The following is a 144,179-nucleotide window of genomic DNA, read 5'->3' as shown; positions in this document are numbered from 1 at the left end:
GGGGAGCTCCAGAGCGGTCTTAGCTGCCCCGTGTGTGTCCACACAAGCCCAGGGGCCCCAAGGCAGTGGCTGGGTAGACATTCGTCAGAGACACACAAGGAGAGCAAAAGGGAGCCCCCGGGGGAGAATCTTCCAGGAAAACTTGCTTTAAGTCTGGACGTTCCTGGTGCAGAAATGTCTCTGGTGCCGAACTTAACCTGCACGGACCCACAAGTGCTAAACGAAGTCACGGCCCCACAGACACACCCAGGTCAACACTCGAGGCGCAAATGCATTCCTCAAGGCAGAGCCAGTGGGGAGAGCAGCAGTGAGACTGCCCCTTCCACAGCCCGCACGCCTGGAGACGCCCCCCCCCAAGTCTCATCACTGAGGGGGGCAGGTCGGGGCTGCCTCGACGACTCTCTCTGCATCGCGTTTAGAAGCCGCTGGGTTTTCACTTACACTTAGGTTGAAAAACTGGTGGGTGATGGCGTGGGGGGGACAGAACTCACCGGACCAGAGTCATTCATTGCAGATGCAACACACACACACACACACACACACACACACACACACACACACACACACACAGGCTTTCGGGGAGAAACAGAAAATAATGTTTAGCAATTACGACCCACAGCTGCCACGGTTCCAGTGTGCGCGTGCTACACAGGTGCGGCCATTATAACAATGAATAGCGCACATTAAAGGTGCCATCCATAGGGGGAATAATACTAGGGTTGAAAAGGTATTTTCATTTGCAGCCTGATGTTAGGCAGAAAATAAAATCAGGCGTTTCACAGCCAGCTTGATGGCTCCACCGCCAGCCGGGAGGCCCAAGCCTGAGATCCATCTAGGGCTCTTCTGAGAGCTGCTGACAGCAGGAACCTGGCGAGGGTTGCCGGAGCTCCAGCGACTCTCTTCCTGCCCTTAAAAAATAAAATTAAATAAATAACTAAATTTTAAAAATTTACCCCGGCACGGGTAGGAGAGATGGTTCAGTGAGTTGCAGGTAGCTAACTCAGGTGTATCTCATATGGTTTCCCCACACATACACACACACACACCCGCACTGCCAGGAGTGAGCTCTAGGCACAGCTGGCATGGCCCCCAACAATAAGAAATAAGAAAGACCGCTGGTTGGGGAAACTGAGGCACGCTGCAATTTGTAGAAACAGCCAGCATCTTCTGCTGTGGCCATCTATCTCTGCCTGGCACCTGTTCATCTCTGGATTCTGGAAATACCATGGGGGGAAACGCAGGGCGAGGGTCCTGGTGTCCCCCAGGAGAGGAAGGTGTGCAAGCTCTTTCTCATCACAGAAATGGCCTCTTGGGGCCGGCTCCCAGGACTCGGGCTAGATAAGACTCTGAGCCAGGCAGAGCTGGCCTGCGGTACCCCGCCCCCTTGAAATCCCAGCAGCATGCGATCACATGGCAGCCACTGACCAGCGCTTCTCCAGTCCTTACAGGCTCCGACCAGGCACGGACAGACGGGGGACATGAATCTTCAGGCAATTAAGACTTTCCTGTCAATGGGCCATTGGGAGAAGCCAAGGATGGGAAAGAGGGGGGGCAGCTCGGGGTGGTTGCCAGGGGAAGGAGCTGTAGGACCAGAGGACGAAAGGCCACATCTCAGCGTCACTGATCACCCCAGAGCTCAGTGGCCTTAAGTGATTTCTATTTTATTTCTTTTTGTTTGTTTGTTTGTTTGTTTGTTTGTGGGTTGTTTGGATTTTTTGTGGGTTCTTTTGGGTGTTTTTGTTTGTTTGTTTGTTTCCTTGCTTGCTTTTTGGGTCACACCCAGAAATGCTCAGGGGTTACTTTTGGCTCTGCACTCAGGAATTACTCCTGGCATTGCTTGTTTTGGTTTTGGTTTTGGTTTGGTTTGGTTTTTTTTTGCTTTTTTGAGTCACACCCGGTGATGCACTCAGGAATTACCCCTGGCGGTGCTCATGGGACCATATGGGATGCTGGGAATCGAACCCGGATCGGCTGCGTGCAAGGCAAATGCCCTACTCACTGTGCTATCACTCCAGCCCCCCCTTTTTTGTTGTTGTTTTGTTTTTTGTTTTCCTGGCATTGCTTGGAGGATATGGGATGCCAGGGATTGAACCTGGGTTGACCATGTGCAAGGTAAACATCCTACCCGCTGTACTATCACTCTGGCCTTCTGTTTTATCTTTATGTTGTTTTTAAATCTTTTATTGACTGAAGCATTGTGTCTTATAATACTGTGGATGATGATTTGATGTGTATGTAATTCTAACACCACACCTTTTACTCCATCACCAGGCGCCACTTTAACTTTTCTGAACCTCTAAAAAAAGTATGGGGGTAGCTGGGCAGAAGGTAGAGCACTTGACTTGCAGGAGGCTGACCTGGATTCAATCCCTGGCATCCTTTCTGGTCCCCTGAGCCCTGCCAGGAGAGATCCCTGAGTGTGAAGCAGGAATAAGCCTAGAACACAGCCAGGTATGGCACAAAAAATACCAAAATACAATGGGGCTAGCAGTATCTAATGCCCAGTGTTGTGATGGGTCTCCAGGAAGAGTAAGGTCATGCAAACACCCAACTGCCAAAGAAGAGAGATTATTTGAGTAGCTTCCAAGTCTCCACATGCATGTACCTGGGCAGGTCTGTGAATAACCTCAAAGAGTTTCCAGGTCAAAAAAAAACCTGTTTTTGAGGAAAAAAATAAGAGAAAACAATATTCATAGAGAGAAGAGAACTATGTCTATTTCTTGATTACCATTGAATCTGCTTCAAGCCAGACATTCTAGGAGATCAGGAAAAAAGTCCAAAGCATAGCAGAAAAATTGTTTTCATATTCCATACTTTTTTAATAGGGTAAACAAAAAATAACGTATGTTGTGGGGTGAAATTTCACAGCTGAGGAGCTGTCAGACCCAGGTGGGCATTGGCCAGTCTGCTACGGATTGGCCTGTTTGCCCAGAGCCCAGGTGGAACGCTGGGCACGGCGGGAAACTTGGCATCGCCTGGCCGGGCACAACCTCCCAAGGGCTTATGGGGACTCAGCCCACACCAGGTTGAAAACTGTCCTAGGGAATGGGGACATTTCCCCCTCCCCGAGGTTTGCTCAGAGAGGTGGGAACGCAGCCCTTTCCTGAAGTCTTAAAAGTGATGCAAGGATTAAAATCAATTTGAAACTTCCCGGGAAGCCTTCGTAATGAAAACAAAACTCGTGGCAAGCTGGCTGGCACTCTCAGGGTCTGGAAGCGCTCACACGGCAGACGTGTAGAAGCTGGAAGTCTGGGAGGGGGGTGTGGGGAGAGAAACAACATTAAACCACAGTTGGGGGTGGGGTTGATGACGATGATAGTGGTGGTGGCCGTGACCATGGGGGGAGTGGGAGATGTCATCCATTTCCCATGCCAAAGTATTTTTGCCTCGCGGGTTCATCTATTCAGTCATCCCCCAAAGAGTTGATCATAGGGTACCAACTGGCAGGACCCTGTGTCCATTCATAAGACATGAGGCTGGAGAATCTGGGAGCAGAAGCAGGGATGATCAACACATAATTACCAGATTGCAGGTTAGAGCACTTGGCAGAGGAAGACAGGAGTGTTGGATGAGGCGCTTCAGAGGGACGTGGAGTCCAGACGGGGAGTTCTGAAGAGAAGCCGGCTGATACCTGACCAACCCTGCCAAGGTACCTGACCAACTCTGCCAACTCCCGGCCCCTCGGGATGCGAAGGGGACGGAGGCAGAGGAGAAGCAGGGGTGGTGACCAGTGGCCCAGTTCTGTCTGCCCTGCCGACAGAGGCAGAGTGAGGAATGAGAGGAGATCCCGGGAGGGAAGTCATCGTCGACGAGTGATTCCCACACACGGTGGGATTCGGGCTCCAAGACGGCCTCCGAGGCGTCCCGCTCCATGCTCCTCAGACCTTTGTGTGGTCTCCTCCCCCTCGCCACCAGGATTGGGCTGTGCGACCAGCAGACTATGGCAGAGCAAACAGCCTTTCTGAAATCGGGTTCCGGGAGACCCGGCCTCACTCTGCACACAGCCATCCGCCACCAGTCATGTCCTAAAGTGACCTCATGAAGACTCCTGCGGGGTAACAGAGAGAGGCCCAGCGAACGGGCTCTCCACCTCAGTCAGCTGCCACCCAGCACAGCCCCGGCTAGTACCTCCTCGGCAACACCCTGAAACTCTGAGCCAGAAACCCCCCAGCTCAGAGTACCTCAAGTCCCCAGGAACTGTGAGATACACTGTGTTTGCTGCTCAAAGCAAACAACGCTTGGGGCCAATTTGTTACAATGTGTTACAATTTGCAACAGATAACACATACACCTTGTATGAAATAGATGCATTGACATTTTAAAGAGCACTTCTGAAGAAAGCCTGTTTAATAGACTCCTACTTTTTTTTTTCTTTTTGGGTCACACCCAGCAATACTCAGGGATTACTCCTGGCGGTGCTTGGGGGACCACATAGGATGCCGGGGATTGAGCCTGGCTCGGCTGCATGCAGGAAAACGCAGTCCCCATTGTACCATCACTCTGGCCCCGATCCTATTTTTCATAGACTACAGAGCAGTAGGTTGCATTTGTGATGATAACAAATAAAGGGCAATATTAAAATGTATTAATATTTCTATCAGATACACCATAAAGTGATTTCTTAAAGCTCCATGATGGCCACTCAATATCTCTATTGCAAACTACAACACCCAAAAGGAGAGAGAACAAAAGGGAATGCCCTGCCGCAGAGGCAGAGTGGGGGGGATGGGGGAATAGGGTGGGGGTGGTGGGAGGGATACTGGGAACATTGGTGGAGGAGAATGGGCACTGGTGGAGGGATGGGTAAACGATCACTGTATGACTGAAGTGCAAACATGAACGTTCATAAGTTTGTAACTGTACCTCACGCTGATTCACTAATAAAAAAAATTTTAAAAAAACAGAATGTAAGAAGAAATAGCCTTTTAAAATAAAAGCCCCATGGTGCTCATTAAAGTTCATCAATAACCTATAAACCCGATGACCTGAGGCCTTTCCACATGACTGGCAAACTAGTTGGACTCTTCAGCCTTGGGATGGGCCTGCAGAGCCTTGAGTTGTAGGAGGGAGGGCTGATAGGGTGGAGAGGCAGAGGGAACCCACTGTCCCCGCAGAGAGGCCTGAGAACCAGAGAAGCAGGGCAGACAGAACTGAGGCCAGATCATTTCCCAAACATCCTTTGTGAGGTGAAGGGAAGACAGACACCAGAAACTCCCAGTTTCCCAATGAAGGTGAGCTGGAATGGAGCTGGCGAAGAAGGAAAATGTATCTGCTGAAGGGGACCCAAGGCTGAGGGCTAGAGAGATAGAGCAGAGTGAAGGGACTTGCCTTGCTTGGGGCTGACCCCTGCCAACATTGGGAGAACACAGTTCCTGTCTGCTGGTAGCAGCAAGAATCAGAAGATCCAGTGGGCATACAAATGTGTAATGTCATAGAAGGGCTGCACTCATTTGTAGAGTATAGAATAACATCACCTGAGGCTGACACCCAAGGACAGTAGATACAAGGGTCAGGGGGATTGCCCCATAGCTGGAAGACTGCTTCATGAGCGGAGGGGAGAAGGCAGATGGAATAGAGAAGGGATCACTAAGAAAATGATGGCTGGAGGAAGCAGTTGGGATGGGAGATGCATGCCGAAAGTAGATAATGGACCAAACATGATGACCTCTCAGTGTCTGTGTTGCAAGCCATAATGCCCAAAAGTAGAGAGAGAGTATGGGGAATAGTGTCTGCCATGGAGGCAGGGGGAGGGTGGGAGGGGGGTTATACTCGGGATATTGGTGGTGGGGAATGTGCATTGGTGGAGGGATAGGTGTTTGATCATTGTGAGATTGTAACCCAAACAATGAAAGCTTGTAACTATCTTACGGTGATTCAATAATTTTTTTTAATTAAATTAAATTTTAAAAAACGAACTATTTTTTATTGAATCACTGTGAGATATACAATTACAAAGTTGTTTGTGATTGGGTTTCAGTTCCACAATGTCAGTCTCATACTATGTTATTTTATATCCCACAAATGAGTGCAGTCATTCTATGTCTGTCCCGTGGTGGTCTTTGATGGAGTAGGATGATGAATGACGGTATCCACAAAGGAGAGGGGGGAGGGGTGTCATTGCAGAAATACTGAAGAACTCATAGGCCAGGGGGAAATGTTTGTTCAATGTTTTCCTAAGTGCTATGCCCAGAACAGGACCGTGGTCACCAAAGTCTTTGAAACGGCCGTTGGTTTCCAGGACCTTGTGTCCTGAAGAGCAAGCTCCCAGTCCTCCAGGCGTTTACACCAAGAGGTGCCTACCAGTGGAATTTCCTCTCCCATCCCCACAAACGATGGATGTAAATTGACTCCTTTCCCTTTTGAGAGAGGAATGAACTTCAGGCCTGCTCCCTCCTGCCTTCTGCAGGCTGTATGAGATCTCTGAATCCAAAAGGAACGTAGAGCACCGTCAACTCACTGTTTCCCTTCTCGTGTGTGTTCTTGGTGGGGCGTGTAGAGGGGAAAGTCGGGGTCATCCCTGGCTGTGCCTGAGGTTTACCCCTATATCATTCTTATGCCAGGGATCCCTCCTTGAGGTGCGTGGGGGACCCTAAGTAGTGACAGGTGCTAAGGCAAATGCTTTCACCCCTGTACTATCCCTCCAGCCCACGACTTCCCTTCTTAAATGCAGGCGTTTCTTTTACATCTGCGAAGAGCTCTTTTGGTTGGATGCCCGCTATAAAATACACAAACTTGGGAGACCATCATTAAGCCACCAAGGATCTTACCCCCTCGCTACTTTAGCTACTGCTAGTGGCAACAGGAATGATGAAAAGGGGGAATTCTTAGCCATGAGGGTTTATAACATTTCTATATTGTTTCTAAATATTTCCCCACCCTACACCCAGCTCCTTACAATCTTCGTTCTGAGATACACTCCATCACCCACATTTATACTATTTTCATGCCACTCAAAACGGATGACAATAAAAGAATTTCCCCAAGTGTGGATCCACCCCGCCCCGTCCAAGATTTTCACTTTTTTGGTTTTGTTTTCACTCTTTGTGAAATGCCTAAGAATCGTGATGTTCCCTGGAATGATTCTGTTGAATGATTTAAAGAGAGGGGGAAATACGCTTTTGTTTCATAAACAGACGAGTGGTGGCCGTGGTGCTCGGCAAACACTCTGACATCATTTGACGCCCTCAGCGTTGTGGCGGGAAGAGGGTTTCTGTAGAGAACAAGGCGGCAAGAGAGGTAAAGTTGGTGGCTCTGATATTCAAAGTTACTGCAACTTCTGCAGCACCAAAGCCTCCAAGCCCCCTCTCCATCCTCTTGTCCCTTCTAGACTTTTTCTTCCTCCCCTCCCCTCTTCACGCCCTTTACAGGTTCACCATGTGAGTCTCATGATCCAAGACCAAAAGCGAGTCACTGTCAGATGCCACCTATTCCGTTTTGTTTCACGATCTGCCAGAGATGAGGGAGCTCAGATAGTATTTCTTCTCCCTCTTCTTATTCTTTCCTGCTGCCTCTTCTTATTCTTATTCCCCTTCTGACTCATTTCATGAACATGATGTCTTCCAGCTCTAAATGAATGCAAGACTTCATCTTTTCTTATGACTGAATAATACTTCATATATATGTATATATGTATGTATATGTATATATATATAGCACTGCACTATAGCACTGTCATCCCATTGTTCATCAATTTGCTCAAGTGGGCACCAGTAACGTCTCCATTGTGAGACTTGTTACTGTTTTTGGCATATCGAATACACCACGGGTAGTTTGCCAGGCTCTGCCATGCAGGCGGGATACTTTCGGTAGCTTGCTGGGCTCTCCGAGAGGGACAAAAGAATGGATATACATATATATCCATTCATCTGTCACTGGACATTCCGGATTCTGGCTATACATTGTGTTTTCAAATGAATGTTTGAGTGTTTTGTCACTTGGCTTCTTTTCTCTAGCATTACAGTTTAGGTAACATAGTCACAGGGTGTTGAGTTCCATGGTTTGCAATGGGAGAGCATCACAGGAAGTGAAACGCTGAGCCCTGAGCACTGCTTGGGATCCCCGCCCCCAAATAGTAAAAGTAAATAAAATGAAATATTGATATGAAAAGGCTGCATGCTTACAGTGCTTCACAATGTCTCTCGGAAGCCCCTGCATGCTTTGCTTTGCTGTGACTCTGCTCTTTTCCTGGTTAGTTCTAAGAACACTTGAAATGAATGACAAAGCCCGCAAGTCTTTTAAACAGATGTTGTATTGGAGCCACTAGAATCAGTTTTCACTGTTTAATTATCTCTATCTTTCACCATTCCTTTTTGTTGTGGTCACGGCTGCGATGTCCAGGTCACACGCTTGGTTGCAGTTCACAAGGAATCACACCCCAGTGTTCCCTGACTGGGAACCCCTATGTCCGTGTCACTGGAATCACCTGTGGTGATGCCCGGGATCAAAGTCACAGCCCTGTGTCCATGAGGCACGTGTTTCTACCACTGAGCTGTATCCCTGGGTCCTAGATTTTTTTTTTTTTTGGAAACAAAGAAAACTGCCATTAGCTTACTGTGAAATCAATTTATTTCAGATGCAATTGGAAATTGTCAGGCTGAAGGGTATAGTGGAGATGAACCCATTCTGCATCTTGGCGATGGCTATTTTCTAGGTGGCACTCCTGGCAGTGCTCTGAGAACCATATGTGGTTCTGGGGATCAAATCCAGGCTGACCCATGCAAGGCAAGCCCTTCAATCCCTGAACACACTCTCTCTCCCTCCTATTCTCTCTCCCTGTCTCTCCCCGTCTCTCTCCTCTCCCTCTGTCTCTTTCTATCTCTCTGTCTCTTTCTCTCTCTCCCTCATTCTCTCTGTCTCTCTTTCCCTCCCCCTCTCTCTCCCGCTCTCTCCCTTTTTCTGCTCTGTCTCTGTCTCTGCCTTTCTCTCTCCCAGGTTTGTTTCTTTATATAAAATATGACCTGCTGAAGGGCTGGAGCGATAGCACAGCGGGTAGGGCGTTTGCCTTGCACTCAGCCGACATGGGTTCGATTCCCAGCATCCCATATGGTCCCTTGAGCACCGCCAGGGGTAATTCCTGAGTGCATGAGCCAGGAATAACCCCTGTGCATTGCCAGGTGTGACCCAAAAAGCAAAAAAAAAAAAAAAAAAAAGTGACCTGCTGCATTTGACACCCAGGAATGCATACACACAGTAGTAATGATTATGTATCTCCACAGAAGCTCTGCTCACCTTCCAAGGACTGGGGGCCACAGTCAAGAGCAGGTAAGGAGCTCACAGAGTCTTTGCCCCAGCTACATTCCAGAACCCAAGCTTTCTGTTCTAGTGCTATCTCTTGGACTGACGTGGGTCCCTCGAGGGGTCACGCTCTCATGAGGCATTTCTGAGTCAATGGACTAGAATTATCACCTTCATTTTCCACGTGGGGAAAGTTGGGTCAACATGAAGCAACTGAATGTGCTCAAGATCCCTTCCTGAAGCTGGCCTCACGCTGGGGGAAAGTCATCCCAGATAGAGAAGGGAACACCAAGTAATATGTGATTGGAGATCCCACTCGGGAAGGGAGATGCGTGCTGAAAGTAGACTAGAGACTGAACAGGATGACCACTCAATACCCCTATTGCAAACCACAACACCCAAAAGTCTGAAAGAGAGATATCAAATTGGAATGCCCCACCACAGAGGTGGGATGGGGTGAGGGAGATGGGATTGAGGGGGTGGGAGGGATACTGGGTTCATTGGTGGTGGAGAATGGACACTGGTGGAGGAATGCGCTCTCAAACATTGTATGAGGGGAAAACAAGCACGAAAATGTGTGAATCTGTAACTGTACCCTCACTGTGACTCACTAATTAAAAAATTAATTAATTTAAAAAAAAGATCCCTTCCTGATCAAAGAAATAGACTGAGAGCCTAGGATTGAGGACAGATTTTTATGTGTTTATGATATGATGATGAGGATGAAGACAAGGAAGAGGAGGAGGAGGAGGAGGAAGTGGAGGAGGATGGTGGTGATGCTAGAGATTAATTCTCAGGCCTCTTAAATACAAGGAAAGTACTCTACCATTGAGTACTTACATGTATATAAGTGTATACCAGCCCAGATATCTTTATTTGTGTCACCCACAAAGGTACTGGGGAGCCTCAGAAACCACTCCTGGTGATGTACAGCTATAGAAGCTAAAAGTTCAGTGCTCGGGTTCACGAGTGTTAGGGGCCACAGGGACAGAACCCAGAACTGTTTGTGGGTATCACGTAACACAGGGGATTGAACTCAGGGCCTTACATGCCAGGCAGAGTACTCTACAGGATGAGTATCTCCCTGGTGCAGCATTTTAAAATAGTTTTCACATAAGGGATGCATCCACACTGCTCAAAGTATATATTTGTATGTATTTAATATAAATTACATATATACATGTGTACTGTGCATGTCAGAGGTGACATAAGAATGGAATTTCATTAAAGCCACGATAAGCTACCAAGCTCATTAAAAACGGCTCAATTTTAAAATAACTGTCAATAGTCAGGGCTACTGGGAACACGCTTAGACATGAATGAAGGGCAGGAGGTGGAAGGGTCACCTGAGGAGTTCGACTGTTTCTTGTAAAGACGCACAGACACTTGCCCTACAACCCAGCAATCCGACAGAAATGAAGAGACGTTCATACAAAATCACATACGAAAATATTCCTGATCAATTCATTTACAGTTACCGATCACAGGGGCAACCCAACATTCTCCCATGGGTGGTTGATAAGTATACTCTGGATTGCACTAATCAGTAATAAAAAGGAACAACCACTGATACAAACAACAACTGGAATAAAACGCGAAGGCTTCAGGCTAGTAAAAGCAGCCAGTTTTCAGAAGGTTCTTCTACCGTTGTGTTTATTTATTTATTTATTTATTTATCTATTTGTTTGGTTTGGGGTCATCCTCAGCAGTGCTCGGGGCTTACTCCTGACAGCTCTCAGGGATCATTCCTAGTGGTGCTCAGGGGACCGTATGTGGCGCCAGGATCGAACCCAAGTTGGCCAGTGTTAGGGTCCGGTGTCGATAATTTCCCCCTCTTCGAACCCCCACAAAGAGCTCAGCCAGTAATGTAATACACAAGTGGAGTTTATGAAGCCAGCCAGCTGGGGCCCAGCCTCTAGGCCCGCAGGCCCAAGCAAGATGACAAACAGGGGAGAAGCCGTGAGTGCCGTAGTCAATGCTTACATCACAGCCCGCGCTTACAAATTCAAACAGAAACGTAAGTGAGAATCGCAAGCCTCTTTACTCATCTCTAACAGCACAGACAGTCACAGACGGGTCACTATGACGTGCTTCGGACCATCCTGGCAATTGTTTGTCCTGTCTGCATCTAGGTGGCTTCTATAAATAGCGGCTAGTGACTGTGAAACTATTTGCCAAGGCCGAGTTTTCAGGCCAGTTGTCCTTCCCTCACAGATGGCCGGGGGCTGGGGGGAGGAGGGTGGGGAGAAGCGGGGTTTTAAGAAAAACAAAAAGGTATTTTTTTTCTTTTTGGGTCACACCCAGCGATGCTCAGGGGTTACACCTGGCTTTGCACTCAGGAATTGCTCCTGGCAGTGCTTGGGGGACCATATGGGATGCCGGGGATCGAACCCGGGGCAGCCGCGTGCAAGGCAACCGCCCTACCCACTGTGCTATCGCTCCGGCCCCAGGATAACAAAAAGGTTTAAGTAAAACAAGACGTGAAGCAGGAAGCAGGCATGATGGAGTCGCTCCTGCCCCGCTCCGTGTCCAGCAGCCTCCTGTCAGGCGGCAGTCTTACTGCAGTCCTGACTTTCTAGTCCCACCATTGCACTTACAAGGCATTTTAGAAAAGTTCAAACTGTAGAGATGGGCCCTAAATGAGTGGTTCCTTGGTGTGGTGGGCACCGCATGTTTGGAGGATGTAATGGAGCTTCTTTTTCCTGAGAATCAACATCGATAGTACTGTGCATGCAAATGGTTCGTTTTAACTCTACTGTTAATTTTTAAATAAATTTGTGGCTTAAAACTAAAATAATTTTTTTTAATTTGGGGGGGGGGGGGTTGGGGCCACACCCAACTATACTCAGGACTGACTCCTGGCTCCATGCTCTGGGATCACTTCTGGTGAGTCTCAAAGGACCATATAGGATGCTGGGAATTAAACCTGGGTCATGTCCATTGTGTGCAAGGCAAGCCACGGTGAGCATCTTACTGGCTGGACTCTCTCCCTCTGGCCCCTCTTTATATATATATATATTTTTTTAATTTATTTATTTTTAATTAGAGAATCACCGTGAGGGTACAGTTACAGATTTATACACTTTTGTGCTTATACTTCCCTCATACAAAGTTCGGGAACCCATCCCTTCACCAGTGCCCATTCTCCACCACCCGTAAACCCAGCGTCCCTCCCACCCTCCCCAATCCCATCTCCCCCCCACCCCACCCTGCCACTGTGGCAGGGCATTCCCTTCTGTTCTCTCTCTCTAATTAGCTGTTGTGGTTTGCAATAACCCTCTTTATATATTTTTAAATGGCCCTTGTCTCTACTGTCCTCGGGTGTCAGCCTCACGTAGGAGGATTGCCCCATAGCTGGAAGACTGCTTCATGAGTGGAGGGGAGAAGGCAGATGGAATAGAGAAGGGATCACTAAGAAAATGATGGCTGGAGGAACCAGTTGGGATGGGAGATGCATGCCGAAAGTATATAATGGACCAAACATGATGATTCCCTCAGTGTCTGTGTTGCAAGCCATAATGCCCAAAAGTAGAGAGAGAGCATGGGGAATATTGTCTGCCATAGAGGCAGGTGGAGGGTGGGAAAGGGGGGGTATACCCGGGATATTGGTGGTGGGGAATGTGCACTGGTGGAGGGATGGGTATTTGATCACTGTGAGATTGTAACCCAAACATGAAAGCTTGTAACTATCTCACGGTGATTCAATAAAATTTTTTAATAAATAAATAAATAAATATTTTTAAATGATATAACTAAAATACAGTTGTCATCTTTAACCTATGCACATTCCTGCATCTTTGCCCAGAAGAAACTATTCTTAATTTCTTTCAGCATTTCTTTATACTGATATAACCCACATATTTTTATTGTCTCTTTTAACACAAAATATAACTTATAATACATTCTGTTCTGAACCTTGTACTTTTCATTTACAGTATCTTTCAAGGATCTTTTGCTATCAGTGCATGGAGAATATTTTCATTCTTTCTAAGTATATTTCATTATTCAGAGGTACCCTAATTTATTTAATCCCTTAATGACAGGCATCTGGTTTGTCTCTAGCATTTTACAACTGCAAGTACCAATTCCATGGCTAACTTTGCATGTATGTATTTGTCTATGTTTAAGATATGTGAAGATATAGTTACAGATTAATTCCTTAACATACAATTACTGGGTCAGAAGGGGAAATGATTGTGTTTGTAAACTGAAATAGATCAGCCAAACTGCCCTCCATAAAGGTTTGATAAATTTACACTTCCACCAGCAATGTTTACAATCAACAGCCATTTTTGAGAACTGAGAACAGAGAGAAACTGGAAAGCCAGGCCTTCAGCTGCATTGTATTTGGGAAAATATTTTAATTTAAATATAAATTGAAAGCTCAGCCACCTCTTGTTCAATAAATTGCATCAAAAATCAACTGCATCTGGGCAGACTCTATATTGCAGATGAAATAGTCTACAAAATGCAAGAACCTTGGCTGGGGGGAGATGTTTCAAAGAGCTGGGGTGCATACTTTGTACGCTGGACCCCTGAATTTAAATCCCAGCACCCCCACGGGCCCCAGAGGAGTGGGCCAACCTCAGAACCACCTCACCTGGCCAAAATAAATAGCACAGAACAACAATATAAAAAACAGTTCTGGGGCTGGAGTGATAGCACAGCGGGTAGGGTGTTTGCCTTGCACGCGGCCGACCCGGGTTCGATTCCCAGCAGCCCATATGGTCCCCGGAGCACCACTCAGCAATCCCTGAGTGCAGAGCCAGGAGTAACCCCTGTGCATCACCATGTGTGACCCAAAAAAAACAGTTCTATGGCTTGAATCAGTTATAATATCATGAGGCAATGAGACAAATAGAACCTGGGCCAGAGCATAGTACAGCGGGTGAGGTATTTGCCTTGCACACAGCCAGCCCAGGCTCGATCCCCAGCCCCCCATCTGCTCTCCCAAGCCCCTCCAAGAGCGATCCCTGAGCACAGAGGCAGGAGTAATCCCTGAGCCCTGCCGGATATGACCCAAAACCAAACAACAAAGACGAATAGGATCACTCTGACATTAAGCACAATCTCTGTAGCAAAGTGAATGGCAAAAAACAGTGATGGATGACTTCCGTAGAAGGCCACACGTTGGGAAAAACATCCCCAAAGAGATGATTTATTGGAAAAGAACTGAAGATAGGCCGTAAATAGGAGAATAGCCTGAATCAACACACAAGTACAAGCCTGTCACCTCCTCCAGGAAGTTCTCCCTGATGTCCAGTTTCTCTTTTGTGCTCTCGAGCAGTCTTTCAGCCTATTACATTTGAAATGATCTGTTTGGGGGCTAGAGGTTAAGGCACTTGCTGTCCATGCAGCCGACCCACTTTGACCGTGACTGCCGCAGTCAGCGACTGGACCAGACCCTTAGCAGAGCTGGGAGTGGCCCTGAGCTTCTTCACCCAGGGTGCCCCGACCTTATCCTTTAACTTAAAAATTTTAATAATAAATTTTCATACCTAAAAGCTTTTCAAAATCAGGAGAAAAGTGTTTCTTATGCATGCTTGAGGAAATGTCTCTGGTTAATGACCCTCAGGACTGTCACTTTTGGCACTGAACACAGAGCCTTGTCTGCAGAACTCATGTTGATATCTTTACCGGGATTTCAGCACTGGGGGGAGGGGGAGATCTACCTGGCCACTGGTTTCAAGAATCAAATGTCACAGCCATGACTAAAACTTGGAGTCCATGACTTCCAAATAATGCACCCAAATTTAGGAAATAATAGTTGACTATGAAACCTCTGAATATTACTTGCCGTTACTGCCGTTATCTTTTCCCTTTCCGTGCTTTCCACCCCAAAGTAAGACTTTCAAGTGACCCAGCAATCCAACCACTAGACAAATGAAAATGCCCTATAATAATAAAAAAAAAATTGTTACACATGCTAGCAGTGGGCTGATGAGATCAGTGGGTTGAAACATGTGCTTCACATGCAGGTTTTTTGGGTTTTGGTAGTTTTTGTTGTTGCTGTTGGTGGTTTTTAGTTTGTTTGTTTGTTTGTTTGTTTGTTTGTTTGTTTTTGCTTTTTTAGCTTTTTGGGTCACACCTGGCAGTGCACAAGGGTTACTCCTGTCTCTGCACTCAGGACTTAGTCCTGGCAGTGCTCAGGGGACCATATGGGATGCTGGGAATGGAACCCGGGTCGGCCCCAAGGCAAAGTGCAAGGCAAACTCTCTACCCGCTGTGCTCTCACTCCAGCCCTGCATGCAGGTTTGATCCTGGCACCACGTAGTCTCCTGAACAAAGAGTCAGGACTTGCCCCTGGGCACCGCTGGGTGTGGCCAGTAAACAATAAAGTCCGAAGAAAGCCAGCGCTGGCCCCGTCTTTCCTAGTGCGACCAGAAGCCTTTGTTTGTCTGCCCCTTCTACTCCCTTTCCCTAAGACACCACAGACTCCTCTCACGGACGCCTCCTGCGAAAGCAAGGCACCCGGCTAAGAACCCAGAAATCGCGGCATGCTGCCATTGCGAAGAGCTCGGGGCCTTTCCGTTCCGTTTCCCTTCTCAGTTCTGCGGCTAGAATTAAGAAGAGATTCGGTGAGAGTGAGGAACGGTGCAGATCTTACCTCTGCGCTTAACTACAGTCTTGCCAGTGCTTTGGTAGCCTCAGAACGGGGTGCTCAGCTTTGGGTGGTGGTGGTGGTTTAGCAGAGTCAGTCCTGGCAGCCGAGAGGCCTTACCTTATCCAGAATACTGGATGCTTCTCCGTCCAAGTATAAGCATTAGAAGCGGAGATAACAGAAAGGGGGGGCTACCCCCACCCCCAAACTCCAGCCTTGTGTTCTTCGCAGAAAGGAAATGACTGCCCACGAGACTGGCTTCTTCCCCTCACCCTATCTCCAGAATGCAGGGGGTTTTTTTCCCCCAATAATTTAATAACATTCACAGGGATATTAGATTAATTGGATTTTAATTCCGAATGACTGTGAAAGCAGAGAAATGAGTCACCAGCTCATAGTAATGAGAAGATCTATTAAGGGCTCTTCTGATAGACACATACAGCCGGCTTATAAATATTTCATATCCAATTAATTGAATTTTGCCCCTTCTCCGTGACACTGCCCTGAGACATCAATCAAAGAGGCGCAGAGAAAGAAGAGCGGGATGGAGGCGAAGCTGAGCACTTCTTTGGAACAGGATGGACACGCCGGGTGGCTCTCCCTGCCCGCCCAGCGCCGGGCACCCCTGCCATTCACACAGAGCCGGGGGAGGAGGGGGGTTTGGGGGGGGGTCTCCCACCCACTGTGGCTGCTTCCATACGGTGGGGAAATGAATGTTAATTAATCAGACGGCACTTCTAGCCAGGGCGGGATGGAGAAGGTTATTGGGATGCTGCTGCAAATAGATTTATAGGTGTAATTGCCATGTTGAATGACCCTCTGTAAATGGGCTCATTAAACTGGCCATCAGTCAAAAAGTCTAATTGAAGGCGTGCGTCGGCGGCCATCCGGAGCGTGTGGCTCTTGATAAACAGAGCTGGGCCGGGCAGCCGCGCTCTGGGCCGCGGAGATAGCGCCGCTGGCCGTCCTGCAGGGCGCCCTGGCTCCCCCTGCCTCCTCCAGTGGATTATCTCAGGGTGTGGAGTCGGGGGAGATAGGAGCAGCCCTCCTGCCCTGTGTGACCTCTTCCGCCCGGCCGGCCCCCAGAGAGCGGGGTGGGGAAGGCTGCTCACAGACGCACGCACGGCACAGAGACCCAGCGTGGGGCAGGTGACTAGAATTTTCTGCAGCATGAAGGCTCACGACATATTTCATTATCTCCTCAGCGTGGTCACGGTCCAGCAGGAACATGAGGCTGGACAAGCACAGGCCCCATTGCTGGGCATCCCCACGGGTCCTTGTCAGAGTCTCTCTCTCTCTCTCTCTCTCTCTCTCTCTCTCTCTCTCTCTCTCTCTCTCTCTCTCTCTCTCTCTCCCTCCCTCCCTCTTTGTCCCTCTCTCTCCCTCTCTCTCTCTCCCTCTACCTCTCTCTCTCCCTTTCTGTCCCTCTCTGTCCCTCTCCCTCTCTCTCTCTCTCTTCCTCTCCCTCCTTCTCTTTCTCCCTCTCCCTCCCTCCCTCTCTCTCTCCTCTCTCCCTCTCTCTCTCCCTCTCTCTCCCTCTCCCTCTACCTCTCTCTCTCTCCCTCTCTGTCCCTCTCTCCCCTCTCCCTCTCTCTCTCTCCATCTCTCTTCCTCTCCCTCTCCTTCTCCCTCTCCCTCCCTCCCTCTCTCTCTCTCCCCCCTCCTCTCTCTCCCTCTCTGTGTGAATAGAGACTCCCCTGCACACAGAATAAATAAAAATTATTTTTCTCCATATTAAGATGAAAAATGCAAGCCTATAGCTGCAATTGGGAGGGTGTGTGTGTGTGTGTGTGTGTGTGTGTGTGAGAGAGAGAGAGAGAGAGAGAGAGAGAGAGAGAGAGAGAGAGAGAGAGAGAGAGAGATGGGGGAGAAAATCCTGTACATTGAAGGGCTCTTTGTTAGTTCTGGGGAAATGCTCCGGTAACTGAACCACATGCTTTGCCTCCAGGAACCCCAAATTCGATCCGTGGCACTGCACAATCTCAGAGCACAGACCTGGAGCCCCCTAAGCACCACCAGGGGTGACCCGACCCAAAACAAAAACAAAATAAAATTGTCACTGTTGATGTCCATCAGACCATTTTCTGGAAGGATAAAATATTAGAAACAGAACAAATGTCCATCCACGGGAGTCTGGGTGTTTAAGCTGCGATATTTGGGCTTGAGAGACAGTTCGATGGGCGGGTATGAGAGACCAGGTTCTGCCTGCACGCAGGAACCCCAGGCTCGATCCCCGGCATCACAGAGGCCCCCAGCACCTGCCATAAGTGGCCAGAGAACCAATAATATGATATTCACGAGTAATAATGTATCGGGGCTAGAGTAATAGCACAGCGGGTAGGGCATTTGCCTTGCACGCGGCCAACCCAGGTTAGATTCCCAACATCCCATAAGGTCCCCCGAATACCACCAGGAGTAATTCCTGAATGCAGAGCCAGGAGTAACCTCTGAGCATCGCCGGGTGTAACCCAAAAAGCAAAAAAAAAAAAAGAAAGAAAGAAAGAAAGAAAGAAAGAAAGAAAGAAAGAAAGAAAGAAAGAAAGAAAGAAAGAAAGAAAGAAAGAAAGAAAGAAAAAAATTTTTAAAAGTAATAACGTATCAAGCAAATATTTTTTAAAAACTAGTAAGAAGACCTATATTCCTTCAGAGATTTTGCTCGATTCCCAACACCCCCATAGGGTCCCTCGAGCACAGCTAGGAGCACTTCTTGAGGACAGATCCAGGAGTAACTCCTGAGCACCGCTGGGTGTGAGCCCAAAACAAGCAAACAAACAAGCCCCCGAAATCTGTGAGGCATGTTTGGGAAAAACCAAACCTAGATTATAGAGCGAAGGGAGCATAATGCTGCATGAATGTTGGGAGCCGAGTGTGCAAAGGAAAATGGCTGATTTGGATTTGGCTTGCAGCCCCCCCCCCACCCCCCACCCCTGTTCCATGGTCTCCTGTTTTGCAGTTAGTGGAATGGGGCCGAACACCACTAACTATCTCGTCCTGATCAAACTCACTCCCGCCTTATTACGAACACAGGCCCCTCCGACTGTCTCTGCTTAGGAAAGGAAGCATCTCAGTTCCGAGACATCCAGACGATTAACAACCCGAGCCCCCAGGAGCCCCGGCAGTTACTCTGGGAGGGAGGGGTTTCAGGATGAGCTTAGCGCTCGAGCTGACCCGGTGGGCAAACCAGGGCACCCTCCCCCCCACCCCGATGGACACGGGCCTCACCCTGTCCCACGGAGACCCGACTAGAACAAAGTGACCAGCAAGGGGTGATGCGCTTTCTGCACAGCTGTCTTCCTGCAGGCCACACCAGGCTCCTCCCCTCAGTGCTCACAGCCAGCCGGGATCCCCGATCCCCTACTTCTCTCTCTCCATAACCGCAAGAGCCAATTCTTTGTTGTGGTTTATTAATTTATTTTTTTTATTGACTCACCATGAGATACACAGTTACAAAGCTGTTCGTGATTGGGTTTTAGTCATACAGTGCTCCAACACCCATCCCTCCACCAGTGTATATTTCCTACCAGCAAGGTCCTCAGTTTCCCTCCTGCCACCCCACCCCCTACCTGCCTCTATGACTCTATAGCGGGCACTTCTCTTCTCTCTCTCCCTCTCTCTTCCCCCCTCTCTTCCTCCCTCTCTCCCTGTCTTCCTCCCTCTCTCCCTCCCTCTCTCTCTCCCTCCCTCCCTCCCTCCTTCCCTCCCTCTCTCCCTCTCCCTCCCTTCCGCTCTCTCTCTCCCTGTCTCCCTCCCTCTCTCCCTCTCCCTTTCTTTCTCTTCCTCTCTCCCTCTTTCCCTCTCCCTCTCTCTCTCCCTTTCTTTCTCTCCCTCTCTCCCTCTCCCTCTCTCCCTCTCCCTCTCCCTCTCTCCCTCTCCCTCTCTATCCTTCTCTCTCTCTCTCCCTCCCTCCCTCCCTCTCCCTCTCCCTCTCTCTCCTTCTCTCTCTCCCTCCCTCCCTCCCTCCCTCCCTCCCTCCCTCCCTCCCTCCCTCCCTCCCTCCCCCCCCCCCCGTTTTGGGCAGTATGGTTAGCAACACAGACACTGAGAGGTCATCATGTTTGTTCCTTTACCTACTTTTCACACACAGTTCTTTATCCTGAGTGGTCATTTCCAGCTATCTTCATCATAATGGTTCCCTCTCTATCCCAATTGCCTTGTCCCCGGGCACTTGAAGCAGGCTTCTCACCATGGGCCCATCTCCTGGCCCTTGTTTCTACTATCCTTTGGTATTAAGAGCTGATTCTTTTGAATAAAGCCCTGAACACAACTTCCATGGGCAATTTTTCAGGAGACACCTGATCTATATTTTTGCCCATTTCTCTTCCCTAGAGAGTGCCCAGGTGTGTGCTGGGGGCTCCTGTGTCAGGCACAGAAGCAGGCAGGTGTTGGAATATCTGTTGTCTGCACTCTGGAAGCATCCGGTCCCTTCTCACCCAATCTTCAGTCGTCCTGCAAGGCTGTTGGTCTCTTTCCTGGCTCGCCCAGGCCTGAAGATCTTCCAGCCCTCGTGAGACTCCATTGCCCTACTTAGACTGACCTAGCTTGGCCTGACTGTCCCTGGCAAGTGTATGACAATCATATGAGAGCTTGTTACACATGTTACTTCAATAAAATAATTTAAACAATTCTTGCTATAGTTCTTTTATTGGAAATGGGTTCGATTGGGATAAATCAAGGTGTTGGGCAACACTGTCTTTTAGACCCTCCAAGGCATATTCCAGTTGCTTGCATTTTCCAGTTTCAGAGGCTGCCCAAATTCTTTGGCAAATCAGGACTTGCTCAAAAGGAACCTTCACCCCAACATCCTAAGTAAAGATAATCCAGGTAATTAAGATAAATCTCTATTTTGCAGTCAACTGATTAGTACTTTTAATTCCATTTGCAGTGCCCAGGGCTTACTCTTGACTCTTGCTCAAGGATCACTCCATCACTCTTGATGTCATTCAGAGGATCAGAAAATTTGTTTAAGATCTATTCTCTATCCCACTCTTCCCTCTGTTGATGTTGCTCATAAAGAAAAAATTTTAGACTGAAAATTTCACTGAAAAACTGAAAGATTTTTTTTGGTTTTTTTGTTTTTTGGGTCACACCAGACGATGCACAGGGGTTACTCCTGGCTCATGCACCCAAGAATTACTCCTGGGTGGTGCTTGGGGACCATATTGGATGCTGGGAATCAAACCTGGGTTGGCTGCATGAAAGGCAAATGCCCTACCAGCTGTGCTATCAGTCCAGTCCCAAAACTGAAAGTCTTATTGGTGAATTCTTCCAAACGTTTTAGGAAGAGTTAATGCTATATTTTCAGTACATCAGAGGAAGTAAAAGAACAAACCCCCAGTGCTTGCTTAACTTTGGAAACAAATCATGACAAAATTACAACAGAAACTACAGTTAAATCTATTCAGATATTCTAAACAAAATATGAACAGATTGAACAATATGTACAAAGGATAATCAATTTTGCTCAGATTGGTTTATTCTGGGAATGCCAGATTAACCTATTACTTAGCAACTAATCACTGATTAACATGCCTACAGAATAAAGGAGACAAATTATAATAATCATCTTAATAGATGCATAAAAAGCAATGGAAAAATTTCAATCTCATGATTTTAAAATGCCTTGGCAAGGCCACAGAAATACAGAGATCCTAAGAGACTACAATGAACAAGCACTGCACTGACAAATTGAACATTTCAGAGAAATGGATAAATTACTTGGAACATACAGCCTACCAAGACTGAATCATGATGAAATAGAAAACTTAAAATCACTAATTATATGTAAGAAGACTCACCAGTAATTTTTTAAAGCTTCCAATAAATAGAAGACCACAACCAGATGGTTTCACAAATGAAATTTCCAAGAAGTTACCAAACTGTCAAGGAAAATAAACTCATCCGTGAAACTAAAGAAGAGGAAAATATTGTCATTTTATAAGGCCTGCAGTATCAAAATCAAAAAAGAGGATACCACTGTGAAATCATAAGTATGGCCCAATGTTTCTCATAAGCATAGAGAATCCTGTAAGAACCCTCAGTAACATTGTAGCAAATTCAACAATGCATTAAAAGGATTTTACACTATGACCAAATGGGACTTATTCCAGGGATGCAAGGATAGTTTAATAATGCATAAATATAACAACATCACATCAACAAAATAGATTTTAAAAAATCCTGATCACTTACCACAAATGATGGTGGAGAGGAAGCAGCTAGGATAGAGAAGGGACCACGAGACAATGATAGTTGGGAATGATCACTCAGGATAAGAACTGAGTGCTGAAAGTAGGTAAAGGGACAAACATGATAATCTTTCAGTACCTGTACTGTAAACCATAAGTCCAAAAGGAAAGAGAATGAGAGAGAGAGAGAGAGAGAGGGAGGGAGGGAGAGAGACAGAGAGAAAGAAGAGAGGCAGGCTGGGGGGAGACAGGCAGAAGGGAAACCGGGGATATTGGTGGTGGGAAGTGTACACTGGCGGAAGGACGGTGTTGGAACACTGTATGACCGAAACCCAATCGTGAACAACTTTGTAACTGGGCCCTTCACAGTGATTCAATAAAAGTAAATTAATGATCCAAATAAAAGAGCAAAGATTGTCAAAAATAATTAACTATTAGAAACATGCAAAATAGAAACACAATGAGATATTAAAAAAAAATCCTTACCATTGCCTGCCCCTCCCTCCAGCACAGAGTCAAAAGTAGCACCCACATACCACTGGCAAAAAAATACCTGCTGATTTCTTTTAAAAAGAAGAACCCATTTGATCTACTTTTATTTACATTCCACTATAAGGCTCTAGACTAAGGCTCTAAATATTTTTCCTTTTAAAGCGATAGCGATCCACTTTTCTTTCTTTCTTCCTTTCTTTCTTTCCTTCTTTTTTTTTTTTTTAAGGTGGGGATAGCACAGCGGGTAAGGAGTTTGCCTTACACGTGGCCGACCAGAGTTTGATTCCTCCGCCCCTCTCGGACAGCCCGGCAAGCTACCAAGAGTATCCCGCCCGCACGGCAGAGCCTGGCAAGCTCCCTGTGGCGTCTTCGATATGCCAAAAACAGTAACAACAAGTCTCACAATGGAGACGTTGCCGGTGCCCGCTTGAGCAAAGGTGGGGAGAGTCTTTCCAGGCCCAGGGTCTGGAGGTCGGCAGCCGAGAGAGATGTGCATGGGGCGCAGTAACAAAGAAAGGAAGGGGAGGAGAAAATCAGCACTGGAAAAGTCACTTAGCACATTGATGCTTGCAGGTGCCATTGGTGGATGTGGTTCAATTAAATACAAACTGCAGCACCAGCAGCAACCTGTAAAAGAAAGCAGAAATATCAGGACTGGAGGCATAGTTCAGAGGGGAGGGCACTTACCTTATGTGTGGCCGACCTGGGTTCTAGCCCCAGCACCCCGGAGGGTTCCCTGAGCATCACTGAGTGATGTCTGAGCACAGAGCCAGGAGAAAGCCTTGAGTATGGTGGGTGTGGCCCCAAAGCAAAAGCAAACAGGAAAGAAAGGCATCAATACGCCTGAAAGCCTCTTTGCCTCCCGTACCTGTGCCCCTCGGAGACCACAATCTCCGGGCTTGGTTTTGTTCAACAGAGGGGAGAGACTGAGGTAGTAGTCATTAAAACCTGACCTTTACTCCAACTGTTGCTTACTGCTTAATAGAAGACCAGAGTAAAAGAAGATTTAAATAACCCTATAGTATACAATTTTTAAGTAAAAATAGAAATAAAAAAAAAGACGAATTTAAAGTGCTCCTTTGACAGACCCTGTCATTGTACTAGGAGTCACCTGCAATTATCACAAATGCCCACAAGATGTCAGTATTTTTACACCACTTCCAAAAAACGATACTGAAATCAAAAAATACACATCATTTGAACAGAGAGTGATTTATTGCTCATCATTGGGGAATAAAGGGGGCCAGGTTTTTAATATTTTTGACTCCTTATTATCTTACAACTGCTTCAAGAGATACCCCAAACCCTAGGCTTTAAGTAAGGTCTGATCAGTAATGCTTTAGAGCTGGGAAGTGTGAACCAAGAAAGAACTCGCCTATTTCCATCCTTAGGTTGCTGGACCTGAAGGAAAGGCGGCCTGGAGACTTTGTAGCGAGACCTTTTACCTGCCCTCCCTCCTTTTACCTCCTTCAGCACTTCGGTAATTCTAGCAGCTCCTGCTTCCGAGCATGGGATACAATGATTCAGCGGCATCCCCAGGGCGGGGCTGTGGTTTGGAATTAAGCTTCCTTCTTGAAATACTACTGACAGTTTCCTTCAGTGGGGTCAAAGTTCAAATAACTTCAGTGAGTTCAAGTGCTGTTGAGTGTTTGCATTTCACCATCCACTTCAGGACTGTCCCCTGCTAAATGATCTTTTTTGAAACAAAATTCATTTGCAAACCGTTATCTTGGTGTGTCACTAGTTTTAAAACACACGTACACATTTATGTGAGCCAGTCTCAATAGTACGTCAGTCAAACTGAAGCACTGGTGTGCTTTGACTTTATTTAAACAACTTATTGGGGCTGGAGTGATAGTACAGCGGGTAGGATGTTTGCCTTGCACGCGGCCGACCCGGGTTCAATTCCCAGCATTCCATATGGTCCCCCAAGCACCGCCAGTAGTGGTTCCTGAGTGCAGAGCCAGGAGTGACCCCTGAGCATCACCAGATGTGACCCAAAAAGCAAATAAATAAGTTAATTTAATTAAACAAATTATTTCTATGAAACCTAATGTCTGGGTGTTAGTGTATTGCAGAGTTTTAAAGGTCTCAGAAATTTCTAGTGAATTATGCACTTTGGCAGAAAGAAGCTGAGAAAAAGTGAATTATTTTTTCATGGCGGGGGTGGGAGGTACTAAGGTGTTATCAGAGGTTACTAAGGTGCTCAGGGATCACTCCTGGTAGTGGTCAGGGAGTCATATTCGGTGCCTGAGGATCCAACCCAGTCTAGCCACATGCAAGGCTTAACCTCTGTGGCTCTGCAAATAATTCTGTATTCCCTTCTAACTTCACCAAGAGCCTGCTGTTGATCAGAACTCTTACCGGAAGCCCATTAACAATTATATTTGCCGTGCTATTGTCTCCCTAGAGCAAAGAAAGCCAAAGAAGAAGTTAGCAAAGAAAATCAAAGGCTGGAGAGATAGTACAGTGGGGAGGATGCTTGCCTTGCACATGGCCAACCTAGCTTCAGTACCCAGCACCCCAGGTGGTCCCCTGAGCCCCACCAAGAGAGATACCTGAGTACAGACAGAGCTAGGAGTAAGACCTGAACGCCTCTGGGTGAGCCTCCTGCCAAAAGTAAATGATAAGAGAAACACGTTTACAGTGCTGTGTGGAAAATAATTGTGTCTTACATCATCTGTTTGGTCTACCAAACTCTTTTGAGGAAAATTTAAAAAATTTATCATTATCTTGCTGAAATTCTCTCTTTATAAAACAACAGAAAGTGCCCCCAACTCACCAGAAACTACTCTACTCCCCTCTTCATTTATTTCATCATCCCCTAAGGAATAGTGTCACCCACTTTAAGAAACACTGGTCCACATGCTGAGGAGGGCATTTGGGATAGAGAAGGGACCACTATGACAAAGATCATTGGAAATTATCACTCTGGATCAGAACTGCATGCTGGAAAGAGGTAAAGGAACAAACATGATACCTTCTCAGTAGTACATCGGTATTGTAAACCATAATGCCCAGAGGGAGAGGTAGGGGGGGAGAGGCAGAGGGAAAAGGCGAGGGGTGAGGAGTGAGGGAGAGGGAGAGGGAGAAGGAAGGTATCTGCCATAAAGACAGGCTGGGGAGGGGGCTGGGGGACAGGTGGGAAGCTGGGAACACTGGTGGTGGGAAATGTACACTGGTGGAGGGATGGGTGTTGGAACACTGTATGACTGAAACCCAACCATGAACAGCCCTATAACTGGGTATCTCACAGTGATTCAATTTTTAAAAAAGAAGAAAAGAAACACTGGTCCATAGCAGTAATAAGCTCCTCCGTGATATAAACACTGAGCTGTTATATGTATTAATAACACTTGACATCAAAAATGCAAGATTGATAGAAATTCATATTTATTTACAGGTAGGATTCGTACATTGATAATCTCACAAAAATTTTTTCCCACATATTTAGTGAAAATATCTTCCCCACACCCGGATGTGCACAGAGCAAACCTACAAGGTTCAAGGGTCAATTGTTTCAGATTTGGCTTCTTCAAGAACAAGACCAGAAAGTATTTATTTTAACCAAAAGATCAGCAGTCCAACACACGCTCACTACATACACATCGTACTTTGGAAACGCTGGAATGCTGCGACAGTACAAGTCGTCCCAACAAACTAAATTTGCTCCTAGATTGATTTTTTTTTTCCCTGTGACAAAACGGGTCCCAGGGGGTAAGGGTAATTCCATGGCACGTCTATACTGTCTTTTGGTCCTGAATAAAGTTTCACAGGAGTCCAGCACTGAGTCTAACTTCTAGGCCTGGATTCTGGAAGCTTCTATTGCAGCCCATGATTCTAGGTGACCACTAGGGGGCGCATCACGGACATGACTTGTTCAGGACTCAGTGGTCACCAGCTAAATTACCATCTACCAACATTTGGCTCTTGGAAATGGAGAGACTTCAGTCTAGTGACCCCAGGCCCGACGCTGAGAGCTGCCACACTTCCCTGGAATGTGGATCAGGACACACGTTGCCACAGATTCATCTCACCCGCCGAGAGACCAGTGGTGCGGGCGCATCTGTCTTTGGTTGTGTATCTCAAAATAGCCCTTTGGAAGACAGCTCCCGGTGGATTTTCAGGTGCCTACTCCCCTTCCCGTTATTATTTCTCACAGGACAGCAAAGTATAATGGCCCCAAGTCCTCCTGGTTAAACTGGGGGAGTCTCATATACTGGCCCAAAGATGCTGCTTTTTCTCCTTTGTCAGACCTGAAGACTAGGGCTCAGGTTCAAGTTTTGGCTCCAGCACCGGGACCGTATCAACTCGTTGAAAGAACAGCACAGCCCCTCAGCTCTCCTTGTCCTGTCGGGCACTGCAGGGTACCTCCTGGATAGACCCGGGAAAGGCGTTTCCTCAAGACACTTCCAACATCACTCTGGGCCTTACAGGCACGTCCTCATTCTGCTCCGTCATCTCCTACCCGCAGAGCTGCTCGAGGGATGACCAGAAATGGACCAAAGCTGACCAACTGCGATCATCATCTATGTAACTCATGAGTTAGACCAGACGCTGATGCCACGCACTGTCAGCTACACGCTTCCAAACACCAAGTCCTGCTGACACAAACCAAGGCCGTTCTCTGTCCAGAACTTGCTCTAGAAACACAGGAAGCATCCAACGGGAAACTCATTCTTTGCCATCTCACTTAATCCTCTCCTCCCCAGAACGTGATGTCGAGCAAGCATGCCACAGGAGCAAATAATCTTACTGCCATCAGTATTGTCCACACCTCTAAGCCTATGTCCCCTTTTCCTACGTGGAATATTACCCCAGAGAAGCCGCCTCTCATTCACAACAGCGAGTGGACACCCCCCCCCCTTTCCGTATCTGCTTCCCTATAGGCTGATCCGACCAAAGCCAAGTTGGAGTCAGCCAACGTGGGGAACCGCAGTGGGTACAGCAAGACCGTGGTTGTTAAAAACAGAGAACAGTATCCACTGCTGCTTATCAGATTCACTATTGCTTTACTTTTTTTTTCTCTCTTATTTCTTTAAAAGACAAGTTTTTGCCTTTGTGGGGGGGTGGGGAGTCGATTATTTGGGCGTTTGCTCAGGACGAAGGTCAGGGAAGGTTAAGGAGACTATTTGGGCAAACAGTAGCCCGTGTAGACTCCTGGTACCCGAGTATGAGACTTTAGGGTTTCCATTCTTGGCTCAGTTCAGAAGGAAAGAGGGTTATATCTTGGGGGGCAGGGGGGTGCACAGCCTCCTGTAGGGTGAGTCTGGCTCTCAGTCCATTCAAGTGCTCTTGGCTCGTCAGTGTTGGTACCTTGACAGTCTCCCTCGAGGGTCCCTCTCTTCCTGTCTCCTGAGTGTGGGCATTACTGTGCTTGAAACAGCAAGGTCAGGAGTCATGGGGGGAATAACCCTCACAGGGAATGTTCTGGAAAACTGGTCATCCCAGTCTGTCCTTCCGACTTCAGCAACAGCTACCTCAATTTCGAGGCCGGACATCCTGCCCCTCAGAGCAAGCACCCCACAGCCCAGAGTGACCTCTCCACACCTCCAGTCCGGTCTCCTGACACTAGCTCACCACCCGGAAGTCCGAGAAATTATGACCTGCACGTGCCCCGGGTCATGGTACAAAAGACTTTATAAAAATACTCCCTGCGCATGAAAAACAAACAACGTTGCATGTAAACATTGCCTCGGAGTCATCGGAAAACGCTGGGCCCGCGGGTGCCTCTTTCCGACGATTTGTAGTATTCCGCGTTTGCCTCTGCACGGAGGTGTCAATCTGTTTTTCTTTTAACAGAGTTCTCAGTCTGCTTTGGAGCGTGAGCCTGCGGCTTGATTGGCAGAAGTAGTATTACCAGGAGGCTGAGGATGTGTAAATAAAAGTACACAGACCTAGGAACAAAGACACAAAATTTTATTTCAAATGAGGAGGTCAGCAGGCAACACCACATGGGGGTGGTCAGATCTCAGCCCCGCAGGTAAAGACATTGTCTTTCCCCAGAATGGACAGATAATGCTCTCCGGCATGGTGAGACACAGCCCCAGGGTAAATCCCCCTTATCTGGGGGGCAGAGATGAGCTGAAATCACAAACTGGGCAAAGCAAACCAGCCCTCAGAACCCCCACATCTCGTTCACTGGGTGTTGTCAATCACTGCCTGTCTCTACCTCCAAACTATCACTCCCACACACACAGGAATGCTGTCTGTATTTTGCTCCCTGTTCCAGTGAGAGCCACAAACACAGTGCCCGGCTCACAGTCGGGATTAGAGGGTTGAGTACAGTCATTTCTGCTACGTGAATCCTGGACATAACAAACCTAGCTACTTCAGTGGCAATTACATCTGCTTAAAATAGCAGGACTTGTGCGAGACACGTCAGAAGGAGACAACTCAAAACCTGGGAGGGAGCCTTTTGTCACCACAGCACTAACAAAAGCAACCAGCACTGGGCTTAGGACATCAGGCACGGACAGCTCGCTAGGGTCAGGCTACTTCAGGGGGAAGCTGAAATGTACCTGAGGAAGATGGGTGGGTAAAGGGGCCACCCTCAGCATGGGCACTGAGGAAGTGAGTCCAGCTGAGGTGTGGATGCTGCAGGCTTAGGGTACCATGCTGGCACCCTCTGCTGGAAAAACTAGTGGAGAAGTCTGCCTAATATTGACTCTTTACTGGCATAACTATAAGACAGGAAGTGAGGAAGGGGAGGCAATGAATCTAGGCCTCTGATTGGTTCCCTCCTTTATACACCCCTATCCAACTGGCCCACCCACAATCTCTTATTTACTATGCTGACCCTATCTGATTGGTTGGTGCTACTAACCCTCATTTACATGAACGTTATCAATGAGATCATCCTGACCCCACTCCAGTAAGGCATGTGTGCAAGGTTTATTTAGAATCTCTGGCATGGAGACTTCAACTTACCAACTTCAAAGACAACAGTCATATTTATGGGAGGGCATCTGAGCATGGCGGGAACTTACATGTATAAACTAATGGTTGGCTCCACGGCCAGCATGACGAAGGGTGCAACTGTGTAGGAGACAGCCAGCTGAGTGACCGCCCAGGTGACCACATCATACACGAGCTTCAGGGCTTTGGAAGAAAGGAAGTAATGCCTGTAGTTGTTTCTCACCTGCAAGCCAAGGAACCGAAGGGAGAGGGATGAAACGTGCAAGAAACCTTCATGTGTGCAGCTCTCAGGAACATAAGTCATGGAAAATACCAGTCATGTGCTGTGGAATTTTCCCTTTTCTTTATCTGTGCCTGTGATCAAACCCTGAAGCATGCAATCGACTACTGAGTCACATGCCTGGCCAGGTGAGTTGTATTTCCACTGAAAGTGCCACTGTCACTGTCACTGTCATCCCGTTGCTCATCAATTTGTTTGAGTGGGCACCAGTAACATCTCCATTGTGAGACTTGTTGTGACTGTTTTTGGCATATAGAATATGCCACAGGTAGCTTGCCAGGCTCTACCGTGTGGGTGAGATACTCTCGGTAGCTTGCCAGGCTCTCAGAGAGGAGTGGAGGAATTGAACCCGGGTCGGCTGCATGCAAGGCAAATGCCCTACCACTGTGCTATCGCTCCAGCCCACTACTTGTAGGGTAACACTGGTTTGTCCTTTCTCCTCTGCAGCAAGGAGCTTAGGTTTGCTGTGTAACACCCATCACAGTGCTCCCAAAGACCTCCCATTTCCTCAGCATTTATCTTTTTATGGACTAAGGAAAGGAGAAGTATGTCCTAAGATGAAAAACTGTTGCTTGAGCATATCTCCTAGCAGCAGGAGATCTCTGTCTTAGAAGAGCTTCCCTGGAGGGAAGGGAAGGACATTACACATGTTGATTGTGCTATCTGACCTAGGTGTGGTTGCTCCCCCAACGTGTGGGGGTTGGGCTCTAAGCTAAAGCTGCAAGAATAGGCCTGGGGAGAGTAGCATGAGGACAGGAGGAGACAGGAATGAGGGGCAATGTGAGACTAGAATAGAGCGCTCATTAAGACTAGAACAGGGGCTGGAGCGATAGCACAGTGGGTAGGGCGTTTGCCTTGCACTCAGCAGACCCAGGTTCGATTCCCAGCATCCCATATGGTCCCCTGAGCGCCGCCAGGGGTAATTCCTGAGTGCAGAGCCAGGAGTGACCCCTGTGCATCGTCAGGTGTGACCCAAAAAGAAAAAAAAAGACTAGAACAGGTGTGTGGGGAGAATGGAATAAAAGACGGGATGTTTATCGGAGATTGAAATAAACTGCAACTGATCACCAGCCAGCCTGGCCCTCATTTCCTCCTTGTCTGCCCATTGCCCTCGGCCGTCCGGGATGGGGAAGCAGCTCAGAGCCACCGAACACACGTGGCTAGAGAACACACACACGTTTTATTGAATATACAGCTGTTTTCTTATAAGTAAGAAGCACATATTTACTGTAGAAAAAATCTTCAAAGGACTAAGAAAAAAATTAAATTTCCTAGGGAAGAGCACTACTTAATTGGGAATGTGCTTTTCGCCCTTGTATGTACATCGCCACATTTGCATTCTCAATGGCAATGAAGAATTTTAGCCTGCTTTTTCAGTTAGTAATATGTCGCAAATTATTTTCCATGCTGGCAACCACTAATCTCCAATATGTTTTTAATTATGGAACAGTAACAACCTACCACCCCCTGCTTACTGATAAGCAATTTTATGGTTCATATCCTTGCAGAGAAATCTCTGCACCGTTCCCAAAGTATTTTTCTTGAACTAACAGTGTTAAAAGCCTGTTGTAGAGGGGCTAGAGCAGTAACACAGCGGGTAGGGCGTTTGCCTTGCACACGGCCAACCCGGGTTCAATTCCCCACATCCCATATGGTCCCCTGAGCACCGACAGGGGTAATTCCTGAGTGCAGAGCCAGGACTGACCCCTATGCATCGCCGAGTGTGACCCAAAAAGGAAAAAAATATCCTGTCATAGAGGATAATAAAAGCATCTGCCATTTTCTGAGTGCTTCCCATATGTTGACCCTGAATTAACATGTTTCACTCGTATCATCTCTGTCAATTTCCCCAACAGGCCCATCATGGAAAGGTTTACTATGCCCATTTTACAGAAGAAACGAAGACAATTCTCTGACATGGAGAGGGCGGGGTCAAAGAGTGACTCAACAGGTCTTTTGATTTGCCTCCAGCAAAGCTCACCACTTCCAGATCCAGGAACCAAAGCACAACTGAAACCAAGGTGAGAAAACTGGGTGGTGGTGGAGGGGGGGGTCAGCCTCGGAGGGCCGCCTGGCAAGCGAAGGGCCCACCCATCTCTCTGCTGTGGCTTGGGAGGGGCCCAGGTGGACAAACAGGTGGATGTGCTGGAAAGTGGCTCCAGAGAGAACAAGACCCCTCCAGGAGCCATGGGAGCCTCTCAGGGAAACTGAGGACTTTCCTAGTGACTTCTCAGGTCTAAGATCTAACAACCTATCATGTGACATTTCAGCCACCATTTGGGAAAAAAACGGGAATACTGTCTTATCAACTGTCCCTTCCCACTTCCTACCTGATTGGCTGTCTCCTCAGGCTTCCCGGGAGAGACCCAGGAAGACTGCATATGGATTGGTCTCCCCTCCCCTGTTCCCGGCACTGAGCACCCAAGCGGCCAGAGCCTGGGACCACCTTTGGGTCTCATGTTTGGCCTCTGACCTGGTTCCTGACACCCGGTTCCTACACGCCTGGGAATTTCCTGGGAGGACTTCCGAGTCTTTTGTCCTAAGGAGATGAGTCCTGTGGACTCTGGAACAAGCACTGGCTGTGGGATGTGCAAGGTAGGATTGGAAGTTCAGGAATTTCCGTTCCAGTCCTGTTTCTTAACAGATGGGCGGTGCTGGAGAGGAAGTTAATGATCACCCTTGTTTTCACGATGGGGTCTGCGGCAAATCCTAGGGTTAGAGAACTGAGCTTGGTCAACAGATGTGCGTGGAGGTGGGGGTGCTGGAGGCCCCGGGGCAGGTAGGGGAGCTCCTCTCTACACACCTTTGTGGGGTGAAATTCTTCTCATCTGGGTTCACATGCACCCTTTATTATCTCCTTTTATAACTTTATAAATTCTTTCCCTGAGTTGCATGAGCTGCTTTAGCATTCTCATGGAACCAGGGGAGAGTTTTATGGGAACTGGATTTCAAGTCACCAGTGACAACCTGGTAAACACGTGGACTTGTGATTGGTGCCTAAAGTGGGTTTCGGGGGCTGGGGTGGGGTAAACGAGTCAACCAGGCAGTCTTACAGAAGCGAGTCCTCAACGAGTGGGATCTGATGCTAACACCAGGTAGGATCGTGCCAGTATTAGTTGCATTGCAGACCGTGACCACACCCACCCAATGATCTAGAGAACTACTTGTGCAAAGACTCCCACACCTGGTGTGAGAGGGGTTTTCCAAACATCACCCAACATAAGGGATTCATTAAAACCCAGACTTTTATGCCAGTTTCAATAACAAGCAACATGTATTTGAAGGAATTGTAGTAAGAAATATCTCAACCACCAAATGTCTGGCCTTTGTGTATGAGTTTGTTCGGGCCATCTGCGTGTTAGTTTTCTTTTGTGACCTGCGTAAGTGTGTTATAAATGGGAGAGAAGGGAGTGCCTTCTCTGTTTTCTTATGTACAAATAGTACAAACAAAAACAACAGTGTCGATGACCTTAAATAGAAATCAATTAACCATCTTGTTCACACACACACACACAAAACAAACCTTCATCTAATTAAAAGAGAAAGTCTATGTGGGAGGGGCTGGGGCTGACAATATTGATGGATTTGTAGTAGGACACTTGAAATATTTAATAGATGAATTAAAGAATTCATGAGTAGTTAGCCGGGTTCCTAAGTTTTCATTCAAAATATATTTCAGTGAATGGCATGATGTATTCTGGGACGTGACTCAGAGAGGTGAGGTCTTGGATTTTATCCATACATCATAACGGAAAAAATCCTTAGCACCTCAATGGAAGGCCAGAATCACGATGAAAGGATAAACTTAAATCAAAGATAACCCAAATAAGACCACTTTACAAGTCCTTGGACTCTTTGAGGATGGGAATCTCATTCCTTTATTGTCCTCCTCTACAACCAGCAAAGAGGAGGAACCATTTTGGACAAATCGAAGGCTACTCAAGGAAGCCTAAAAAACAAATGCATATAATTCTCCAAGATCGGTGCCAAACCAACAGAACAGGATCTGGTTGGAAGGTTCTAGTAATCTCTAACAGAAGACCGCTCCTGGTGGCTATGATTTTACTGGCGATTGACTGGCTTCTGACTTCCTAGGCTTAGGCTAGTGAAAGGAGGAACAGGAAAGTGATGCCACAGAGCCAACATGAACGATCACCTTCAGCAATTAGTAGATGGGATATGCTTACAAGCTTTAATGATTTAAAATGTCTTATTTTATATGTGATATTAAGCATGACTTAAAAAATAATCCCTTGATGGGGCTGGAGTGATAGCACAGTGGATAGGGCGTTTGCCTTGCACTCGGCCAACCCAGGTTCGAATCCCAGCATCCCACATGGTCCCCTGAGCACCACCAGGAGTAATTCCTGAGTGTAGAACCAGGAGTAACCCCTGTGCATCGCCGGGTGTGACCCAAAAAGCAAAAAAAAATTTAAAAAAATAATCCCTTGGCAAAGACTCTCTGGAAAGATCTGGAAACAAGATGATTCACCATTTTTGACTATGAGCTCCCCTATATTAGAGTATTTCCCCAACGGGAAGACTTTAGTTATTTGACTTTTCAAAAATAGTTACGCATACAGAGGATAAGACCCCACCACCAAAGGAAGCTTACCGTTCTGGCTGCTAGCGTGACAAGGGTTCCAGTTAAGAAGGTAAAATAGTATCCGGGGTAGACCCCATGCCACAAGGCAGACAGGATGAAGGTTAGCACCGTGGGGTACCATGGAACCCGCTCATAGCACACTCTGTAAAGAAGAAGCCACAAGTCAAACACACCAGAAACTTCTAGAAACACTCGCCTCTTTCTGGATGGGACCGCACAGAAGTCATGCCAAGAATGACGCCTGCTTACCTGCCAGCAACAGAACCTGGGCTTTCTGCAATGCTCCCGGAAAAGCTGAAGCTTTGTAGGAGACAAAGGCGTTCCTAACCCTCAAAGAACTAACTTACCTAGACCCTATCAAAATGAAGCTAGGACACGCCCCAGTCCCTGTTTTTACCCCACTTTCTAGCTTGTCCCACCATGGCCAGAGCCATGAGGAAGTTGGATGTCTCCCAAGTGGTCCTCAGGGAGTCTGGGGGCCACTCCTGGTAATTCTTGGCCAACCAGGCCAGATGGGTGAGTGCAAGGAGATTCAGTGATGTTTGAGTTCTGTGCTGCTTGGTGCCCCTCAAGGCCACATCCAGATGTGGGGTGAGTGGGGTAGGTGGGGAGCATAATGCCAGGGACTGAACAAGGGCCCTGTGTATGTAAGACATGTGTCCTAACCCCTGTGCCCTCTCCGTCCCCTGTGACTTAGTATTTTTAATATGCTCCCTGTATTTATATGATAGTTAAATTCATGAACGTTTGCTGCTTCAATAATAAGTGGCCTGTCCCCCTTCCTTGCTTCCTTGCTTCCTTGCTTCCTTCCCTCCTTCTTTCTTCCTTTCTTTATTCCTTCCTTCTGCCTTTCTTCTTTCTTTTCTTCCTTCCTTCCTTTCTTTCTTCTTTCCTTCCTACCTTCCTTCCTTCCTCTTTCCTTCCTTCCTTCTTCCTTTCTTTCTTCTTTCCTTCCTTCCTCCCTTTTTCCTCCCTTCCTTCCTTTCTCTTTCCTTCCTTCTTCCTTTCTTCTTCCCTTCCTTCCTCCCTTTTTCCTCCCTTCCTTCCTTCCTCTTTACTTCCTTTCTTCTTCCTTTCTTTCTTCTTCCCTTCCTTCCTCTTTTTCCTTCCTTCTTTCTTTCCTTCCTTCCTTCCTTCCTTCCTTCCTTCCTTCCTTCCTTCCTTCTTCTCTCTCTCTCATTTGTTTTAGGCCACACCCAGTACTGCTCAGGTGTTACTCCTAGCTCTGCACTTAGGGATCACTCCTGGCAGGCTCGGGGGACCACATGGGACACCAGTGATCAAACCCAGGTGGGTCGCATGCAAGGCAAACACCCTCCCCGCTGTACTAGGGCTCTGGCCCCAGTAAGCAGTCTTTATAATTTGATCACATGCCGGGGGTAGGGGGAGGGAAGCAAGAGAAACATCAACAAAAATTCCAACCTAAAAAGCAAAAGCATCAGAACCATACAGTGTTCTGTTCTAGGCATGATCACAACCTTCTTTAATGGCATGACACCATCACGACCCTCTGTGGTGGCTGAGCCACAGTGACGGACCACACAGCATCAAGGCAAGAGTCTTGCCCTGGACATGGAGGGGTGGCTCACATCTATTACTCCTGAGCTGTGTGACAAGAGGCAAGTTGCATACCCTCTCTGGGTCTCACAGTCCTCAGCTGTACAATGGGGATAATGACAATCAAGGTCTCAGAGGACTAGTGTGGGGTGGAAATGAGTGCCAGGGGGCAGCTATGCCAGTGTGATGTGTGCTGCATTCAAATGAATGCACTCTAGGGTGGGCTAGAGCGGTAGCACAGAGGGTAGGGCATTTGCCTTGCATGCGGCCGACCCAGGTTTGATTCCTCCATCCCTCTTGGAGAACCCGGTAAGCTACCAAGAGTATCTCGCCCACATGGCAGAGCCTAACAAGCTCCCCGTGGCGTATTTGAGATGCAAAAAACAATAACAACAAGCCTCACAATGGAGACGTTACTGGTGCCCGCTCGAGCAAATCGATGAACAACGGGATGACAGTGACAGTGACAGTGACAATGACACTCCAGGGCCTGAAGAAGTTAACACGGGAGCTAAGGCCTGTGGCTACTTCAGCAGACCCTGCTTCAATCCTGATCATACCTATTTCCCCTGAGCACCAAGCCAAGAATAGCCCCAAAGCCATGCCAGACATGACCCAACCACCCTCTCTTTCCAAACTAAAACGTCTTTAAACAAATGAAATAAAGTAAGTTCACTCCATGGCAAGCCCTCGCCGGACTGTCTGCTCTGCCACTGAGCAGGCCAAGAAGTGAAGACAGCCCTGCCGTGAGGGCAAAGGGATGGCTGTTCGAGGAGAGGCCCCTGAGCACTGCCAGCCCCGCGCCACGCAGCGCCAGGAGCGGTGAGCTCATGTGTGGGTTCCTTACCGCTTCAGCCAAGTTGCCGTCTGAATATTCCAGTTCTCTAAGTACATTTTGAAACTCGTGGCAGTCTAGAGAGAAGAAAACAACACCTATCATTAACTTTAAAAATACCCCGAGTCGATGGAAAATCCTCCCCAGAATTTCCCTGGCAGCAGGGGCGATGGGCTCTGTCGGCTGAGGGCTCAGACGTGGCTCCGTCAGACACGGGGAAGTGTCCTCAGTCTAGGAGACGAACTCTGCATCTAAAACTGGGCTTACTCATCTTTCCATTTTCCTCAAACTTTACTTTAAAATGGTAGAAAAGCTGAAGTGATGGTTTGTGGGTTTTTCTTCCACTCTGGTTAAAAAAAAAATTTTTTTTAATTTAAAACAAAACTCCCTAAAAGAAGGTTTTTCCGTAGGAAATGGTTCAGGACATGACTCTAGTCTCTTTGTGCTCAAAGCTTGAGCTTTGCTGTCATTTCCTCAGTGAGGGGCCGTGTATACAGCAGGTCAGTCTTGATAGTCCTCTGCAAGTAGCCCTACGGGTTCAAGGGCTTCCAGTTCGAACGACAACAAAAAAGAGATTTTATGCATGAAAGGGTCATAATATAGAGAAGGGGGTGGGGAAAATCACCCAACTGAGCGTGAGCATTAACCAGGATTTCTCTGCCCAAAGCAGAAAAACAAAAAATGTCTGGGTGAATGTCTGGGTGAGAGGTAGTACAGTGGGTAAGATTCTGGCCTTGCATATGAACAACCCAGCTTGAATCCCCAGTACATGTGGTACCCTGAATGATGCCCGAGCACAGCCGGGTATGATGCAAACAGCAAAATAAATAATTTTTTAAATGGTCTTAGGAGATCTGGGAAGAAAAGTCTGGAACCAGGGCCCCATAAAGCTGGAGTCAAGAGCCATTGGTTTTCTTTTCAGATCCAAAGAAAAATCTTAACAAGGTTAGATAGGTTGGCACAGCATAGTACGTCTGAGAGGAAGGGAGGAAGAGAGGTGATGGGAACATGAGCAAGACAGATATGTTTTGCATTATTGGTTTAGGGGAGTTGTTTATTGTCATGGGGCCACACCTTGAGAAGAACTCAGGGGATCAGGTGATACTGGGAATCAAACCCAGGACTTAGCACACGTTGGGCTTGTGACTTGGTGTGTGACCCACCACTTGAGCCACATCCCTGGACCTCATATTAATTTCTATTTCAGTACCCTAGGAATTTTATTTCTTCCACATCTTCGAGTCTAACAAAATGCTATGAACACAACAACTTCTAAGACCTTAACTCAATCCAACATCCATCAATTTTTTTTGGTTCCTTGCTCTAGATCAACACCATTGAAAAGGTGCACTTTCTCCTCTGGTCTCCTTTCATGAATCATACATGACATCTCTACTTCATCTTTACCCTGAACATACACCCTCCGTGAGAGAATCACAGTTAAGAAAACTGTGGGGAACCAAGGGCAGGAGAGCCATTCACCGACAGTCCTCCAAGAGAGCCACTTTGGATGAGAAGATGGAAGAGGGTTCCAACACAGCTGGGATTCTCCCTATCAAAGAAGGTTCTAGAAGCTTCTAGAAGACTGACATGGCTTCCACCATGATAAAGGTGGTTCCAGAGACTCTCCCTTGTCCCCTTAAGACAAAGACAGCCACAGAGCCACCCCCCCGCCCAGGTCTCCTTCTGACTGAAGGGGGTGGCAAGGCGGTCAGTGCCCACCTTCTGGGATTCCTGGTTTCCCATATTCGTCCCTTTCTGTCCAGACTCTCTGGGCACGCTGCATGCAGTGTGGCAGCAACCCAACTCTCAGTTACCGTGAGTCAGCTGGCTGGAGACCAGGCACTCAGGGGTGTGGAGAATCAGGCATGCCATACCCCGGCCACCTTAGCCAGCGTCAGGAGGAAAGTGCTAAGACGTGTGTGGCTCTCAGCAACGAATGCTGGCAACACCAATGAAGCCAAGAGTGGGGTGGCCCCAAAGACCCCCCTCGGATGATGAAGACAGACTGAGAATGCTGGTATAAGAATGGAGGGGCCGGAGCGATAGCACAGCGGGTAGGGCATTTGCCTTGCACGTGGCCAACCCAAGTTTGATTCCCAGCATCCCATATGGTCCCCTGAGCATGGCCAGGGGTAATTCCTGAGTGAAGAGCCAGGAGTACAGGAGTAACCCCTGTGCATCGCCAGGTGTGACCCAAAAATCAAAAAAAAAAAAAAATGAAGCTGGAGGGGCCGGAGCGATAGCACAGCAGGTAGGGTGTTTGTCTTGCACGTGGCCGACCCGGGTTTGATCCCCGGCATCCCATATGGTCCCCCAAGCACTTCCAGGGGTAATTCCTGAGTGCAAAGCCAGAGTAACCCCTGAGCATCGCCAGGTGTGACCCAAAAAGCAAAAAAAAAAAAAAAAAAGAATGAAGCTGGAGTAAGAGGGAACCCACCACGCAGATTCTAGGGACCTAAACGCTGGGTGCTACACCACTGCAAACAGTAAAATTGGGGTGCTCCCATGGACGCCAGAGAGCTTGCAATACTGGCTCTCAACTCAGGGCCTTCGGGCCTGCGTTCTTAAAGACTAACACGTCAAACGCAATCCAGAGGGGCCAAGTCTCTGGACTTGCCAGTTGAAAGAGCAGAAATGTCAAGGACTGAAACATTTTCCTGGCTCTTTTTTCAGCATTCTTGGATGGTTTCATCAGTCCTCAAACCACGAAAACTATGAAGAAAGTGGGTGCCTTCCCCAAAAAAAGGGAGAGAAGGGAACATTCAAAGATGCAAAAGAGCCAGGAGGCTGACAGGACATGGCTTTCCCTGAGAGCAGTGTTGCGGATCAGCTTCTCTGGGTACCACACCCTAAGCACAACCACCAGCGCATTTTCTACAAGGGATTCGGACAAACAAAAAAGTCAACTCACCTCAATTTTCCAGATGTTTAGGTTAGAGAGCAGATCCCAACAGAAATTTCCATTCTTATCCACACCGCTGAACCCAAAGCCAGCTGCATTATTCACCGCATCAGCTACGGTTTTTAAAACAACATGTTAGGAAAGGGGACAAAAGTCACACAGTGTGGGGCTGGAGTGATAGCACAGCGGGTAGGGCGTTTGCCTTGCACGCGGCCAACCCGGGTTCGAATCCCAGCATCCCATATGGTCCCCTGAGCACCGCCAGGGGTAATTCCTGAGTGCAGAGCCAAGAGTAACCCCTGTGCATTGCCGGGTGTGACCCAAAAAGCAAAAAACAAAAAAAAAAAAAAGTCACACAGTGTGACTTCCACGATGACTAAATCTCCACGTGGTCTTCAGCTCCAGAGCCTGGCAATCGTTTCCTTGGAAAAGAATCCAGGCAGATGCAGAAGTCTTGGGTATGGGTATGAATTAGGAGCCATTTTCGGCTCTTGGGGGAATCTGGATTTGTTTGTTGTCTTTCACAACATTTGTTTGTTGTGCGTTTGGTGAGCACAGCTAAGTAAAGAGAAAGGCAGGAGCGGTCCAGAGAGTGAGAAGAGAAATGGAAAATCAGACTAAAGAAACAGATTTTAGGGAGCAACTTGACACGAGGAGGAAATGGAAGAAGGGGAAAATACATACACGCTCAGAAGCATGGACCAGAAAGAGGACCCCCATGGACCCCAACTACAGACAGCAATCAGGGCATTCACTGAGGGGTAGCTTTTGTCAGGAGGACCAGCTCCAATGGACAAATTAGTGCATTTTCTGGACACAGAGAAGCACGGCCTGCTGGCAGCACAGCAGAGAGGGCTTGAAGAGGCAGCCGGAGAATTTTAGAACCCAAGCAAAAGAGAAGAGAGAAAGAGATAAACAGGGGGCCAGATGCCACAGAAGCCCCCCATGGACACAGTGACTGAAACCATTCTACTTGGAACATCAGCTGAAATGTTCTGATATTTTTTCAATTTACTGATCTATAAAAATATACCTATAAGGTCTAATCAATTTCTGAATAAAATGCTTTTAACATCACGCAGAAACCTGATGAAATCAATATACATGTTTATGATAATAACCAATAGGTTGTTTTCTCTTCTCATTTCTCTTGAGTTAAACTATTTCTTTGAAAGAAACTAAGGGGCTGGAGTGATAGCACAGTGGGTAGGGCATTTGCCTTGCATGCGGCCGACCCGGGTTTGATTCCCAGCATCCCATATGGTCCCCTGAGCACCTGAGTGCATGAGCCAGAAGTGACCCCCGTGCATTGCCGGGTGTGACCCACAAAAATAAATAAATAAATAAATAATAAATAAATAAAGTAAGTAAGTAAGTAAGCTAGGGGGCAGGGAGATGACTCAAATGGGCTGAGGACATGCGTGTCGTGCATGAAACCCCAAGTTCAACCCCCAAACACAGCTGAGCACCCCCAGGTCTGCAAAGTATAGCCATGCCAACACCTGAGCATTGCCAGCTCTGAGCACTGAAAGCATCAGGCCAGTACCCCTGGGCTGAGCATCAGGGCAGGTTGTCTCAAGGGTCCTCAAAGACCAAAAGTGAACTGAGACAGAGCACTTTGAAAGCTGAAACCTGAGAGGGCAGGAGCAATAATAGAGTGGGTAGGGTGTTTGCCTTGCACGTGGCAGACCTGGGTTCAATCCTCCGCATTCCCATATGGTCCCCTGAGCACTACCAGGAGTAACTTCTGAATGCACAGCCAGGATAAACCCCTGAGCATCGCCGGGTATGGAAAGAAAGAAAGAAAAGAAAGAAGAAGAAAGAAAGAAGAAGAAAGAAAGAAAGAAAGAAAGAAAGAAAGGAAGAAGGAAGGAAGGAAGGAAGGAAGGAAGGAAGGAAGGAAGGAAGGAAGGAAGGAAGGAAGGAAGGAAGGAAGGAAGGAAGGAAGGAAGAAGGAAGAAAGGAAGAAAGAGAAAGAAAGAAAGAAAGAAAGAAAGAAAGAAGAAAGAAAGAAAGAAAGAAAGAAAGAAAGAAAGAAAGGAAGGAAGGAAGGAGGGAAGGAAGAAAGAGAAAGAAAGAAAGAAAGAAAGAAAGAAAGAAAGAAAAGAAAGAAAGAAAGAAAGAAAGAAAGAAAGAAAGAAAGAAAGAAAGAAAGGAGGGAAGGAGGGGAAGGAAGAAAGAAAGAAAGAAAGAAAGAAAGAAAGAAAGAAAGAAAGAAAGAAAGAAAGAAAGAAAGAAAGAAAGAAAGAAAGAAAGAAGAAAGAAAGAAAGAAAGAAAGAAAGAAAAGGATGAAAGCTGAAACCTGGAGGCAGCCTGAAAGGCATCTTTCTTCATCATCATTCTACTTCTGATCTCGGGACGTTCAAGGTCAACCTAAGATGGATTTGTTGGGGCTGGAGTGATAGCACAGCAGGGAGGGCATTTGCCTTGCACGCAGCCGACCCGGGTTCGATTTCCAGCTTCCCATATGGTCCCCTGAGCACCGCCAGGAGTAATTCCTGAGTGCAGAGCAAGGAGTAACCCCTGAGCATCACTGGGTGTGACCCAAAAAGCAAAAAAATGATGGATTTGTGAAGGGCCCCCATACAGGAGAAAGAGGAAACCCTGCCATTGGCAACCTGGCAGGTATTCTACCAAGTCAGCCAGAGGGAGAAAGGCAGATACTGTACGCAGAATCTAATGAAACAAAGAGGAGCAGACAGCACAAACGCCCTTTGATTCAGAGGACGCATGGGTGGATGGCAGAGGGGAAGTGGGTGGAGAAACAGGTCAGAGGGGTCAATTCTCTGAGGGAGGTGGGCCCTGCATATTTGGTGGGGACCCCAGCGAGTGCTGTTCAGAGTCTGGATGACAGCCTCTGAGACTCATGTCATGTCAGGCTGCGGGAACAGTCACAAGTGTTTGTTTTAAATAAGAGAGAAAGAATTACAATGGCCTGTTGCGTGTGTGCTGCTGCGGCTGTGCAGATTTAATGGTGCGTCTCTTCTCAGCAGCATCACGGGGAAGTGACCTGGCTGCTTTTCAAACAAAGAACGCAAAGCACCGCACCTCCAGATGTCACTCTCTGACACCCACTGGCTGCAGACCCAGGGGGAGCGGAAAAAGGAAAACAGGGATAAGTGTGGAAAGAAAAGATCCTGAAAGATCTCTCTTTAAACCAACACTGAAAGCGAAGCAGAACTGACCCAGGCGAGGACCAGCAGAGCAAACTCTCCACTCCCTCTCTGGCCTCAGACCGGGCACACTGGGTCGAGCAGACGTCAGAGACAGCTCAAAGCGATGAGCACATCCATCCCGAATCCCAGACACCATTTGGTCCTTTGAGCGCCACTCGGAGAAACCCCTGAGCACCAAGATGGGAATAACCACTGAGCACTGCTGGGCGTGACCAAGCCCACCTCAACCCTAAAATAAAATAAAACAAAATAAAATATCTAAGAGAACTGTCACTGTCACTGTCATCCCATTGCTTATAGATTTGCTTGAGAGGGTCTCCATTGTGAGACTTGTTGTCACTGTTTTTGGCATATCAAATACACCACGGGTAGCTTGCCAGGCTCTGTCGTAGGGGCGAGATACTCTGGGTAGCTTGCCAGGCTCTCCGAGAGGGACAGAGGACTCGAACCCAGGTTGGCCATGTGCAAGGCAAACACCCTACCCTCTGTGCTATCCCTCCAGTCCTTCTAAGAGAACAGAATAATAATTAACTTGTGTGTGAATGCTTCTGATCTCTCTAGGTCTCCAAACCTTTCTCTCTGAAGGCTCACAAAGGTGTGTGGCTGCAGACAGAAGACCCTAGGATTCCTTGCAGTCCTTGGCAACAAGTAAATGAAAGGTCTTGCTGGGGAAAGTTATCTAACTTGTAGAAATCTCTTCCCGCAAGCATAAAGCAAATAAAGGAGTGGTCCCTATTTTAAAGAAAAGTGCAGGGCCAGAGAGATTGTCCAGGGGTTAGCGTTTGAGTCATGAAAGCGTTCCACCTCTGTTAGAACCAAGTACTGCGTGGTCCCCCCTCGCCCCCCCCCCCCCCGCCAAGCATCACATTGAACTGCCACACAGGTTGAACAAAACTTTCTAGGAGGAGCCCCCAGGCCTCCTGAATACCACTTAGAACCCCCACCCCCACCTCAATAGAATAAAGTTGAAAGAATGTTTTGGGCCTGACTCCTTGAGGCAGCACTCAGGAAATGTTAACTGCTATTTTAAAAAGTATTGTTATTTCACACACATACAAACACATACACACACACACATGCACACACGCACGCACACACATGCACATGCACACACCCAATCTTGCAGTTAAGGGGACCCACGAATGGCCAACAATATCAGACTCTAAATACTGGAATTTTCCACTAGTTGAGTGGGGAGGAATCACTGTGAGAATTGAAGAACAGATTCGTGGAATCCTGCATTGGGTCCATGTCAAACTTTCCGGTCCTCTTTGCACCTTCGGAGGGGGTTTAATCCAGACTGGCTTTCATCCTGGGGCACACCAGGGGTCTCAGTCCACTGGCCCAAAGTTGGCTTCGACTTGTAGTGTGCATGGCTCCTGCATATTATGAATTACTTTGGATACCCAGATGATGGAGGTTGGGATCCTAAGAACACAGTCTGGGCTGAGGTTAAACCTCACCAATGTGGAGCTGGAGCGATAGTGTAGTGGGTAGAGCGTTGGTCTACCAACCCGGGTTCGATTCCCAGCATCCTATTATGTCCCCCCAGCACCACCAAGAGGAATTCCTGAGTGCAGAGCCAGGAGTAATCCCTGTGTATCGCTGAGTGTGACCCAAAAGCCAAAAAAAAAAAAAAAATTAAAAACCTCACTAATGAATAAATACAGGAACTAGCCAATCTAGCCAATGCTGTGTACTAAGTCCGAAGAAAGGCACTTTATTATTTCTATATAAAAAGTAACTAGTACTCAGCTAACCCAGATCCATCAAGGGGCCAGCCTTAAGGATCAAATTTATAACCATGGATAATTAGTACATCAATTATACGCTAATGGTCTTTTAAGGAGCTGGATAAAAACAATTATTCGGCTAAGCAGTTTAAATATTCCCTGTTAAACTATTCATTGCTGCTTTATTCATAAATAATACAAAGGTTAATTTCAGATCTGCCCAAGTAATCTGAACTGTAGCAAACTTCAAATGGAGGCCATACAAATTAATGAAGTGTGCTGCTGGAGCAACTACAAAAATAAGAGAGAAAGAGAAGAGGGGGAAAAAAGAGCTCAAGCCAGAGAAAGCTATCTTCAGCCAGGGCTTCTTCCATGCTCCAAATATCTGGACTACTCACAGCGGGTCGATTACAGCAAGCATCCTGTTCTCTGTAATGTAACCCCATCCCCACAAGATCTACATTAGAACACACACACACACACACACACACACACACACACACACACTCACACACACACAGTGCACGCACGCGAGTGCTGGAGAATAGTGAAGAGACGAACCACATTACATAGTGAAAGGGGAAGCCTCAGTTTCCCTGGCCAACTGCCAAGAACGGCTGCGTGACAGTTATAACTATCCTACATTCTGCATTTCCTGGATATCCATAAGGCAGTTTCCCAAGGCTAGACCCTAAAACAAATGGATAAATTATACCCCAGTTTTTGTTGCAGCTCACGGGAGGCTGGAAGCTAAAAAACAGGCTGTACCTAGGCAAATGGTCAAATATGAAGACTTAACTAAGAAGAATCATTGTATTACTGTCACTGTCATCCCGTTGCTCATTGATTTGCTCGAGTGGGCAACAGTAATGTCTCCATTGTAAGACTTGTTGTTACTGTTTTTGGCATATCGAATATGCCACGGGTAGCTTGCCAGGCTCTGCCATGCAGGCGGGATACTCTCAGTAGCTTGCTGGGCTCTCTGAGAGGGACGGAAGAGTCAAACCCAGGTTGGCTGCGTGCAAGGCAAATGCCCTACCCGCCGTGCTATCGCTCCAACACAACTAAGAAGAAATGTCTAAGAAATAGGACAGCTCCAACTATTCTAACTGCAGATTGTTTGCTCTATCTCAGAAACATCAAGTGGCCCTGAATGAACAGAATATCTGTGGGTAACAACTGGGAACCCTCTGATATTTGTCACTCAATTAGAGTCACATCACAAAGAATAGAAACAACCCATGTAGGTTAGAAACATATCACAAAGAACAGAAACAAACCCATGGATTTGGATAAAAGGAAACCCTCATGAACTGCTGATGGGAATGTTGCCTGGTCCATCCAGTTTGGTCAACAATATGGTCGCTTCTCAAAAAAATTAAGAATTAAGCTTCCATGTGACCCGGTAACCCCACTTCTGGACATCTACCCCAAGGGCCCAAAAGCTCTTCGGAAAAGAAATTTGCATTCCTAGGTTCATTGTTCAAGATAGCCAATATTTGGAAATAATCCATGTCCAAGAATAGATGACTAAATAAAGAAACAATGGTACATCTACACAGAGGACTACTATTTGGCTATCAGATGAAATCATGCAATTTGCTGTTACATCGATGGATCTGGAGACTATCATGATGAGTGACGTCAGAAGGAGAGAGACAGACACAGAATGATCCCTGTCATATGTGTAATACAAAGAAACATAGTAAAGAAACAAATGCCTAAAGGCAACTAAAACAGAGAAACGGTCTTTATTAGGATGCTTACCACTGAGGAAGGTTGAGAGATAGGGAAGAGAGAGGACTTGAGAGGGGACTCAGAGACCCCGGGGAAGGAAACAGACAGTCTGAGTGTGGGTCTAAAGCTGGAATGTCTTATGCATGAAACCTTACCATTAACAGTATTGTAAATCATGGCACCAAAATAAAATTATTTTTAAACACATACATGTGAAGGCCCACTCCCCTCCTACAATACTTAGCCTTGCTTAGCATCCATCAGCAGAGTCACTTTGGAAAAGCTTTTGCCAGTAGCTGTCAGCTGAACCAGATAACACCCATTCATGGGGATCAGTTGAAAAGTCAGAACTACTCCCACTCATTTATGGGGATCAGCCAAAAAAGCAGAATTACCCCTGCGTGAAGGCAGTGGAAGGTAACCACTGAACCAATCCAGGAAAAGGTCACCGGGGAGTGGCACAAGATGGTCAGGGAAGCCCCTTGCGTTTTCAGAGTATAAAAGGACCCTGGAAACAAGGGGAGGGGTCGCTCTCCTACTAGAGGGATCAACCTTGACCTGTCAGTGTTATAAACTCCGTACTTGTTGGACTTGTGCCAAATCAAATCTTATACTGCAGAGTTCATTGCTTTGCGTGCTCTTTTGGACAGTGGACCCTAACAACACACACACACACACACACACACACACACACACACACTCAATTTTCCTATAAAACTCTTATTTAACTTAGAGCCCTTTGCTAAGTTCCTTACAGTAGGTAGTTTCTTTATCCTCTGCTTTTCAATAAATCTTTTCTCTTGGTTTTTTAAAAAAAATTTGACTTTGGTTTGTTTTGGGGCCACACTTGGCAGTCCTCAGGGGTTACTCTTGGCTCTGCACTCAGGAGTCACTCCTGGCGGTGATCAGGGGACCATACGAGATACTGGGGGTCAAACCCGGGTCTGTCATGTGCAAGGCAAGCACCCTAACCACTGTCTTTGTTCCCCACAGATATTCTGTTCATTCATTTGTTTTCTCATAAATCCCCCCACCCTGCCTGCCACCCACCCCGTGAAGGAATTCTGTCAGGATTAAACTTCCATCTTTCCTTTCAAACAACTACAGCATAGGGAAGTTTACAGCATCATCAAAATGTTTCTCTTCCAAATTCTAAACCTGGACTAATTATGTCCTCAATATTGTCCTTCTTGAAAATATTAATGGGAATCATTAACCCACAGAGACCCACCACCCCTGTGTCAATAAGACTCGCTTGGAGTTTCGAGGAGGGTATCCTACCTATCTATGGCACCTAAGAAAATGATCTTTGTCCAGTGACAGAGCAACTGGAGAAAGTGGTAGAAGAGAAAAGGAGAGTTTGCTGGCTGAGTCCTTAGTGACTAGCACCTGTGTATAATCCACACCCTTCCCACCTCAGTGGGGAATTTAGGCCAGTGATTGCCTGGCTGGGCTGCATGTCTGTGTTCCCTCAGAGTCTAACAATTTTGAGGGCAGAGAAGAAGTCAAAATTACCTTTGAACTCTTCACAGCACAGACCTGACACTCAACAAAACCTGCTTGAATGAAACCAGTGTGACCTATGACCAAAGACAAAATTTCTCACATTGCAAATGTGAAAAAAGTACCAGGTAGGTCTAATCTCTCTGACCAAGGGTGGGAAGCAGACAGACTTGTCCCAAATATTTTGATCCTTAAAATTAATGAGGACCAGGGGCTGGAGCAATAGCACAGCGGGTAGGGCGTTTGCCTTGCATGCGACCAACCCGGGTTTGATTCCCAGCAATACATATGGTCCCCTGAGCACCGCCAGGAGTAATTCCTGAGTGCAGAGCCAGGAGTAACCCCTGTGCATCTCCGGGTGTGACCCAAAAAGCAAAAAAAAAAAAAAATGGCCCCCATTCAATGGTTCTGGAGATTTTGATTCATTGACCCAATGTGCCTTGGGATAAGCTCTCCCAGGGTACTGAGTTGTTGTTTGTTTCTGTTTGTTTGTTTGTTTCTTCCCTTTCTCATCACAGTCTCAGATACTCCAGGAAACTTACCTAACGTCCAGGCAAAGTAATACTTGGGCTTTGAGGCTTGCATGACGGCGTATAAGTAGCAGAGCCGGGTCAGAAAGTTGGATTTCTGGGAAAACTGCAGGTCAATCAGGCAGGTGACAGGAAAGGTCTTGGTGAGCGTCAGGAACAGGACAAGAGACACCAGCGTCAGGCAGAGTTTTTGCAGCACGGCTCCCTGGAGCAGGGGAGAGAGAGAGAGAGTCACCCACTCAGCGGGGCCGGAGTTCCATCCGGATAAAGTCCGAGATGCAGCTGCTCCAGCAGCTGCTTTGGCAAAGTGGCCTTCAAGGAAAAGGTCCCGGCTGCTTCCTCATGACCTGAAGGGAACTAGGGGCAGCAGCAGCACCCCTGAAAGGCAGAGCTCACCCCAACGAGCGCAGGGCTGGAGAGTCTTGAGAAAGGAAGCAAACATTCGCCAGCAGAGTCTGCCCACAACAGGGAGAAGGTGTGGCCATCCAAATCAGACAAGAAGGGGAGAACAAAGTTGGGGTGAGCAAACTTCCAGTGGGAAGGAAGAACCATTTCTGCATCTGGCACTGGCAGATGCCAGGACACAGGCCAGATTTGACAGCCAGAAGGATGCGACAGAATAACGCCCAGCCACCAGGCAGGCTGAACTCATGAAGTTTGCTGCAATGGGGACGGGACTGGAGGATCTTGTGCTGAGCGAAATAAGTTAGAAGGACAAGGACAAGAAACTGATGTTCTTACTAATGTGTGGCACCATGTAAGGGCAAGGCTTAGGAATGGCCGGTTGAAAAAGTGGGGAAAACACTGGACCATGACTACAGAAATAAAAATTTCACTGGATTGAACCACAGGAGGAGGAAGCAAGAAGAAGGGGGTGGAAGTAACTAACACAGAGGCCAGGGCAGGAGTCTTGGGTGCTCCCACAGTACAGAGGTAATGTGTCTGTATGGACCTAAACCTAAGATCCGACAGTACCAGAAGCATGGAGCCCAAATGGCAACCACTGAACTTAAAAATGTCACTTTCGGGGCTGAAGCAATAGCACAGTGGGTAGGGCGTTTGCCTTGCATGCAGCTGACCCAAATTTGATTCCCAGCATCCCATATGGTCTCCTGAGCACCGCCAGGAGTGATTCCTGAGTGTAGAACCAGGAGTAACCCCTGAGCATCGCCAGGTGTGACCCGAAAAGCAAAAAAAAAAAAAAAATGCCACTTTCAAACTACTTTCGGCACCCAGCGGTTTCTTGCAGAAATGCCTCTAGACTGTGAACTAAGCTACGGCCCTATGCCACCCCAGAGGAGAAGGGTTTTTCTCTCTCAGCCTTTCCTTTCCCCGGTGGCATGGTGACCGCCATCTTATAAGGCCCACTAAACACAGGTACGAGCTTGCAATGATACGACTTCTGGCAGAAATTTCTCTGGACTTAATTACTAAAATACCAGAAATCCAAAACCATGCGGCCACCAACCTCATATGCTCTTCATTCTCAGCAATGGAAAACAAATTATCAAATGATGCCTTTTCGACAGGTCTGATTGTTGGGGGGAGATTCCAAACAATGACAGTGAGTTTTCTGTTGAAATATTGAATGTAATCCAAGTAAAGAGAAAGTAAAATGAAAATCATCAGCCACACAGGCGGGGTGGGGGGGGTAGGATGGAAGGTATACTGGGGTTCTTGGTGGTGGAACATGTGCACTGGTGAAGGGATGAGTGTTTGATCATTGTATGACTGAGACTTAAGCCTGAAAACTTTGTAACTTTTCACATGGTGAGTCAATAAAAAATAAAATATTTTTTTAAATGCCACTTTCAAAGAAAGTGAGGCTTCAGAGCTGGGCTGAAGACATCTACATGTGTATTTTTTTTCCAGTTTTGGGCCACACCCAGCAACACTCTTGGGTTACTCCTGGATCTGCACTCAGGATTCACTTCTGGCACTGCTCAGGGGACCAGATGTGGGATACTGGGGATCGAAACTGGATTGGCCACATGCAAGGCAAGAGCCCTACATATGGTACTATTACTCTGGCTCCTAGGTGTATATTTATATATGATGGGGGGCTTGCCGGAAGCCACTCCAGATCGTGCACTCACCCAGTGGTTCCATGCAAGGGTCAGAGGAGGCAGAATTACTAAGATCCTGCAATGCCAGGGATGACCAGACTTTCCCTGGAAGTGAAACCCCTGCCCTGGAAGTGAAACCCCCTGTGACTTTGGTGGCTTCACTTCATATCTCTGATACTACAGAGTAGCCATGAAATGGTCACAGAATTAAAGCTCCCCACTTTTTAGAGAATGAACTCATCTTATTGCAATGTGAAGGGGGCGGAGGGGTAAGAAAAGCAACATTTACAAGGGGCCCAGCACAGAGCCTGGATCCAAGTGAGGACCCACCAGGCTCAACCTCCATGATGATGGTGCCATTGAGGGGACCCAGGAGTGGTGCCAGCTCCCGCCCATCTGCGTGCCTGTACCAACAGCTCGCTCACTTCTTCACTCTTTCTGGGCACAAACAATAACAGAGCTTCCTTGAGTGATGCTCAGATGGCTCAGTGATGTTCCAACCGAAAGCTCATAACACAAACAAGAACTGCTAAGATGGTTTGCTCTGGTGTCTGTGGCCCTGGGGGCATCACTCCTTGATTGCTCCAAGAGACCAGCTAGACCTGTGACCCTCAGCCGGCAGAGTAGCAGGAGCAGCTACTTCAAGACTCTCTGGAAACATGTCCTCAGTGAAAAATCCTTCCATGTGCAGATGCTAACTTTTTAAAAAAATTTTATTGAATCACCGTGAGATAGTTAGAAGCTTTCATGTTGGGTTACAATCTCACAATGATCAAACACCCATCTCTCCACCAGTGCACATTCCCCACCACCAATATCCCCGCATACCCCTGCTTTCCAACCCTCCCCCTGCCTCCATGGCAGACAATATTCCCCATACTCTCTCTATACTTTTGGGCATTATGGCTTGCAACACAGACACTGAGAGGTCATCATGTTTGGTCCATTATCACTTTCGGCACACATCTCCCATCCAAACTCCAGCCATCATTTTCTAGTGATCCCTTCTCTATTCCATCTGCCTTCTCCCCTCTGCTCATGAAGCAGGCTTCCAGCTATGGGGCAATCTCCCTGGCCCTTGTATCTACTGTCCTTGGGTGTCAGCCTCATGTGATGTTATTCTATACTCCACAAATGAGTGCAGTCCTTCTATGGCTGATGCTAACTTTTGCACACTTGTGTAAAACTGGCACTTATGAAATACTTCCATTCTCTTCATACCCCGCCTGACCTTCTTCCAGACTTCCTCACACTGTTTATATTAATTTCCCTTAAACATGGGCTATTTGATTTGGATAAAATCAACCTACTGTACAGTTCAACCTGTAGTCCTTAGGTGGACTGATCTGAGACTATAACATTCATGCTGAAAATAGTATTTCAAAAAGCAGCTGCAATGCTCTCCCAGCCAACAGAACACAGCTGCTGACATGCCGGATGGAGTTGGTGCCCTTGCAATGCATCAGTTCTGTCACTGAGAGCCATATCCAAGTCTTCGCTCTCTCCCCCTCCTTCTTACAGCATGTGGTTCTTTGTAGATAAATTCTTCTTCTTGAAAGCAAAAACACCCAAATTCGAATGCATTAACGTATTAAATTCAAATTAGTATAGTATAGACATATTGGCTGGCTGACTCCATGAATCAATCACTTTCATCTCTCAACAAGCAACTCAAATGAGCAGCACTCACCCAAACACAAAATCAATAGCCAGGCTGGCATGTTAAACAAATTGGGGTGGAGTGGGGATTTATTAGCCACTTTTTTTTTTCAGGTAAACTGAAAATTGATTTTTTAGCTAGAATGACATTAGTGAGAATGTTCTCTGGCAGCCAAGTTCAGTTGTCTGGAACTCTGAGTAATTCTTGTAACTCTTGACATCATAAAACTTACAGTGGGAGAAGGTTCTGGTAGGTTGTGGAAATCCTTCTGCTTCCAGTTCACCTCCAGCAACTTCATGTGTGTGTGCCTCCCCTCAATGAAGGCGACATAGTCTTTGAAATTGTTGCAAGGGCCAGCAATGACACTCATAAAGTTGAGAAGGTAGCTCAAGTATTCCAAAAAAGACGGCTTGACTCTGTGGAAACAAAGCAACACGTTGAAAAGCCTTTGACTTCCGGTTCCTGCTGGCAAATCAGCACAGTGTCAACAGCGGGGACTGTGTCTGTAGATGATTAAACATGATGCACCCTTTCCTTTGTCTGCTTCTAGGAAAATTCACCTAAGAGAGAAGGCAAAGGATTTGGCTCAGAGATGCGGTGTGAGTGGTGCTCCCTGGAGCCCTCTGCCAGTGCTCCCTGCTATACACAGGGGACCCCAAGGCAACTCTGAGACCTGGAAATGCTTTTGTACACCCCCCCACACCCCCAGCCTTCTCACCTACAAAAGAAAACAGCAGCACACACACACACACACACACACACACACACACGCACGCACACACACACACACACACACACACACACACACACACAAAGATAGAGGCTGGAAACCGAGCCTACTGTGAGTTAACAGCATGCTCTCAAAGAAGAAAACTCCAACGCGCCAAAATAAACACAAACCAAATGATGGGTGGGGCCGGTTCCCGCACCACCCACAATAGATCTCTTGTCTGCTTGGGCCTCTGGCACCAGGTCCGGTACAGCAGTGGCGGTTGGTGGCAGGGGAAATGGTTCTGCAGAAATCGGGTCGGGCGGGAGGCGTCTCATAGCATTTTAGGATGTACGCTCTTCCGACACGTGGAGTCAGCTTCCTAAAATGCCATTGCTCCCCAGGGCCTGGCTGAGGCCCTCACACTTACACCCCCCCAAAAAATTCTGCACCAACCACTGGATGGAGGGGCTTCCCCACTGGTCCCCCACTGCTGCCAAATCCCAATTCCTTACGAAAGAATGAAGGCTTCTTTACCAACTGCCATCCCCCTCTTGTCCTGGTTCCCTCTGACAAGGGACGGTCCAGGGGGGCTTCTCTGCCATGGTTCCAGCTCTCTCCCCAATGTGTTGTCCCGTGGTATTTTCACCCCCGCCCCAATGCTGTTCTACTCAACACAGCCTCCCTCTCTCCCTAGCAGCCAGCAGCTCTTCCTTCTGCACCATCAGCCCTTCCCTGTCCTCTCCTGCCCCAGCCCAGACACATCCCTCCAGCTGACTTCTGATTCCTCATCTGCCAGCATTTCATCCTACCAACCACCACTGGCAATTGTTTCTGGAGGACCCCAGACACACGTCCAGTGAAAAAAAAAAAAAAAAAAAAAGATTCTTGAAGTACACAGCTCCAGTCAAGGAAACTGCAAAACTAATAAAATTACAGAGTCATTTGCTTTTTTGGCCCAGCAGGCCCACTTCTGGGAATCTGTGCTCCAGCCTTATCCAAACCCATTTAAGGACAGGATTATTCATCGCTTACCACGAGGAAAAGCCCCAGAGGGGTAAAACCAGCCAAGTGTCTATCCAGAGCAGATCTGTTAACTCAGCATCCACGCCGGGGAGTTAATACACAGATAGGACCAATAAGGATGCTCTTGGGCACCGAGACACCAAGGGCGAGAAGGAGAGTTTGGTCTGAACTCACGTTATGGCCAGGCGCTGCTGCTCGGCAGACAGCTCTTCGGCTCTTCGGCCTAAACCTACACCAAGGAAAATAATTAGAAATCAGACACTTGAACGGATGCTGAGCACGAGAAAGCAATTGCTTCCCCTTCCAATTTCACCCAGGGCCCCTGTTTTTCACGCTCCCAAATGCACTGGACCCAAGGAAGGGCCGGCCCCAGTGAAGGTACGAGGGATGAGTCTCTACAGGTTCCTAAGAAGTGGGGAGAATGGAAACATGATTCCTCTTGCATTCTGGGAGCATGAGAGCCTGAGCTGAAACTACAGGGACTACAACACTTCCCCGGCACACAGCAGACCCGAGCACTGTGTATGGTCCTCTGAGGACTACCAGAAGTGATCCTTGAGCACAGAGCCACGAGTGAGCCCTGAGCACTGCCAGGTGAGGCACAAAAACTATATGTATATATTTATATATATGTAAATTACTGTATCACTGCCATCCTGTTGTTCATTGATTTGCTCGAACGGGAGCCAGTAATGTCTCCATTTGTCCCAGCCCTGAGATTTTAGCAGCCTCTCCTTACTCATCCTTCCAAACAATGCCATATTGGAGGCTCTTTCAGGGCCAGGAGAATGAGATCTGTTATTGTTACTATATTTGGCATATCGAATACACCACAGGGAGCTTGCCAGGCTGACTCCAGCTGACTTCATGGAGTTTCACAAAACATGTTAGTAAACCTTCATATAAGAGCTTAAGGGCTCCAGGATGAAATACAACAATCTTCCCACACCTTTTTCTAAGGAAACTTTGTTGGGCCATTTTAAGCATATTATTCATAACAAGCAATACAAAATTAATTGTTTCAGTTCTGCTTTGGGGGGGCACAGTTTGGGATTTGGGGTGGAAAAATTTTAAATACTATGGTGGGAAGGTGCCATGGTGGTGGGATTGGTGTCTGAATATTAAATGCAATAAATTATTGTGAACAACTTTATAAAAATAAAATAAAATTTTAAAAAACCCACCTCCATCCCAAGAACAGATGATTGATTAAAGAAACTCTGGTACATCTATGCAATAGAATACTATACAGCTGCTAGAAAAAAATGAAGTCATGAAATTTGCTTATAAATGGATGTACATGAGAGTATCATGCTGAGTGAATGTTAGTAAGAGAGAGACAGATATGCACTCATTTGTGGAATATAAAAAATAAACACATAGTATGAGACTAATACCCAAGGGCAGTAGAAACAAGAACCTGGAGGACTGTCCACAGTGGGAAGCCTGTCACAAAGGCTGGGGGAGAGGGCAGTTGGGATAGAGAAGGGACCACTATAACAATGGTGGTTGGAAGGGATCGCTCTGGATGGGAGATGTGTGCTGAAAGTGAGGGTAAAGGACCAAACACGATGGCCTCTCAGAATCTGTATTGCAAACCGTAATGCCCAAAAGGAGAGAGAGAGAGAGAGAGAGAGAGAGAGAGAGAGAGAGAGAGATGCCTGCCCTAGAGGCAGGGTGTGAGGGAGGAGGTGACAGAGGTATATGGGGGATATTAATGATGGGAAATGTACACTGGTGGAGAGATGGGTGTTGGAACATTGTATGACTGTAAACCCAATCATGAAAGCTTTATAAGTGTATCTCACAATGATTCAGTTAAAAAATAAATAAATAAGGACTGGAATGATAGCACAGGGGGTAGGGCATCTGCCTTGCACGCGGCCAACCCGGGTTTGAATCCCAGCATCCCATATGGTCCCTCGAGCACCGCCAGGAGTAATTCCTGAGTGCATGAGCCAGGAGTGACCCCTGTGCATCACCGGGTGTGACCCAAAAAGCAAAAATAAATAAATAAATGAGTAAATTAATAAATAATAGCACTGTCATCCTGTTGTTCATCAATTTGCTCGAGCGGGCACCAGTAATGTTGTGAGACTTGTTGTTACTTTTTTTTTTGGCATATCAAATACGCCACAGGTAGCTTGCCAGGCTCTGCCATGCAGGCAAGATACTCTCAGTAGCTTGCTGGGCTCTCTGAGAGGGGCAGATGAATCGAACCCGGGTTGGCCGCATGCAAGGCAAACGCCTACCCGCTGCGCTATCACTCCAGTCATTATTATCCCTAAAAGCTACCTTCTAAAGTCTAGTCGAAGAAAAACTCACCTATCATCTTGTAAGCATTAGAAACCAACATTAAAACTGCCAGGAGAGAGAAGGGACCACTATGCCAAAGACAATTGGGAATGGTCACTCTGGGCAAGAACTGAGTGCTGAAAGGAGGTGAGGGGACAAACCTTTCAGCACATGCATTGCAAACCATAATGCTAAAAAGGAGAGAGAGAGAGAGAGAGAGAAGGAAAGTGCCTGAAACAAAGGCAGGTGAAGGGGAGGGAGACAGGAGGGGAATTGGGGACATTGGTAGTGGGAAGTGTACACTGGTGAAGGGACAGGTGATGGAACATTGTATGACTGAAAACTGAATAACTATCTCAGATTGATTCAATTTATATAAAACCCTGCACATTCAGGGGTCTGGTAGTACAGCGTGTTCTACCCACTGATTAGTACAATGGGTAGAAGGCTTGCCTTGCACACAGCCAACCCAAACTCAATCCCTGGCATTCTGTATGGCTCTCCGAGCATGGCCAGGAGTGATTCCTGAGTGTGGTGCCAGGAATAACCCGAGTACTGCCAGGTGTTACCCCAAAAAAATTAAACAAAGAAAAACATAAAATAAAACTGCCCATTCAGCTCCGTTTGATTATGGAAATTCAAAACCTTCTCAGAGAGAGAATAGAATGTTTCTGGGATTGTCCCCCCACACACACGAGACAAAAAAAAGGAAAAAAGAAAAACAGACACTTTGCAGCATAAGGGAATTTTTAGAAACTCGGAAAACACAGGATAAGTTGAGACCGCTTTAGAAAGTAAAGATAGGCAAAGAAGGGTAAGTCAATTTTTTTTTTAAGAGAAAACAAGAAGCAAAACCAACGAAAAAAAATTTTTTCTTTTTTTAAGAACTCTTCAAAGACATTGATTCTGGCAACTGTGTTCTAACCACTCTCAAGCTTCCAGGAACTAGTATGATACCAGGCTCGTCTGGGCTTGCCCTAGGACACTCCTGATTTGACACTGGCAACCTCATATCTTGTAATATGGTTTGGTACTGGCAAACTCAGACAGCTTGAAGATTTCCCCCTCAGTAAGACGTTGTGGGGAGCAGGCCTTCAAGCATATAGCTTGCCATCAAACATTCACTTAAACATGTTGAGAAAGCCATTTTACAAGAGCAGGAGGACAGGGACATTTTTACCAGAGCAGGATGGTTAGCCAGCAGGAACAGACAGACAGGACTTGACATTCCTGGGGTAGGCTTGTGGCTTAATGATCAGCCTTCTGGATACCAATTGTCATCGCCCCTAGTTGTTCCCAGGTGCCACTACTTCCTTCTACTTTTGCCTAAAGGCCATGATACAAGTAGATGGAAGCTTAAGCATACAGAAGCTCTGTGGAGTTACAATAAAGCAGCTTCGGCTCCCGTGTGTGTGTGTGTGTGTGTGTGTGTGTGTGTGTGTGTGTGCATGTGCGTGTGTGTGTGTGTGTGTGTGTGTGTGTGTTTGTCCCCTATCACTCTCGCACCCTCTCCTCATGTACCCCGTTGTCCAGTTCCTCGGGGCGGGACAAGACATGGCCCAGCTCTCTACAGAGTGACTAAGTCGTCGGGAATGGACGAGGAATTCACACAGGGTCAACATGGGAATTAACTAAGCTCCCAGGCTTTAGGGGAAAACAAGCTGGCGGAGCCTACAAATCCTCTCAACTTGTCAGCTTCTAAAGAAACTTCAGCCATCAAAGGGCGCTTACCAGAGCAGTACAAATGCGCAGAATATACTTTTACTAATTGTACCTGGCATCTCCTAAGCACATATTGAAATCTTCCGGCTGGCTAACAGAATCCAGTTCTAGAAGTGGATATCACACTTGGGGGTCAGGGCCCTGAACAAAATATTTTTTTTCCATTTTATACCAACAAAGGATTCTTTCTCTCTGAGATTTTTAGAGGGTCAGTTTAATGTCATTAAATATTTCCCAAACCCAAACCAAAAAACTCTCCTGAAAACAATGGCCTCTCAGACTACAGAAGGCCAAAGGGGCAAGCCATCTCTTCTTAACATGTTTAGAAATTAAAGCCAGAACATCATCGATTCACTGAAATTTCAAACTGTCAAGGTAACAGGAAACCCACTGTTCTCCAAACAGATTCCAGCAAATTTAGATTACAGATTCCAAAGGGAAATAGCAAAGAGGAGCAGGGGAAGGAACAAGGTTATGAGTGGAAAAGTTTGGAAAATTTTGATCCAGCCAGAGCTGCCAGAACTTCTGTGAAATTTGGACTAAGGAGTTCATGTAGGAGTAGCCCTCTGAAAAATCCCAGATCTCACAGGAAAGTTGTTTTTCTTACCATCGTGAACTTGAAATGCCAAGGTCGTGATCTTCTGGGTGACAATCATCAGGGGGCTGAAAGAAAGAGAAGGCCATCGGTGGGGACAAAGTACCAACAAAGGAAATGATGCTCGATTCTTCTGCAGGGTAGGATTTCCTTTGAAGAGAATTGCATAAAATGCAAGCATATTTGTACGTGGGTAGCCTCTGATGCGGGTGATGAGGGCCGTCAGCAGTAACATAAGGTGGCCGACGAGATGGTGCAGGGATGAGCCACTGGCCTTGCATGCAGTCAACCAAGGTTTGATCTAGCCATGTGGTCCCCCGAGCACTGCCAAGAGTGATCTCTGAGCACAGAGTCAGAGTAAGCCCTGAACACCGCCAGGTGTGACACTGTCACTGTCACTGTCACTGTCATCCTGTTGCTCATCGATTTGCTCGAGCAGGCACCAGTAACATCTCCATTGTGAGACTTGTTGTTACTGTTTTTGGCATATCGAATACGCCATGGGGAGCTTGCCAGGCTCTGCCGTGCAGGCTAGATACTCTCGATAGCTTGCCAGGATCTCCGAGAGGGGCAGAGGAATCAACCCGGGTTGGCCGAGTGCAAGGCAAATGCCCTACCGCCGTGCTAACACTCCAGCCCTGGTGTGACACTGAAAAAAAAACAGATGAGGGCATTGATGGTGGAAGTTGGGAACTGTGATGATGTCACAGAGAGGCAATTTGCATGCATCAAAACCTTAAACTTTGGGGGCCGGAGCGATAGCACAGTGGGTAGGGCGTTTGCCTTGCACGCGGCCGACCTGGGTTCGATCCCCGGCATCCCATATGGTCCCCCAAGCACTGCCAGGAGCAATTCCTGAGTGCAAAGCCAGGAGTAACCCCTGAGCATTGCTGGGTGTGACCCAAAAAGCAAAAAAAAAAAAAAAAAAAAAAAAAAACCTTAAACTTTAAGACTTGTAAACATGTGACTTAAAGTATAATAATTAAACGTAAAATAAAGTTGTGGAGGGTTGTGGGCACTTGATGTTGGTGCAATAACTGCACAACACAACTATAACCATTAACACTACTATAACCATGTGACCTAACTTATAATTAAAGAGATACATAGTTTCTTTTTAATTTTAAACACCATGATTTACAAAGTTGTTCTCAATACAGGCATTTTGGATATTCAATGTTCCACCACCAATCCCACTGCCAGTGTGGCCCACCAATGTCTCTCGTCGGCCAGCCACCTTCCCAAGCCTGCCCCTGTAGGAGGCACAAATAAATCTACTATATATTGCATGTTGTAACAAAATGGCAAATAGAATTACCAAAAAATAGACCGATAAAAGTCAATTTGTGATCACTATCATATCTCTCAATGGTGTCACTAAAGTTATTGTCTGAGTATTTACTAAGCTGGTTGATGCTGGTTGAGTCTTCTGTGTTATTGTTTACACTCACTGAGTTTGTGGGCTCCTATGCAATTTTTCCATCAAATTTGCTGTGCTCCCACTGGGCTGTCAGCACTGGGAAATTTACAAAAACACTGACTTCCAAGCAAGCACGTTTTATTTCTCTTCCAATCACTTAAGTAGATAGTAAACACTAAGCAAGATGGCCCTAGACAGTCCCTCTCATGCTGATACTCCAAGTGCAAGGCCATGGACCAGCACAGTGGACACGACCTGGGCTTTGGGGGATGCAGAACTTCAACCTCTGCCCCAGACCTAGAAAATGAGAACTTGCATCTTAATGAGATCTCCAGGAAGCCTAACACACGTTAAAGTGCAACAGCACCGAGACCTAATCCAGAACTCTGCTTCTACATGGAGAGAGCTTTTTATCGCTTCTTCATTCCAATTATGTTCTTCTGTGCTTTGTTCTATTAAATATGATTCTTCCATGAACAAGTAGTAAGAGATGTATTTGTAAACCGCAGTTTCCTGTAAGTAAACAAGTCTCCCCTCTCTCTCTCTCTCTCTCTCTCTCTCTCTCTCTCTCTCTCTCTCTCTCTCTCTCTCTCTCTCTCTCTCTCTCTCTCTCTCTCTCTCTCTCACACACACACACACACACACACACACACACACATTCCACCAATCTTAATTTGAAAAAAGTATCAAGAGCTCCCCCATCATGTGACACCAATATGCATCCAGGTCATAGGGCAAGAATTGTTCTTTCATATGAGCCTGGGTACAGAAGTATGTAAAATAGGCTTCCAGAACTGGAGAGACAGTGCAGGAGGTAAGGCTCTTGCTTTGCACCTGGCTCCACCTTGGTTCCATCCTCAGGGTCTTTGGGCACATTCATCTAATGTAACCTGTTCAATTCCTGTCTGTGCTTCTACTCTATAGATATAATAAAACAAAGCACTTAGCTCCAAAGCAACTAGCGACCGTATCAGGCTACTTTAAGACATCAGGGTCACTTCAAAATACTATTTTATTCCTCAGCAACATCCTACATAAGATTTTTAAACCACAATTTTAGTGTCAAGCAGACTTTCCTGTGAGGGAGAACTTGCATTTGCTTGCTTGCTCATAATATAAGGCATATTGGTAATGAACGAATTTATGATTTATATATCTTGTGGACTTCAGGTTGGTAGGTTCTGGGACTCTGCATTTATTTTTCACTGACATTATCCAGGTAGATAGATTTATGCAACCAAGGTACTGTGCAGTCATGGTGGTAGGGAAAAAAATAATGCCACCTGTGAGAAATAATAATTGAACTTTGTGTGGCTCCTAATCACGGGCCCCTGAAAGGAACCAGCCCAGGGCACGAACCCACTGGATTCTAGTGGAAACTAACCCCAGCAAAAGACAAGGAGTCTGCAATGCAACCCCAAGCTCTGCAGAGTGGGGTCAGGAAAGGGGCAGGCAGAGCTGACCGCCCCACCCACTCCCTCACTAAAGGGAGCCCTGGTTCTGGTTGGTAGGGATGAGTTCTGGTCCAGGGACAGTGCAGTGGACAGGAAAGCAGCAGACGTGCAGTGGTCCCAGGGGTGGGCATGTAGAACAGATCACAGGGCCCGGTGACAGCCACCCCACTGACCTGATAGCACCTGTCACCAGAGACATCTCCCCCTAATGGCAAATGCTTCCTCCCGACCACGTGCATGTGGTAAGTGACACATGGAACTTTATGTAGCACAGGGGGGACTCGGCAGAGAAAGTGAGTTAATGATTACACATTCCATGTCCTGAGATGCTGAAACAGATGAGATGTAAGTCTTTGACTTTGAGCTAACATCTACACTTGTGCACAGTATTTCAACCAAGTTTGATGGGAGGCGCTACTTGATTGAAGTTGCTGGAAAACACCGAAATAGGGACTGACAGAGACATGAATTTTTTTACTCGGTCACTAGGGAACATCTATTAAGAGCCAGAAACTCTTGGAAGTCTGAGAGGAGTGTACATTCTTCGTAGATAATTCGGTCTGCTGATTACAGACAAAGGAGCATTATCTGCATTTGAAAAATAATTTTAATGGTATCACTTCCAGTTAAATAGTTTTTTCCTTACTGTCAACGTTTCTATATTCTGCTACCAATGCACATCCTTTAAAAAAAAAAAAAGTTAATTCCCACAAACTTTCAAGGAAAATTTTGCACCAATATCTCACAATAGGGCTGGAGCAATAGCACAGTGGGTAGGGCATTTGCCTTGCATGCGGCCAACCTGGGTTTGATTCCTCTGCCCCTCTCAGAGAGCCCTGGCAAGCTATCGAGAGTATCTCGCCCACACAGCAAAGCCTGGCAAGCTACCCATGGCGTATTCGATATGCCAAAAAGACAGCATTAATATGATGTGGAGAGAAAGAGACACTTAAAACACTGTTGGTGGGTATATAAATTGATGCAGTCATTATGAAAGTGGTATAAGAGATTCCTCAATGACTTAAATAGAGGGGCTGGAGTGATAGTACAGCAGTTAGGGTGTTTGCATTGCACGTGGTCAATCTGGGTTCCATCCCCAGCATCCCATATGGTCTCCAAGCACCTCCAGGAGTAATTCCTGAGTACAAAGCCAGGAGTAACCCCTAATTAAAAGGAGTAATCACTGGGTGTGACCCAAAAAGGGAAAAAAAACTAAAATAAGAGTTAAATAAATTCCTGATGCTCCTATTATCCTACTTTGCATACCTACCTAAAGAATGCAAAACTTCTAACTCAGGGCTGGAGAGATATAGCACAGGGGATGAGGAACTTGCCTTCCACACAGGCCATGTTACCAACCTCATTTAATCCCAGACACCACATACGATCCCCACAGCATTGCCAGGGGTCACTGCTGAGCACAGAGCCAGAAGTAGCCCGTAACCACCATTGAATATGGCCCAAATTTTTTTATCACACTGAAAGAGATATAGGCAATGTTCATTTCAGCATTATTTTCAACAGTCAAAAGCTGTCAGCGACCTAAGTCTTCATCAACAGATACAATTAGGTGGTAGAAAAATACACCAGGACATATGAACACCTCGTCAACCCTAAAAAGATGAAATCCTGCTGTTGAGTTACAATGAAGAAGGACATAGAGGGTTTCATGCTGCTTGAAATAAGTCAGATGGGGGAAGAAACACTGCATGATGTCACTCACATTGTGTACAAAGAAACACTGTCACTGTCACTGTCATCCCGTTGCTCATCGATTTGCTTGAGTGGGCACCAGTAATGTCTCTCCATTGTTACTGTTTTTGGCATATTGAATACGCCACAGGTAGCTTTCTAGACTCTGCCATGCAGGCGAGATACTCTCAGTAGCTTGCCAGGCTTTCCGAGAGGGGAGAAGGAGTCGAACCCAGGTCGGTCGCATGCAAGGCAAACGTCCTACCCGCTGTGCTATCACTCCAGCCCACAAAGAAACAAAACAAGTAAAACAAACAAAACTCAAAATTTAAACTAAGACCAAATTAGAGTCACCAAAATAGAAGGGAGAAGAAGAGTGACTTTATTGAAGTTGCGAACAGTCTTCCATCAAAGGACCACGGTGCACACAAGAAGTTTACAAGAACTGTGGTGGTGCTGTGCTGGGCACCAGTCTTCTCCTTCCTGCAAGGTGGAATGGGGCAGCAGCTGGTTATCAAGTAGGATGGGAGAATGTGTCTGTCATGACCTACTCAGAGATAAGCAAGACATCCATGACTCTCGAGATGGGCTACTTTTCCTATGAAGAACAAGATGATCTAATGTGGGTTTATACATTTTCTCTGGGAACAACTCACCTCAAAACCATAATGGTGCAAAAAGAAAAAAAAAACAGCCAAGGTAACACATACGTTAAAAGGTGCCTGACTGCATTTCAAATATAAATAAATGAACAGAGGCAGATGGAGGGACAGAAGGTACGTCACAATTCAGCCGACTGAGCTCTCAAACCTCTGACTCACCTGCATGCTCTCATTCATCCTCTGATTTAATCCCTCACTGGTGACTCTGACCTGCATGTTCGATCTTCACCCACCTGAGGCCAAGTTAGCAGCCAACTCCTCACCACAGAGATACTCACCCTGAGAAATCCGTTGTGAGAATTCCGTAGTGGAAAATGTATATGCGGCTGATGTGGCATAAGGTCAGGTATCCCATTGCTACGAAAAAGGAGTATCTGAAACCACAAAGACAGAGTCCGGTTATTACACATGGCAATGGTGAGTAGTCAGTTTCCCCTTCTTTCCTTTCTCACCCTCACATGCAATTGGTCACTTATTGCGAGTCCCACGGGGTCAGTCCACCCTCGGGCTCACCCTCTTGCCTCGCTGTCACACCCGCTGTACCAAGTCCCTCCCTGCAGGGGCATTCAACCTTGGCAGCATAAAGAATCCTCTGGGAACTTTCAACACTGCGGACACCAGGCCCCACCTGGAGACCTGCTGGGTTAACTGGTACAGGGTGCGCCTGGCAGCTGTTCTGCCATTGTGCCACCAGAGCTGCGAGCCACTGACCTGGAAGGTCTCACATTGAGTTTCTCCTCTTCACATTCCAGTACTTCTACACCAGGTCTTTGAAAACACAAATCATCACCACCCCGCCCACCACTCCCTTCCTGAAACACTGTGTTCCCTTGGCTTCCGTTCTTGTTTTGGCGTCAATGTGTTAAACCATCAATACACACACACACACACACACACACACGCACACACACACACACAACTTGAATTGAGAACATACATCAATTTGTAACTATGAAGAACTTGATTCCAAGTAACCACTGTCTCTCTTACTACATTGAAGCTTCAAGAAGGCAAAGGTAGCTACGTGTGTTTCATTCACCATAGGCAGCTACTATGCTGAGTAAACTAAATAAATGTCCCTTTTCTTAAAAGTCTCAATGGATCCCACCATCTAATCAATCAAAATTCCTGAATACAGCATGCAAGTTACTTCTCTCACTTTCAGATTATAGAGGATGGTTCATTTTCCACAATGACTCTATTTTCAGGCTACAAAATTTTCTGCAGTGTCTCTCCTCTCTCTCTAACTCCTTTCTCCATCCTGTCCCTGAGCTGGGAATCATTCCGATAAGGCCTATCAGTCACTCTCTCAATGCCACTTGGCCTGGTTTGGCTCAATCTCTCATCCCTTTTCCCGTCCCCAACCTTCGCACAGGCCATTGTCCCACTGCCTGGATTTCTTAAGCGTTTCACATGAACAAGTAGGACACGAAAGTGATCTATACACATGGATGTTTTCCCACTCACCATGACCATGCCCATTTCAAGTCTGACTTGACACATAGGGTTCACTATGTTGAAATGAACTGAAATGAGTATTCTCCACATTCTACATGACTCAAGACTTCATCAGATAAAGACCTAAATTCAGGAGACATGTTTTTTGTGAGGTGGAGACAAGGGAGCACTGAAAGTGCTCAGGGCTTACTCCTGGCTCTGTGCTCAGGGATCACTTCTGGTGTTGTTAGGTTCTGAGGACTGAAATAAGGTTGGCTACATGCAAGGCAACCTTAACCCCTTTATTCTCTCTCTCTTTCTCTTTCTCTCTCTCTCCCCTTGGCTCCAGAAGGTATAACTTTTAAACATGTATCAAAACATGCATTGTGATATTAAACCATACTCAAATTCATACCAAAATAAATCAGAAAGGACTCAATAACAACCTAAGGAAGAGTAAAGTAGGGATCATAAACATTCATTTGAGAACAAGAAAGAAAGGAAGAAAGAAAGAGAGAAAGAAAGAAAGAAAGAAAGAAAGAAAGAAAGAAAGAAAGAAAGAAAGAAAGAAAGAAAGAAAGAAAGGAAGGAAGGAAGGAAGGAAGGAAGGAAGGAAGGAAGAAAGAAAGAAAGAAAGAAAGAAAGAAAGAAAGAAAGAAAGAAAGAAAGAAAGAAAGAAAGAAAGAAAGAAAGAAAGAAAGAAAGAAAGAAAGAAAGAAAGAACAGAGAAGTATGGGGGAAGTGCCATAAGCTCAACCGTACATCGAATTTTGAGTTCATCTTACTATCATTTGCAAACAAAGAAGATACCATTTTTAAAATTGTGGATTGTGTACGTTTAGAAAAGTTCTATCCTTAACCCATTTCAAACCAAAAAGCTGGTGAACGAGCAAACAACTAAGCCAGACCAACCCCCTGATGAGTTAACAGGGAAGGAGAGAGGAATCAGACCTTTTGGATTCCAGCCCCTGTTCTCTTTGTCCTGACAGTTCCTGAGTCTTAAGGCAGAAGCACAAAGCATATTCCAAAGACAGATTCTTTCAGGATCCCTTCAAATGCAACCATGCCTTCCTTCCTCTGTCTCTTCCAAAGGAGCAAGATTTATACCTTCCCCCGCCCTCCACCCAGTGACAACAGCTACTACAACTCAGCTGCGGTCATGAGACCTGACTATCGTGGCTGATGTCAAGAAACTGTGCCCAGTTCAATGGGGCTATAAACTCATTGCCTTGGGAATACTGAAAAATCCAAGGAATCCAGGCTTAGTAGAGTCAGTGTTTTGGAGACAGACCAACAGAAGTTCAAATATCAGCACTGACAAAGCTAATGCAGTGTGAAAATTTCTAGATGAGTTCTTTTTTCTTTCATTCTTTCTTTGGGGGGGTGGGCAGGGATGTGGGGGCCATACGAGGTATAACAGGCTATTCCTGATTCTGTACTCAGGAATCTGGCGGTGCGCTGTGAACCATTTGCAATGCTGGGGATTCTAACCAGGGTCAGCTACCTAGAAGGCAAGTGCCTTAACCCCTGTATTCTCTTTGGCTCTGAGACCAAATTCTTTTTACTGAATCGCCATGAACCACAAACCATGAAGTTGTTCACGGTTGAGTGTTAGTGCTAAGCCAGGGCAGCACCAACTGAGGCGCGTCGATGTTGCATGAAGTGATTGATCAATCGGTCAGAGTCACAGAGATAAGACACCCGAGAGGAATATAAAGAGCATGGAGTGCCAAGACTCGATCTGGCTCGAGGCGAAGAGTGACTGCCAGAGGCCACCTTTAATTCTATTTTTAATCAGTTACATCCTAATGACTTCATCACAGAGAAAGACTAACGAGAGTACAAACAGTTATAGCATGAGCATTCGTCAAAAGAACATCAGGGGTGCTGGAGCACAGCAGGTAGGCTGTTTGCCTTGCATGCGGCCGACCCGGGTTCGATTCCCAGCATCCCATATGGTCCCCTGAGCATCGCCGGGTGTGACCCAAAAAGCAAAAAAAAAAAAAAAAAAAAAGAACATCAGGGTAATCAGGGTATACATTGTCTTGTCAAGGCTATGTGGTTACGATTAAAAACGTCAGAGGAAGATATGGAACTGGGCACGTAGGCTGTACAGATTACATCTCCCACATTCTTGTGGTTAGTTACACAGAGGGCAAAGAGAAGGCTCATACAGATACGTGAAGGTCAATCCAGATTAAGGATGTATAAGACAGCGGGAAACTGCTGCCTCATACTGCCAAGAAAATGTATGACTAGGCGGGTGTATGAGAGCATGCTGTACATCTCCGGGTCACTGGAGTCACAAGGTTTAGCTTTCCCACTTAATGTGAAAGTGGGGCCTCAGTTCTATTGCTGCTTTCAGGGCAGCATCCAGAGGCTCGTCCTAACGTCCTGGCTTAGCACCAACATTTGAGTTTCAGGCATTCATTGTTCCAACACCCGTCCCTTCACCCGTCCCTTCACCAGTATTCACTGCCCCTACCAATATCCCCAGCTTCCCTACAACTTCCCAGCCTGTCTCGACAGCAGGCCCCCTTTTTTTTTTTTGCCTTCTTTCCCTTTTCTCCCCCCCCCACACCCCCATTTGGTCACTGTGGTTTATGATACTGTTACTGATAGGGTATCATGCATATCGCTTTACCTCTTTTCAGCACCCAGTCCTTACCCAAAGTAACCAACCACCTGCCTCTATCACTGTCAAGTGGTACTTTCCCTGACCCAACTCCCCCTCCACCCCCAGGGATATGCTTCTTATTCAGGACAGTTGTCCTGCTCTTCCTTTCTGTTTCCTTTGGGCATTAGTATTCCCCTGCTATGTTTCTTTATATCCTGCATGGGGGCAAGATCATTGTATCTGTCCCTCTCCCTCTGACTAACTTCACTCAGCACGATACTCAAATTCTTACCCTTGGCTCAGGGGATGGAAAAAGGAGAACAAGTCACACACACTCAAAAAATAAAACACATGAGATTGTGCTCGTAAGGGGAACAAGTCCAAGCTATCACTGCATCCTCCTTTTTATTTGATAGGTGAGAAATGTGAGGTACAGAGAAGCTGGTGGACTTGTTCAGACTCCCCAGGATGGAAAGAATCAGACTCTCTGCCTCTCTGGAGTGCCTTCCCGGCTAGAATAGGCAACACTCCCCTCCTTCAGGAATTCTCAACACCACGCCTAACCCCTGCCATCTGGCCACCTCACATGGGAAGAGAAAAAGGCAAGAAGTCCCTCTGGCATCTTTCTTTTTCATCTCATGACAGAGCCCTCCCCTCACGCGTGATCACTGCATTGTTGGCATGATCAGAGCGTGTCTGCTAACTGCTCAGCTTAGCCAAGCATCAGAGTTCCCATTCCTGGCCAGGATATCCCAAGCTTGGCCAAAAAATCATTGACACAGTGATGGGGCTGGAGCAATTGTACAGCGGGTAGGGCATTTGCCTTGCATGTGGCCGACCTGGGTTTGATTCCCAGCATCCCATATGGTCCTCTGAGCACCGCCAGGGGTGATCCCTGAGTGAAGAGTGAGGAGTAACCCCAGTGCATTGTTAGGTGTGACCCAAAAAGCAAAAAAAAAAAAAATCATTGACACAGTGACCTGAGATCTGGCATGGAGCAAGTGTGTATGTCTGTCCATGACCCTCTGCCACACAGACCCCCCCCACTCCATTGGCAAGTGTGGGGGGGGTCACTGAAAGATCTCAGTTTGTAGAGGAGTGGGGAATGTGCACAAGGCAATAGCATTTTACTAACGGGACGGCTTCCAAGAGAAAGTTTGGGTAAACCTGGGCATTTTTCACTCCCCACTGCAAATGGCCTATGTCAAAGTAAGAAATACGTGGCCCAAACCCGTTCTTTCCAAAGGAGAAACAGGGTTTTTCTCCTTCCCTTCTGGAGTACTGACACTACCCTCTTTCAAGGAGGGCCCTTACTTGAAAGGGATGACTTGAAATCAAATTCCCATGGCTCATTTGATACTCAATGGAGTGACTCTAAACTTTCAAAGGGGCCCAGAGGGATGACTCTGTCACTTGCCATGCCTGTCTGGCAGGTCTATGGTCACAAGTTCAAATCCCTGATGTCCCACATGTGATTTGAATTCTGTCTGGAATCTCCCATGCCATAAAACATTTCTGGACATAGCACAACCAGTCTCTGTGTGTGTGTATGTGTGTGTAGCACAACCAGTCTGTGTGTGTGTGTATGGACGCGCGCACATGTATGTGTGTGCACGTGTGTGTGTGCACACGTAAGCACCCCAAAAAAAGGTGTGCAAACCCTGGTGAATCAGAGTGACTAGAACAATGTGCAAATGCCAAGGCTAGGAAGTCTAAGCCCTGGTGAGCACACATGAGTGGCACAGCACCTCCAGGCTAGCACCATAACATAGCCTGTGAGCCTGAACCAAGAGTGCAACCCTGACATGCATGTGTGCCAACCCCTCCACTGAGGAAGTGCAGCCCTCAGAGAGCACCATGGTCAGGCAGAGCAGGACCCAGAGCCTGACGGTTGACCCCTGCAGGGACCATAGCTGACTTGAGCCAGCACCACCACCAGGCCTAGCTACAACCCCCCTCATCAAAAGAACATCAGCAGGGGCTGGAGAGATAGTCCAACGAATAGGGCGTTTGCCTCGCACATGGCTGACCTGGGTTCAATCTTCAGCACCCCATACGGTCCCCCTAAGCATGGACAGGAGTGACTCCTGAGTGCAGAGACGGAAGTAAGCTCTGAACATATAAACAAGTGTGGCTCCAAAACAAATTTAAAAGAAAAAAAAAAAAGAGCATCAGCCACTACAACAAGGAAGGGAGAGGTGAGACAGGAAATGGGAAAATAATAGCAATAGTAACTTTAAAACAGAAATATTTTACCTTTAAAACCAAAATAAGGGCTGGAGCGATAGTACAGCGGGTAGGGCATTTGCCTTGCATGCAGCCGATCCAGGTTCGATCCCCAGCATCCCATATGGTCCCCTGAGCACCGCCAGGAGTAATTCCTGAGTGCATGAGCCAGAAGTAACCCCTGTGCATTGCCAGGTGTGACCCAAATAGCAAATAAATAAATAAATAATAAAACCAAAATAATTGGGGGACGGAGGCTTAGGATTTTGAGCCATACCCAGCAGCACTCAGAGCTTAATCTCAACTCTGGTCTCAGGGATCACTTTTGCTAATGCTCCGAGGAACATATGGGGTGCCAGGGATCGAACCTGGGATGATGATAGTGGCTTACCTGCCGTGCTAATCTCTTCAGGCCCAAAGGCCAGACATCTGCTGTAAGTAAGGATGTGATTGCATACCAAAAAGCAAAATTTCAAGGATCCAAAAAGGAAACCATTGTTATAGAGTCATTAATCAAAGAGCTTTCTGAGGCTAAAATAACGCATCTGATTTTTCAGAGAGGCTTCTGGAAAAGATATCGGAAGTGGGCATCTTCAGGCCTTTCCAAAGATACTCAGTCACTCATTCCATAAGTATGGATTAGCCTTTCCCTGTGGCAGGTACTGTTCTAGGCTTTCCCGATACAACTGTCAACAAGAGAGAAAAGCCTTTGTTTTCACAGGGTTGACATTCCCTTGTTACTGGAAGGCAGACTGCAGAAGACCATGACAAGCAGGGTGTGGACCCCAACTGCCTAACATCTCAGAGGGTTCCCCAAGCACGAACTCGCAATCATGGGATCCCATCTGTACTTCTAAATAACAATGTTAGGGGGAGACTGTCTCTCCTTTTACATACTTAAGTTGGGAGGCACAGAAACATCTAGAAAACCACAACCATATTCAAGGTCATAGGCATGACCCCCGACTTTCCTCCAGCCTCTTTCACATCCTTGTACGTAGCCCTGCATGTCGCAACCCAGCACTCGTCCCACCGCACCCCCAGCCCCCAGACCTAGGTCTGATTCAATTTCTGATTCGTTGTGACTTTCTTTTTTTTCTTCTTCTCATGGTCTAGGGGCCACATTCAGCAGTGCTCAGGGCTTACTCCTGGTTCTGTGCTTAGAGATCACTCCTGGTATTGCTCCGGGAACCGTATGACCATGTGGGGTACTAAGGATGAAATTTGGGTTTGCTATGTGTGAGGCAAGTGCCTTGCCTGCCGTACGATCACTCCAGCCCTAGTCTGTCTCTGAAAACAGAATATATCTGGCGTCCTTCACTCAGTATGTTTATTCTATATCAATGTAGAGCTCCATGGTTGGGGGCCTGTGCTAGTTAATATTAAGAAAGTTCTTGTCCTGGGGACATGTTGTCCAAAGGCTGGTTTATAGAAACCATTGTCCTGGGGCTACACATTCTAAGGGCTGACTTTCTTGTTTTTCTAGCAGGCTCCTTCCTTGTTCTTAGGGCAGAACATATTGCTAAGGTGTATCAATATGTAATCAAGGAAAATATCATTGAAACAATGTAGCACTGTAGCACTGTTATCCTGTTGTTCCTTGATTTGCTCCAGCCAGCACCAGTAACGTCTCCATTGTGAGACTTGTTGTGACTGTTTTTGGCATATCGAATATGCCACAGGGAGCTTGCCAGGCTCTGCCATGCGGGTGCAATACTCTTGGTAACTTGCCGGGCTCTCTGAGAGGGATGGAGAAATCGAACCCGGGTCGGCCACATGCAAGGCAAATGCTCTATCCACTGTGCTATTGCTCCAGCCTGGTGTAATTATAGAGAAACATCATTGATGTCTAAACGCCCAGTACATTCTAAACTTACATATCCTGAACAATCCTGTATATTTTTCCAATGTATGCTTCCTTCTAGAGACCTATGTCTGTTGCTTGTTCAATAAAGACGTTGTATGAGCACTGCTGTCAGCCCTCCTAACCCCACTGCCCTTCTCCCTCTGCCTTGGGGACCCCGTTTGACTTAGCCGCACGAGACTCGGCACTCCATCACTCACCCCTTCTCACTACTGGGTCATACTCCTGGCAGCAAGCACTGGATTCCCGCCCAGTGTGGGTCCATCACAAACTGAGCTGCCTCACTCTGATGGACTCTTTCACCTAAGAACCATTTTGCACCCCACCTTTAGGGCCCTTCCTTTAGATATCCCAGAATGCTTCAAATAATATCCCATGGGTAGAAATGAAATTTCAGAGAAGACAAAAAAAAAAAAAAACTTTACCTCGCCACTGTTTCATTCATTCCTGGGGCCTTACCTGTGGATATTGGACACGCTGGCAGTAACCAACACGCCATAGCACAGTAACACCAGCACGAACAGGTGTACGGAGTACCTGCGGGACATGGCAGAAAGACATGGGCACCGATCATATTTCATATTAATGTTTCTATCTCCCTCCTGCTGCTGCTGCACTTCTACCTCCCAGCCCAGCCCAAATAGTAAGTGATCCACTGACTGAAGTCTATGTCAGAGAAAAATCAGTCCAAGAGTTAAAATTCTCTGCCTTGACTGATACTAGGAAGTCCCCGTAGATAAAACTGTAGCACTATCTGTGTCAGGAATCCATGCATAGAATGTTTAAACTTTTTTTCTCACATAATAATTGAAAACTAGAAGAGACGTTTCCTTTTTCTTAATTTTCAAGGACCAGAACCCAAAGTCCGATTCCCCAGACTTTGACCTGGAGGCTGATTCAGTACTCTTCATCCTTTAACTTAGTTCTGTGTTGGAGACACATCCGACTATGCTCAGGGCTTACTCTTGGCTTTGTGCTCTGGGCTCACTCGAGGTACTGCTCACGGAACTCTCTGTGATACCAGGCATCAACCAAGGCCAACTGCATGCAAGGCAAGTACTTTGCCCGTTGTTAGCACTCTCCATTCTCTCGCAAATGTGAGTTGAATAAAAGGGAACCAGAGTTTAGCACCTTAAACAAATTCACAGATTTCATAAGTTGTAGGTACCTTAGTGCTGTAGGTACCTTTCCTTAGTGCTGGGAAATGTGATGAGTGGGGCTTCCAACCACTCAGATCATTAAAATGGGAACTTATGGAATTTATGATGATAGGGGAAGTAATGGGTGAACAGGCATCGGGCTTCAGTTATACTGGTGATATGAGTGGTATAGTCATATATCCAAAACAGACTCAACACACTGAAAACCCAAGATCTAAGCTGCCACCACTGAAATTGTGTAATGTGCCTGTCCAGTTGACATGTGAAAATGGGGTGGGGTTTGGGTTTAGCACTGTCTGTAGTACTGTCGTCCCATTGTTCATCGATTTCCTTGAGCAGGCACCAGTAACGTCTCCATTGTTGTGAGACTTGTTACTGTTTTTGGCATATCGAATACACCACGGGTAGCTTGCCCAGCTCTGCTGTGCGAGTAGGATACTCTCGGTAGCTTGCCAGGCTCTACGAGAGGGATGGAGGAATCAAACTGGGGTTGGCCAAGTGCAAGACAAACGCCCTACCCGCTCCAAGGAAGGAACACAGGAACACTGGTGGAGAGAAGTTTACACTGGTGGTGGGATTGGTGTTGAAATATTATATGTCTAAAACTCAACAATCAACAACTTTGTAAATCAAAGTTCTTTAATTTGAAGGGAAAAATGATTTATGAGGCTCATACTCACCAGCCAAAACAGAAGATGACAAAATAGATGCCAAATACAGTGGCGAACGTGTGTCGGACCTCAGGACTGCTTTTACCAGGATTTAAGTAAAGGCGAAACCAGAAGGCAGCCAGCAAGGCAAAGAGCTGGCAAGCCACAAAATTCACCTGCGGGGGAGAAAAAAAGAGAGATTGAAACCCTTTTCCTGTTGTGCCTGAGTGCGAATTATCTCCACTATTTTTCCGCTCTCCACGTCAAGCTGCATCCCTAACCTGGATCTGCGTTTTCTCTCGCTGGTGGAGTGTTGGTTTGTAGAAGGCTTGAGAGGCAGAAAACACAGTTGTATACTTCTGTGTAAAGGAAGTCAGGAACCCAATAATGCCTTTCTCCCCTTTAGGACTAGCCAAGGTCTAGGCACTAGGTCTTTTTTAAGTCAAGGGTCTTTGCTGACCATGAAATCGGTCTGTGATGTTTTTCTACCAACCCCTGCTCTCACACTATCCTTTTGTTTTCTTGTTTCTTTTTTTTTTCTTTTTTTAAACACACTCAGGAGTGCCCAGAGGTTGAACTAGAGTCAGCTGCATACAAAGCAAATGCCTTGTCCTGGTGCTATCTCTCCCACCCCCAGCAGTATCCTAAGTGAAGAATGTATCCTAGAAGCAAGAAAACAAACTCAAGGGCAACGGATAGCTTCAGTTCCCTAATTTGGTAGCTGATAAACAAGACAATGCCAATCCAGAGTAACCACCAACTGTGATCTGACTCTAATTTGCTGATTTCAAAGCAACATCTCTAATACAAAACTGCTCTAATACAAGATTCTTAAGAAAACACAGGGCCAGAGAGAGAGTACAATGGGTATGGTGTTTGCTTTGCACGCGGCCGACCTGGGTTTAATCTCATATGGTCCCGGAGCCCCTGCCAGGAATATTTCCTGGTGCAGAGCCAGGAGTAACCCCTGAGCATCAATGGGTGTGGTAAACAGACACACACAGACACACACACATACACACACGCACACACATACATAAATGAGGCCAAAGCAATAGAACTTGCCTTGCACACAGTCAACCCAGGTTCTAGCCCTGGGGCCCTGTATGGTCCCCCAAACTCCACCAGGAGTGATCCCCGATCATAGAGACCTGAGCACTGTTGAGCACTGATCACAAAACAAAAACAACCAAAAATGAAGAAGAAGAAAAAACCCTGCTTTCAGCCTCCAATAGCAAACAGGCAAAATAAACACCCAACTTCCTCGGGAAAATGTATGTGTTCATTCTGTCCAGGATAGTTTACTTTTTAAAAAAGTTAAAAAAAAAATACACACACATACACACACATGCATGCATATGCACACACACACACACACACACACACACACACAAAATGATGGGTGGCAAGAAATAGCTCAGTGGGTTGGAGCACAGTCTTTGTACACAAGAGGCCTGACATTGATTCCTAGCATCACATGGTTCCCGAGCACTTTAAGGAGTGACCCCTGAGCACCACGCTGGAAGAGTCCCTGAGCACCAGTGGGTGTGGCCCCCAAACAAACAAACAAACAAATACACATCAGTCTCTACAAATAGGTAGCTACATATAGACATCATTCCCTGGCACCCTCAGGAAAAAAATCAGCTGACTGAAAACAAAAGCCAAAATAAACTAGTCAGTTTAACATGAAGTAAAACTGCCAAAGCAGTTTAAAATGTTGATTACCCAGAATGCAAATATGTCCTGTATAGAAGGCGCACAGCTGAAAAGTGGTGGGGGCCAGAAATAGGTGAATCACGCCTCCAGAGTCAGGGTCGTGATTCACACTAGAAAAAGCAGAAGCTGTGAGTGAGATGCTTTAGCGCTCTGGTGAACTGCACTCCACTGCTCTGTTTTCTGGGGTCAGGGTCGGGGGGACCAAGAAGACTGTGAATTCCATAGAGTTCATAGAAAATAATACTTTGGAGCTGGAGAGTACTCAGCTGACCCCTGCTCAATCCCTGATACTTCATGTGGTTCCCCCCAAGTACCTCCCAGGGGGTTCCCCGTGAGCACAAGAGCCAGGAGTCAACCCTGAGGATCACTGGCTTTGGTTCAAGACCCTCCTCCCTGACCCACAAAAAAATGCAGATTTTCAGTTTTACCCCAACCTCCTAGATATTTTCAGATATTTCAGGATGAACCTAATGAGTGGGTTTCACCAGCCCCCACAAGTGACCGTGATCATTTAAGAGCCGCTGGGATAAAGGAGCAAGAAGGCATAAACCTGGCCTTCAGGAGTGTGATGACAAGTAAGAGGCTGTATGCAATGAGACTGATGGAACTGTAATGAAAATTAAGAAAGTGTGATGGGGACTGGGAAACGGAAACTGAGCCCCTAAGTTAAACAAGAGAAGGGAGGGAGGAGCATCCAATTAACCAAGCTAAGAGCCCACCAGCCCACCACATTGACGGCAGCACACTGGGCTGGCAGATTTATGGGAGTGCCGGGGAGATGGTACCTGAAGGCAGCACCAAGAATGGGCAAGAGTTACTGACACTGTTTTTCTTTGAGCACCTGAAGGCCGTGCCACGTGGGAACGATGCATTGGTTGTTTTTCTTTGACTTATTACCTCTCTATGCCCTGTTTCACTGATAAGAATGTACGTAGTTTGTGGCCCACCTTTGGAGGATAACAGAGAGACCCTGAGAGCAAACAGGGCTCTGAGTCTCTCTCTTCTGACGTGGGGTCCTCAGCGCTGAGCCTCTGATAAACTCACTCTCCTATCCTGAGCGCTCGCTCTGTCTGTCTGTCTGTCTGTCTGTCTGTCTGTCTGTCTGTCTCTCTCTCTCTCTCTCTCTCTCAGGCAAGATGGGCAAACTGGTCCCACACTCTCTTTTTGGTCTCTCATTCTATACCTACCCAGAGTCCTTTCTCCTCACGGTATACACCACTCACCTCAGCATGCATTAAGACTTGCGCAGGAACTAAAAGCTTTCTCCTTCCCTACAGCCGCAGCCCTCCTCTCCACGTCCTGGGAGGGCGTCGTGAACGGTTAGCCTGACGCTCCACGGCAAACTGTGCCCAGAGCAGACACGCACAGCATCGCTTAGTTCTAGCGGGAGAGCTGGGGTGGAATTGCTCTTGCAATTACCAAATGGACATCATAAAAGGCACTAGTTGAACCACAGTGAGGTACCACTTCATGCCCATTAGGCTGGCTACTGTTTGTTTGTTTGTTTGTTTCCTTTTAAGTAAGAAGTGCAACAAGTATTGGCAAGAATGTGGGAAATAAGCACCTTTGCATGCAGCTGATGGGAATATTAAATGGTGGAACGGAAGTGTCCCTGACACCTCGATATGTGGACAGGATTTGCCTACCAGCAAAGTTTCAGATCCATCCACCACCAAGAAAACCCCTCCGCCCATTTTTTCTTTTTTTTTTTCTTTTTGGATCACACCCGGCGATGCACAGGGGTTACTCCTGGCTCTGCACTCAGGAATTACCCCTGGTGGTGCTCAGGGGACCATATGGGATGCTGGGAATCGAACCCGGGTCGGCCACGTGCAAGGCAAACGCCCTACCCGCTGTGCTATCACTCCAGCCCCAAGGTTGTTTTGCTTTTACTAGTTTTTATTTAGGCTCTGTCATTTATATACTGTTAACAGAGATTAATAAAGATTTAATACTCTTAATAGAGCTGTTAATAGAGATTAATAGAGTTAATGCCATTAATAAGATTAATAGAGATTTACTACTGTTAATAGAGATTAATAGAGTTAATACTGCTAATAGAGATTAACAGAGATTTAATACTGTTAATAGAGCTGCAGGCAAACAGTGTTCTAACTCCACACCCACCACCCGTGCCAGAGTCCCATAACAATGACCCAATATCCCTCCCACCCACCACCCAACTTATCCCATTGGAAAAATCTTGTTTTTTGGGGGGCACACCCAGAGATGCTCAGGGGTTAGTCCTGGCTCATGCACTCAGGAATTACTCCTGACGGCGCTGGGGGACCATATGGGATGCCGGAGATTGAACCCAGGTCAGCCATGTGCAAGGCAAACGCCCTACCCGCTGTACTAGCATTTTGCCCCTGGCAAAATCATTTTTAAAAGCCATTATAGTGCAGGTCACATGTTTACAATCATGCTAACATTTATGTTCCGGATAAGCACAATCCCTCAGCAGCCCTGAAGCGTCCCAGACACTCCATTCACATCCTTATGCTACATCCAGTCCATCTGGATATTCCCCCACCCACTCCCCGCTGTAGTTATTTCTTTACAAGATCAATCCAAACTTGGCACTGCGAAGTTCTTGCTGTTAATATTTTCCTACCTGGGTGAGGATAACATTTGCACAAGCGAGGCACTGACTGAACTGAACACACAGTCGTATTGTTAGGCACTGACTGGCTTCCCAACCCCTCTCGTCCGGGTGGGAGTCTCGTGGCTGCCCGAGTTTTCCCTGTGGCCTTTCTCCTGCAGCAGCAGCAAAACAGCTGAGAGGAGCCTATCCCCGGCTCTCCTAAGTGGAGTTTTACAGACCTAAAGAGGGAGCAAATCGAACAGCAAAGCCATCTGCAGACACTCAAAATGGTCATTTTGCATGGAGAGTGTCGTGCTAAGTGAAATGAGTCAGAGAGAGAGGGACAGACAGAGAAGGACTGCACTCATTTGTGGAGTATAGAATAACATCACATGAGACTAACACTCAAGGGCAGTAGACACAAGGGCCAGGAAGATTGCTCCATGGTTGGAAGCCTGCCTCATCAGTGGAAGAAGAAGGCAGCTGGGATAGAGAAGGGATCACTAAGTCAATGATGGATGGAGGGGTCACGCAGGATGGGAGATGTGGGCTGAAAGTAGATAAAGGACCAAAGGTGAAACCTCTCAGGGTCTGTGTTGCAAACCATAGTGCCCAAAAGTAGAGAGAGAGTATGGGGGAAATTGTCTGCCATGAGGCAGGGGGAGGGTGGGAAAGGGGGCGTATACTGGGGACATTGGTGGTGGGGAATGTGCACTGGTGGAGGGATGGGTATTTGATCATTGTGTGATTATAACTCAAACATGAAAGCTTGTAACTGTATCACATGGTGATTCAATAAAAATTTTTGTTAAAGATAAAAGAAACAGAAAGGTTATATTGTTTTTCCGCTTTTTACTTCTAAGCACTGGTTTTGCAGAGCAAGAGCAAAGCTGGAGAACGAAACACATGCCACGATAGAGCAATTCCTCCCACCGCATCCAGGGGATGTGTGGGGGTCCCGTCCTGTCCAGCAGGAAGGACCCTTATTTGAGCTGAGAAAGGGACGCAGCCGAATGAACAGACGCAGAGCCAGAAAGCAGCAAGAAAGAGGAAAAGCTTTATTCTACTGGCAGTTACAACATTTATCCTTTTCTGCTGGGGAGAGAGTGCTATGGTATACGTGGCCGGACCCCCGTACAAACTGTAGTAAATTACAGATTGTGACATGTCCATTTATCACATCATGCATGTGCATTGGCTCGTGAAAACGATGGCGGAACAGTAAGGTCAATACGGGCAGTACGGTCAGTAGTGGCAACGTTGTTACAGGCAATTTGAGCAAGCCTCTGTTTTACAGAAGTTAAGAGCCAGGCTTGGAAACTGGCTCCCTACAGGGGTGTAGGGGACGGGCCTTGTCCAGGAGCCCAGCGGCGCGTGAGTAAGAGCCACAGAGGCTGGGCCCCGCTCTGAGAACAGCGGCCAGGCACCCTGAGGGCCAGCAGGCCTGAAAGGGTGGTCGTTGGCCTACGGGGCATGTCGAGAGTTGGAAGACAACGCAGACCTATGAGGCTGCAGCCCCGAGCAGGAGCAACTCCGAGCTGAGGCCACCCAGGCCCCAGTGGCACAGGGAGCGGAAGGACAGTGAGGGTTCTCGGACCCTCGGGACTTACTCCCCAGGCACGGAGGTAGATGCACCATTTCTGTAACCAACCTTAAAGGGGAAGTGGGAGTCCAAAGATGATCGGGTTAGCCTGAAAGCTGAACTGTATTGAAGAAATTTACTTTTTTTTTTTGCATACCTATGGGCTGGAGCGATAGCACAGCGGGTAGGGCGTTTGCCTTGCAAGCACACGGGTTCTATGCCTCCGCCCCTCTGCGAGAGCCGGGCAAGCTACCAAGAGTATATTCTGCCCGCACGGCAGAGCCTGGCAAGCTCCCCATGGCATATTCAGTATGCCAAAACCAGTAACAACAAGTCTCACAATGGAGACGTTACTGGTGAGCGGGACGACAGTGCTACAGTGCATATCTATGTCGTGGCTGTGATTTTTTTTATAACCCATTATTATTACCCTGATAGAAATGTGCACAGGACAGGAGTTAAGGGGGTCACCTGGCATACAGCTGAACTGGGTTCCATTCCCTGCACTGCATATGGTCCCTGAGCTCTGCCAGGAGCGATCCCTAAGTACAGAGCTAGGAGTAAGCCCCGTGTGCCCCCTCCAAAGCCAACAATTAGTAAAGACACATAAAATACTGAAAGGGCACCCCTCAGGTTACCATTCTTTTCCAGAATAATATGGTAGTGTTTGCGCTGATTCTTATTTTGCACTGCGCTGTTTTTACATGTGTATTTATTAGATGCACTATAGCACTGTCCTCCCGTTGTTCGTCGATTTGCTCGAGTGGGATCCAGTAACTTCTCTACTACGGGACTTGTTACTGTTTTTGGCATATCAAATACGCCACGGGGAGCTTGCCAGGCTCTGCCATGCAGGCGGGATACTCTCAGTGGCTTGCTGGGCTCTCCGAGAGGGATGGAGGACTCGAACCCGGGTTGGCCACACGCAAAGCAAATGCCCTATCCACTGTGCATATATGTATATATTATTAGATGACAAAAAGAAAATGCAGAAAATGCTGAAGCACTATGATAAGACAAAATGAAGCAAAAAAAATTTTTTTTCAGATGTAGAGGGATAATCAGCAGTGGTAAACCTTGCTCCAAGAACACCAGCGAGTCCCCCTGTTCAATATAATTTTACATTAAATTATAATATAGTTTTAATTAAATGTGGTTTAATTTAAATTATATATAATTTTGTATGTTTTAATATTCAATATAATTTTAATTAAAATGGATATTATAAAGTACCTGCAGGATGGAAAACATTTTCTGTAAACTATGCACAATCAAAGGCTTTTGTTTTGTTTTGTTTGAGTTTGGATTTTTAGGCCACACCTGGCAGTGCCAAGTGCCAAGTGGGCCTCACTCTCTGCAGTACTCCAAAAACCGTACAGTGCTGGGGACTGAATCTTGGCCTCCCGCATGCAAAACATATGCTCAGTCCTTTGAACGAACTCTCAATATTCAAAATTGTTGAAAAACAATAGTGGTTTGTGGAAAACAGCAAAGAGCACTTAAAATTGGACACTTGTGATATCAGGATGTGGGAACTCCTGACATACTTATTGTGCGATTTGTAATTCTAAATACCATGTGGGATTTCCTGCACATTCTCCACACCTACCATCAAGGCATTCCAAGAAATTATGCTTATGGCTGATGCCCAACTCAATTCTCTCTCTCTCTCCCCCCTACCTCCCTTCCTCTCTCTCTCTTTCTCTCTCATTCATTCATTCATTCATTCACACACACAGACACAGTATCCATATTTAATTCTACCTATTCTATCCTCAGACCTGCAGTTATTAGCATCTACTGCAAGTTTAATTTTGTAAGAAGTTAGACACAAGTCCTTGGAAACAACCAAGGAGCAAAAGGTTCACCTTATAAAATCAGTAAAAGTTTCATCTTATCAAATCCTGCCATTTGCAACAGCACTATGGACCTAAAGGTAGCTTACCCCAGGAAATCAATCACAGAGAGAAAGACAAACACTATAGTATTGCATTATATATGTGAGTATATATATACTATATATGTACATATAAAATATGTATATAATATGAATATATCTCATATATATGAGATATGTATGTGTGTATATTGTATGCATGTATTATATATGCATATATTATATATCATCACCGTCACTGTCATCCCGTTGCTCATCTATTTGCTCGAGCAGGCACCAGTAACATCTCCATTGTGAGACTTGTTGTTACTGTTTTTGGCATATTGAATACGCCACAGGTAGCTTGCCAGGCTCTGTCGTGCAGGTGAGATACTCTCGGTAGCTTGCCGGGCTCTCCAAGAGGGGCGGAGGAATCAAACCCAGGTCAGAGGCGTGCAAGGCAAATGCCTTACCCGCTGTACTATCGTTCTAGCCATATATGCATATATTACATATATATTACATGTATACATATATGCATCTCTCATCCTAAAGAAACCACACTCTATGCAACACCATGCAATGTGAAGGACCAATGAGAATGAAACTTTACTTTTCAACACAATCTTCCCATTGAAAAGAAGTGAGTACACAGTTAGGCTTTTCCTGCTGCCTTGCCTAATTCTGAGCAGCCACAAAGAATGTGCCACTCTGGGAGCAAGCAAAGCTGCACAATCAAGGTACTATGCAGGCTTCTGGTGAGGAAACGCAGGTGCCGAGCTGCAGAATCAGACTTGCCACACGGGCGAGCTTGGAATAACTAGACACAGCAAGCACAAGACTGCCAACACACCACAAGGTAATGAAACGCAAGCCCAAGGATTTTCCTTTTTCCCCCCCACTAAGCATATTCAATTCAGGGTTACCTTTTCAGATGTAACTTGCCTATCTTTCTGCGCTGGTGGGCCCTCATGGGCTAGGGGGATTAGGGTCCCAAAGCCCGAAAAAGCTTCCAACCAACCAAACAGACCTGGGCCAGCAGCAAACAGCTCTGCCTCCCTCCTAATGAAGAAATGCCAGCCCGCTATTTTTAACCAACAGCAAATATGAATGGTCCGAAACTGCTTCCTCCACTCCAGTGGCCTACCCGTGGCTCACCGAGGAGGTAGGCAACCGTCCAGGCCTGGAATGTTTTTCTCTGCGGCCCTGCCTTATATGCTCCAAGATAAAACAAATCTAATTAAACAATTCCTTATTTAAAGACAAGCCGGGCCCACATCCTACTCTTTCTGCCATGCCCCCACAAACAAATGTGGCCGAGGACGAGTGCAAAAATGCTATTCCCTTCTGTGGCACAGAACAAAAGGGGTTTGTACTGTGCTTTTCAGCTTTCAAGGTCTCTTTCAAAGAGACCCTTGTTGTACTTTTCATTCCAAACTTCTTGGAATGTCAGCAAGAAACGCTTTCAAATCTGTCGTGAGCCAATTTGGGAGAGATGGTCTCTAACCCATTTGTTCCAAGCTCCTAGAGAAGCAAATATTATCTAAAGTCGCTCATCAACATAGACAATGTGTAACGAAACAAACTTCTGAGATTTTGTTTCATCAAAAGAACAAATGCCATTTCCCACACATTCACTACACAAAAAGTTCTGGCCAATCACCCCTGATTCTGAAAGGGATCCCCTCACAACTTTAAGAAGTAGCTAACTCTCAATTTATAGATGAGAGTTACGGATGTGATAGATGTTATAGGTATAGATGCTATAGTTATAGTTTCCATCGATTTATAGATGGAAATGAAAAAATAAAATAGCTATGCACAAGGGCTAGAAATACAGTGCAGAGGTAAAGGCATTTGCCTAGCATGTGGTCAGTCCTGGATATCTCCCCAGTGCTATTCATGGTCAGTCCCCCAATTATGCCAGGGGTTGTTCCTGAGTACAGAGCTGGGAATAACCCCTGAGCACCACCAGGTGAAGCGCCCAAATCCAAACTAAAATAATAATAATAACCTCTTTTAAAACCTGTTTCCAAATACAGTCACCGCTAGATCCTGAAACTCCAAGTCCCACCAGGAGTGATCCCTGAGCACAGAGCCAAGAGTAAGCCCTGAATACTGCCAGATGTGGTCCCAAAACAAAAAAGAGTAAGCCATCCTGTCCTGGACTGAGAGCATCTGGAAAAGGCCCCTCAACACATATGTACTCCATTTAAGCTACAAATGAGCTGTGGCTGGCCTGATTCCGTGAGTGGTAAGTGATAAGTCACATATAAGAGTTATGGGGTAGGGGCTGGAGCAATAGCACAGCGGGTAGGGCATTTGCCTTGCACGTGGCCGACCCAGGTTCGATTCCCAGCATCTCATATGGTCCCCCAAGCACTGCCAGGAGTAATCCCTGAGTGCAGGGCCAGGAATAACCCCTGAGCATCACCGGGTGTGGCCCAAAAAAGAAAAAAAAGAGAGTTATGGTGTAGAGTGAAAATCTTTTGAAAACTGAGTTCAGTGAATGGATGCAAATGGGGACATGACTGTGCTCTTTTTTGCAGGACCAAGAAAAATCATGCATGTAAGGGAGATTATCTTGTGAGAATCTGCCTCCAGCTTGCCTCACACTCCCTAAATTTTTACAACTTTCAGCTGAGTGAGTAGATGTTCTGCAGAGATGTCCTCACAACAAAGTTCTTCCCAGTATTTAATTGGAATGAAACTCAGAAGTTGGCAGAATTTTGGTATGATGGGGGCATCTGTGAGCATGATACAAGTTTGTTCCCATCTAACTTTCTACAGTTACATCCGTTTTCCATTTGACAAATAAAGGTATTTCATATTCAAAATCAAAACTTGTATGTAAAAATTTTTAAAATCAATAATGACAAGGATGATTCTTTTTATGCCCTTCCATCTTTGGGTCTAATTTCCAGGTTGATTCCACATTGAGGAGAAGAAACAGGCGCTAGTTACCAGTCTCCCAAAATTCCATGCGACGTCAGTTTACTCGAGCAATCGGCAAGTGGTTTTTCAGGTGTTTTGCACTGCAATGAGTATAATTATGAATAAACTGAAACTTGTGCATAGGTATCCTTATGTACCAATGATCTTCTTCCTACGAGGTGAATTTCTGGAAGTTGGGTCCCATGCTTTTAATTTTTAATTTTAATGAATCTGACCAGATTGTTCTCTCTAAAAGAGGAAGCAATGTTTACCCCCAAAATCACGCAAAAGTTTCTGAGTCTGTGTCTTTTACCCTTAACCAGCACTGGACATTATACAGATGTTTAATTTTTTTTAATCAGATGGCAGATTATTCATTTCAATTTGCACATTCCTCTCAGTTGAGAACTATTGATTGATGTCTTGCTGGCCTTTGGCCAATGAATTAATTTGTGGCAAGCCTGTGCTAGTTAATATTAAGAAAGTTCTTGTCTTGGGGACATGTTGTCTAAAGGCTGGTTTATTAGAAACCACTGTCTTGGGGTTACACAAGGGCTACCTAAGGGCTGACTTTCTTGTTTTTCTAGCAGGTTCTTTCCTCGTTCTTATGACAGAACATGTTGCTAAGGTGTATCAACACATAACCAAGGAAAATATCATGGAAATGATGTAATTATAGAAAAACATCATTGATGACTAGAAGCCCAGTACATTCTAAAGTAATGTATCCTGAACATTCCTGTATATTTTTTCAATATCTGTTTCCTTCTACTTTTTTTTCTTTTTGGGTCACACCCAGCGATGCTCAGGAGTTACTCCTGGATCTGCACTCAGGAATTACTCCTGGCAGTGCTTGGGGGACAATATGGGATGCCGGGGGATCGAACCCAGGTTGGCTGTGTGCAAGGCAAATGCCCTACCCGCTGTGCTATCGCCCTGGCCTCTCTGTTTCCTTCTAGAGACCTATAAAGTCTGTTGCTTATTCAATAAAGATGCTGCATGAGCATTGCTTGTCAGCCCTCCTTACCCCATGGTCCTTCTCTCTCCGCCTCAGGGACCCTGTTTGACTTAGCCGCGTGGGATGCGGCATTAATTGACCACTAAACTCCCATTTTCAAGCAGTTACTAGGTAAGGGGAGAGTGAGGCTGATGAATTAAGTGTGCAGATCTAATCCACAGTCAGGAGAATCATTTTAGACGAAGGGGCACAAGCTCTAAAGCCTGACAGGTAGGAGTGGAAGCCTCCCCCAACTCATTCCAAATTGTACAACTATAACTGAGTCGCCAACCTGTGCTTCACACTCTTCCATAAAGCCAGAGCTACCCTCACAGAATCAAACACGCTACTATGTGTAAACAGCACTCGCCTATGCGTTATGAAATGTTAAGTGTGTGCGAGATATCACCGTCTCTTTGTTTCCACCAAGCTGTTTACCCAACACAGTAGCAAGGAGAAAAGCTCAAAGGTACTAATTAGAGTTGAACAATTTTCCTCCACATTCTGGAGTGGAAAGAATGCAAATGATGGAAACCCCCTACCAAGAAAAAATAAAAACAAAGATGGTCTTCCAAATGTATAGTCCTTCCTTGGGAGCCTAAATGTCAGTATATGCTAAATTATAAATATATGATTAGCCCATCTCCTGTCCCAAATGAAATTTGGGTGGAAGACTGAGCTCGAGAGAGGTGATTCTCAATACCCTAATATGTTTGTAAATCTCCTCATTGATTTGTTTTAAATTCTTAGACATACACACTTAAAGCAGCAGCAGTGCTCAAGATATAGCCACCAACTAGCATGCAGCATGAATCAACTGTACCCCGACACTATAGTGTCATCTTTCTTATTTATTAAAAATATATCTGCACACAGCATTTGGTGGTTTCATATCACCAAGGAGGGAACACATAGAAATATCCTCAGCGTTTTCCCCAGGAGAAAAGTGGGGAGGTTAAATAAGGATATTTAACGAGAGAGGCAGACGGACTCCCAAGCCACCTCTTTCCCCAACAACCTACGTTGTCTCCTAAACAAACAATCAAAAACCCTGACATGCAAACCAGGTATGATATCACTCCTTTGTGGTTCATATGCCAAACAAGAAGAGAGAGACACATGAAAGCATAATAAACTTTTAGACTATGAGACCGAACGGGTGGTTACCAGGAGTGAAAGGGACAGAAGGGGTGGGTGAATCAGATAAAAGATTCCGTTGACAGGGGAAAGATAGATAGAACTGGTCTTTTAGTGGAGAACTTAGGACACACAGAATGTGGATTTATCATGAGGCATGGCTGAGACTTGTGTAATGTTATACAATGCTGCTTCGAGTTCTTAAAATTATATTCATTTTTTTTAATTCTAATTTAAATCAGACACCTTCCCCAGCCCTCTGAAGTAAATATTTGATCATTCCTAAGAAAGCACCCTTCTTAGTAAGATGCGCTTTCCTGTCACCAATAATACACCTTACTATTTAAGATGCTATTGTGGATCACACATCTTTGGGGAAAACAGAAAATGCAGGACTAGAAGGCTCTCTCTCTATTTTCTTATGCAATACCCCAGGGTGTGACCAATTATCTCGGAGTGTGTTGTGAAATTCTTAAAAGTCTCAAAACAGAATTGATTTTTAATTTAGTTAAAGTTGAAGGTAAAATGCATCACCATTTAGCTTCTATAAAACAGAGATCTTATGTGGCCAGATGGGCTAAAAGCCATAACCCAAACAGAGGAGAGACCCAAGACCTAGTAGTTGGTGGGCCCCAGGGATGTTGGAGGTAGGTGAATGCTTAGTTATGCCTGGCCACCAGGAACTAAGCTTTCTTTGGCTCCCGTTACATAATCAACACCTCTAAAAGCTGCATTTACAACGATAGGGACACTCCACCATGACTGAGTAAAAGTAATTCTATATCCCTGCTGAAAAGGAACCTCCGCTTACACTACAGAAAAACAGGTGAGATGAGACCAAATACTAGTCCTAGGTTTAAAATTTTAGTAAAGGGGCCGGAGCGATAGCACAGCGGGTAGGGCGTTTGCCTTGCACGCGGCCGACCTGGGTTCGATCCCCGGCATCCCATATGGTCCCCCAAGCACCGCCAGGAGTAATTCCTGAGTGCAAAGCCAGGAGTAACCCCTGAGCATCGCTGGGTGTGACCCAAAAAGCAAATAAATAAATAAATAAATAAATTTTAGTAAAGAGAGAGTAAGAGAGAAATTATCTGCCGTAAAGGCAGGGGGTGGCGGGTATACTGGTGGTGGAAAACGCGCACTGGTGGAGGGATGGGTGTTTGATCATTGTATTACTGAAACTCAATCATGAAAGCTTTGTAACTGTATCTCACAGTGATTCAATTAAAAAAAAATTTTTTTTCCCATCGGTGTTCCCTTTTGGCCTATTGATTCTTCCACCAACAGAGTCAGAAGTGAATTGGAGAGGGTTAGGATTTTAATTTTCAATGTTTTCTTCCAAAGAATACCCAAAGTCATTCTCCCAACATTTCACAACACCCAGTCAAAGTCACCAACTTTTGCCTTGCTTTCTGGAGTAATAAACCATAACCGTCCAACCACTGCTCGTCATTTGACATTGTAGTCATCACTGTTTCCTTTTTTAAAAAAAAAAAATTTATAAAATATTTTGTGGGCCATTTGTTTTGCGTGTGTGTGTGTGTGTGTGTGTGTGTGGCAGTTTAAGTTGTTAGTTTTTTAAATCAGTACATTTTAATGGAAACAACTTGACCAAACATCTGTCACAGAACTTGAGATACATTAAAACAAAGTTTAATAAGAAAAAAAATAAAACATTTATTTGGGGCATGGGAGGGTTTGGGCCACACGATCTGGGCTCAGGGCTCTGTACTGAGGGATCACTCCAGTCGTGCTCTGGGGAGCACATGTGGTGCCTGGGATTGAACTGGCTTCTGCAAAAGCCTCAATCCCTTTACGAGCCCTCCAGTCCCTCCTCTTTGCTTTGTTCTTCACTCTCAGGCACCACATTCTCTCGGTGGCATTTCCCTCTCTGGTTACTCCTTCTCCTTCTGCACTGAGGGCTTATAAAATGCTGCCACCCAAAGATGGTACCTTCTGGGCCCATCCAGGCCAGCTTTCTTTCATGCCACGCACCCTATCCAGGGCCCTCTCACTCCTGCGTCTCCAAACGCCAGCTGAGGACTTGCAATTCCCACTCTTCCTCCCCGGAGTCTCCCCCACATTCCCAGGCCATCAGCTTCTAGGCCCACTGGAATCCTCGCGCTGCTATAACGCACTATCTCGAGCAGCATAGACACTGTCCCTTTCCCTCTTCCGACAGGGACTTTTTTCTAGGGACAGAGCCCTTTTCTAGGGACAGAAACCCAACTTTCCCAGCGAGAATGACACTTCCTTCTCCTAACCCCACTAAATAGAAGTGATCTCCTGGCCTATCACTATCACCACCTGCGTCTATCTTTAAGTCAAGTTGCTTTCCTTCTCTCAGCCTATCTTCACTCAGACCCAACCTCATTTTGCTCGGACAATTTGGACAGTCACTCATGTCACATCCCTGACTCTGACCCTGCCCGTTCTCCCTCCCCTCCTGCTTAGTCTTCTGATCTCAGCTTAAGTCATCTCCTCCAGGGAGTTTCTTTGCTGATACCCCCACAGCACCACCAGCTTGCACAGCCATTGCTTCCAGAACTGGAATGGAAAAATAGCTTCAAGAGGGGCTGGAGCACAGCGGGTAGGGCGTTTGCCTTGCACGCAGCCAACCCAGGTTCGATTCCCAGCATCCCATATGGTCCCCTGAGCACTGCCAGGAGTAATTCCTGAGTGCAGACCCAGGAGTGACTCCTGTGCATCACCAGGCGTGACCCAAAAAGAAAAAAAAAAAAGCTCCAAGAGGGCAGAGACCAAGGCCATAGTGGCTGAAGTCTCAAAATTTGAATGAAAGAATGAATGAATGTATGGGATGCTTAGGAACAAATATGTTTGGTTAGCATGTTAAGAGAACAATCAAAGTAGATCGAGATAAGGCAGATCAGAGAGCAGGTAGCAGGGGACCACCCTTGCTCAGGATTCTGTAAGGTATAATATGTATGTTAATATATATATATTATTATCCTGAGTAATTCTGTAAAAAGTACAGAATGCAATGTTATATATTTATATATTTATTATAAATATATATTTATGTATATATATTATGGGATGGAGCAATAGCACAGCAGGTGGGGCGTTTGCCTTGCACATGGCCGACCCGGGTTCGATCCCTCTCGGAGAGCCCGGCAATCTACCGAGAGTATCTCAATCACAGGGCAGAGCCTGGCAAGCTACTCGTAGCGTATTCAATATGCCAAAAATAGTAACAACAAATATCACGATGGAGACGTTATTGGTGCCCACTTGAGCAAATTGATGAGCAACGGGATGGCAGTGACACAGTGATACAGTGATATATATATATATATATATATATATTATAAACATGTAAACCTTATATATTCATGTATCTACCTGGCTTCTACCAGGTTCTCAAAGAATATTTACTAAAGATCTAATGTGTAAGAATGAGCTCTTTGAGGCGTGCATGTCAAACCCAGGTTAAATATAAGGCAACAAATGACCCCCTAGGAACTGCTGAGAGCAGCTCTAGAGTCCTCTAAGCACCAGTGGGGTGACCCTGGTACCCCTGGGACCTCAGGGTCTGAGCAGCACCACATCCTGGGGTCCTTGCATTGAAAGGACAGCTCAGTTGAGGGAGAATCACTGGTGGGGTCCTGGGCTCCCAAGCACTGCTTGAAGATAAAAAATAAATAAATACCTAAGAACAGGCTGGGACAGAGGACTGATGACATCACCAACTGTGGAGTCTGAATTGCAGGCACTATGCTTTATAATTATTCATTTCACATATAGCTCTTTGGATGAATGAATACCAACCCCGATGCTTGCTCACCAATGCAATCCACATTCCCCAACCCCATGGAAGGTGCTAGAGTTAATCCCATTCGTCCAACCTCAGCAACATCTCTGACAGCGGGAGAACCCTTTAATGCTCTTAAAGAAGACGGAAAACCAAAGAGACGATCTCACACACATACACAGAGTCAATGCCTAAGAAAGACGGATACAAGAGTTGGCTAATTTTACTTTCATTCCACACCTACAGAACCATTTCATCTACTGAGTTTTTTTATTGATGGCAATTCTGTTTGTAGTTTTCTTATTTCTGCTCACATTCCCTCCTGCATGCTGTTGACTGTGCGTTCCACTGTTTCTTTGAGCTCACTGGAAATCCTCACCATTTCGTCTCTGAATTCTTCATCAGAAAGACTGTATATGTGGGTATTCCTTGTTGGGGCTTCAGGGCTCCTATCTCCCTCACCTCCTATTGGTGTTTTTCTGCGCTGTTTTCCCATAGTTGCCTGTGGCAGTCTGGGGGTGATCTTCTGTTTCTCCTTCTAGAATATTCCCTTCCTTTTTGGTGTTCCTTTGTAACCACGCGAAGTCACTTTGGAAGTGGATCTATGGGTTAGACTTGGGGAATATAACTGGTGACTGCGTTAGCAGCCAGCAGCTGGAAAAGCCACGCCCCTCACCTTTCTACCCTGTGGGCGGGGCTTAGCGAGTTCCAGAGGTTTGAATCTCACTGCAGCTGCCTCTTAGGACCTCGCCCAGGGTCGGGGTGCTGCTGCTTCTCAGCACATCGAGAGCAAAGCACGTTTGCTCCCGTGTTTGTTAACTCTGGCTCTCCCAACCTAACGGAGTGTGAAGTCAGCCTTTGCACCTTGCGGTGCAGTTATCAGATGCCGCGTGTGCCAAAGTCTGTGTTCCAAGAAAAGCCAATTTCCCGGAGAACTGCAAAGAAAAGTCCTATGAGCACACAAATATAAAATATGCACATTGGTATGAATCTACTGAGCTCGATCGATATATCATCAGTGACCACGATAGGACCCATTCGAATATAAGGGAGACGACTAAATCTCCCAGGAGATGTCGCCACGCAGCTGAACCTTTACGGAATCGCTGGCCCCGTGCTGAAAACCCCAGAGCAGCCAGGGAGGCAGGCGGGTCCAACACCCGACAAATCAAGGCTCCAGACGCAGCATCCACACCCTATTCTACAGCTATGCCGAGGACTCACCTCCACAGCCTCACTAATATTCTCTATAGACACCCATCTCCGACTAATTTTAGGTACCAGCACCCAGGCTGAGAACTCTGGGATTTTTTTTTTTTTTTTTTTGCAAGTCAGGGTGAGTGTAGCCTCCCCCCACCGCCCATATCCCGGAAGTCCCAGCCAGTCCCACCCACCACCCAGGGAGGCGACCTTGTCAACTCTTGGGCCCAAACCATAGATCTGAAAGTGTCTGGACCACACGGACACCTACTGAAGCCTAATTAATTCTTAGACAAGCCTGACCAACTCTGAAATCAGATATAACAATGTTCACATCAATTTATTCTCTAGGGGCCGGAGCGATAGCACTGCGGGTAGGGCGTTTGCCTTGCACGCAGCCAACCCGGGTTCGATCCCCGGCATCCCATATGGTCCCCCAAGCACCACCAGGAGTAATTCCTGAGTGCAAAGCCAGGAGTAACCCCTGTGCATCGCTGGGTGTGACCCAAAAAGCAAAAAAAAAAAAAATTATTCTCTAGATCTATTAATTTTGGTATTACAACTTGGTTATTTATCAACTTTAGTCCTAGAGTTGTATCCATGGTTGCCCCTTTTTTTCTCTGCATTAAATTAAATGTATGTATTTTATATGTATGTGCTCGGGGGACATTTTTATTGAAAAAAAAAAAGAAATGGGGCAGGACTATGTGAAAAATGGTTTAGTTTCCCCAGATGGACTATATGACAGAAAGACCATATTTCATCCCTGTTGTACAAACTGGAATGTTGTGGTCTCTGAGTAATCGGAACAAAGATTTTCTAGGCCTCTGCTCCATTTAAAAAAAAAAGTCTGAAAATTAATCTAGGCCTTCAAGCTTAAAATGTCATCAAACAATCAGACAGTTTACGCCCCTTTGTAAAAGACACCGCAATTTAATGGAAACATTTCATCAGAAATGACTGATTTTGCCAAGTCAGCATATACACTTGGCAACTCTATTTGTGAATACAAGCTAGATTGAAAATTCTATTCGACTTAGGAAGAGCTCGTGATGCATTTTTAAAATCTGAGTACTGCATGCCAAGCTAAGCGGTAGCAGTAAATATTTAGGAATACTGGCTTTTAAGTACAGAAAAAGGAGAAAGACAAAAATGTGACAAGAGGGAATAGATAAGAAAGGCAAAAGACCAAAAGAATGTGGCAACAGTTGCTTCTTACAAGATCATATCCAACAGATCTCAGAAAAGGCAGTAATGTAAGTGATTAAAAACTCTAGACAAACTCCAATTATTTTTCTAACAGGACATGAGTTTGTTATGGATAGAAACCCAGCGAACATATTACTCCTTAGATGCCTAGTATACTCTCGCAGTGTTGAGCACATGAATGAATGAATGAATGAGAAAAAATGAATGATTTTCTTTAGCATCCAGAAGCTAAAGAAAATCCAGATAGTAGCAGCCAGTAAGCCAGAGTGGGTGTGCCTCAGTGGGGCCCAGCTTGTAACTCCAAGGAATGCACCCAAGCAAACCTTTCCCTTCCTGGCTTGACAGGAGGGAGCAGTACTAAGCAAGTAGAGAGGAAATTAGTCGAAGGCTCTCCTGATTGGAAGAGGGCTTTGGTTTCTTAGCTCCCGAATGGCTGAAAAGCAAAGGTGAGTTAGCCTGCTACTCCACTATGCCATCCATTTAGTGTCCTTTCTCCTCCCTTCCAGGGGGTGGCGCTAGAGAAAAAAAATGAAACCTTCCCAAAGAATTCATTGCCTCTGTAGGATCTAAGGAAAAACTAAAACATTTGAGGGAGAAGTAGGCAAAGCACCCCAAGTCCAGGTGCCCAGGCCATCGATCTATAGGTGGACGTACACAGAGTGGCACCTCAAGTTTCTGCACTGTGGGGTGCAGACAACTGCAGGAGGGGGGAGGCGGTGGGAGAGGGGACCCAAACAAGAGTTGCTGCTGCTTGCAAGGCTCTTACGGGAAATCCAGAATGCCTGAAAACCATCCCACTCTCGGACTCCACGGAATGAATTGCTGTCAAGTGGCCAAATATGGAGAGGAATTCTTGGAGAAAGAAAAAAAAAGCTACTATTTTAAAAATGCCTTCAATGTCTACTTCCATGTGACAGGAGGGGTGACATACCACAGGAGAGCCGGTGATCCCCAAGAGAGCTCATTCAATCACCCTGCCTGAAGCAGGGAGAGAGTGATGTAGGCAGGTAGTATAGGGAAAGGCCCTTGGCAATGAAAATTGAGATTTAACAGAGACTCTGGGAAGGAGACTCTTATGACTTGCAGATTCAAGAAAACAAAAGACCTGGAGAAACCATCAGCAGACCCTGAGGATAATGGACCCCTCCCCAGGAAGTTCCCCAAAGAAGGCCAGCACCACTCCCAACCTCCCTGGTAACCTTAGCAACGAACTTTTACCTGGAAAGAAACCCCTCGTGGGGGCATGTTGAAGAAACCCTATAAAAGCCACCTTCAACAAAGGAAGGGCGCACATATGCTGCCTGAGCCCATGTGCTGCTTGCGCCCACGTGGCCGAGCACACGTGTCACCCGAGCACGTGTGTCTCCCGCCTCTCCCCGCTTGAGATGTGCACTTTCATGCTTTCATACTTTTGTATCTAAAGCTCGGTTATGTGTAGGGGCTTCCTCCACCCTTGGAGAAGCCCGCGTTCTCTCTTGAGCGTGTTACTCTTACCTCTCTCTCTCCCTTTCTTATCCCTCCCTCCTATCCTCAAAAGCCTCTAAATAAAATCTGTTTACTTCACTGCTTGTCTACTCCTGAAATTCTTTTCCGAGAGCGAGACAAGAACCCAGTAACCCTGGGTCCCGGGTGGTAGAGGCGGTTGGGGAGAAAGTGACCGTCTTTCTCCTCCCCGCTTCACATAAGTCACCCGTGGGGCCCACCAACATCAAAAGGACAGCCCGGCGCGGGCAGTCTGGTCAGTTCTGAGCTGGTGGCAGGCAAGCAGGGGGGCAGGAAGCAGAGAGAAGCCGTGTCTCCCCTGCAGCTGGTCCCCCACGGAGCCCACACACGTTGTCTTCACAGATGGTGAAGGGCCCGCAGAGAAACTCCGTAGCCTGGACAGTTTCTTCTTAGATGGAGCGTTTGAAGTGTTGGGTGCTGAATTCCTCCCCACTCAAGGGAAATTCAAGAAAACAGTTATCTGCTGAGGAGCTGGAGAGATTGCTCAAAGGCATAAAGCACGTTCCTTGTAGCTGCGAGGCCCCAGGTTCGAGCCCAAATGGACCTCCTGGCGTTGCTGGGTCAGAGCCGTGCCTGGTCTGAGCACTGAACCCACTGGCCCAGCTCGCCAAGGACCACCAGGAGTGGGCCCAGAACCACTGCATGTTGCCTGGAAGCCCTCGCCCCTAATTTCCTGCTGATAATAACGTAATAAGTGGCCTAACATTATAGAGTGTGTTCCGCGGAGAATGACGCTGAGGCTGGATTATGAAGCGGGTGCGCTTTGGGCTTTGTCTTCGGATTGATTCTGAATTTAGGAGTAGGGTCCCATGAGAATACAGAATCTGGATCCACTTGGTTTCAAATTTTGGCCCCACCCACCACTGCCTGCCTTCATAGTCTGTATAATGGAGAGGGTGCTAGAACAGTTTTATTGGAGGAACACGCAAACTTTTAATACATCAAAGGAATGCATTTAAGATTATCTTTGTTATCAATGATCCTTTCTAGCTCAGAAGTACCTAGTTGGTTTCTGACTGGGTACCTGGGGGTGCTCAGGGACCACCTGCATGATGCTTAACGATGCACTGCATTAATTCTCAGCAGTGCAGACATTCACTGTGTGCCAGGGATCAAACCGGGTCCCCCTACATGCAAAGCACACACTGAGCCTTTGAGTCCTTTGCTCAGCCCAGGAATCACTTTCCTTTTGTTTGTTCACTGTTTTTCAAACTATTTTTATTGAGGGGCTGGAGCAATAGCACAGCAGGTAGGATGTTTGCCTTGCACGTGGCCGATCTGGGTTCGATTCCCAGCATCCCATATGGTCCCCTGAGCAGCGCCAGGAGTGATTCCTGAGTGCAAAGCCAGGAGTAACACCTGAGCATCACCGGGTGTAACCCAAAAAGCCAAAAAAAAAGAAAACTATTTTTGCTGAGATACCAGGACTCGCAATACTGCAAATCACACTTTAATACTCCCATCATTTCTACACCTCACCCACCCCCATATCCCACATTACCCCACCAACGTCCCAAAGATGTCTTCCACCCCACATCGCCATGTAAGCGCATTGCCATAGACAAAATCTTCAGTTCTGATGGCCTTGGCCATTTGTTGTTCCCTTACTCGGACCCTCTTAATCACATTAATCTGTGGCTCAAAACAGTCCCACAGCAAGACCTGAGGAGAAGATGGTGTTCCTTACCAGTTATTTTAAATTTTATTTGATTTTAGGCCATGTGATTTACAGGACTGTTGGTGCAGTTCTGTGCAGACAAGATTTATTCCAAAATCCTATTAGTTTTCACTCCATTTCTAAACAGAGTTTAGCCTCATAATTCGAATTATAGGGAGAGGCAGAACTTGACCACATACACTATCTTATACATATTAGGAACATCGACATTTCGGGTGGGAAGGAGCATTCCTAGCAGTTCTCAGGGGTCACTAGGGCCATGTTATGAGGCAGAGGTGGGGGACAGGCAGAGCGGAGGATCAAACCCAGTACCTCACACGTGCCAGGCATTTGTTCTGTCGCTTGAGCTACAGCCCCCATCCCTACAATTCTAAAACTAAATAACCACAGGGGCTGGAGCGATAGCACAGCGGGCAGGGCGTTTGCCTTGCACGCAGTCGACCCGGGTTCGATTTCCAGCATCCCATATGGTCCCCTGAGCACCACCAGGCATAACTCCTGAGTGCAGAGCCAGGAGTGAGCCCTGTGCATCGCCAGGTGTGACCCAAAAAGCTAAATAATAATAATAATAATAACAACAACAATAATAATAAAACTAAAGAACCACAAAGAATGACCTACCAACTGCCTGATCATGTTTAGATCACTGAATCTCAGCTCAGGTGGGGCGGGAGAGCTAGTATGGAGAGGAAGGGACTCACATGGGAAGGGACTCACATGGGATGGAGCCCAGATTCATCCCGGCACCTCAAAAGGTCCCTTGAGCACTGCCAGGAACAACCCTCAAGCACAGAATCATCAGTATCCCAGAGCAGTGTGCAACCCGGCCCAAACCACCCGCTCCCACCCAGTTCATGCTTTCATCACCTTTAGCTGGTGACATGGCCTCTGTGTTTCTGGAAATTTCACTCATGATTGAAAGCAGCAAATAAAGGGGTTAAGATCTGCCCTTGGCGACGCCAAAATAACAAATGTCTATTATTTCTAAAAACGTTTCCACTGGAACGGAGCCATAGTGCCGCAGGTAAGACGCTGGCCTTGCAGGAAGCAAGCCTGGCTTTGGTTCCTGATACTCTCTATGTTCCCCTGAGCATCAGGAGGGACCCCTGAGCACAGCCAGGTGTGGCTCAAAAGCAAACAGAAAAACCCACTCCCTGGAGCCCAGGAGAGGGTTTGAAGGGATGGAGCACAGGCTTTGCTGGGGGAGCCCCAAATTTGATCCCCAGCAGCACCGGGTCCCCCAAGCTCTGCCAGGAGTGGCCCCCACACACGCACCACGCTGAGAGCAGCCCCCCCTTTCCCAGGGGCCCTGCAGAGCTCCAAGGCAGAGGGGCCTCCTTGCAAGTCTGAGAGCTGGAGTTCCATCCCTGCTTACTGCCCACATGCACCTCGTGTGGCCCCGCCCGCCTGGCTGCTCGGGGTCCCCACATGCCACACGGCCTCTGTAATCTCCAGCCCGGCAGAGTTAGCTGTGTGCGGGCACCACCGCCAAGCAGGAGTGCGACTTCCCCCATGAGTGCTCCACCAGAATGCACAGGGGCCCCCAGTGGCAGGAGGCCGGGCCCTCGTGAGCCAGTGAACAAGAAGTTCTGGGTGACAAGCACAGTGTGTGTGTGTGTGTCTGTGTGTGTCTGTGTGTGTCTGTGTGTGTGTAAACTGGGCCCTCATGAGCCAGTGAACAAGAAGTTCTGGGTGACAAGCACCGTGTGTGTGTGTGTGTGTGTGTGTCTCTGTGTGTCTGTGTGTCTGTGTGTGTCTGTGTGTGTGTAAACTGGGCCCTCGTGAGCCAGTGAACAAGAAGTTCTGGGTGACAAGCACTGTGTGTGTGTCTGTGTGTGTGTCTGTGTGTGTCTGTGTGTCTGTGTGTGTCTGTGTGTGTGTAAACTGGGCCCTCGTGAGCCAGTGAACAAGAAGTTCTGGGTGACAAGCACTGTGTGTGTGTCTGTGTGTGTGTCTGTGTGTGTCTGTGTGTCTCTGTGTGTGTCTGTGTGTGTGTGTGTGTGTGTAAGCTGGGCCTTCGTGAGCCAGTGAACAAGAAGTTCTGGGTGACAAGCACCACGTTTGTGTGTGTATGTGTGTGTCTGTGTGTCTGTGTGTAAGACCAAAGTCCTCTCAACCACCAACGAGGATAAATCCACACAGATCTTCACAATGAGAGAGGGAGCCCACCGTGAGCAGTAACTCAGAACCTTCTGGAAGTTCCAAAGCCCAGCCTGTCTGCCACCAGCCCTCCACCAGCAGCCCTGCCTCCCTCCCCGGAGACAGACAGAGGGAGAGCGCCGGGAGGCAAGTGTCACTCCCCTATAGACATCCAGGAGGCACCGGGGCAGGGAGGCCCTCTGGGAGGGGCCTGTGCGCCGGGGTTTTGTGTGTAAATAGAGCCTTTGTCCAAAAGGCGCCACAGCCCGCACTTCACAGGGAAAACCTTCTGCTAACGCCTGGCACAAAGTCCCTTCCCCAGGGGAGCGTTGCTCTTTCTCTTTTGCATCTGAATGGAAACCCTGCAGGGTGTGAGGCAGAAGTGGCCGCTGGGGGTTCCCAGGGACATAAACTCCCTAGGAAGGGGGCCAGAGGGTGAGGGGAGCCCTGGCACTGAGTCATACTCACTGAACGGACACCTCTGACTCCTGTCCTGGTGGCCCATCTCCCAAATTCTTCTCAGATAGCCAGTGGCAGGCGACCATTCAGAAGAGCATCCCCAATTGCCAGTAAATCTGCCTTTCTGGTTTTGGTTTATTTTGGCCTTAGGTCATACCCTCTGGGGGCAGGAAGCCCTCCCCGCTGCCCCCAGTACTTCTATAAGCCCGGCAGCCACACCCCATCTCATCTCATAGTCACCACTATGTAAATTCACTATTTACATGTGTTCGATATTTTGGAGGGGCCAGAGCGATAGTACAGCGGGGAGGGCATTGTTTGCCCTGCACCGGGCTGACCAAGGTTCAATTCCCAGCATCCCATATGGTTCCCTAAGCAATGCCAGGAATAATTTCTGAGTGCAGAGCCAGGAGTAATCCCTGAGCATCGCTGGGTGTGACCCCCCCCCCAAAAAGGAATAAATATTATGGAGTTTCTGGTTGCAAATGCGGCCACACGATATCTTCAAACTTCACAAATGACATGGCAGTGGGAGCACACCAAATTAGATTGGAAAGTAACACACAAACCAATTAAGCTCAATTAAAAAATCATGAACACAGAAGGCTCAACTAGCAGCAAGCAGCTCGGTAAACCCTCAGACCAGGACTTAGTGTCCGCGTGATGAGATAGAACAATCTTCACAATTTTTTTTAACTTAGGTATTTTTTTTGATAAACCCATTAGCCATGTAGCTGTAACAAGCAATATAAAAAAAATTTTGGGGGGGCCCACTAAGGGGACAAGCTTAGGGGGTAGTTGGGAAAATGGAGACAGTAGTAGAGGTGGGGTCACACTGGTGGTGGGATTGGAGTTGGAATATTAAATGCCTGTAACAAATGCATCGTGAACAACTTTGTAAACTATGGCATTTAGATCAAGTGGAATTGAAATAATAATTTGAGGAACCTTTTTTAAAAGTGGGATGTGCAGGGCTGGGGAATGTGGCTCAGTGGTAGAGCACAGGCCAGCATGAGTAAAGGCCTGGGGTCTGTTCTCAGCACCTGGGGGCTGAATCACCACCAGCCCAGCCCAATTAAGAAAAGAAAGACAGACAGCCCAGAGAGATAAGGCTCCGGCCTTGCAGGTGACCGACCCCATTTCAAAGCCCTGGCACTGCATTATGATCCCGGAGAACCACTGGGGTCACTCCTGAGCACTGCACCAGTAATAGCATCTGAGCACCCATGGGTGTGGCCCCGAAATCCTCTCCCCACCAAAAAAAAAAAAAGAAAAAGAGACATAGCAGTAATAAAACTTATATGCAATACCTGCTTCCTGAGCCTACATCCTGCCTACACTCCCTCACACTAAAGGTGACTCAAATCTCACGAGTCATTCATCACTTTCCCCATCCTGCACAGTCAAGAACTTCTTATCGCTGGAATCCAAGTGAGCACAGTCATCCATTCAGCCAGCCATCCATTCAGCCAGCCAGCCAGCCAGCCAAAAATTTGCCCTGAGCACTGCTGGCTGTGAGTCCATCATCTGTGAGCTGACAGAGCCCATCTCAGTCAGCTGAAGCCCATCTGTCCCCTCAGGAGGACATTGGGGCACCAAGAACAATCTAGGTCCCCTCCAACAACACTTGCCACGGGCTGCGAGTCAGCCCATCTGGCTGCAGGCAAGTCTCATCTGGCTGCAGGAAACCCCATACCCATTCCACCTTCCCCAGCAGCTCAGTCACCCCAGGGGGTGTCTGTCGCCTGCACCCATCCTCAGTCCATCGGAGGGACAAAAGCAGAACCCTCAAACCCAGTCATGGAAACACTGGGGGGTGAGGGACAAGTGTTCAGGAGTGGAGAGTAGCTGGAGACAGCCGGGGAAGCAGAGCCCAGGTGGCCTGTGGATAAAAAAGGCACATCTGATGCGTGGCCAAACATCTCTGTGAGCTCTCCCCACAAACTCTCTCTCTCTCTGTCTCTTCTCTGTCTCTTCTCTGTCTCTCTCTGTCTCTCTCCTCTATATCTCTCATATCTCTCTCCTTTGCAATAAGGCAAGGGTTGACTGGTTGTCTCTCTCTCCCTCCCTCTCCTTCCCTCTCTGTCTCCCTCCCTCTCTCTCCCTCCCTCTCTGTCTCCCTCTCTCTCTCCATTCCTCTACCTCTTCCTCCCTCTCTCCATTCCTCTCCCTCTCCCTCCCTCTCTCCATTCCTCTCCCTCTCCCTCCCGCTCTCCTTTCCTCTGTCTCTCTCCCTCTCTCTCTCTCCCTCCCTTCCTCTCTCTTTTCTCTCTCTATCTCTCTCTGTCTCTGTCTGTCTGCCCCTCTCTCTCTCTGTCTCTCTCTCTGTCTCTCTCTCTCTCCTCCTTATCCCTCACCCTTGCAGAAAGGCAGAGGTTGGCTGGGGTCATCCCGCCCCCATCCCCCCCCACCAACAACAATTCTCACTCCAGGTCCCTGGCACCCAGCCCTGGCTGACTAGAATGCAACGAAACGAAAATAAGCTGTAATCTAATCCGCGGACTATGATCTACCTGGAAAAGGTCATGCACTTGCAGGAAGGGGAGTTCTCCGAGGATTTTGTTCAACAAAATCCCAAAAGGATGCCGGTAACGTGGCACTGATCTCAGTCCCCTTCCCCTGACCGCCCCACCCACCCAGCTGGCCAATGCGACCCTTCCGGGTGCCTGGGCCTGACCATGAACTCGTGCCCCTTCCTGTACTTCTGACCATTCTGTGAATTCTGCAGGGCAAGTCTGCAGTACAGGAGAGAGGCAGAGGCGAGCCAGCTCCAAGATTCCATCCTGCTTGGTTCTGTTAGTGGCAGGAAGGACGTGACCCGACACTCCTTTGCTTGTTGCCTGACCCTGTCCGGGTCAGGTGCAGGTGCTGTACAGTCCAATCTGGTGGGCAAAGCCAGCAGTGACAATCAGAGCGTTCAAGCCCCTGAGTCGGTGTGGCAGGTGGGCAGACAGGGAAGATGAGCCACTGTCCAGTGACACCATCCAGGACAGGTGGGAAAGAGCCCGCCTCTGTTCCCAGGTTATGGTGTTTGTCTTGCACACAGCTGGCTCCAGTTCAACCCCCAGCTCCACACATGGTCCCCTGATCTTGTCCAGGAATAATCCCTGATTTTAAAACCAGGAGTAAGCCCTGAGCACTGCCAGGTGTGACCCAAGCTCTATCCTAAGAGAGAGAGGGAGAGAGAGAGAAAGAGAGAGAGAGAGAGAGAGAGAGAGAGAGAGAGAGAGAGAGAACAGGTGGCAGAGAATAGTGTGTGACAACTAGGGTAGATGAGACCAAGGGTGGTAGATGGGGGAGGAACAAGAAGAGGTGAGCGGCTCTCCATCTGGGGAAGGATGACTAGACCCTCTATCATTGCAAGATGCTCCAAATTTGGGGGAGAGAGATTAATCTTTACCTCCCAGGCCCTCCCCTGCTGAAAGAACTGTCCAGAACAATCCAGCTATGCTGCTCCTGGGCTTCAAGCCTCAAGTAAGTACAACCCACTCAAGTGAGTACAACCCACTCCCTGCCATCACCCACTCACCTATCCACTCCATTAAGAAACCAGATCCCTGAACTCGGGACACACTCACACAGGGACAAGAACAGTGCATGGAACGCTTTACCTAACCATGGCCCCCTTCTGATCTTGTTTCCTTCCTCTGCCCCCCAGTCCTACCAGTTGAGCCCCTAGATTCATGCTCTGTGCCCCCCCCCCATTAATGCCCTGTGGTCCCCTTAGAATATCCTGGAGGTCCACAGAGGTCATGTGACCCGTGACTGAGAGACACTTCTTTGGGTTGTCCTGTGCCACCTACCCAGAGTGGGCATTTAAATCCCACTTGCAACCACAGTTATTTTTGTGGGTGCCTGTGTCCTAGCTGAGTTTGGATTCTCTCTAGACAAGGAGCAAGTCTGACTCATCTCTGTAAGCTTAGCCTCTAGGACACTGTCCAACACATAATAAAAATTCATTTTAACTCTCTCAAGTCCAAACACTTTCTATGTTTTCTTTTCCTCCTTCCACCCTCCTAACAAACCTATAAGGGAGTTATTCTTATCTCGGCATAACAAAGAAAAGGACTAAACCTCACAGACGCTGAGTCTGGCTTCCCTGCCTCTGATCAAGGGGATCAATGATTAAGAGAATGGAATGAAGGTGACAGGGCTGGAATCTGCTGAGAGTTTTCCCCTGGGAGCAAGCACTGGAGAGTTTTCCATGTGATCACGGACACTTCCATACATTCCAAGATTCTTTGTTTACAGTTTTCTGAGGAGTGAATGGATATGTGATGGTTGATACACATAGAGAGAGTTTTGTGTGTGAAAAGACCGACACATGTACGATTAGTTTAATGCATCCATCGCCTTTCCTAGTTGCCTGTGTATCTGGTAATAGGTTTAAGACCTACTCTTGCAGCTACACTACACGGTTGGTTTTTTTTTTTTGGGGGGGGGGGCTTTTTGGGTCACACCCGGCGATGCACAGGGGTTACTCCTGCTGACTCCGCACTCAGGAATTACTCCTGGTGGTGCTTGGGGGACCATATGGGATGCTGGGAATGAAACTCAGGTCGGCTTCATGCAAGGCAAACAGCCTAACCACTGTACTATTGCTCCAGCCCAACATTACAAGTTTCTTATAGTAACCCTGTTAGATCCCCATAACTTGTTCCTTCTATAATTGAAGGTTTATAGCCTTAGCCCAGCATCCTTTATGTATCCCCCACTTTCCTCTCCAATTCTTCCCACACCCTATAACCACCACCTACTCTCATTCTATGAATTTGGATTTTCTAGATTTAATGCATAAGTTGTATTGCCTTTCTCTGTCTATATCACAAAAATCTCCTTTGCCTAGATGAATAATATGTGTATTGTGGGGTGGGGGGTGCTGAGGGCAGGGCAGGAAGGTTGGTGCATACACACACACTCACACACACAGACACACACAGCACCACCACCACCTCCACCACAACATCTCTATTCACTCATCTATCAATCGATCCTGTGCTTATTCTCATGTTATTGGCTATTATGAACAATACTGAAATAAACAGGGTGGGGCATAATTCTCCTCAAGAGAGTTCTTTCATCTTTATGTCTACCCTAGAGGTGGGATGGCTGGATCATATGGTGGTCTTTTGTTCAGTCCTTTGAGAAAAAAGGCACTCCCTTTTGTTGTTTCTTATAAGGGCTCAAGCAACAGGTAAAACTTCAGTGATGCTTCTGAAATACCCATCTCCCCTGTATTCTCTCTCCCTACATATGCCCAAGCATTTAAAAACCCAAGTTAAGCTGGAGCAATAGCACAGCGGGTAGGGCTTTTGCCTTGCACTCGGTCAACCCGGGTTTGGTTCCCAGCATCCCATATGGTCCCCGGAGCACCGCCAGGAGTAATTCCTGAGTGCAAAGCCAGGAGTAACCCCTGTGCATTGCCAGGTGTAACCCAAAAAGCAAAAAATAGAATAAAATAAAATATTTGGGGGCTGGGGCAATAGCACAGTGGGTAGGGCATTTGCCTTGCAAGCAGCCAACTCGGGTTCAATTCCCAGCATCCCATATGGTCTCCAGAGCACCGCCAGGAGTAATTCCTGAGTGCATGAGCCAGGAGTAACCCCTGTGCATCGCCAGGTTTGACCCAAAAAAGCAAAACAAGACAAAAAAAAAAAAACAATAAAAACCCAAGTTCCCTGAGTGTTATCACTTTTCCTTTCCTGCAGCACATGGTGAAGGAAGGAGAACAGAAAGCCAAGAGTGTACTTGTGGAGAATGGGGAAGAACCTGCTACTAGAAGCAAGCTCACCGAGAATCTTCCCTTACTCTGAATCTTCCCTTGGCTCTGAATCTGGAGTCCCTGAGATTAATGTGAAATGCCAGTACTTCAAGGCAAAAACCCCCAACGGAGCTTTGCCATATATGAGAAAGAAATATGATACAGAGGCTGTCTTTGAATGACACAAAAGGAGGTAAGAACTGTATCAAGGTCTAGGGCTGAAACAGAGAGTTTCTACTTCTGAAAATAAGCTAACCAGAAATTAAGAAGGAAACTCAGTGAGATCCTTTGGCCAGTCCAGTGGTCAATTTCTAGCCCATGCCATTACGTTCTGCATTCTGAGCTGTAGAGAGCAAACAATCTGCCATTAAGTTTTAATCAAACCCTGCAGCCCATACACATGGCTCTAAACTATTTTCCAGGTTGGTTGGAAACATTTTTCAAACTTAAATATGTTGGCTAAAAATAGATTTCTATATTTACTCCTCTAAAACATGTTGGACCACTACAACTTTCTCATTCAGACATTAATAGTCTTCTCAAGGGCATGAGTGTGATTCCTAAGCTGCCTGGAAAATTTCAACACTGACCAAAGGCAGCTCATTTACAATAAACATTTCATTCAAAGATCTATCCTTCTTAACATGGTTACATTTTATTAATCCTGAAGCTCTGAGCAAAGTAGCACGCATGCCCTACTGAAAGGGGCACAGACATTGGTATCAACTGGCTCAGTGATTAGCTGGATCGAGGTGTCCTTGGGTAAGAGAACTAATCTCAAGGAACCTGGATCTTCTTTTTTTTTTTTTATAGAATGACTGCATTTATTTGTAGAATTTTAAAAAACAACAGTATGAAACTAATATCCAAGGCCAGGGAAAACAGATCAGGAGGACTGGTCAATGGTTGGTCAATGGTGTGGGAGATGGAGGGTAGTTAAGCTGGAGGAGGATCCATTATGACAATACTAGTTGGAAATTATCACTCTGGACAAGAACTGAGTGTTGAAAGCAGGTAAAGGGGTATACATGAACTGTATCACAGACCATAATGCCTAAAATGGGAGAGAGAAAAAGAAAGAAAGAGAGAGAGAGAGAGAGAGAGAGAGAGAGAGAGAGAGAAGAAAGGTGTCTGCCATAGAGGCAGGCTGGGGTGGGGGTGGCTTGAAGGGCTGGGAGGGAAACTGGGGAAACTGTGTTGGAAAATTACACTGGTGAAGGGATGGATGTTGGAACATTGTATGACTGAAACGCAATCATGCACAATTTTGTAATGCCCTATCTCATGGTAATTCAATTAAAAAAAAACAGAAAAAGAAAGATACTGCTAGTTAGCAGTGCAGAACATTTTCTCTTCTGATGCAGATGCAAGGTCCTCTGAAGTAAGAGCACTCTAGGTTTGGCTCGAACCTGGATCTTCTTGTCTGTAAGATGGGCAGGCAGCAATAGTATCAGGATCCTTCTGGAAATTCCACTCCAAAATATATGTAACAAAAGCTAAATATAAAAGGCTTCAAATTCTTTTTTGATAAATGATAAACTCCAAAACCAGATGAAATCCTGCAGTCTCTACTCTTCAACAAAGAAGAGTAGGATGAAAAGAAAGGCTGCTAAGAATTGGATCCCTGAATTAATTAACAATGTGGAAAAATAAGTAGAATAATTCTCAGTGGTCAAGTTAAGAAAGAAAGAATACAGGACGTAAGGTCAACCCCGGTTTGATCCCCGGTTCCCTAAGCACAGTCAGGAGTCATCACTGAGTAAAGACAGGTGCGGACAAAAAATAATATAATTTTTTTGAAAAAGGAAGAAACGTACATGTGCACTGCCAGCTTATTATAATGCTGAGTAATATAATAATGGAGACAACTCAAAAGTTCAACAGTACATAATTACATAAAGAAATTGTGGTACACCACACATATGTATATATACACATACACACATACTACTCAACTATAAGAAAAGATGAGGGGCTGGAGTGATAGCACAGCTGGTAGGGCACTTGCCTTGCATGCGGCTAACTCGGGTTCGAATCCCAGCATCCCATATGGTCCCCTGAGCACCGCCAGGGGTGATCCCTGAGTGCAGAGCCAGGAGTATCCACTGTCCATCACCGGGTGTGACCCCCCAAAAAAAGCAAAAAAAAAAAAGATGAAATCTTTCCTTTTGCTACCATGTGAATGGAAATGGAGGGGGTCCTGTTAAGCAATATAAGATGGAGAGAGGACAAATACCAGGTAAACTCGCTCCTCTGTAGTCACTGTCATTGTCACTGTCACTGTCGTCCCATCCCGTTACTCATCGATTTGCTCAAGCAGGCACCAGTAATGTCTTCATTGAGAGACTTGTTACTGTTTTTGGCATATCAAATACACCACAGCTAGCTTGCCAGGCTCTGCCGTGTGGGCTTGATACTCTCAGTAGCTTGCCAGGCTCTCCGAGAGGGGCAGAAGAATGGAACCCAGGTCAGCCACGTGCAACGTAAATGCCCTACCACTGTGCTATCGCTCCAGCCCGCTCCTCTATAGTATATTATTAAGTAAAGCAAAAGAACGAATACTATCTAACATTAACAAACCCTTTTGTTTTGACTATAGAACTGAGGTGGCAAACGGTGGGGTAGGGTGGGGCGAGTTTGTGCTATAGGGGGAATGAACAGGCAGACTAGCAGTGACAATAGTAGCAGTGGAGGGTCTTTGACACTTGGGTAGTGGTAAAGGTGCAGTAACTTCACACACAACACTCGGAACTCTACTGTAACCATGTGCCTTCCACTCCAATAAAAAGGAAGGAAGAAGGAAAACATTTCAAGAGCACTGCTTTTTCTCTTAAGTTTAAAAGTAAAACTGAGTTGCCCAATTAGCTAGCTTCGTTGAGAGAGACTTAATCCCAAAGTGGTGGGTGTGAACCCCAAGTTGGGTGAATTGGAATAAGTAAATAATAAGGTAAATGGGAAACACTCTGTTATACCAGCCTGTGAATCCCTGGAACACTGAGGGAAGTTCTAGGTCCGTCACTCAGACGTCCTGTGTCTTGGAAGGAAAAAGAAATAGTAGGCTAAGGACATAAACAATAAAACACATACCCACACATCTCAGGGCTGGCTCGACCTTGGAAATAGCAAGTTACCTGATCACCCTGGGAGACGTGGGGTTCCCTTGTGTGCAAAAGTTTAGAACAAGTCCCTAAAGGAGCAAATGCTCAACCCTTTGCTCAGTACTGAGAGTATGTATGCCCTTGAAATCTAGTTTGCAGGGCTGGGAGAGAGATGAAGGGGTTAAAGGTGTTGCCTTGCCCGTGGCTGATCTCAGTTTGATCCCCAGCCAGCTCTGCCTCCAAACCCCACTGGGTAAAGCTCTAAAATAAACAAACAAAAATCAAGGTTCATCTTCAAGAAGATCCCAAAGGGCAGCCCAGTTCCTTAGAAGAGTCTTACACTTGATTTATTTCCTACCAATTCTGATGCAGAAGGATTGGCAGGGGGTTCAGGTGAGCCCTCCCCCTGCCTCCATGGCAGACAATATTCCCCATACTCTCTCTCCACTTTTGGGCATTATGGCTTGCAACACAGACACTGAGAGGTCATCATGTTTGGTCCTTTATCTACTTTCGGCACACAGCTCCCATCCCGACTGGTTCCTCCAGTCATTTTCTTAGTGATCCCTTTTCTATTCCATCTGCCTTCTCCCCTCCGCTCATGAAGCAGGCTTCCAGCTATGGGGCAATCCCCCTGGCCCTTGAATCTACCATCCCTGGTGTCAGCCTCATGTGATGCTACCCTACACGCCACAAATGAGTGCAGTCCCTCGATGTCTGTCCCTCTCTTTCTGACTCATTTCACTAAGCATGATACTCTCCATGTTTATCCATTTATAAGCAAATTTTGTGACTTCATCTCTCCTAACAGCTGCATAGTATTCCATTGTGTAGATGTACCAAAGTTTCTTTAACCAGTCATCTGTTTTAGGGCACTCGGGTTGTTTCCATATTTGGGCTATTGTGAACAGTGCTGCAATGAATAGATAGGTACAGATGTCATTTCTACTGTGGAGAGCTGATCTTAAACATCTTCCACTCTTGTCCCCTTCCTGCCTTAGAAATCCTTACCCTCCCAATCATGAACGATTTTCTAATTATGTATCTCACGGTGATTCCATTAAAAAAAAAATTTAAGAAATTCTTACATCATCCCAGGTATAAAGGGATATAAAACAGGTCTACAAATCCAACATGTGCTGCTAGGAAATCATGAAGAAATTAATATCAAAGCAAGGTTTTTAAGATTTCCGCCACCCCAGAGACGGGGCCCACAGCAAAAGCTGCCGGGTCCACACCAAGTCCCTTCATCACACCCCACGGCCCTCTGCTCTCTGCCGTGCAGCCCCTCTCTTTCCCACAACTGCCTCTTCCACTGAGCCTCACTCTTTCTCCATCCAGGAGGACCTGGGGACAAGCTCTCTCAGCCTCCCTCACCCTTTCTGTCACCCTCTGTGGGCTCCGGCCCCGCCCCCACACCACCGGAAGGGCACCAGGGCGAGGCCCACTGAGGTCTCCACTCCCCTCATCCCTCAGAGAGTTCCTTCCTCTCCATGAGTCCCTCAGGCCATGGTTGCCCAACCTCCTCAGAACCTCCGGGCATTTCCTGTGAATCCAGCTCCGGGCCTGACTCAAGCAGAGGCCCAAGTTTCCCCTCCTCAGCCAACCTCAGTTCCAGTTTCCACTTCTGCTCAAAAGTAGCCCCCAGGCCCCGTCTCAGCGTCTGTCCGCCCCATCCTGCTCCCTCCTGTTTGGCCTCCTTCAGGACTGGCCGGCTGTGTGGGCGTGAGAGTCCCAAAGAACCACCACAGTCAGGGCCTTGGCGCCAAGACTTTGCTCCTCGGAAGCCTCTGAAGGTCTTTCCTTTGAAGGTGTTTAAGTCTCAAATACTCTGGGGGGGGGGGGTTGTTTGTTTTTTGCTTTTGTTTTTCTTTTTGGGTCACAACGGCGATGCTCAGGGGTTACTCCTGGCTCTGCACTCAGGAATCATTCCCGGTGGTGCTCAGGGGACCCTATGGGATGCTGGGAATCGAACCTGGGTCAGCCGCATGCAAGGCAAACACCCTCCCCGCTGTGCTGTCACTCCAGCCCTTACTCTGTATTTTTAAACAATGCAGATGTGAACATTTGAAAGTCGGCTTCACCCGCCCCAGTAATCTGGGTGATTGCGGAAAAGGTCAAGATGGAAGCCCGAGAGATGGGACCGGGGAAAGGTGCGGGCCTTTCCGGTGGTCAAGCTGGGTGGGACCCGCACATGCCTCCCAGTCCCACCAGGAGTGCTCCCTGAGCACAGGGGGGAATAAGCCCTGACCGAGCAGAGCTGGGTATGTCCCCAAGAGCAAACAATAAAAGTGAAGTAAAATAAAATGGTCAAGGACATTCTCCCCAAGAGCGGTCGTTGGTGACGGTCATGGCAGAATTAGAGGTGGGGTGGGAGGAGGCATCGAGATTGTTTTTGGTCTTCATTTGTCCCTTTCCCTTCCTTGTCATTGTTGCTATTGTGGGTTTTTTTTTTTTTGGGGTTTTAAATTTTTATTTATTTATTTATTTTTTGCTTTTTGGGTCACACCTGGTGATGCACAGGGGCTACTCCTGGCTCATGCATTCAGGAACTACTCCTGGCAGTGCTCAGGGGACCATATGGGATGCTGGGAATTGAACACAGGTTGGCCGCATGCAAGGCAAAAGCCCTACCCACTGTGCTATTGCTCCAGCCCATTGCTATTGTGTTTGTTGTTTTTGTGATAATGTCAGAGCATACACACACACACACACACACACACACACACACACACACACACACACACTTGATTGTGTGCCCACCGGGGTCCCTACATCAGGCTGAGGCTCACCCTCTTAGCCATGGCTCTCCTAGTCCCCACAGTGGTGCCCTCTTAGCTGGGGTGCTCTTGTGCATTCTCAAGCTAGCGCTCCCAAGGGGCAGGTCACACGGCTGCTTGCTAGGGGCCACACTTCCTGGCCCTGAGCCCAAATACCTTTCAGTGGTACTCATGAAGGTTGGACCCTTTAAGTTGAACCCTTTTAGTTGCAGTGCTCATACACCACTGCTGTGGCGCAGTGAGAAGTCACTTGCAGCGCCAAGAAACACCCACCGCAGAGCTGCCAGCACTGGATTCTGCACATTCAATGCAGCACCAGAAATCCAACTCGCCACCTTACACTTGGAAAGCAGATGTTCTAAATCTCGGAACTATTTGCAGGCCCTGAGATTCCTCTCCCTCTCCCTCTCCCTCTCCCTCTCCCTCTCCCTCTCCCTCTCCCCTTCTCCCCCACCTCCCTCTCCCTCCCCCTCTCCCTCTCCCTCCCCCTCTCCCTCTCCCTCCCCCTCTCCCTCTCCCTCTCCCTCTCCCTCTCCCTCTCCCTCTCCCTCTCATTTCAATGCGACATGAGGTCCGGATATACTCCTCTCTGCAGCATATTCTTTTTTTTTTTTTTTTGCTTTTTGGGTCACACCTGGCGATGCACAGGGGTTTCTCCTGGCTCTGCACTCAGGAATTACCCCTGGCGGTGCTCAGGGGACCATATGGGATGCTGGAATTCGAACCCGGGTCGGCTGCGTGCAAGGCAAACGCCCTACCCGCTGTGCTATCGCTCCAGCCCCAGCATATTCTTTTGAACCCACGATGCCCATCTTTCCACTCGATCTCCTTTTCTCTCACCCTGGCGTATGACTGCAACGGGTGACAGGACCATAGTTTAATCCAACTCTTCTGCTACTGGCACACATGCAGGGACCTGTCTTCCAAGGATCATGGAGGAAAACTGTAGTTTAAACCACTGACTTCTCAGCGAAGACCAAAGTAAACAGCACCGTGGCCAGTGGGTGCTGGACTCGGGACTTGGCAGGGGGTGGGGTGAGGACAGACTCTGCTGTGAGACAAAAGGCGGGCAAACCCCAATCACGGACATCACCCCCGCGCTCAGAGTCTGCCTGAATACGGCCGTGGCGCAGACTCTGCACCTCCAAAGAGGACGAGAGGGGGAATTCTTCTCTCAACACAGCTCTCTAGGATAAGAGACTGTGTCCCTGACTGGGACCTGCATCCCTGGCATTTCCCTCCCTTGAGTTCAACCTTGCTGAAGCCACGGCATGACTGGATGCTCCAAATCTCCAGAATCTGTGGTCGGATAAGACCTAAGCCTTGCCTCCCCATCCCTTCCCCTGTGGGTGCTGTTAGTGCACAGCTGGGCTGGGACCCACCCTTGGTGGTGCAGCTCACACACTTGGTCCCAGCTCTGGGAGAGGGAGCACCCTCTCGAGCTGCGAAGCTCTGGAATGTTCTATGGTCACATGTGTGTGCAGAGGATGCTATGGGACTCACCCAGGGGCTGGTTCTCAACCAGCTTTCTGCATATCCAACTGAGATGTCCTTTTTTCTTTTTTTTTAATTAAAATTTTTGGGTCATACCCAGCGATGCTCAGGGGTTACTCCTGGCTCATGCACTCAGGAATCATTCCCGGTGGTGCTCGGGGGACCCTATGGGATGCTGGGAATCGAAACCAGGTCGGCCGCATGCAAGGCAAACACCCTACCTGCTGTGCTAACGCTCTAGCCGCTGAGGTGCCCTTTAGTTTAGCTGCTCATTCAGGCATACCAGAGAGCAGAGCTGCCGGGATCGTGCTCAGCACATATAGAGGCACCAGGAATCAAACCTGTGGCCGCCCACCTGCGAGGCTGGCACTCTTGGCCACTGAGCTCTGCCCCGGGCCCGGGTTTCTCTTTGGGTTGGAAGTGAAACACCTTCTTTCAATAGTTCCTCTCCGTGTGCACCCGGTCCGAGCCTGCCCACTTTGTTCTCACCATCACTCAGCTTGCCAAAGTCCCTCTGACCAGCTCACTCCCGAGGCTGGGAGATAGTCCAGTGGTTAAGGTGCATGCCCAGAGTGCACCCCACCAGGATTCAACTCCCAGCACCCCATGGTCCCCCAAGCATCACTGGTGTGGTTTGGGCAACCCCAGCACTGCAGGACTCAAGGAGCATCGCGTTCTCAGGCTGCAGACTGACCCTTACCCACTCGCCCAGAAACTGCTGGTGAGGCCCGCAGACCCCCTGAGCACTTCTTGGGAGGGCCAGCCTGTCCCCCAAAAACAGCTGATCCCCAGCACTAAGCACTTCGGGAAAATGAGACCTGACCCCACAGAGTGGACAGCTGTGGACACCAATCCAGCCGTCACAAGGGACTGTCAAGCAGGACAGTCACAAAACTGCATGGTTTTCAGGTCCACCCCCAGGCTGACCCACATATTCTTGGGGTCAGTTTCTTGACAGAGCAGCCATGTGGCCCCTGCAGGCTCCAAGGGGTCACAGGTGAAAATCACATAAACAGGCCGAGTCATAGTGAGAGACTAAGGGTCAACTGGCAGGACTGGGCAGGGGCGGTGGGCACAGGGAGGAAGTGAGGTTAGAAGGGGGACACCTTAGGGGGCTGGAGCAATAGCACAGCGGGGAGGGCGTTTGCCTTGCACGCGGCCAACCTGGGTTCGATTCCCAGCATCCCATATGGTCCCCCGAGCACCGCCAGCGGTAATTCCTGAGTGCAGAGCCAGGAGCAACCCCTGAGCATCGCCAGGTGTGACCCAAAAAGAAAAAAAAAGGGGGGGACCTGTTAGACAAAAAGGTAAGAAACATTGCTCCAAAGCATCCTTACTTTAAGACTGAGTTTGATGCCGCTGGACATATAAAATACAAGAGTGGGAGAGAGTCCGGGGGTGGAATCCATATTTCCTGGGTCCAAGTCCTGGTTCTCCTGCTGACCCTCATGGGGTCTCATGCAGGTCACTTACCCTGTAGGGTTCTAGAAGAGCTTGTGGGGTCTAGAGAAGATGGTTCATGTGAGTACCAAGTGTGAGGCAAGAAGAGCCCATTATGAAAGGCATTTCTAGGGGCTGGAGCGATAGCACAGCAGGTAGGGCGTTTGCCTTGCACGCAGCCTACCTGGGTTCGATCCCCAGCATCCCATATGGTCCCCTGAGCACTGCCAGGAGTAATTCCTGAGTGCAGATCCAGAAGTAACCCCTGTGTGACTCAAAAGGAAAAAAAAAAAGTATTTCTAGTTAGACCAGCAGGATGAGCAGAAACGTCCCACTGGACAAAACATCTACCTGCGGCCCTGCCTCTGAGGACTTACACGGTATTTTCCCTTTTCCTGAGAAAAGAAGACACCGTGACAACTTTTCTCTATGCGACCTGCTGATAAATAAGTCAAACATATGCCTGTGTGTCTGTTTGGGAAGGCAGGTACTCGGTGTTTGATTTGGGTTTGTGTTTGATAGTCCCACATGCAAAGTCAATGGGCCAACTACGGACACGCCCAAACAGACAACCCCAGCACGGAAGCTGATAAGAAGTCATGTTCAACCTGCTGGGACAGCGGTTCTTTTGTGAGCCCCTTTCAACCCTTTCTGGGGACATTGAGCTCACTAGCGGCTCAGCTGCACGCCCCCTTTCCACGGCATCCTGCCCAGGGGCCCTGTCCAACTGTCCTTACCACCTTCCCATCCAGCCTGGAGAGATAGTATAGCGGGTAGAGCTTTTGCCTTGCATATGGTCGGCCTGGGTTCGATCCCCAGCCTCCCTTAAGGTTCCCCCGAGCACTGCAGGAGTGATGCCTGCGTGCAGAGCCAAGAAAAACCCCTGAGCACCGCTGGGTGTAGCCCCAAAAGAAAAGCCAAACAAACAAACATAAAAAAAATCTTCCCTTCACACCCTCAAACCAAGTCCTGACTTGCACTTAACCAAAGACTAAGCGAAATCCACCATCTCCACTTGCTCTCCCAATCCCGTCCACACTCTCCGCCCCTTTCACGGAGGCAGCCGTGAGGACGTGCCGAGATCCAGAGAGGGTGTATGTAAGGAGGTGTCGGACAAAGACCGTGAATCAAGAGCGCAAGCTCCTGCCAGACAGGAAATGCCAATTTCTCATGCCCGGTGCCAGCACAACACAGATGTGACGGGGCGGCTGACGATGAGGAAACGAAAGCCGCGACACTTCTATAATCCACGATCCCTGCGCTCTCCTTATCCTTCTCTGGTCTCTGCTTTTGTGATCTTAGACTGCTTTATTTTCATTGTTCACATGACACCAGCTTTGGCCGGCGGAGGTGCTCTCAAAACATGAGTCTGAAGGCTGGGAGACAGCTCAAAGGGCGAGTGCGTGTGCTTTTCATGGGGGAGGCCCCGCACGGTCCCCCCCCAGCAAGGCCAACAGTGATCTCCAAGCAATATTCCAGCGGGAGTAGCCCCTATCACAGTGGAGTGTCACCTAGAAATTGGAAAGAGAAATGCAAAACGGGGCCGGAGGGAAATTACAGCAGGTAAGGTAAGGTAAGGCAGGCTGCTGAGCCCATTTGGATCCCCAAAACCACATGCAGTCCCCACTAAGCACGGCCCAAAGTGATCCCGGAGTGTCGAGTCTAGAATAAGCCTTGACCACCATCGGATATGGCCCAAAAGACATTACGCCAAAAAAGTGCTAAAATTGAACTGTGACATTGATTATACAACCATGTGACTATACCCAAAAGCCTTGAAGAAGCATACATTCCCCAGGTGAACTATGTGAGACAGGGTCCTGAAATTGAGATTTTAATGGGGTGGGGGGGGTAGGGGTGGGCAGGGGGATTATCAGTGAAATTCAAAAAGTCTGGAACATGTTTCGGAGCTTACAGATCAATGTCCCATGCAGATGTTTTAGTTTGGAAAAAGGGGCCCCGCTCATGAGATGTGAATGAAGTGCAAAGCTGACCAGGATGCCACCACTCTCCACCCCATTACCACTTTCCTGGAACTTTAAAATTTTTCTAGGGGCGGGGCTGGAGAGATAGCACAGCGGGTAGGGCGTTTGCCTTGCACGCGGCCGACCTGGGTTCAAATCCCAGCATCCCATATGGTCCCCTGAGCACGGCCAGGGGTAATTCCTGAGTGCAGAGCCAGGAGTAACCCCTGTGCATCGCCAGGTGTGACCCAAAAAGAAAAAAAAATTTTTTTCTAGGGTCTGGAGCGATAGCACAGCAGGTAGGGCATTTGCCTTGCACGCAGCCGACCCGGGTTCAATTCCCAGCATCCCATAGGGTCCCCCGAGCACCGCCAGGAGTAATTCCTGAGTGCAGAGTCAGGAGTAACCCCTGAGCATCGCTGGAGGTCACCCAAAAAGCAAAATATAATAAAATAAAATAAAAGAATTATAAAATAAGAAGAATGTTTTAATTGTATGACTGAGATTTAAACCTGAAAGCTTTGTAACTATTCTCATGGTGATTCAATTATTATTAATAATAATAATAATAATAAAGAAATTTTTTAATTGAATCACCATGAAATACACAGTTACAAAGCTGTTCATGATCGGGTTTCAGTCAAAAAATGTTCCAACACCCACCCCTCTATCAATGTACATTTCTTTTTTTTTTTTTTTTTTTTTTTTTTTTTTTTTTTTTTGCTTTTTGGGTCACACCTGGCGATGCACAGGGGTTACTCCTGGCTCTGCACTCAGGAATTACCCCTGGCCGTGCTCAGGGGACCATATGGGATGCTGGGATTTGAACCCGGGTCGGCCGCGTGCAAGGCAAACGCCCTACCCGCTGTGCTATCTCTCCAGCCCCTCAATGTACATTTCTTATTACCAATGTCCCTAGTCTCCCTCCTGCCACCTCTCTCTGTCTCTCTCTCTGTGTGTCTCTGTCTCTGTCTCTCTCTGTCTGTCTCTCTCTCTCTCCTTTTGGGCATTATGATTCGAAATACTGAGAGGTTATCATGTTGGTTCGTTTGCCTACTTTCAGCACACAGTTCTTATCCAGAATGAGTACTTCGAACTATCTTTGTCAACAGTCAAAGTCCCTTCTCCATCCCTGCCTTCTCCCCCAACTCTTGAGACAGCATCTAACCATGGCCCAGTCCTCCTGGCCCCTGTTTCTACTGTGCTCCATCTATTATGAAGCAAAGGGCACTCTATTTTGGGGGTGTTGGGGAATTTGGTGCTCAGGGCGATATTCAGCCTGCCGGGCCTGTGGTTCGATGCCCAGGACTTGAGAATGTGGTATTACTTGGGTCCAATGGGAACAGGTCCCCAGCAGTGCTTAGGGGACCACTAGGCCCACCCCAAACCATAGGCACGGGCCTGGGGATGCCCCTCCCACAGCACTGGGGGTGCGGGGAGCATGTATGAGGTGTGGCTATCAGATTGGGGTCCCCCACAGACCCACCCTGTGTTCCTGACTCCTCTGTAATCTCTGCAGCCCCAGAGAAACATCTGAAATATGTGCAATTCACTTCTGGAATGATCCGAGTCCCTCTGTGCAGTGACTGAGCTCAAAACTATTCACTGGAGTTCTCCCGGGCCATGAAGTTCAAGGTCTCATTCAGGAAAAGAGCGTCACTGCCCAGCCCCCGGAGCCCTAACCAGTACCGAAGGCCTCTGTGGCCCGCCACCCTGTGACCCAGGGCTTTTACTCTCCTTGGTCTTTACAGCTTTTACTCAGTTTCATTTCCTTCTGCTTAGTCATCCCCGGTCTACTGTTCTTACAATCATTTTTTTTTTCTGACTCTTTCCCAACTTCTCCAATTCTTCAGGAAACTACACAACACGGAGTCAAAACGAGATACATATTTTGTCAAATGAACATTCGAGAGTGACCAAGGACATAAGAGATGGCTTTCAAGCTCCAATAATTAAAAAAAAAAAACTCCCAGGTGGTCCATCTCTACATTGTTTTACAACCCACGACCCTGCCCTTAAACTTGTCTCTGCAGTTCTCACTCGCCATGCTACACGGTCAGAATTCATCCTTCGTTATTATGATGAAATAGAGCCCAGGTCTTCAGCTTGATGAAATGATTATTTTACATCTACAACCTCATTTTGCTCTTCCTTAAGTTAAGATGAAACTAATGATAGATAAAGACAGACAGATGCTGGAAATACTTAGTAGAAAGATGAGAAAACACACAGAGCACTCAAATTGTGCAACCTGGGGAGACAAACTGCAAAACCCAGATCGACGTTAATTCAATGAAGTTGAAGTTATGAAATAAAGTTAAGATCTGTATTTCTTTCTAAGCTTCAACCCCAGACTTCAGGTATTAAAAAAAAAAAAAAAAAAAAAAACCTTAAAATCGTTTGCCTCTCCTTCCACAACCAGAGTAAAATGGCTCTCTGACACAAATTTTATATTACTGTGGATTTTCTTCTCTTTTGTTAAATGATGTGCTGACAAGTTGACTTTTTATTCTTTGGAGATAAATGGGCATTATTTAGAATCAAGAAGGGAGAAAAACCCTTTGAACATCCCTACTGCATAAGAAATAGGGACCTGAGAATTGGGGTTAAGGAGCTTGCCTTGTATATGGGTGACGTGGGGTCAATCCCCAGCACCAAAGACATCCCCTGAGCACTGCCAGGAGTAATCCGTGTAAGCCAGGAGTAAGGCCTGAGCACAGCTGAGTATGGCCGCCAAACAAAAAAGAAATAAAAGCTTTTTTTTTTTTTTTTCTTTTAGGTCACACCTGATGATGCACAGGGGTTACTCCTGGCTCATGCACTCAGGAATTACCCCTGGAGGTGCTCAGGGGACCATATGGAATGCTGGGAATCGAACCCGAGTCGGCCACATTCAAGGCAAATGCCCTACCTGATGTGCTATCGCTCCAGCCCCAGAAGCTCTTCTTTACCTGAGTGAAATCCAGAAATTCCTAGTCTTCAGACCTTCATAAAGAGGAGGCGATAGAAGAGAGAAGACGGCATCCCATATGTCCCCGCAGGCACCATCAGGGGTAGTTTCCTGAGCACAGTTAAGGGTAGCTCCAAGACCAAAAATTTAAAAATGAGAGAGAGAGGAAGTTTCCAGAAACCTGAAGATCAATTTCTTTCATCCAATGTGCACAGAATTTCCCGTGATTCCCTGGAAGAAAGAGCACCACAAAACACACAGAACAATTCCAGTGAAAAGTACTGGGTGGAGGGAGTGCTGGTTGGTGAGCTTTGCCTGCCAGCACTTCCTGGGCTCAGGAAGATCAAAGGTCATCACACGAGAGGCCCCGAGTTCAATCCCCAGCACCGCATGGATCTTTAGGCATTGATGGCTGAGCACTGTTTGGTGGTCCCAGAAACCCTCCACACCACTGGACCCAAGCAGACCACACTGCTGAGACCAAGTACTGAAGAATCGTCAATAGCTGGGATAGAGCCCCTGGACCTGAGCACTGCCTTTCTTTACGGACTATCACTGTATCACTGTATCACTGTCATCCCGCTGCTCATCGATTTGCTCAAGCGGGCACCAGTAACGTCTCCATTGTGAGACTTGTTGTTACTGTTTTTGGCATATCGAATACACCACGGGTAGCTTGCCAGGCTCTGTCGTGCGGGTGGGATACTCTCAGTAGTTTGCCAGGCTCTCCAAGAGGGGCGGAAGAATCGAACCCGGGTCGGCCGCGTGCAAGGCAAATGCCCTACCTGCTGCACTATCACTCCAACCCCATGGACCATGACAATATATTTTTTATTATATTTTCTACATTAAAAAAATTTTAGGCCTTCTGGGGCTGGAGAGATAGTACAGTGGGTAGGGCAATTGCCTTGCACACGCCGAGCCAGGTTCAATCCCCGGCATCCCATATGGTTTCCCCAGCCCCGCCAGGAGTAATTCCTGAGTAATTCCTGGCTCTGGCCAGGAGTAACCCTGAGCATCACTGGGTGTGACCAAGAAGGAAAAAATTAAAAAAAAATTCAGGCCTTCTCTTTATGTTCTCCCTTGAACAGCGCTACCTTGCTTGTCACGATGTTTCCTTTCGGGCCTATTTCCACTCCAGAGAAGCCCGTGTTCTCTCTTGAACACAAGCTTCTCCCTTTCTCTCCTTCTCCACTCTTTCTAAAGAAGTTTCAATAAAAGCTTTTTTTTTTAATTGTAAAATTCCAGTAAAATTCCTTTTGCCCCAGGCCAGAGTCCACTTCTCTCCATCCGGGGGGAGGGGGGACCGGAAACAAACTCAAATCAGCTGCCTCTGTCCCAGAGCTGTCGCCGACCCCCTGCCACGTGGCCCTGGACACCCCCAGTTCCAGCGAGTGTCCATGCAGGAGGAAGGGGCACCGACAGGGGGAAACTTCCCTTCAAGCCTGTGTCCACCCACGAACAAGGCAGTTCCTGGACGCATATAACAGAACCCTCACAAAGGCGCAAAGGAAATCAAATGTCACAGGAACTCTGTGCAGATACGAACCAATCCCTCCGAGACAGTGAAGCCCAAAGGAGAAGAGGAAAGAGGCAGAGGGTGGAACCACACACAGTCCTCAGTCACTCAACAGCCTCTGAGACCCACAGGTAAGGGGCGAGGCCTGGGAATGGAAGGGGTTTTGTCCGCAGAGCACATGCCTTACATGTGTCATGTATGTATGTGTGTGTGTGCGCGCCCACGCGCGTGTGAGGCCTTGGGGTCTATCTCTGGCAGAGCAAATATCCATCATGAAAGAATGAAAAACTGAAATGAAGACCGCACAAAGTTGAAACTGCCGTGACAATAGTCAAGGGCTGTATCTCTTGAACTCAAAAGAAAACAACTGTTTCTGGACCTGACGTGCACAACACCCGACCTAAGATATCTGGATGGCGACTGGGGTGAGGACGCTAGATTTCACCTCACCGGTTCAAAAGAAAACCTTGCTAGGGGCTGGAGCGATAGCACAGCGGGTAGGGCGTTTGCCTTGCACCCGGCCAACCCAGGTTTGATTCCCAGCATCCCGTATGGTTCCCCGGACACCGCCAGGGGTAATTCCTGAGTGCAGAGCCAGGAGTGACCCCTTCTCATCGCTGGGTGTGACCCAAAAAGAAAAAAAAAAACAAAAACCTTGCTCAAGGTTTTGTTTTAATGGTTCTGAGAAAGAACAACCAGGATTTCAACCCTGTTTATGTGGTTCTTTTGTATTTAACAAAATCATAAAGCGACTCTCAAATCTGGAACACTGTGGAGTCATATTACTGTCCCGCATACCTGAGTCATCCTTTTCAGGCACACTGTGATCACAGACGTGCCAATGGCCTTTGCAAACAATACGGGGTCTGAGACTTCCCAGCCCGGCCCCACGCCTCCCTCCCCAATGAGCTCCATGGTTCTGAATCGGATGGAGACATTTACGCAGTTACTCTGCACTGATCCTGATTTTGTAATGTGCAGTTCATGTGACACATGGTCTCATCCTTGCATCAGTCATACCACATTGGCCCATTTGCAAATTTTTTTTTTAATTTGTGTTTCACTTCTGACTGACCTTGCGAAAACCTTAAAATGTTGTAATTATTGGCCTCAGTTGCATTTTATCTAAGTGGCAACCCACCCCCATCCCCCCACCCAGCCACCACCACCCCCCCCAGTCACCACCCCATCATCAGCAAATGTTCTAGCCACTCTGAACAGTGACATTTCTCTGGTACACTTGCTGCTGTGAGTAACAGTGTCCTGTGTTGCCATTTCATTGCGCCAAAGTAGCAGAGTAGACAGTTCTGCAATTAAAGGGGGGAAAGTAAAGAGGGAGGAGGGAGGGACTATGGGATAAGAAAAAAAAAAATCCTTGGAGGGATAGCACAGCAGGTAGGGCATTTGCCTTGCATGCGGCCGACCCAGGTTCGATTCCCAGCATCCCATATGGTCCCCTGAGCACCGCCAGGGGTAATTCCTGAGTGAAGAGTCAGGAGTAACCCCTGTGCATCTCCGGGTGTGACCCAAAAAGCAAAAATAAATAAATAAATAAATAAATAAAATCCTTTGATTCTCTCTCTCTCTCTCTCTCTCTCTCTCTCTCTCTCTCTCTCTCTCTCTCTCTCACACACACACACACACACACACACACAGAAAGAAAGAAAAAGCCTCAGTAGCAGGAAACAAATTACAAATTGCTTCTTGAGAACTTTTTCCCAAGAATTTAGCAGAAGCAGCAACTATCCTTTGCTCATCTTGATGGTTTTCTTGATGATTCCAGACAACAGATCCAGATCTTGAACTCAGCATCGTTTCTTATCCGTTGCCATGTAATTCTCCTGATGTTCTTCATCACACACATCAGTGAGCAGAAACGACTCATTCCCCAACCTCTGCCCAAGGACTTCAGCGGGACCTTCCTATATGTAGAGAGGAGTTCTGGACTGTGCAAAAATCAACTATGGTTGGGTTGGACTGATTAAAAGCATGTGATGGTGCAGTAAAGGCAATAAAAGCAACTTACAACACTTCATAACAATCTCTACTCTTTTAGCATATGTATTAATTTGGGGGGGAGGGAGTGCGGGGACACCAGGCTGTGCTCGGGGCTTACCCCTGGCTCTGTGCTCAATGATCACTCCTGGCAGAGCTTGGGAACCATATACAGTGCTGGGGATCAAACCAAGGTTGGTCTTCCAGAAGGCAAGTGCCTTACCTCTGTACTATTTCCCCAAACCCCTCAGCATTATTTAAAAGGATGGTTGGAAATGTAGTTCAGCAATAGAGCTGTTGTCTTGCATGTTTGAGGACCTAGATTTGATTCTCTAATACAGGAAATGAAAGGAGGGGGAGGGGAGAGGAGGGGAGGGGAGGGGAGGAGAGGGGAGGGGAGGGGAGGGGGGGAGGGGAGGGGAAGGGAGGGGAGGGGGAGGCACATGGAGCCGGTATTTAATCTTTCATTGAACCCGCTTTCTGTCTTATGGAAATAAAAGCCACAAAATTTCAGAATCAGAAATAATCTCAACTCCCGAAACAGAATAAGATCAAAACACGTGTGGGGGTGGGGGAAAGAGGCTTTGGAACGAAAAAGTCTCAACCCACTGACATTCAAGTTAAACCACTTCAAGACATTTCACAAAATGACTTCAATTTACCAACTTTCTCTAGGCCTTAGCAGCCTCTGCCTACCTTTGCTGACTGTGTTTCAAGTTAGAGCAACTGAATGAATGAGATCATGGATAGAATGGTATGGGGGTGTGGGGGGGGGAGAAGAAACCACAGTACTTACAGTACTTTTCATTTAAATTCATTGCTTGAAATAAACACTTAGATTGACCTCCAGAAAAATTTCCAATGCACCCCGGATTTCTAAAATTTTTTTCTAGAACTTGAACAAGCCTAGACTTCTGTGTGCTGATACTCTGGTAAAATTAACCTAAATGCCGAATCTTCGCAGTAATTGGCTATTCGGTCTCTCCTCTGTCCTACCCGTCCAGAAATCTTCATTTAGCAATTTAAACTGCTTGAAGGCTGGTATGGACTTTCCAAGCCATACATTTCAAATGAGATCGATATGATGAAAGCATATCAAAGATGAACCACCAATAACTTGACGAAGCTAGACACGGAACACCCCCCCCTCACTAGGAAGTTGGGAAATGATTCACCAAGTGCCATTTTTGGAATGGTCACGAAAAAACACATTACAAGTGGGTTAATGAGTTCATCCTGTGACAAATGATCGTATTTGTTGAGGCCCGGGGGAACAGCAGTCTTTTAATCAAGCACATTCTTAAACTACTTGGAGTACTTTTCCCACTGACCTCTCTCCCCCCGTGCTACCCTGCCAAACTACTAGAAATTATCATTCACAAGGACGCGGAGAGTTTTCTCTTTATCTTATTTACTGAAGGGGTTGATTTACTTAAAATAGAAAGCTCCCGCAGAGCACACAACCCAACACGCTCAGACCTTTCCCATGCAGAATTCTAGCTACAAGCTGCCGCTCCATTTCCACACTGTACGTCTGAGATAGCATCTCAGCATGAATTTTTTTTTCTTTAGAAACATAATTAAAGGGCCAGGGAGAGACTCAAGGGGTTCAAGTGCATGCCTGGCATGCAGAGCCTGGTGGGCCCCGGAACTCAAATGGCCCCAAACATGCCCCCCACAAAGTAATTTGAACATTTGGTTCCTTACTCTCTAAGTGTCTTGATTTTATTTTTGTGTATCAACACAAAACAAAAGTTTCTAAGATTTAGCCATGCCAACATATAGTCTTGCATGTGTAAGTGGAAGCCACGGACTGAAACTCTGTCACACAACCATCACCTGCTTACGAATCTTTGTCAAAAAGGTGGGGCCGGGGCTGGAGCGATAGCACAGCGGGTAGGGCATTTGCCTTGCACGCAACCGACCCGGGTTCGATTCCCAGCATCCCATATGGTCCCCTGAGCACCGCCAGGTGTAATTCCTGAGTGCAGAGCCAGGAGTGACCCCTGTGCATCTCTAGGTATGATCCAAAAACCTGAAGAAAAAAAAAAAGGTGGGGCCAGTGAATCACTCATTTTCAGACCGGGAGTTAGTAAGGCCAAGTATTTAGGGATTAGAATGCTCATATTCCTTTACTGTTGCCATGGTTTCCGTTTGGTTTTGGTGGCACCATATTCAGCAATGCTTGGGGCTATTGCCAGCAGTGCTTGTTCAGGGGCAGGAAAAAAGCGGGACCCTGAGGTGCTGCAGGCTGAACCTGAATCTCTCGGTTAAGCATTTTTTCCAGGCTGTTGAGCCATCTCTCATTTGGGGGGGAGTAAGCCCTGAGCACAACACACTTGTTGGTGTTCAGGGCTTACTCCTGGCTCTGTGCTCAGGGATAACTCCTGGAAGTGCGCAGGGGACCATACTGGAGATTGAGCAGGAGTCAGTATGTGCAAGGCAAACGCCCTACCCACTGTACGGTTGCTCCAGCCCCTGTGTTCCCATTCTGGAGAACTTTCTAGAAAGGGTGTTGAAGCTAGCTCAGGTGCGGTGGGGCAGGTGAGTGAGAGGGAGACAACCGCAGCCGGGGGAATAACAAGTACTCAGGTGTTAGGAACCGGTCAACATGACTTATAGCAAAGTATATTATTTGTTTTGACTTTAAACTAGTAAAGGAAATTTCTACATGTTGTTCTCACAATCCTGAGACAATGAATCTTATAAAGATCATATCAGTAGCTGCCTTTACGAGTAATGCTAATCCCAAACGCCACATATAAAATGCGACTGGAGTCGGTCATATTTAAACAACCCAAGATCAACCTTCACCTACCAGCAACTGGGCTATTAATTAACTCGCAAGTCAGAAATTAAGCCTATTCACTCTGACGAGAGGTTCCAGACAATAAACAGGCCTAACCAGTTGGTAAAAAGAACTGGCTCCCGACATTATCTTCATTTAGTCATTCATTCCAAGGAGGGAATGTAAATAAAATTCTATTTCAATCCAACAAACGTGTATTTAGTTCCTCCTTTGCTCTGAGCATGGCAAAAGATTCTCCCTATCACTGCCGTGAGAAATGTAAATTGGGGCCAGCAATTAGGGCTCTGCTTAGCATGTGCCCCTCCTGGGTTCGATTCCTACTACCACTGGGTTCCTAGAAATGGGTGAAGTTCTAGAAGCCTCCAAACACCACCGGCTGTAGTCCTGGGGTCCCAGCACTGTTGGGGTGACCTGGGCTTTCGCAGCCCAAGAAGCATCTCAACTTCTGGCTCTTGCATTGAAGCACTTGCCCTGTCTGCCAAGAAACTCCCGTGGGGCTCTGCACCTCCTGAGCATCCAAGCACCAGTTGGAAGGCTCAAAAAAAAAAAAAAATTATGTGAGTCTTTGTACCTTTGCACAAATAGCTGCTTCCGGCTGGACAATGCTGCCAGTTCCCCCACCCCCATCTGCCTCATTCCCCTTCTTCCTTCTCAAAGCTCAGGAAAGTGGGGTTGGAGCGATAGCACAGCGGGTAGGGCGTTTGCTTTGCACGCGGCCAACCCAGGTTCGATTCCCGTCATCCCATATGGTCCCCTGAGCACCGCCAGGGGTAATTCCTGAGTGCAGAGCCAGGAATAACCCCTGTGCATTGCCGGGTGTGACCCAAAAAGCAGAAAAAAAAAAAGCTCAGGACAGACCTGGGGCTGCTGAGGCCTTGTGTCCTCAGGCACTGGGTGTACAACCTTCTCCTGGAGCCCGGAAGTACCAAGCGTGACCAGGAAGAGCGTGTAATACAGCAGCTGAGTGAGAGTAACGAGAGCTTACGGGTTTGTCTCCCGGAGGGCACGGATCCTCGGGTGCCTCGCTTGTTCCCAGGCTCGCCCCAGCCTGGGCCAACAGAGCTCGGTCAGGGTGACTGAGACATGCTCTCACGGAGGGCAGGAGAACCAATCTAGTTTGGGGGTGAGGGAAAGAGAGGCTCCCTTTTTTGACTCTGGGGGAGCAGCTGTGCTTCCGGTCTCCGAGTGTAGGGAAGACAGCGAGGCTGGGCTCCAGAAAGCAGGTAGGAATGAGGACCAGGGGAGGCCCGATGGCCCCACCGGAAGGAAGAAGGGGAGCAGGAAGTGAAAGATGAGAAGGTCACTGCATCTGCAGGCGGCCTGCAGGCCACACAGCATCCAGGCAGTGAGTGACGGAGGTGCAGGGGGGAGGCTGGGCCCGGCCCGGATTCCGGTTCTGCTTCTGCCTCAGTCCCTGCAGCAGGACTGCAGGTCAATCTCCCGAGCCTCACAGGGCCTGTTTCGTCTGCTGCAGTGCTTGGTGGAAACCTGTCCTGTTGTCGTGCCACTTAAAGGTTGACCACGTGCATACAGAGCAGTGGACTGGCCGCCTGCAAGAGCACCAGTGTCACCGGATACACCAAGGCCAGGCTGTGACAAGCTGGGCTGCGGGAAGGGCTTAAACTCAGGATCCCGAGGCCTCTACGTAAAATGCTGAGAAGTAGGTGGCCCACGTGCTGCCCTTAAACCTTCTCAAACCCAAGCCAGCCAGCACTATTCCAAAGGGCCAGTCCACCTCCTGGACACATTCCCAGTCCTCTGGAATGTGCCCCAGGCTTCCCCAAAGCAATCCCTAAAACCACAGAGGAACCCTTTGCCACCCCTGCATGCAGCTCTAGAAAAGGCATCAAGCAAAGGGTCCGTCACGGGCCAGACTAGGACTCGACATCACCCCCTCACCAGGACCCCGCCACGCCTACCCAACCCTCCTGGGCTAACACACAAACTCCACTTCTCAGCTGGAACCCAGCGAGGCTGGGACTTCCTCCTCTGTGACCTGATATCTGGGTCTGGAAGGTTCTGATTACCAGGAAAGTGGAGAGACTTCAGTACGACTCAGACCCATCACCTACAAAATGCAATTTAATGTCTGGAGCCATAGGACAGCAGGTAGGAAGCTCGCCTGGTAGGCGGCTGACCTGGGTTTGATCATCAACATTGTGTATGATCCCCTGAGACCCACAAGAAGTGAGAACAGGGCCAGGAGTAATCCCTGAGGACCACCAGATGTGGTCCAAAAAAACACAAAACAAAAATGCAATTCAATTAGTAGTAGAAAAAAGTAGGTGGGGGGCTGGAGCAATAGCACAGCAGGTAGGGCGTTTGCCTTGCACGCAACTGACCCAGGTTCGATTCCCAGCATCCCATATGGTCCCCTGAGCACCACCAGGAGTAATTCCTGAGTGCCAAGACAGGAGTAACCCCTATGCATTGCCGGGTGTGACCCGAAAAGAAAAAAAAAAGTAGATGGGGGGGAGCGGAGCGAGAGTAAAGCAGGTAGGGTGTTTGCCTTGCACATGGCCAACCTGGGTTCAATTCCTAAGATCCCATGTGGTCCCCCGAGCACTGCCAGGAGTAATTCCTGAGTCAGATCTAGGAGTAACCCCTGAGCATCACTGGGTGGGACCCAAAAAGCAAAAAAAAAAAAAAAAAAAGAAAAGAAAAAGTAGGTGGGGAGAGAAGACCCACTTGGTGAAATTGAGGATCTTTCTGGTCCGTCAGTTAGCCAGGAAGGTGAGGAGCTGCTCCTCAGGGCTTAGCTTCCAGCAATTTCCACCCAACTGTGGAGATGGTTTTTGATCCTGGGGGGAGGGAGGGTTGTGTATCACTGGCTAATTTTTTCTTTCCTTTTTGGGTTACACCCGGAGATGCTCAGGGGTTACTCCTGGCTCTACACTCAGGAATCACTCCTGGCGGTGCTCAGGGGACCATGTGGGATGCTGGGAATCGAACCCGGGTTCGCCGAGTGCAAGGCAACCACCCTACCAGCTGTGCTATCGCTCCAGCCCCACCCACTGCTAATTCTAAGATGCGCTTGGCTCTCTCGTGCCCTTGCCTCTGACTCCGCTCTGATTCCGCGCCTCCCTACACAAGTTGCTGCTGTTTCATTGCAAAGCACCTTCCACCCAGAAGTCCCTTATCCTGGATCAGGACAGTCAGTATCAACTTAGAACATCCCCTGCCACGGCGCCACGGCTCACCGCCCATCTATCTCCTCCATCAGGACCACTCCCATGGGGTCCTGCTTCCGCCCCGTGCAAAATCACCGGCTTCCTGGGGCTTCTCTTTTGCTCCTAGACCTAGTCTGAGAACTGCCTCCGGGGGCACCTGCTTTCCATTTCACCCCCACAACAGGCAAGTCGAGAGAAGGCTACTAGTCAGATCCTGCGCTGCTACCTGGGCATTTCTCTAGGGTCACTATCGCAAAGTCCCTCAGGTCCTTCCAAACACCACGCGAAATAAGATGCTGCCTTAAGTGCTATTCTGACCTTCCCATCTTTCTCTGGGAATAGAGCAACCTCGAGTTCCTGGAAAGCTCCGGAGCTGTGCAGTCTTTTTTTTTTTCTCCATCATCTGCTTAGGAAGATAACCCATCCAACGCCCGACTTCCTTGACCCGCTAAACCGACTCTCGCCTCTTCCTCCCAGGTCCTCACCCCAACTTCCGTCATCCCCCAGAAAGCATTCACGAAGACTCCCTGACTTCAATATCCCCACTGCAGCCCCCTCACCCCACCATCTCAATTCCTCCTGGAGCCTCTAATGTCCAGATTTTTCTCTTTCCTCACTTGCAACAACCTGTCCCACTTTTCAACGGCCGATCTTTGCCACGTTCCAGCAAAATATTCTCTGCAGAGGCCCACTTGTTTTGACTGCTGCTCAAAGAAGAAGCTGCTGAAAGAGAAAAGTGACAGATTGGCACAAAGTCATGCGAGTGAAAAATGTGGTTTTCATGATTCGAGCAGACTCAGCAACCTAGCACACTGACCCGTTCGTGTTTTCTTCACCCCAGTCCCCAGGGCTCTGGGAACCTTCACTCATTTACAAAACTCCTGCTTCCTCTCCACCGCCACCCCGTCCCACAAAGGAAATCCTTTCCCTTCTGGGACTTTCCTTGGAGGGCAAAAGCGGCTCTCAAACTTCAGTTGGGATGAAAAAACCTGGGGTGTCCCTGCACCCCCTGACTTACATTCATTAGATCAACACACACCGTTGATTCTGATAAGGTCCGTTGATTTTAGACCTTCAGGAATATTAATCTACAGGAGAGAGCGGTGGCAATCTCCAGTCCTCCAAATTCAGTTCATTGACTGTTTTTTTTTTGTAAAAATATTGTTAAGTGTTGAACATTTTATAAGAGTTGGAAGAAACCTCAAAGGAAATATCACAACATGCAAGTGTGAAAATTACATAAAATTTGAATTTCAGCATTCATCAAGACTGTTTTGTAAGAAGACAGCCGTGCCCCATTCATTATTTATAGATGATTTCTAGCAATTTTCATAAAATTCAAATTTTAGCATCCATTAATACAGTTTCATGAGAAGACAGCCATGCCCCATTACATAGAGATGATGCCTGACTATTTTCACATTATAATAGCGGAGAGTTGCATGCTTTGATGCCCTGCATAGACTGTTACGCAGAAAGGATTTCCTGTCTGGTCTTTTCGAGAGAAACTAGGCTGTGGCATATTCTGCATGCCTCTTTTCAATTTGCTGGTTTCATACTCTTAGGATAAAATACTAAGAACTAAAATAGCTGGATCATATTGTTAGCACAAAAGCAATTTCCCTGCACTAGTGGTTCTTGAGAATTGTATGGAAGATTTGCATATAAAACTGAGAAAATTGAAAGTTAGTTTATTGTACAGATAAACTTGATGGGTCCAGGTCCCTCCCCAGATGTCCAGACTTCTCCTTTCCCCCTAAATGATGTCATCGGTCCTGTCCCAAGTCCTCTGCTCACTCTGAATGGCCCGCCTGTATTGGTCCACATGTCTGGCCACCCTGCCAGATTCTGGAGGTCCAGGGAGAGAGGAGAGTCCAGAGAGCAGAGAGAGAGAGAGAGAGAGACAGAGACAGAGACAAAAGGGTGGGGGTCATCCACCTCCAGCCATCACATTCTACATTCTGATTGGCTACCTGTTCCATGGGTGAGATTTAAAGTGACCTGGTGCTCCACACACCCAGGTCCTGATGTTTCATTATGGTATTTCCATTCTTAATCTTTTTAGGGATCAACATGCTTTTTTTTCCACCATGGAAACAAACTAAGTGCCCACTGGATAAAAGGTGTGTGTGTGTGTGTGTGTGTGTGTGTGTGTGTGTGTGTGTGTGTGTGTGACACTGGAATACAACTCAGGTATATACAACTGACAAAATCTGGCCACCTGCCACACCATGGATGGATTCGGAGGATACTGTGCCAAGCAAAATAAGTCAGATGGAGAAAGACAAACATTGTATGACTCCACTCATACGTGGAAAATAAAGAAACATGAACAGATTATTCAGAGAATAGCTTGGTGGTTACAAGAAGGAAAAAGGAGAAATTAAGGGGAGGGTGAAATGAGTAAGAGGATCCATTCTGAAGTGGTAGAATCACCGCCCAAACAACTTGGTGGTGACCCGGCTATAGTCTACGCCGGTGTCCAAGTACAATTGTGACTACCTGAAACTTCACCTAACAGTACAAACCAACATTACTCTCGCTTACAGCAATTTACTTTAGGTTTGCTCACCTCTAATCTGCAAATGAAATGCACACAAGAACCAATGTTTCTGCTTGCTTGTGACCCATTTCCTGCTCTGTGCAAGTGTCCCCAGAGTCCACAGCCACTTCAGTGGACCCCCAGTTCTTTGAACACAGCACACATCACTGATGGGCCGGTCAGTCTGTTCTAGCTTGGCTGAGCTTGATTTACTCCTACCCCAATCATCTGCGGCTAGCAGCGCTCCCCTCAGCTCAGCACTGGTGGGCTCATGTCATCCTTCCCGTGGCCAGGACCACCACAAAGAGTGACTGGGGTACCAGGCAGAGACAGCCCATTTCTTTTTTTTTTTTAGTTTTTTTGGGTCACACCTGGCAATGCTCAGGGGTTACTCCTGGCTCTGCACTCAGGAATTCCTCCTGGCGGTGCTTAAGGGACCATAGGGGATGCTGGGAATCGAACCCGGGCCAGCTGCGTGCAAGGCAAACACCCTACCCGCTCTGCTATGCTCCCGCCCCCATAAGAGACAGTCCATTTCGAAAGGTGTCAGGTTGCTGCTGCTGGTCCTGTGACCGCATATGGGCAACATAACCTGGCCAAACGGTATGCACCACACCCAAAAAGAAGGCATCTGAGGGTGGGCCGGATTTTATTCATAGTTGAGCCATCACAGCCTAAAAATAGCCCCAAGAACTCCTGGAACACAGCAGACACACAATACTACTGGTTTGTGGTCTGGTTCAAATTGTTTTCCTCCTGGAAGACCATCGTTCTCTGAATCAGACAATAAAGGGGATTTGAAGTGGGAACAAGAGGTCTGACAAAGAAGGAATGACTGGATTCAAAAATAGTTAGGTACATACATAAATACACAAGAGAGCCTCTTCATGTGGTTTCACTTTCAGTGATTGCAGTTACCCTCAGTCAAGTGAGGTTCACATACAACAATGTGGAGAGAGAGAGAAGAGAGAGAGAGAGAGAGAGAGAGAGAGAGAGAGAGAGAGAGATTCAAATTTTTTTATTGTAGGGACCAGAGCAATAGTACAGCAGGTAGGGCATTTATCTTGCACAAGGCCAACACAGGTTTGATCCCTGGCATCCCATATGGTCCCCCGAACACCGCCAGGAGTAATTCCTGAGTGCAGAGCAGGAGTGACCCCTGAGCATCACTGGGTGTGACCCCAAAACAAAACAAAGCAAATATATATATATATATATATATATATATATATATATATATATATATACACACATATATTTATCACAGCATATTGTCAGAATTGTTCTGTTCCATAATAAATCATTATTAACTTCTTATTGTGCCTAATTTCTTTCTTTTTTTTCTTGTTTGTTTGTTTGGGGACCACACTTGGCAGTGGTCTGGGCTTACTCTTGGCTCTGTGCTCAGGGGTTACTCCTGGTGGATCTCGAAGGACCACGTGAGGCTTCAGGGATCCATTTTGTGAAAGGCACACACTCTCACCACTGTACTCGCTCTTTCGCCCTCTTACAACTGATTTCTAAACTTTAGCGTTGGTAAATATGTATAAGTACAGGGAAAGACACGGTATATACTAGTCCCATGACTGCAGATTTCAACTGAAGGTCTTGGAATGTGTCCCTGTGGGATAAGGAGAAACTACAGTCACGCTTCTCTCCTCAGAGGTGAATAGCCTGCCTTATTCCCCAGTCCAACCTGAGCGAGCTACACTTCAAAATACCAGCATGAAGGCTAGGTTGTTCAACCCAGAAATCCAAGCAGACATCTGGAGGCAGTGTCAAAGACAAGAAATTAGGTGGAGGCTCCTTGTCCCCCAGAGGCTGATCTACTATCACCTGTATAAAAAGGACCCTGGGAACATCAGTGGTGGGACTGGTGTTGCAACGTTCTATGCCTGAAACAATTCTATTATGAACAGCTTTGTAAATTATAGTTTTAATTTTTAAAAAATAACAAAAATAATGAGAGCCTATGTGTTAAAGTTGGACAATATAGCTCATTAACATTGGCATACATTGTTGTCAATGACAAGAATGCATTGAGCACCTAGTATGTCTCTGGACAATCAGAAAGGATTCAAAATGTTCAGGGTGGGTGGGTGGAGCAAGCCTTCAATCAAGGAAACTTTAAACTAGTTGGAATTGGAACACATAAACCCAGTGAGGTAGTTAATAAGGAAATGTCAGTGGTCAACGTGAACTGAACTCAAGGCAAACAGTCCCTTGCAGAGGAGTTTCTTGCATTTCCCTCCTAGGCTCACCAGAGGTTCCTCTGAAGAACCTTTATCGGCGTGCAGTTACACCTGCGAGTTCACAACGCTCGTGCACTTACAGGCATTCCCTCCTCCCGGAAGGAGACCTTGAGGTTCTTCATCCTTCTGTTTGTCCCACTTGCCCCAGTACCTGGCCAGCACGCATAGAGTTAAACAAATATTTAATTGATTGCAAAATGACTGCGGAATGTGAGCTGAGCTTTTAAGGAAGGGCAAGGACATCGATAAGAAGAGAATGAAAGTTGGGCTTTCCAAGAACGGACCAGGAGGCAGCCAGGTGCCTGGAAGCTCCAGGCAGGGAGAGAAACTTACAGATCAGAGGGCAGACCCACGTTGGGTTCCACAGTGCACACACTAAAACCAGGTTTTTCGAACTGGCTACATTCATCCCACTGCCTTTTAACTGTAACACAAGCTCCCATTAAGAGTCCTGAACCTTTGCTGCTTTAATCTCAAGATCATTTCCTGGATTCTTATTTCTTTGCCTATTTTCCCCTGCCCTCCGCCCCCCATTTTTTTCTGCCAATTAAATTAGAGGGGGGGTGTGGAGTGGAACAGAAACCTGATCAAAGAACCCTAGTATTCTACTAAACTGATACTTTAGACAAACACGCATGCAGTTTGAGGGTGCCACAGAATAAAAATAGTTTATTTTTATTCAAAAGAACCCAGAGTTCCCCTCCACCAAATTGGAAATTCCTTTGGGGCACAGTGAGGAGGGAGAGTGGAAAAAAGGCCAGGAAACCATTTCTTTCTCAACTTTCACAGCTCCGGGATAGGACCCGGCACCCCACAAACCATTCGAGTCAACTCAACTGAGGCCAGGCTGGTAATGGAGTCAGTTCTGCAAACTGAGAAGACCCAGTTAGCTTCCAGACAGATTATGTCACACTCCGCAACCAAAATAAAATGGGGGGGCGGGGGTTGGGGGTTGGCACAAGAAGATGATTTAAACAGAACAAAAGATGCCTCTTCCAGGTCTCTTGGGAAAGAGAAAATCTTAGCTCATTTATCCCGGGCAAGTGAAACTTTACATCTAAATAATCCTGCTAATTGCCATAGCAGCTCCCTATTTGCCTGGTGGACAGGGACTAAAGTGCTTTTTAAAACACTCACAAGCCAGGCACCTAAGTCACTCTCGCCTTTCCTTCTACTCGGTACTGGAGCCAGGGGGGTGCTCGGTGTCTAATTCGATAAGCTAACTTTCCATTTCGCGTCTTGGGGAAGATGTCCAACTGGTAAGCGTCTCTGAACACTGGAACCACACACTTTCCCTCAGTGTCATCACAACTGCGCACCAGATTCCTCCAGGAGTTAGCAGGACAGATCGGGAGAAGGAAAGCTCTTAGGCGCCTGAGCTCGGGCAGTACGAAGCTCCTTGGTTATTTCAGATCTTGCCAAGGGTAAATGACCGGTAAATGACCATGGGTAGGCTGAGAAGTAAAGGCATTCCCAGAACCCCCTTCAGACATGAGGGAGATGCATGTGAGGGCTGGCACGGCAACTGGCCTTGCATGTGTGAGGCTCTGGATTTCTTTCTTTCTTTTTTTTTTTTTTTTTTGCTTTTAGGATCATACCCGGCGATGCACAGGGGTTACTCCTGGCTCATACATTCAGAAATCACTCCTGGTGGTGCTTGGGGGACCATATGGGATGCTGGGAATAGAACCCGGGTCGGCCACTTGCAAGGCAAACACCCTACCCGCTGTGATATTGCTCCAGCCCCCGAGGCTCTGGATTTTATTCTCAGCACCAAAACCAGGAGAAGATGGAGAAGGGAAAAGTCAAAAATGTGGATTAAGAAGAGATGGACAGGAGGTAACAGGGCAGGGGTTGAGGACACCCTCCCCCACCCCCCCCACCTGCTGTGCATATACTGGTGCTGTCAAGATATGTGTATTTGTCTACAACACTGAGCCAATACTGCCAGCAAAAGACCCAAACTACAGTAACTTAACATAAAAATGTCCCTGCCAAGGAGACCTGGGATGGGGGCAGTGGGAGGGGGGTGGGGGGAGATGGTGGAGGGAACCAGGAACATTGGTGAGGGAAGGTCACACCAGTGGGATTGGTGTTGGGACATTGTACACCCGAAACTCTCTTATGAAACAACTTTGTAAATCACAGTAAGAAAGAAAATAAGGAAGGAAGGAAGGAAGGAAGGAAGGAAGGAAGGAAGGAAGGAAGGAAGGAAGGAAGGAAGGAAGGAAGGAAGGGAGGGAAGGAGGGAGGAAGGAAGGAAGGGAGGGACGGAGGGAGGGAGGGAGGGAGGGAGGGAGTGGAGGGAGGAAGGGAAGGAGTGAGAGAGGGAGGAAGGAAGGAGGGAGGGAGGGAGGGAGGGAGGGAGGCAGGGGGAAGGAAGGAAGGGGGGAAGGAAGGAAGGAAGGAGGGAAGGAGGGACAAGAACATGTACACGTGTACATGTGAAATGTTAAGGCTGCAGGGAAAGGGTTCCACACAGTTAGAGCCCGCAGGTAACGTGCAGCACACACTGTAGCATTTCTACCACCCAGCAGGCCAGTGAAAGCCCCTCTCTGACGGGGCAGAAACAAGCAATCATGAAGGACTGCGTGCTTCCCCTTCGACTGCCCTCCAGAGCCGGCCCAGCTTGCTCCCGTCACTGTGCTGTGTGCCCGAGCAGAGCCTGGCAGCTCCAAGCACTCAGACGACCCAGACCAGCCTTTCCTGGGAGACCATAATGACTGCAGAGAGGCCACACGCAAGACAGAAAGATGGGGCGGCGAGAAGGCGTGTAGGAATGGGCGAAACATGCCATGAGGCCATGCGACCCAGGTGTGGGCACCTCACCACCCTTTTTTTGACTCTCCTAAGCTGCCCCCACAACCCTCTGAGGGGACTGGCCTGAGTTCTATTTCTACCAGGACCTCCTGAGACAAGGCCCTGCCCTGAGCTTGCGCGTCTGTTACCTGTGGGCAGCATCTTAGCGGCAAAGGTTTCACCAGCCGCGTGGTTTTATTCATAAAGAGACTCCGAGAGGGCAGACGACCAGCAGCGGTCATCAGAAGCTCCGCCTCTCGACTGAGAATGCCGCCGGGTCAATCTGACTGAGAAAGTCAAGGAGACTCTTGAGCCACGACTTGGCCTCAATCACGTGCTATGTAGGTCGGGACTTTTCCCTGTGTCAGACATAAGCGACCAGGGGCATTGCCCTCAGATTGCGTCTTCCAGCAGGCGTCATTCCAACGACTGTGCCCCCGTCTTGCTCGGCATCCATGTTTATCCCAGGGTGAATTCTAGAAATCCCTCCCTCCCACTCTCAGGTATCCATAAGCCTCCGGGGAGGGACTCCAAGCAGTGCTCAGAGGGCCCCGGGCCCAGCACTTCAACACTAAGACCTGAGGATGTGCGGTTTGAACCCTTCCGTGCCAGGGGCCACCAAGGCCACTCTACCCATGCTCGGTGGCTGCAGGGCCACACGTGGCAGTGCTGGGAAAGCTACACAGTACAGGGGGCGGAATCTGGACCAGGCCCTGGACGATCTCCCCTGCCCTCTTGGGTTTTTATACCAGGCTTTAAAACTGGGTGCCTGGGGCCGGAGCCATAGCACAGCGGGCAGGGCGTTTGCCTTGCACGCAGCCGACCCGGGCTCAATTCCCAGCATCCCATAGGTCCCCCGAGCACTGCCAGGAGTAATTCCTGAGTGCAGAGCCAGGAGTAACCCCTTTGCACCGCCAGGTGTGACCAATAAATAAATAAATATAAAACTGGGTGGGGCTGGAGCCATAGCACAGTGGGTAGGGCATTTGCCTTGCACGCAGCCGACCCGGGTTCGATTCCCAGCATCCCATATGGTCCCCCGAGCACCGCCAGGAGTAATTCCTGAGTGCAGAGCCAGGAGAAACCCCTGAGCATCGCCGGGTGTGACCAAAAAAGCAAAAATAAATAAATAAATAAATAAATAAATATTTTTTTAAAAAATGGGTGCCTTTAACAGGAACCGAGGCCACTGAGATGGGGATGGATTTGCTTTTAAAATCACACCAGTGCCAGGAACCTTACTGCTCCAAACCCAAAACCCTCCCTGGAGCAGCCGAAGAGTACGTGCAACAAGCAGGGCGCTCGCCTTCACACGGCGCTGACGCTGGTTTGATTTCTGGCACCACACTTGCCAGCACCTACCCCCTGCCCTTCCCACCAGCTGCCAGCACTGCCAAATGTGATCCCTGAACACAGAACACCTCCAGGCACGATTCAAAACCCAATTTAAAAAAATTAAAAATTAAAAGCGCCCTGGATTTTAATCTTTAGCTGTAGGGAATACCTTAAAGCAGAAAAAATAATTGTGATTTGGGGGCTGGAGTGATAGCACAGCGGGTAGGGCATTTGCCTTGCATGTGGCTGACCCGGGTTCGATTCCCAGCATCCCATATGGTCCCCCGAGCACCGCCAGGAGTAATTCCTGAGTGCAGAGTCAGGAGTAACCCTTGTGCATCACCGGGTGTGACCCAAAAAGAAAAAAACTGTGATTTGTTTAAGGGTGGGGTGAAAAGTATACACACACACACACACACACACACCCCTCTGAAGGAAATAAGGCTACCTGCAGTATATTTTCCTAAAGAATGCGCTGCTTTCTCTCCTAGACACACCTGAAACCAACAAGAAATGTACAAAGGCTGGAGTTACCCAGTTTGCTTCTCCCTGTGCCCTTTCTCAGCTTGGCCGCTGATAGAGCAGCCAGGTGGAGTCCAAATCAGATCCTCCTTGCAGGGAGCCAGGTAAAAGGGTAGCTCGGTAAACAGAAACACAGAAACTCAGCCAGTCTCACTTCCTCCTTGCTCAGGAATGTGAGCAAAAAGGGCAGCAGGTAGGTTCTTGTTTGAAGAAATGAAGCAAGGAAAAAAAAAAATCAGCGGTGCAAGCAGAGGAAGAAAACTAGGCAAAAACTCAGCATGAAACAGTAATCCCAAGGACGCTGGGCCTTGGTCCAGCTCACCCTGCCCATTCTGTTTAAATCAACATCTATTTATTGACTCTCTCCTAAATACACTCACAGGCTAGCTTTGGGCACCTCCAGAGAAGAAAGTGAGTCCGTCAGCTCAATTCCAGGACATTTCCCACCAAGAGTGACTGTTCCTTATTGAATGGGATCCGACCATTCCTGAACAGCCCAGCTAGTTTAAGCGTCCTACAGGAAGCTGGCCCGCTCCGGCCCGGAGTCTCAGGGATGAATGCAACAAATAAAGGCTCCACCTGGGTTCCTCCCACACAAGGAGAAAATCATCCTTGTGGCCCTCCCTTTGCAACGGACAGCGTGTGACTGTCACTCTTCGACAACTCTCACTGCTGAAGTCGAAAAAAAAAAATACCCAAACCTAAAGACTGCAGTCTTCGGTTCAATCAGGCTTATTGATTTATTCTGGAGACACGCCCAGTGGGGCCCGAGGTGCGTTTGCGGCTGGGGATCCCGCCCTTGGAGCTACCTTCTTCCCCAGCCTGGGTCTAAGCAGGGTCCTCTGTGGAGATGGAGACATCGCACAGCAAGTCGGACACCTGTTTTGCACGCCGCCTACCAGAATTCAAACCCCCGCTCCAGCATATAGTCCGAGCACCAGAAGTAAACCCCGAGCACCGCTGGGTGTGGCCCCAAAGCCCAAAGGAATAAAGAGGGGGTGTGTGTGGGGGGAAAGGTAGGGCTCCCCAGCTCAAAATTAAACAAGCACCACTACACCTTCTCCAAGTGGTTCCTGAAAGAAACCACTTCATTTCCTTTATCAGAACCCCGTACAACTCAGTGACAGGAAATGAGGTAACCCAAAACTTCAAAAAGGGGAGAAAAAAATTCAAGTTCACTCTAACCTGCCTGGCGGGGCACACCAATTTTTTTATTTTGTATTTTTTTTAATACTTATAGGAGGAGAAAACATTTAATTCAAAAGAGAAAAAAAACTTTAAAAAGTAAAAAAAAAAAAAAAAAAAAAAAAAAAGAAGCAGGAGGAATGTGTTCACCTGTCCAGCCCAGCCCATGCATATTGCAGACCGCAATCCAGCCCCGGGCACCCCCCCCCCCGGACTAGAATCCCCCCACCCCCACCCCCGGGGTGGCGGTGCGGGCACTCACCTGGTCCAGCGGGATGCCCAGGAGCTCGCTGAGGGGGTGCAGACAGGTGGAGCCCGTGGTGCGGTACGAGCGGCTGCTGGCGGGCGGCGCTCCTGCCATCCCGCATCTTCAGGGGGGCGGCTGCCCCGGCCCGCGCCACCACCCACCTTGGCTCCGCGTGCTCCCGCCCGAGTGCTCCGCAGGGGGGGGTGTGGGCTGCCCGGACGCGGGGCGCGCGCGGCGGGGTGGGGAGCGGCTGCGGGCGCGCGCTGGGCTCTGGCGCGTGGGAGGCCCCGGCCGGGCGCGCTGGGCTTCCCGCTCCCTCCTCTCGCCGCTCATTGGCGCCGCCGCCCGGGCCGGCCCCGGGGCGCAGGGGGGGGACCCCGCAGCAGCCGCGCCCCCGGCCGCCTCCCGGCCCGCCCCGCCCCGGCCCGAGAGGGCCTCGCCCTGCGGCTGGGTGCGCGCCTCCCCGCGCCCCGGGAGACCCCGAGCGCACCTGGCGTGGGGTGCCCCCGGTTCCCAAGCTGGCCCGCGCGCCACCGCCCCCCGCGGCTGCAGATCGGCCGGTGGCCGCCAGCCCCGGGCAATGCCAGCCTCGCCTGGGGGCCCCCCCGCGCCCACTCCCGCGCTTTCTTCCCTTGCCTCCGGGCCAGACCGCGGGGCCCACGGCCCCACGGCGCCACTCCAGCGAACGCCCAGAACTCCGAGCCGCGGGGCGTTTCCTTGTCACCTGTCCGCTGCTGTCGGTGTGCGCGGGCTCTAGGAAGAGGAGCAGGCACCCCTCGCGTCTTCTCTGGCACCCCTCCCAGCCCCCCCCCCCACACACACACACACGCGCACACACACACACACACACACGTCCTTTCTGGTATTTGGGGGCTTTTCCCACGTCTCCCAAGTACTAGTGTATTCATAGGTTTGGAAAAAATCTTGCATGTCTTGAAGATCCTTTCCAGGAGGGGGCTCTGCACTAGCGGGTGGGGGGTTGGGAGGGTGCTTGCTGGGAAAGGGTCTCTCTGAGCCCACGGGTGGGCGCAGAGAAGTCAACAGGGGCTGCTGGCTGGAGAGACAGAGACAGAGACAGAGAGCGGTGGACTGGACAGGCTGGACAGGGAGGTTCTGTGTCTGATCCAACACCCGGTGATCCCCTGGGACCCTATGGGGGAGAGAGAGAGAGAGAGAGAGAGAGAGAGAGAGAGAGAGAGAGAGAGAGAGAGAGAGAGAGGGGAAGAGAGGAAGAGAGGAGGGGAGGGAAGAGGAGATAAGAGGAGAGGAAGGGAGGGGAGAGGAGGGAAGGAAAAAGGAGAGAAGGGGGACTGGAGGGGGAGGGGAGAGGAGAGAGGTGGAGGCAGGAGGGAGAGAGAGAGAGAGAGAGAGAGAGAGAAACAGGCTGAGCTCAGGCTTTGCCTGTCGAAGCCCAGAGGGTCCCTCCTCTTCCCCTGGTTGCACCAGCCGAGGTCGAGGAAGGAAGAGAGTGAGGAGACCGTGACCTAAGAGAGGGCCCTGGGTCTCTGGGCTGCAGGATGCCAGAGCTGTCCAGGCACACAGAGTCCTCTAAGCACTCCCAAGAACAGTGCCTGAGCCAGGAGCAGCCCCCCCCCCAGAGTACTTGCTTCCCCCCAGTCCCCAAAGAAAAGAAACCCATGCGAAGTCCAGGCTTCCGTGGCCAGAGCAGCCCTAAGATCCCTGCCAGTCACTGGGAGCCGTGGCTGAGCCCTTGCTGAGTCCCTCCGAGAAAGTCTACAGCAGGGCAGGTGGGAGCAGTTCTATTTTTTCAGTGTGGGCCCCACTTGGAACCCAGCTGAAGGCCCCAGGCCTGGTCGCAAGGTCCCCTCCAGTGCTCAGGCCTCCTTTCGCCTCCTGGGGGAATTTTCTCCCTCATATGCTGCCAGAATTTTCAAAGTCAAGAGAGAGTTTCTCGGCCCAAATTGGGGGTCAAAAAATGGCCCTTTCTTCTCCGAGTTGGGATGGGTGGCCCCCCCCAACACACATCCCGGTACCTCCGGAAGCCCCGGCAGTCTCACCCATGTCCCAACACCACCATCGCCATGGAAGCGCATCTACTGGCCTTGTTCCAGAGACTCAAATAAATCCAAAAGAGATCAACTAGCTATAAAAGTTTCTCAGACACCCCTCCCTGGATGACAGTTCTGGGGCAATCTCAGGAGTGGGGTGGGCCAGTTCCCGGCCAACCAAAGCCCCGGCAGCTGTACCCACACACCAAAGCCACCGCCATGCCTCTGGCTAGACCGCTCAGTTAAATATTCTGGACTTTTGATGGTGGGACACCTCCAAATGCTACAATACTGACATTCCAGTAGAAGCACACCAAATCAGATGGGAATGTAACGCAGAAACCAATCAGTCTTGACTAAAACGAGTATTAACACAGGGAAGGAAGGAAGGAAGGAAGGAAGGAAGGAAGGAAGGAAGGAAGGAAGGAAGGAAGGAAGGAAGGAAGGAAGGAAGGAAGGAAGGAAGGAAGGAAGGAAGGACCCTCGACTTCCTATTCCCATGGAGTATACCAAGAAGACCACCATGTCCAAAAGACATTCTGCTACACACACACACACACACACACACACACACACACACACACACACACACACACACACACACACACACCTCAGATACCCTGGAGTTCAGACAAACTCATTGAATATTAAGTTCTGGAAACCGACCAGAATTGCAGCCACATTTTTCTTAGCTTGAGCAACATGACAGGTTAAGTGAAGTGGCTGGAGCAAGAGGGGCCTGACAGCATTATTGGGGGCGGGGGGGAATAAAAAACATTAGTGCTCAGACGTGAACTGTCAGAAGAGAAAGTGGGTCAGCTCAGAGAGTATTTATGAAGCAAATGCGTCAGATCTCACATAATTATCCACAAAGCTCTGCTCTTTAGACTTTTAAAAAAAATAAACAAAAAAAATCATCATGCTGGTATAAATTTCAAAACAGAGCAGAGGGCTCACTCTCTGCAGATTGGTTTCTGCCCATCACAACCCAGATTATGATCTGGTCTAGAATTTTCCCTTGACATTGAACTACAATGAATGCTAAAAATGATGTCAAGGGGACTGGAGCGATAGCACAGTGGGTAGGGCATTTGCCTTGCACACGGCTGAGCCGGGTTCAATTTCCAGCATCCCACATGGTCCCCTGAGTGCCGCCAGGAGGAATTCCTGAGTGCAGAGCCAGGAGTAACCCTGGGAATTGCCGGGTGTGACCCAAAAATATTTAAAAAAAAAAAATGTCATGAAGTGGTTTTGCGTGAATGCTCCAATTCCACCTCTGAGAGTCAAATTGACTTCTTCGGTTCTGGAGATGATAGGTACAGGGGTTGAGGGCAGGGGCGGGAAGACAGTTCAAAGGGTCCGAGTGATTATGCTCTCCCTTTAGGAAGCTCAAGTTGGATCCCTGGTACCACCTGGTCCCCAGAGCACTGAGTGGTTCCAAGTCAGGAGTAACCCCGGAGCGCACCCCTAGGTGTGGCCTAAACATCAACAAACAAATGCCCCTGGGCCATGTGAATCTTGTCCCTCCCCTTTATTTCTGGGACCATCCGCTGACATCTCTAGATTGAGGTACTAATGCTCACAAACTCCTTCCTCTGCTGAAGTCGGACACAATTTCACAAAAGCATCCTTGCGTCGAGTGGCAGTAACCCAGGGTGGTTTTCAGGGCTTCTGTGCTCCGTGAGAGAGGGCCCTGCTCGAACACCAGTAAATTGGTGGTCTTTGGGGAGAGGGAAAAAAAGGTAATTGTGTGAGCCCTTGGGAAACACGGGCTCTCAGTTCTCATGCCCTGGGTCCTGGCCCAGACAAAGCCCTTGTCTCTTTATCAGGAGGCTCACCCACACGCCTGGCAGAGGCCCGTCATTCCTGTCATGGTTCTTCATTTACTGGGGGCAAGAGAGGTGGCAGGGCCCAGGCTGCAGGCTGTCTGTCTCGCCGTCTTTCCACCTGCGGCCTTTTCATCTTGTTAGACTGGACTGGGCCGGTGGGGGAGTCAGCAGCAGGGGCGCCAGGCCTATCTGATGAGGTCCGGGATTGAAGGCTGGAGATGTATTTTTCAGAGTCTTGGGGCTGCCGGAGCATGAAGCCAACAGAAAGTTCCCCCCTCCCCTCCCTCCCATACAAACTCCTGTTTCTATCCCATAGGCGCTTCTCAATGTCCATGATGGTCAATGTGAAAGTAGCAAAAGCTTTTGTCTTGCATGCGCATTGCCATTCCCAGCAACCAAGATGAACAAGCGATTGCATATTTTGAATTTGAGATGCTAGGCTTTGAGACGGGACCATTCTAATTTTGCTATTTTTTTATTGAATCACTGGGAGATAGATCCTTAGAAAGCTGTTCATGATTAGGTTTCAGTCTTGCAGTGTTCCAACACCCATCCCTCCACCAGTGGGCATTTCCCAGCACCAGTGTCCCCAGGGTCCCTCCCATCACCTCCTGTGCCCCAGCATGTCTCCATGGCAGGCACTTTTCTTCTCTCTCTGTCTCTGTATCTCTGTCTCTCTGTCTCTCTGTCTCTCTCTTTCTCTCTCACTCGCTCTTTCTCTCTCTCTCTCTCCTTTTGGGCCTTGTGATTTGCAATATTGATACTGAAAGGTTATCAAGAATATCCCCTTACCTACTTTCAACACTCAGATCTTGTCCAGTGTGGTCATTCCCGGCTATTATTGTCATAGCAGTCTCTTTATCTTACCTCCCCCGCCCCACACACATTTGTGGCTGATTCTAACCATTGACCAGTCCTCCTAACCCGTGTTTTCCCTGGCCATGGATATATATAATATTCTGCTATATATATATATTTTATATACCACAGGTGAGTGCAGTCCTTCTCTATCTGTCCTCTGCTTCTGACTCATTTCACTCAGCATGACACAGCGCCGGTCCAGAGAGTGACAATGCCTCAGAAGTATCGGAGTGAAAGGCCGGAGGGCTGAGCACTGGCTTCGCCTTCAGGAGTCACAGGTTCCATCCCTGGTGCTGTGTATGTTCTCCTGAGCTCCACCGCAAGTAGCCTCTGGCTACTGGGTGTGGCCACAAAGCAAAATGAAACAGGTCTTTTGGCTCAGTCATTCTTCTCCAGGGACTGGAATGTAGAAGGCTGGGATTCAGCTTCCATCCTGAAAGGGTGATTGACTTGAAGAAGCTGCTGTGAATTCACCTTTCCTGCCTCCAATTTTATTCCACATATGGGCCTGATAAAAATCCAGCCCAGACCCAACCAAGAAAAAAAAAAAGTGTGCTCAGAGTTTTCAAAACTGAAACCCTTCAAAAAGAACAACATCCTACTGACACATTTAGTTGACAAACAACCTGAAGATAATCACCAACCAAACCAAATTAGAACCTATGTAAAAATAAAATGACCATGTGATAACGTTACATATTTTTGTAATGATACTGGGTGTTCATGGAACATAGTCATTTGTATTTTCGCCTTTGATTCTCCCAACTTAATGAGGTTGAAAGGGCAGGTTCAGGTATCATTTTTGTTATGTCATCATCATCTCCATTTTCTTTTTTTTTTTCTTTTTGGATCACACCCGGCGATGCACAGGGGTTACTCCTGGCTCTGCACTCAGGAATTACCCCTGGTGGTGCTCAGGGGACCATATGGGATGCTGGGAATCGAACCCGGGTCGATCGCGTGCAAGGCAAACTCCCTACCCACTGTGCTATTGCTCCAGCCCCATCATCTCCATTTTCATTTGAGAGAACACTAACTTTCTGGTAACTCACCACTTGCTGACCCAGCTAACAAACAGCCAAAGTGGGATTCAGGCTTGGTCCATCCAGTATCTTTTTATTAAACAGAAATCCTTTCATTGTAGTAGAAGCCCACCTTCAGAAAAACAGCAGATGGCGCTAAGAAATTTCATCATTGGCCACAACCCAGAATTGCATGTCCTTCTTTCCCGGAAGGGAACATAACACAACACACTCCATAATCATGCCAATGGACCCCACA

The 144,179-nt window shown here is 47.6% G+C and overlaps 1 protein-coding gene across 1 annotated transcript; it reads right to left on the bottom strand.

The window, feature by feature from the left end:
* Positions 1–26,003: 26,003 nt before the first annotated feature.
* Positions 26,004–138,342, bottom strand: MBOAT1 (membrane bound O-acyltransferase domain containing 1). Its single transcript, XM_004613937.2, has 13 exons — positions 138,215–138,342; positions 73,579–73,724; positions 72,198–72,275; positions 63,873–63,968; positions 58,379–58,434; positions 53,929–53,983; positions 52,252–52,435; positions 48,306–48,498; positions 39,623–39,726; positions 36,721–36,785; positions 34,326–34,458; positions 29,502–29,653; positions 26,004–28,409 (listed from the first exon to the last, which is right to left on the bottom strand). The coding sequence occupies exons 1-13, from the start codon at positions 138,311–138,313 to the stop codon at positions 28,292–28,294; spliced, it is 1,479 nt and encodes a 492-aa protein (XP_004613994.2). The 5' UTR covers positions 138,314–138,342; the 3' UTR covers positions 26,004–28,291.
* Positions 138,343–144,179: the final 5,837 nt, after the last annotated feature.

The sequence above is a fragment of the Sorex araneus genome, chromosome 2 (assembly GCF_027595985.1).
Source record: "Sorex araneus isolate mSorAra2 chromosome 2, mSorAra2.pri, whole genome shotgun sequence".
Classification (NCBI taxonomy): domain Eukaryota; kingdom Metazoa; phylum Chordata; class Mammalia; order Eulipotyphla; family Soricidae; genus Sorex; species Sorex araneus.
This window is presented reverse-complemented; position numbering and strand designations above follow the sequence as displayed.

Excerpts from the sequence above, each read along its gene's own strand:
- MBOAT1 (XM_004613937.2), bottom strand. The coding sequence starts at position 138,313 with ATGGCAGGAGCGCCGCCCGCCAGCAGCCGCTCGTACCGCACCACGGGC. Across the intron at positions 63,969-72,197 it reads AGCGTGTCCAATATCCACAG|ATACTCCTTTTTCGTAGCAA; the intron begins GTAAGGCCCCAG and ends TTGTGGTTTCAG. Across the intron at positions 48,499-52,251 it reads TACCAGAACCTTCTCCCACT|GGAGCCGTGCTGCAAAAACT; the intron begins GTAAGTTTTATG and ends CCCCTGCTCCAG.